Source organism: Nothoprocta perdicaria, unplaced genomic scaffold (assembly GCF_003342845.1).
Source record: "Nothoprocta perdicaria isolate Ctin4 unplaced genomic scaffold, notPer1 scaffold_17, whole genome shotgun sequence".
Taxonomy (NCBI): Eukaryota; Metazoa; Chordata; class Aves; order Tinamiformes; family Tinamidae; genus Nothoprocta; species Nothoprocta perdicaria.
In genome coordinates this window covers 6,232,053-6,376,231 of record NW_020454871.1, presented here as the reverse complement: position 1 = coordinate 6,376,231, position 144,179 = coordinate 6,232,053, and the positions used below count along the sequence as shown (strand labels likewise).

General features: G+C 40.1%; 1 long non-coding RNA gene across 2 annotated transcripts; it reads left to right on the top strand.

The window, feature by feature from the left end:
• The first annotated feature begins 26,179 nt into the window (after positions 1–26,179).
• Positions 26,180–90,704, top strand: LOC112944535. Of its 2 annotated transcripts, none has more exons than XR_003248785.1 (4): positions 26,180–26,232; positions 88,748–88,839; positions 89,040–89,128; positions 90,607–90,704. It is a non-coding gene; the product is annotated as an uncharacterized LOC112944535 (long non-coding RNA). The 2 variants fall into 2 exon arrangements; XR_003248786.1 differs by lacking the exon at positions 26,180–26,232 and adding an exon at positions 49,661–49,703.
• Positions 90,705–144,179: the final 53,475 nt, after the last annotated feature.

The window sequence follows — 144,179 nt, the reverse complement described above, 5'->3', positions numbered from 1 at the left end:
GTGAATGATGAACAAACCCTGACAGTCTTCTAGCTTGATTCTCCTCAGGTACCTTTTACTTAATTGAATTTGAAAATGAAGTGGTATTTTATAAGGATTTCTGGTTTTGGGTTTTGCCTCAATATCTAAATCTTCAGTGGCTGCACTCCTGGTGTCTGCACTTCTCACTAGGAATGGAAATATTCCAAATAGCAGAGCCAATGCCAAGTTTTCCTAGCAAGTTTGTACTTGATAGAAATGACTGGTTCCCCTGTTGGCACCTGCTATCTATGCTGTTAGTGCTAGATGCCTCTTTGCGATGAGGATATGTAATTTCCTGAGGATTTGCTGCTCTGAAGTGGTTAAGATAAATGCGAGTCTGTCTTCCTGTCCTTTTCCATGACAGGAGCTATAGGAAAGCGCCAATCAGGTGGTTAATGAATCCATGTGGTAACTTCATGACTCTTAATTTTCTCCAAGCCTGTCGGTGCTCTGGCAGCTGGAGAGATGTTAATCCCTGAACACTGGTGGGGATAGGCCTGCGCTCAGGAGAGGGCTTCACACGCTCTACCTACGAAAGATCAGTGTGTCAGAAGGCCCCGTGATGGATCTGATCTGTGTCTGATTAATTCCACTGGAGCCATTTGAACAACCCAGGGAGCTGTCACCTCGCCTCCGAGGGCCCAGCCAGATGTCACTGTGGGTATGATGAAGGCTCCGTCATCCCCCTCTCTGTGCGTGTCCGATGGCAGGTCGCGGTGTGCGGAGCTGACTGCCTGACGTGGTCTTCTGGTCAGCGTGACGGTCGCTGACCCTGCTGCATGGGAGGACTCGTCACTCCAGCTGAGCACTTGCCTTTGGGCTTGTAATTCTCCAGCTTTCCTTTTGTTTCACTTCCAATTTCAGATTTTCATCATAAGATGGCATTAATGTGTTGTGAAAACATAAATATTGAACTTTCAGCTCTGTGCTTCAGGAGTCAAAGCGGTAAAATTTGGTGAAGCAGCTTCTGTCTTGCTGGTTTGTGGCATTACATCCATATGGCAATTTCTTTCTGTTAGCAAGTTCTTGTCTGGGGTGTGACAACAGCCCTGCTTTTTGTATTTACTTACCCTATAAAGTGATCTCTAGCTCAGAGTTAAGGGATTTTTCCTTGCTAATAACCCCACCTGTGATCCTCACTTGTCATGGCTGCCGCTTGTGGATGGATGAATCCCTCTGAGAGCTTTGTTTGGAGAACCCACTGATGCTCCCTGAGGAATCATCCTTCTCTAAAGAATAATAATAAAAGTAGTAAAGCCACAATGAATGTCAGACAGGGGCAAAGACCAAAGATGGGAAAAATCTTGGGGAAGAGACAGCAGGTTTCAGCAAAACGAGTAGGTGAGCAAAACCATTCAGGTGAGTGGAGGAGCAGAGGATAAAGCTTTTATAAAGCTTTATAATTAGTGTCGAGGCATTACTAAGTTAGATCTATGCACAATGGGCATTTTTAACAGATACATGCCCTAATTTAAAAAAGAACTCTAATTTTTCATTTATTACTGATCTTGCTGATATTTTTTTAAATAGATAAATTATCACTTTAATTTCTGAATTCACTTAGTGCAGTATTTTTACCTCATGATGCTTTTCAACTAAGAGTAAAAACAGTAGTTCTTTTTCTACCTGATTTTACTGTCCTTGTGGGCAGGAGCTGATCTTGCACCGAAGGAATGGGAGATGTTTGCTCTTGCCGGGCCGCTATGAGGGTGGGTGACCCGTGAGTTCCTCAAACGCGGGAGCGAGGGCTGGCGGCGGCAGCGCGGTCGCTACGGGCGCCTAAGGCAGTGCTCGGTGCTGCAGGACACAGCTGGCCAGAGCTCCCCGCGGTCAGGAGACCCTTTCAGAGGCTGCCAAGGGCAGACCCGCTGTGCTGCCCGGTGTGTTAACCCCTTGGCTGGTGAGAGCTCGAGAGCCATGCGGTCGTGCTCAAGGAGGCCGGATGATCTCCTGCTCTCGCAGGCGTGAGCGCCGGTAGGAGTGTGAAACTGCCAGTGGGAGTGTTTGAGTGTCGGCCTCCTCATCCCTTCCAGGGCTCTGTCCCGAGGACTCAGGATGTTCCTGCAAGTCCCAGTGGCCTCTGGAGGCCCCAGCCAGGCTGAGCCCCTTTTCCCCTCGAACCCACGCCTGGGCGTTTTGACCTCTTTGCAGTTCGTTTCTCCCTGCTAAGTTAGAAACTTTGGGTTTGCAGCGTGGGGCAGCTCCTGATGGTGCCCGTCTGCCTCGTGGAGGCAGTCGGGGACAGCCCGAGTGTTGCGGGCAGGGCAGGGCTGGTGGGGCCGGCTAGCAGCCTGCAGAGGGGAGCAGCTGTGGAAGCATCAGGATCCTTTCTAAGGGCAGGTCTGGCCTTCAGCCTGGTTCGGCTGATAGGACTGGTCATGTCCTGTGTTCACTGCCACCAGCAAGGCTAATGCAGTCTGGTTCCAAACTTATAAACATGCATGGGATGCACTGCTTGAGATGTTAAATGATTCATTAGATAGGGCCCCATAGTGCATCTCCAAAGTCCTTTTAAGACACTATTTCTAAAATGGTATCATTTTAGAGTTACGCCTAAACAGCTGTGAGCAAAAAAAGTAATTTTACTTGAAAATGCATTGTGATTTTCCTAGTTTAGAGTATAAACAGAGCCCTGACTACAATAGCAATGTAGATCTGCTGTTAGATGTGTAGAATAGTTAAAACTTGGGGGTTCAACATCTGCCAGCAAATGATGTAACCCAATATATAAAACTAAAGCACTATGCCAAGTAATAAATAAAATAGAACAAAACAGATTATAAGAGCAAGGAGATTATGTTCTTAATGCTGTAAGAGTGGATAAATGTACTATTTTTTGCATTTGTTGCACTCTGACACAAGAACGAATATACTTAGAGCAGTCCAAGCATTCAAATTCAATGACAACTTATACATAATATAAATACTAATACAAATAGAAAATGATTTCAATTGAATTCATTCTTAGTAAATATTATAATGCAAGCACAAGTACTGTAAACTAGCTTCTGGCAATCATACCTCTTGAGTCTTTATTCTCTAGGAGTATTTGCAAGATGGTTGAAACATGATTTAATGAAGCAACTTGTTCTGGGTTTGTACGAGTCTGTTCTTTTATCTGCAAGTGAAATATTAATGCTGTGCAGCATATTTCTTCAAAGAAATGCTGGCAAGATGTGCATCATCTAATGGCTCCTCCGTTATAGTTACTGCATCCTTCTGGTCAAAGGATTAAATTTGGGGGCACTGGAGGTCAACAGCTCCTTGCTTTCTGTGATAGCTGCTTTCCCAGCAGCAGCAATCGGTGGCACCTCTCTGAGGACATTCTGTGGCTTGTACCACCTGCACAGCCAGCGTGCCTGGGAGGGTGGCCCTACTATTTTTCTTATTTCTGTGTTACTGTAGCTGAACTTTAACAATAACTAGAAAGATTTTTTGTGGGAATAGCAAAAATAAAACAATTGGCTGATGCAGCCAATGACTCTGCTTGTTTGAGCCAGGTGCTTGATTTCTTTTGTTCCTGGCAAATCTATGAAGTTAAGGCCGGTGTCTTTCCTTTCAGTCTCTCGTGCTAACAACCCCAAGCAGCTGCTGTGGGCCTGCGTTGCCTGTTGTGCTTGTAACTGTCATCAAGGGGCGGACAGGTGGCCAGGAAGCTAAAAGGGTGAAGCTGACCCTTGTGAAGGCATTTCAAATTAGATATTAACTTTGCAAGGGAGGTGCTCTGCAGGAACTTCATGTTTCCTAGGCAGAGCTGGAAGCTGCCCGAAGAAGAATAGTGGCACTTGGAGCAGTAACACCATCAGCTTTGGTCTTGTTGCTGTTACTGGTGCAGCCTGAGTCCGTGGTCATTGAGGCTGAGGGTGGCTTGGAGACCTGGTAGGAATTCTTTTTTGAGACTTGCCCTCAGTATGGCTGTGCCTGGCCAAGTACTATCACTGCTGTGTTTGCAAGGTGCTCTGCAAAGCAAGAGCCGTGCAGGTGTAGAGCTGTTCAAGGAAATAGTAAGGTCACAACTTCATTTCTCTGGAAGGGAGAGGAAAGCTGATGGGTAGGCATTGCCCTGTTATGGATGTTAGAGTGACTTAATATCTGTCTGTTGAAGGTGCCTAGGCCACTAGGTGATTCACAGCAGTGTATAGCAGACTTGTAATTACTTAGAAATACTCCTCGAAGCACTGCCTTCCTTGAAGCTATTTTCTTGTTGTCTATGCGACATGTTTTGACAAAATATTCAGTCTAGAGTGCTGTGTGGACAACTTGACATATTGCTTTCAAACTCTCACCACTTCTGGTGCATTTGTTGGCAGCATACAACTTGGATTCTGGATTTTAATGCCAAATCACAGATCTCTTTGATTCACGGCTGTCAGAAATGCACATTAGAAGATGCTTCGAGAAGTTGTATCAGGAAGTGTGAGATGACAGCACGTTGGTTATTTTTAAGCTTTATATTGGTTTATATATAGCGGAAGTGATTAGGATACTTCAGCTTTTTCTCGTCTCCTTGCTTCCGTATTCCTCACATTTTCTGAGGTTTTGTCAGGAGCGGTTGCTCAACCAGGTTTTCGGTGCTTTCACTTTGTTGTACTTGTTATTCAGTGCTGTAACCTCTGACTCATGTATATTTTTGGGCATTTTGCCTAGTTTGCATCTGAAATTGCAAAGGGAAAGGTATTTTTTTGATATTGGGTTGCATGGTATCTACCAGCTTTAAATGTATACATTTGTTAAGCATTCTGACTAATATACACAACTACAAAAAAGTATATTAATAGTATTAAGACTTTCATGTAACTCATTTCACATTTTAGTTTTATTGTTTGACATAAAATAATTGGGCTTTGCCTGTCTGCATATTTGTCTCTAATCAGACTTAAAGAAATAGCACACTGCAGTTATGAAGACATGGGATTTACATAGTCATGGTGATTTGTAGAAGTGTCTGTTTCAAAATGCATTCATGGTTTTAAAACAGTCAGAAATGAATAAACTTGATATTTAAAAGTGTGCTAGAACTTGTTGTTTACCATGCTGTTTTTCCTGAGTCAGAAATGCATTGAGATGAGCCAAGGTGAGTGTCACCCATGCTTGTCCTAGGCCTTGCCTCGTAGGGTTCAGTCCACAGGAACTTAAGGAAGAATTTCTTGGCAGTGAGGGTGACAGCCTTGGAACAGGCTGCCAAGAGGTGGTGGAGTCTCCTTCTCTGGAGTTCTTCAAAACCTGCTTGAACGCAGCCTGTGCCACGTTCTCTAGGTGACCTTGTGTGTGCAGGTGGGTTGGACTGGATGATCTCTAAAGGTCCCTTCCAGCCTTAAGGATTCTGTCTCCTGAGGGGCTGAGAACCTCCTTAGGAGTTAACTAGGTGTTATAACTTAGTAATTTCTACTCAATTATTTTGCATTGCTAGTCTCTTTGATTCAGAGTCAATTTAAATGTAGTCATTTGACTCTGAGGTTAATGGACTGTAGCCAAAGTCTGTGTTCAGGAGGTCATAAGCTCCTTGCAGACTCCGTTGCAGTCCCCACCATGTGATGTTTTCACTTTCTCTTTCTTAGCCAAATGACTTTACAACCCCAGTAATCATGATTCATTTGAAAATACTGCCTTACATGTGAATTCATTAAAGCTTTAATGCGGAAGTTATTTGAGGTAATTTAAGCAAATTTATAATTGCTTCTGAGCCATATAAAAACTCATGCCCTCCATGACCTATGCTCTTAATTCTGGTTATGGAGGGATGGTGTTTTCCTAATAATGACCCACTGCAGATCATGCTGAGACTCTATATCCCTGTCAGGTTAGGATGTGAATATGGAAAGCATCTTCATTCTACTTAAGTGTGTGCTTGTAAGAATATCATTGTATTAAATTTCCTGATCTTTAAGAAACCTCAGAATGTCATTTACACCTTGGAGAAATACTTGTTAGGCTAAATGGTATTCAAATGCAGCTCCAGCAGATTTTTGAGGTGTGGTTCATGGTCTAACTTACACTGCTTGACCAATTTGATTTTGTACGGACAGATTACATTCTCAGAAAGATTTCAGGTGTATAAATGGTCCTGCCTGTGAAAATCTTTCTAAGTAAAAGAAATGGGGAGGCAGGCAGTGGCACGTAGGCATTCTGTAAAAATGCACTTAGGCCATGTCTTTCTGTTTGTCACGGGTCTAGTAATTATTTTGTTTTAATGTGAAAGTTTAAATTAAAAATCTGTTAGAAAAACACTGTGCTACATTTGTATGGAAGCTTCAAAGTCTGCCTCGTTATCGAGGCCTGCTTCTGAGGTTTTTATCCTCTTTTATCTTCACTCTTTGAAACAAAGCTATTTTGAAGTATAAAACAGGTAAGGTATCTTTTGTAATGGTTTCATGAAAAGGAAGCTGAGAAAAAAATCTGTAAGGCAGATGAAATGCAGGCAGAGGAGTGTTTAAAAGAATGAAAAGGAAAATGGTAATAGAATTCTGCCAGATTACAGGCACGAACTATTTCTTTTGGTTTACAGATCAGAAATCAACATCAGGAACCCTACTTTAAATTATTTTTAACACTGATACATTATATTGAAACAATTCATTCCTTTGAGTTTTTGAATAAACTCATACATGATAAGTAAAGTTTTGCATTAGTACAATTCTTTGTTTTACAGCAGTCAAGAGTTCTAGACTTGTGGAGTATTTCTTGTTGAAATGGTTTGGAGGTAGTCCATTAATCTCCTCGAGCTATTATAAATGTAGAATATCTCCATACATGAGCGTAGCAATCCAGATGCATTTTTTCTGCTGTAGTTCCTGTTCTTGTATACCACCCTGCACTAAAACCTTTCTGTTTGCAGTCTCTGGTCAATAAGTTTCTACTTGAAGGGAAAGAATATACTGCTCCTGTACAGATCAGCTCTAGTCCTGAGCTTGGCATGGTTCTGCAGTTGACATGGGCACTGGCTTTAATTCCATTAAGCAGTTAATGCCACAGCAGTAAGCTGTGAGGAAGGCTGTAACTAGGGACTTGTTTAAAGGGGGGTAATTGTCACTTGAGGTGCTCAGGACCCATGTGAAAGAAGACTCTGCCACAGCATGGACGTGGTTCCTGCAGGTTAGAACTTGTGGAGCTCTAACAGAAATGTAGTGCTGGTCCCTGGCATCCTTGTGGCACAGGGTGGGCATCTGGGGAAGGGAAGTGGAAAACTGCAGCTCTGAGAGCTTCACTGAGACTGGGCCTTTCTGGGTTCTCTCCTAAAACCATGGCTTAAAAAATGTCTCGTTAATGGCAGGTGGTTAAGCTTTGACACCTGTGTGGGCAGCTAGAAATTGCTGTTTGTTGAGGCGGTTTTGTTCTGACTCTGCTAGGGCAGATCACCTCTTACAAAAGAAGCAGAGGGAGAGTCTACTTCATGACTGGAATCAATTTTATACCCACAAATGGCCAGAGAGACAGAGAACAAGCTGAATTGTGTCTCTACCTGGTTTTCTTTGTGCATAGTGTCACGTAAGAGACTGAATTCAACTGTAAAAGCTGGTGCAACATCTTGTAACCCACTGGATAATTCAGGATTTTAAAAGCAGCTTTAAAATAATCCAATATCATGTTGGCAGACAGCTTTCAGGAGAAAATTGTGTTCTGAGATCCAACCAGCATGGAGCTCGTGTTAACTAACAAACCCTATATTCAGAGCTGTGCTGACGTCTTTAATTACACCATCAATTATGCTAATTTTAATGCATACTTGAGAATGTGATAAAAATAAACTGGAGGAGATTATTCGTTAGCGGCAGTTTCATGGCTGAGCTGAACACTTAAAACGAGGCTGGAGGCACCACTTCCTTATGTGCCATAGGGAATAATTCCAGATAGGAGGCAAGCAGCACAAGGTGAGGAATGGTAATTCTTAGTTCTGTTTTATGGGTCTTTGGCCTCAAACACCAAATTCCCTCCTGCACCCCTGCAGTGCTCTGAGCTCTTAGCTGGAACCTGGGGGAAATGGGTTCCTCCTAAAGGAGGGCTTTGGTTTCTTTAAAATGTTCATTGCTTTGGGGCTAACCCAGAATGTATCTGGTATTGACTGAGATGCTTTAATGACCCTATCAGCTGGACAGACTGATTCTGTCTGTCCTACTCCTGTTTCTGTCATTTACATGGTGCTGGTCTAGGGCTGCCTAACTATTGTTTTCAGTTGTACCTGTATTTTCATAGTTACTTCCTTTGGAAACATTGTATTTTATGTAATAGTGGGCAAATCACTAGAATAAGAAGCTTTGAGCACCTTTGGAGAAGCATGTAAACACTCTGCTTGACTTGCCAAAAATCTCCATTTCTTTTATATTTGTAGTTCCCCACGAAGGGGAAAAGTGCAAAAGCAGCCATTTTCTTCAGAGATTACACTTATGGCTTGCAAAAATTGTGGGAAATAGCTTGCAGTCTGGATTCAGGCTCTGTATTTGGGTTTATCCTGACTGTAGTATCCGCAGGTTGTATCTTCTACAAATGCTGCAGTCCCTTCTACTGCACATCTTGAAACCTACTGATTTTAGGCAACATGCTCTAAAGTCATACATAACTTTCACATTAGACCTCTCAGAATATTTTTAAGGTAAAATATAGCTTTGATACCTCGTAACTAGGGGAGCTGTAATATCCAGCCATTTTTAGAAATAAATTATCTAATATTTAGTTTTCTAGGACATAAATGGATCAACAGAGCTTTTCTGTGGCCAAAGAGACTGTGCAAACTGTGCAAACAGTTGCAGGCATAACACATCTTTTTCTGTTTAACAAAATTTGCTTTAATAAAACTTCTTTTCATTATGATATAGTGAAAGTATATTATGCTAATAATACAGGGGATTTTCAGGAGCCTGCAGAGCAATACATTTAGTTGTTGTGCCTTGCAAGTATACTTGCTGTTAAGTATTCCTGCACCTTTTCCAGATTCTACCACAGACTGCAGAAAAAACACTACAGAAGACCAACGTGGTGACTGAGAACCTTTAATCCATCTTGCAAACAACTGTATTAAGTTGCTTTCTTAAAAAGAAAACAAATACTGCATGTACTATTGCTGTTTCATAATTCTTGCACTCACATGCATCATATGTGCATATGACTTGTGCCTAATGTAAATAGTTTTCTCATATCAAAGGATAGCATCTACAAAAATTAGCTATATTGGAATAACAGCAACTCATTTTTTTAAGAACCAATTTTTTAAAACTTCTGTGAATGAGCAATATGTGTGGTCATGATGGCATATTTGTATAAACTGCATCAGGAAGACAGCTAGGAATTTGCCAGGGTCAAGCACTCTGAATTCTTTGGGTTTTCCTTGTCCTTTTTTCAGTCGCTGAATTCAATCACACCAACACTGGTAGAAGAGTCAGGTCTTGATTCCCTTGAAAGCATGTGGTGAAGGCTGTCTGAACAGGAGCTGCGCTGGCTCCCGCTCCTCCTCTGAAGTGTCCATGGGCACTATGTTTGACTGCCTCACTTTTCCTGCTCAGGAACGGTTGGTTAAGCCCTTCAAAAGGGGCCCTATTTTAAGGCATTGCATGAGTGGAGTCTCTACTCCCTCCTTGCTTCTCTTGGCTCCTTCTTCCACAACCTGGAGGGCCACAGAAGGAAGCAGCAGCCAAGCGGCCATCCTTGCTGTCAGCAGCAGCTCATCTGAAGCTACTGAAACACACAGCTGGAGGCTGAAAGTTGTACAGAAAGCATCTGTGTGTGTGCTGTTGTATATGTGCTGGGGGAAAAAAAGTTTCTGGAAATACTCAGAATTTTCATATGCCCCTAAACTTTTGCGCTTGAAGGATCTAACTTAAATGTGAAATTTTTAATAATACATAAAATATAGTTTATGCTAACTGCTGCTAGAAGGAAACCCTCTATTGCAATATCTGTAGATGAGTTTTAGCTGTTCGGCAATGCATCTAACCTGTGCCAGCTGGGGTTGGCCATATATTTTGTACTGCTTGCTTTTGAGTAAATGCTTCAAATTCATTCTTACAGCTAGGTGTTGTAAAGTTTTCTATTATATCTCTACTGACTTTTAGTAGAATGGATTTCTATCTCTAATGATGAATTCTGCAGGAACTTCTTTAGTGCTTTCATATCCCCCAAGGATTTAACTGTGGGATTTGCTACTGCTGTTGAGCAAAAGGTGAAGTAGTGTTGTGTTTGCCCAGAAGCAGACCGGGAGCCGTGTAGGGCTTTATAAACAATGTAATTCCTATATTCAAGAGAAACAGCCTGCTACTTCCATTTAGGTATTCTAGGTGCATAGCATCAATATGTTCTTCCAAAGCTTTAATAGCCTGAAGCACAGTATAAAATGAAATTGCTGGTGCCAAAGTAAAATTAGACTAAACAACTTGAGCATCTAGGCTCGTGGGTAATGATAAAGAGCAGAAGACTGCCTGTCTGTGGCTTGTCCCCCAGACAGTTCAGTGCTCCTTACTTGAGGTGCATATCAAGCAATCCAGTGTCTCACTTTCTTAGCCTGCTGCTTAACATTTGCAGGTGTCTTTATGCTTTGAGGGCCCTAATGCACATGTAGATTAAAATTGCACAGCCTTAGGCAAGATACAGAGATGAGAGAAATAAACTTATTACAACAAAGCAGTGCTTCTGCTAAACTCCTAGTGCTTTTCCTTAGTCTTGCTTACTTCCTCCTGTACAAAATCAGACAAAAAAACCCACCCAACCAGACCTAGCATTCTGAATTCAAGAATCTGTCATCTGGCATTCAGTAGATCAGTGATCTGGGCTGCATAAAACGATCTGGGGGTTTGTGTGGCTGCCTGGGAGGGTGGAAGTGTGGGGCAAGAAAGAGGAGGTCTGAACTGGTAGGAGGAAACAGCCCTGAACAAGGGGAATCTACTGCCAGGGAATCCTTTATGATGGAAGGAGAGATGGGGAAGTTGCCGCTGTAGAGGTTTTTAATGCCCATTACCTAGCAATGATTTCCATAGTAAATAAACTCAATCATAAATGCCATCCAAGTAACTGTTTATTGCTTGCTATATAGGTTGCTATTAAAATTCCCTGCACTTAATCCTCTTCCCAGCCTCTAAACCCTCGCAAGGGAAAGGGCTGCAGACACCAGGGATTTCACAGATAAGTTGCTGCTTTAACATGTTCCTGTCTCTAAGCTTCTGAAGAGCCTTCCTTGTTGAGAGGAGACCCTCAGGTTAGAGAAGGGAAGATGGCACCGGATCATCCCTCTGTGTCTGCAACTAGTCTGTGGGTAGAGCTAATAAGAAGGGGGTAATATCAGGCTTGCTCTGTCCTACTGTGTAAAATAAAGCTCTTTTTGCCTATGGCTGTAAATAATACCTGGAGGGAAATGGAGAGAACAATCATCACTTCAGGATTAAAAAGAGCTGCTGAATCTTGCTCAAACTAGAATGTATTTAAGTACATCATGAATGGGGACTTTCCTATTTCCCTGGGTTTTATTTAGTTTCATCCATTGAAATTTAACTTTTTAAATGTTTTCTAATCACTCAACATGGGTATCAGGAGAGGTGTATGATTTCACAAATATGTATTTTTGGCCCTTAGTTATTTAACATTTCTGTGTTTGTAGTCTGTAATAAAACACAATTATTTCTATTAATGCTTGCAAATTGCAGAGAAATCGGGAATGATAAATGAGAAAAGAGGAGAAGACATTAAAACAGAAGATCATAATGGACTCTGGTTTTATGGTTTATTCTTATATGTATTTTCCTTCAGTGTATACATACTATCTGCATGATTTGATATACGTACACAGGAAATTCTTTACAAAACTTACTGGTGAAAGAGACATTAATCAAAATATCAACTTTTATAGTAGCATGTTGCAAGAGTTTGGATAGTTTTTTGTGTGTATGTGCTTGTTTCCTACACTTTTGAAAGACCAGAGAAAGTTATCAAATAATATTTTCCCTGACTGCCACGTAAACACTATATAGGTTGTTAAATATACCTAGTGCTGTACATATTCTTTGTAAAACATTAAATTTTCATTTCAATTATCTTCATTTTAATTCAAGAAAAAAACTATGATTTAAAGGAAGTGATTTGCAAGATGAAGTTATCCATAGCCTGGATCAGACTGTCACAGGGAAGTACTTGTGTCCTTTATGTAGACGGTTTAATTAGTGCATGAATGGAAAGAAAAAATATGGTCTTCATTAGCTTTGTGTTCTTTGTAGTCAAAACAGAATTACCATTAGATTTCTGCTAGATAAAGATTTTAAAAACAGTGCTGGTTGGGTGAATGTAGCCTTTTTTGGGGGAAGGCAGCTAACCGCTTGGCTGTGCTGAACCTTTGCAAACATTGCAGCCTGCCTAGGAAGCCACGCTGCCCATGGAGTTACTTGGATACGCTTGCTCTTGGCTATGGGAGTAAAACTGCCTTCTCTTTTCATATGTAAATCCTATTGATAGACTGATACACCCATTTGCTTGTGTGCAGAAATTGTCCTTTAGCTGAAATACTTGTTTCTGGCCTTTGGGCAAGTGCTTGGTGAGAGCAGAGCTAACTCCACTTCCTTTTACATGCAGTGTAAGAAAGAGCAGGCTCTCCTGATGGAACCAGGGTGTCTGTGACTGGCACTTTCATTTCTCTTGCCCTTCTAGCTCTTTAACTGTGGTGGGGTTTTTTTTCCATTTTTGCTAAGACAAATGACCAGAATTATTCACAGCGTTTCATGTAATACCATGATTAATGAATGCACAGGAACCATTAGCTTTACTTTGCAGTAACTGTTCTGGTGATGCTTCTAAAGATCTTAGGTCAAGCTACCGTTAAGATTATTGTTACACATCTGAAACACTTCCTGACTTAGCATGCTTCTTGCACATGCAAATATCCACACTTTTGCAGCTCTACAGTTTTCACACCTGCACCGCTAACTGCAGTGTCACTTTTAACTTGTTTTCCACATTGCATGTTATATATGGGTTTTAAAAGAAATGTTCTTCAAATAATACTTTTTTCCTCATGACACTTTATTCTTGAGCTTAATCTTTAATTGCCCATGAGTGTGAAAGGATCAAAAGCATGGTCACTGTATATTCTCTGGAAAGTGAAAATTTATAATATCCTCACTTCAGTGTTTTCCCTTACGATGTGTTGAATTTGGTCACTGAGATAGACTTGAATATTGAGGACTATACTAATCTGTGAACATAACTTAATCAATCTTATGTCCTGCCTCAGTAAGCCCTCTTCCCTTTGCACTTGAGCACTGTTTGCATAATGAAGAGAGACAACTTAAATGTCTTTTTTTCTTAGAGAAAATTACATTTCAGGTGAGTTGGGGAATACTGTGGTGTAAGGAAATGTGTCCTACTAACAACCTCTAAATCTGTATGCGTTCATGGGTCCTGTATGATTCTCAAAAGCAAGTTTGAGAAGCATCTTCTCTCCATTCACATGCATCCCTCTTCATACAGTAAATAAAATCATGCTCATGATGAACGCAAAATAGGTCCTCACCAGAGCATTTTACAATATAAGGAAGCAGGTTGCTGAGTATATCATGCATTTGGTTAAAACCCATGACAACAGTCAACCCAAACTGCAAAACAGTTGTGCTTCTTGGGAGATGCCTGGCCACATGATAAATGAAATGGCTTTTATGGATTTGGGTTCTGCTGCAGGCTGCAACAGATGCTTTTGCAACATTTATTTGACTATCTTAATGCAAAACTAACAGCAATCTAATGGTTAAATAATTAACCTCATTAATACGCTGTCAAAGGGAAGTTCCAGGAAAGGTAGCTGATGCTGTGGATCGATGTGCATGTAGACAGTTTTTCTGGGGTCACTGATGAGGCAGTGTAGTCTCTGGCGTTATTTTTTCTTTTCCCCATGGTAACTTTAGAACAGTACATAAACACACTCCTGGCAGAAAGAAATGTATTTTCTGGTACTTGATACCTTCACCTAATCCTAGCCACCAAATTGCTGAAGGCTTCCTTTTTTATGCCCTTTCTGCACTTTCTCAAAGCAGTGACTACACTCCTCTAATGCCACCTGTGCGCTCATGCTCTCACCAGCCGTAGTATCAAGGTTGTGAAATGTCATTTTCCTCCCCCTTGAAATATTATCAAAGGCTGAAGTAGTGCTTCAGCAATCAATACTTCTGTTTCTCTTCTTCCAGATATTCTTCTCAGGCAAAGTTCACGTGTTTGTAGGGCATAAACCTTTGAAATGGTCTGGTAGGTCACCAGTGTTGTGACCAGCACCTCCTTGCAGTATTACTTATCTCCTTTTTTTTTAGTCTTTTTGTATTCTGTGTGGACATGTATTTGCATGTGATGTTTATGATGGACTCTAAAATACTGAGTGATGTTGAATGGTATTGAGGAGATTCAAGAGCCCAGCAGATGCTGCTCCTGGCTTGTTGAGGGGGAGAGAGAATATAGGGAGGAAAGGGATCCATGTAGGAAAGATACTAAAAAAGCATCATTGAAGGTTTTAGATTAAGGAGTCAGGTATTTTGATGTACAGAAGAATAAGGAATGCTGGTACACCTGGAATTTTCAGTTTAGTGTGCTCTGTTGTAACCTTTGCTTACAAAGTGGTCTGCCTGGTTGCCCACAGTGCAACTAGGAAGGAGCTTTTGAGACAGCCTGAGGTGGAGCTGCAAAAACAAGAACTTTCTTTGAAGTGAACATGTCAAAAGCTACTGGAAGGCCCCTGCCCTTTGAAGCTGTATTTTCTAAGCTGGTTAGAGGTAGGTTACAAGCTCTAATCTCCTGGGAAAGATACGTTAAATAAGTCTTTAAACTTATCCCTTTCTCATTGCAGTTTTTATTACACATGGTTTATTGTAAGAAACTTCCTAGGAGTTAGCAAAATTCTTTTTCCTCAAACAATGCACTAGCCAGGCATTAGAGTTCTCTGTGGCTCAGCAGAGCTAAGAATCTTTAAACATGCCCTCAAGTGGCTTGTCTGTATCGCATCTTTACATTTCTGTTTGTCTGATGTCTTAGTTTTTTCCAGGTCTGAGAGTGACTGCTCCTTTCAAGGGATAAAGGACGCATTTTTAGCAACCTAAAGCGACTAGATGGCGACTTTGATGTTTGTATATGTTTATATTGTAGACAAGCTTCAGGCAATGGTGATTTTTGGGGGGATCTGAGGGGTGGAAGAAGGAATTCCACTTATGGACAAGAATTAAACATCTCTGACAAAGCAGGTTGTTTTTCTAAGGTATGCTAAAGATGTTCTGGAATTTGGGTGGCTAGAATGAGTCATGGGGAGACAGATCAGTAGACAGTCTAGTAGCTAGACAGTTGTGCTTGGGCTGGGTGCTGAAGTTGTCATGATATGAAGTTCAATACATGGATTTATATTCTCACATGTAAGGGATGCATGTGTATGTTTTGGTAAATAATGTGATACTTATTGTGACTTACCATCCCCAAAATGATTATGCATGGAAGGTTATGTGAAGAAACCATCATAGTGTAGTTGTACATGTATTTTTAGAGCATGATCCTCTAGCTGAAGTGTTTCTTTCAGGGCTACTTTCCAGGCTGAAAGAAACGGAGAAGCTGCCGTGGAATCATTTCTGTGCATAACCTTCAGTTTTTATTAAAGCTTTTTTCTTTTTTTCTCTTTTTTGCTGCGTTTACAAGCTAAAGCAGCTGTGAAAGGTGCGAGTATATAGTTTGTATTCAGCAAAGATCTGTCATTTTGTGCTTACTGCAAGGCAAATGGCTCTGCCAGTTGGGGCTACAATTTATCAAGCTGGCAGAGTGACAATTTTCATTGCTCCTGAAAATTTATCATGGATAGTCATTTGTGAAGGGTTGACTCTTTTGTTTGAGCCGGCATCTTACATTTAGACTTATCAAAATGGCAATTATTAATGCCATTAACCCATGAGGCAAAGTTCAGCTTTGTCCCGGGACCGTCAGGTATGTTGCCCTGACAGAGATTTATCTGCTCTGGTTTCTTCTAGGGCATGTGGGTCTAAAGAGCAGATATAATGCAACAAAACACTGTCTTCCTAAATAACAGGGAAAGTCATTTTTGTCTTGGTTGCTTTAGCAGGAAAGCAGGGTGAAAGGGAGGTGGGGGAGTAAGGTAAAATATTAAATATTGATGGTCAAAGTTATTTTTATGTTCTTTGCTCCAACTTCCTTATTTGTCCACAGAGGCTTAAAGAGCAGCTCAGAGTGTTAGAGCATCTCTATAACCCTGCTCTTCAATAAGACTTTCTTCCCGTTGTGTTATAGCTGGTAGCTCCTCGCTGTGTACCGGCAGTGCGTGTGTGCAGACACAGGGCTGCATGGGCTGCGCGAGCGGCTTGGTGGATCTGCTGAGCATCCTTGTGCTGGCCTTGCTGCAGGGAGAGAGCATGCCTATAACACCATGTGTATACATCTCTGCATTACCCTATCTCAGACTTAATGCGCCACCCCCATGAGTTAAAGGCAGCCAGCTCTATAGTAAAAAAGGAGTTCTAGTGTTCCTGCTGCTATTGGAGAAATGGAGCAGAGGTGTGTTAATTCTGAGCAGAAAGCTTCCTGTGTCTGCAAATCTCCTTTCCATCCTGGGTTTTCTGGTTTATGAAAAGAGGATGTGCTAATCTAATATTGAGTTGATTATCTGAACGGATGTTTTCACTGGGTATTTTCCTGTGGAGCGGCTACAGTATGAGGTGAGCAGTGTAGCTTGCGGGCACTAACAGGCAGCAGGATCCAAGTTCCTCTGCCTGTCCCTAACTGAAGCTCCGGGGAGAGGAAGCAACAGACAAATCCATTCCCCTAAATATTTTTTTCCTTGGCAGCCTGAATGGTTTTGTCAGGCTGACAGAATTCCCGTTTCCTAAGTGGCTCCGAGTGCCCGCAGGTTGATGGGCAGCCCAGGCCCGCAGAGCTCGTCGGCCTCTGCCCCACACCAAGATGGCGGCGCTGCCTCAGGGGAGGAACCTGCCTGGTAACTGCCTAGTCTGTTACTGTTGTGGCCCCCTCCTCCTCCTCAGGGCTCTCTATTAACGTGATTATTGTTACTTCCACACCTGACTTGTTGGTTCCCTTGGCTTTGCCCAGGAAAGTGTTTTGGGGGCTGGGATGTTGAGGGATAGTGAGAGCGCTGTGGAGCTCTGTGCCGAACAGAGGAGGGAGCGGGCAATGGAGCTCCTCGCAGCACACACAGAGCTGAAGGCAGGATTTGTTTGATATCCAGTGGCCAGCGAGGTTAAAGAAATGAAAGCTGGACATAAAAACAAGCTGTGTCTGGAAAGAAACCCTGAGGTGGGAACTGAACTCCAGATCCTCCCCAGGCTGCGTGCACCAGGTGGCGGAGGGGAGTGCTGAGCCCCCTGCCTGTGCGTCAGTGAGCTTTTGTAAGGATTATTGGAAAATATTGTCATTGGCCATCATCCTTGTATGAGAAATATAACATACGGAGTCTCTTTTTCCATAGATTTCAAAATAAAGCATCATTGTCATATCAGTGTCAGCAGGAAAGAGCTGAAAGAAATCAGTTTGCTTTACAGGGCATCGTCGCGCACTGGAAACCTTGGTACTTGATTCCCTTTCCTCTCAGAGCAGCAGAGACTTGAAATGATTGTGCTTAAAGTAACTTCCATAAAATGAGTGTTAAGAAAAAGCAGAATGAAGCTCATTGGCAAGAGGGCATAATCTGTAAGGTGGTATTGGACTCCCTTCCTATCAGGCACGCACAATTTTGAGGTCTGACTCCTTTCTGGAGTGCTTCAGGAACCTCTTGGCTCCTCCATAAAAATGCACCTCTTCCTCAATTAGATTATAAAACATACCAACTTCTTCTAAACAGTAGACAGCAAAAAAGGTATTTTTGATCCAATAAGAATATAAACTCTATAAATGAAACCATTATGTTTTCAAAATCCTATACATAATCAAGTTTAATCATAAGCTTGAAACATACTAGCATTCACAGTTAAAGTGCAGCACAGTAATTTTTTCTGCCCTCTGGATAAAGCATTTAATCTAGTTAAAAGAAATGCTCATAAACCATCTCTAGAGAAATCAGCACATTAGCACACAGGAGAACACACTAAGCATCTGAGGAACAAATTTTGGTTTTCCCGATGGGAAGTAGAGACAGCATTATGTGCATTAACTAGCAGGGTTGCCCTGACCTGCTAGTCCTTCATTCTCTCCTCTGCCAAACAGAATTTTCCCTCTTTTAAGTTGCTAGAGACTTATATTGCTAGCTTGTCTTCTCTATGCTTGTTTTATTGCTTTGTTTTTTTATAAATAATGGACATAGATATTACTAGGACATATAGACTCAAGAAAGAACAAAAGTACGTGAGATAATTGGTGGGATACACATAGGTATTTTGTGTTATCCCTGAATGTTGCATTCTTAAATCAACTTTAGGCTAATTTTACTCTGTTATTATATATTTATTAATTCAGACAGTATTGTGGCTTGCTTTATTTTGGAGATTCTTCCTCTCATGGTCTTTTCAAAACTGCACATTTTTTTAAAAAAGCTTTTTTATGTTATTTTTCTTTTTATCTAATTTATTAAATATTCCCACTAGTAGGATCATAGATCAAGCTTTCAGCTATCAAAACATAACTCGTTTTGGAGCTCAATACAGAAATTGAACCATCAGTTCAAACAACACACTAGTTGTGAATTAGAACTTCAACTCCTTTTTTCAGTCTTTTTCAGCTTCTTTAATTTTGTCACTTATTTTTAATCCTTTTTATAGCACTTGGTGCAATGGGTGCCCTATTGTTCCATTTCTGTCTCCTGGGAGGTTTGGATTTCTTCTTTCCCACTCTTCCATTGCTGTATGGACTCCACTCATGCAATGAGGTCTGCATCACTTCAGGGTCTCACAATGCATAAAGCTTAACAAAATTTAGCTTTAATAGTCAAATCATAAAGCAAAACATAAGTAACTAATGGAACTGAGGCCTGTGAGAAAGGGAGCTTGTAAAATGCAGTAGGAATTAATTTATCAGATATGCCTAACCTTGCATTTGAGAAAGTCATTTGAGAACGATGCTCATCTAAACTAGAATTTGAACAAAAGTTAACAATCAATTGAATTATAACAGGCACAGATTCAAAGAGAAGATCTTATCCTTTGCAAAGATAGCACAGTGTTGCCCTTGATTGTCTCTGAAAAGCTTTCAACGTTTATGATGATAAGGACTTGCTAGGAACCCAGAATCTAAATCTTCACTTTAGTATCCTATTTGGCTCCCTTCTCTGAAATGTACTGGAGCGAAATACCATGAAACCTCAAGACCCTGAAGATTGAGGAGTAATTTTGTATTGAGCATCTGTTTTTTTTGTAGCTTATTGATCCATTTTTACTGGAAGCTGAATAAGAGCAGGAGCCTTAGATCTCATATGCTTAGGAGAAAATAAGGTTCTGTGAGATCTTTCAGCAGTTGCAATGTTGTTAATGTAGAGGCAAGTTCTGACACGGTGGGGAGGAGTTTCCCCTCTGTGTGATGCCTTGCGATTTAGTGCTAAATAATAACCACTACTTTCAATTTGGTGTCTTTTCTAGAATCAGTAGTTAGGGGCTGTGTATTGTTGATGAAGAGCTGTTAGATTTTAAAAAAAAAAAAAAAAATCCTGTTTCGATTATGAGGTCTCATATAGCACTAAAGTCTAATGTTTACACAGAATGCCTTTTCCACGCAGGACAGCAAATGTCAGATTAGCTTAAGGATTGTTCTTTACTAAATTTCCTTTGGGCTTTCCTTTAAGTGAGATAGATGTGAGGTGTTTCAAATGTTGGTAGATTTCATAAATCATTTTTTACCTTTTTTCTTGTCAAAAGCATCATGTTCCCACATGTCAACAGGAAATTCCCGGTTTTGAATTAATGTCTAACCTTAAGAGGAAGAGAGAGCCTCTAGCAAGGGAGAAGTGCAGGTTTGGCTGCAATATGGGTGGCAGGAGTGATCAGTGGAAGTTTTAAGAGAAAACTCAGACTTTTCTGTTAACAAATGTGACTGGAATATACACCTTTAAGTCATCTCCACAAAAGTATTTGCTGATAACTACTTCTTACTGTGGAATATCTTCAGACACTTGTTCTAGGTAACTAGCAGTTACTGAAAGAGCATTGGCCATACCTTGTCCCTAGGCCATCTACAGCTGCTGGTTTGGAAAACAAATTGGCATCTATCTTGAGTCACTTGCAAATTCTCCTCATAACTCATGTTGAGGCTGAACTGGAGTTAACTGTATTTCCTAATACAGTGGTTGTCACACACATGCAACACTGATGCTGGAGCTGTTGGCCTGTAGCCAACCTTGACTCTTCATCCTGTCTCAATATCTTGCTGCATTTAGGCAATCTGCAGGGTTTTCCTGCCTGGAAATGTGTCCAGTGACACATTGCTTTCCAAGCACATGAATGTACTCTTTGCAGACAGCAAGTGCTGATCAGTAATGATGTGTGGTAGAGCTGGTGCTGGAGGACAAGACATCAGCATGATTTTCCTCTTCATAGTGGCATTGGTAAAAAGTGCGCTGTAGGCTTCAGACTTGATTTCCAAGGATCATTTCACAGTCCTTGCTGTGGGAATGGATGCAAGATCTCAGCAGGCAAAAGGAGGATGTGTGAGAGATCCTCGATCATTAGAGGAAGAACTGTCAGTTCAGAGAAAACCCCTAGGGGTGACGGATGGCCTTGGGGCATTTGGCTGTCAAAGGAGAAAAGAAAATGTTTCCTCTCAGTGTTTGTGCATTAGCTTTTGCTTGTTAAAATGCAGTTAGTGGTGCTTTCCTATTTCAGGGCATAGCAGTGATTCACTAATAGCAGTAAAATTCCCTCATCGTAAAATATACTAAAATTTATCTGCAGATTAGAACATGTTTCAAGGACCTGAATCTGCAGTAGACAGTTTCTCCCCTCCCTCTGCCTGCCACATGGCCACCTTTTCATGGATTGGTTATTAAAAATAAAATAGTATGAGGATTAGAATAAGGACTAAGACATTACACTTCTACATACATAAAATAGTCTTCTATTTTCAAAATGACAAGGGGAGCTTCAAAACAGTGATTTACAGGTTTTTCAACTGCAGTCTCTGCTCTTCAGTAAATGTCACTAGAAATCTGATGAAAATATGTACATCCATTATTTACAAATAAAAAAAAATCTTTAAAATGCAAATGGTTTGGTTTCCCCTGAGATTGCAGAGAATCACATGTTGAGTCAGGTGCAAAACATGACTGATTTGTTTTTTTAATAGTTATTAATTGGCAAAAATCATAAGGGCATTAGTATCTAAAAAGAATTAAATCATGTTGTAGAAACTGCAAAGTTCATTTGGTAGCTGATTTTCACTCTTGCAGAACTGCAATAAATAATTTTACATGTAATGTTTTCAAAGAGCAGGACAGTTTGAAGATATTACTTAGCTTTCTTATTGCAGTTTATAGGTGTATAGTTTTACCTATGGGCATACAGTTTTAATGAATACATCAATTAAACCTAGATATCACAGTAATTTTTTTAAAAAGGTATACTAATCTAATGGTCAACAAATGAAATACCAATTTCATAAATTGTAATGAGGATGTCTGTAGGCTTACCCAGAACTCATTAAATTTAAAGATAATTTGTCTGTAGTCTTTGGAGAGTGTTCAAGATGATTGCTGTTTCTCAAATGGCCATTTTGATTAACAAACAAACAAAATTAACTTCGATGTTTAGACAGTTATTGTAATGGGATTTCAGCTACTAATGTCTCTGGACTGGAGGAAAAAAAGGAGATTTTCAGCCTTTCTGATGTGTCTCACTTAGTTGGTATTCATAAGGCTAGATCTAAAACATGATGTAGGAGGAAAGTAGAGGCCAGAGTTAGCAACCTAAGTTGCCATTGAACATTCTGCCTAATATTTGAAATATCCCCATGAAAAGAGGTATCTCTAGACTACAGACCAAATTATATGAATTCTATAGAGACTGTTATCTGGCTGCCCTCAGTGCTATTAGCAGAAAAGTGCCAGTCTGTTCAGCTCTTGCAAATAAAGAATATGGACACCACTCAGAGGAAACTGCTTGCCACTAAGCAGACAAGTGTCCCTGGGCCCCTCAAAGTAAAACATATAATAGATCAAATTTAATAGATAAATTTACCTCTATACTCAATGAAGCAGCTTGTAAGGGAAGGCTCCTTGTTCTGAAGCTTTGACTACGTTTGGCAGGGCCTGAGCTCTCCTGTGAGCTCCTGCGTGCCTTGCACAGACTGGAAATCACAGGCCCTGCAGTGCTAAAAACACTTTTATTACATCTGGCTCTAGAAGCTGGCTGGAACTAACACTGTTAAATGCACAAAATTCAGTGAGCTTTTTAAACAAAGATGCATGACTATTCCTGTTAAGCTTTAATCAAAAGACCTTTTAGATGCCTTCCATAATGAAGGGTCTGAAAAGCAGACTCTGTTTCATAATATATTATTCCAATTTTGCTTGTTAGCAGCGATAACTTTATTTAACTTTCTTCATTGGCTGGTCACATTTACCGTGAAAAATTTTGATCATTATCTAGCAGACGAGTCACAAAACCAAATAAATATTGCTGTTAGATTTGGCTTCTAGCACTATTCGCTTAAAGTGAATATACTTGGAAGAAAGTGTCTGGTCTGAAAAGCAATGCAGTTCTGTGTATTTATTTGGAATGCAAAGCAAACAGTGGCAAAAATAATATATAGTCTCCTAATGCTCTTTCTAGAGCTGATGGACAAAGAAGGGCTATGGCTATATTCTCCTTTAGAGTGAGTTGCAGTGGATAAATCCTGCTAGACTGCTGCCCCGTCACGTCTACTGGTGGGCTAGCTGCATTAGACCATCACAACATATGTGTTTTCCTTCAGTTAATTATGAGGAAAGAAAACACAAGTCAGCTTGGGAGGAATTCCTTCTGTATGGAAGGAACATAGGCATGGTTGTAGGAGTAATCAGAAAGGCTTTCAAAACTGGAATAATTCAGGAGAGGATGATAGAGGAGTTTCTTCCCTTTAATTGCTAGATAAAAGTGGTACAGTGACAACAAGTATTTCTGTGCGTTTGAGTTGGCTGTATTTTTTCCTTTCTTTGCTTAGCTCTTGAATACTCCATATTGTTTTTTATGTTCTTTCTTCTGGTAGTGCCATCAGGTTCACAATCCCCAGGTATACTGCACAGAAAGACTTCACTGTTTCTCAAACTGATTAGTATTTTGTTCTCGAGGCAACTGTGCTGTGTTCTGGGGGGTAGAGCACAGCTGCTTGGTTGGAGTGACTGCAAGGGTTTTCTGGCACTTGCAGTATAACTGTACTTTTTTGCTTAAGATTTGGATATCAAAACATGCTTTTCTGTTGGCTTGCTAACTTTTTTGTTTTACCCTAAATTGGCTCCAATTTACTTGATATGATAACTTAATTCATGACAAGGTGAAAATGGGCCCAGCAAAATTGCAGTTCTTGTTAAATGCACCTTGTTGCTCCTCCTTTCCCCTTAATCCGATGCTCGGGAAGCTTTTCCCCTAGACAAGGTCAGTGCTGCTGTAGGGACATGTGAGCCATGGTCGGAGACTTTGTGCTCCACATCCCAGCCTTGGCGGCGGTTACTGTGCACGTTGGATAAGCCACTCACAGCCCTGGTACCCTGGTGCAAGGTTCCCTAGAGCAGCGGCTTAGGCCAATAGTCACCCTGCAGTCCCACAGATCTGGGGAAAGGGGTGCTGTTTAAATGTCCAGAGATTCCCAGCTATGTGAAGGATCTACAGGGAGTTGATACCACTTAACTTACGTGACTAATTGATAATAAGAAACAGTTGAGAGTTTTATGATTCTGAAGATGTAGCAAATAAACATGAGGGAGACCTTTCAGATTCAAATTCCAGATTGCTTTCTGCAAGAAAGCTGCAGACTGTGGCTTTGTGCTAATGGCAAAATAAATTGTTATAAATATTTGTTACTGATTATTCAGTGCAGGCTTCTCAACCTGTGGGCTAGAAGCTTATTCCTAGTAAAACTAGTCCCTGTGCACTCTGCCTTCCTTGCATGTTGTCTGCGACAATCGCACTTTCAATATATCACCAATGAAATCAGTTACTTGTTTACACAACTATAGTTAAACAATCAAGTCATAGTGACATGTGATATTGTGGTATGTGATGAAATTGTGTGATATTTTGCTGTTTCTTATCTTGGTAATTTTCAGAAGAGATCTTTAGGGTAGATCAAGTTTCTCAAAGAGATTTTAAAGAAGAATAAAAATGCTGCCCTTTAGGACTTTTTCAAAGTTGCAACCAATTCTTTCTGCCTACCTAACAAATTCTAATCGCTTTTGAGATATTCATCTTATTTGGTCTCCCTTAGGACTCTGAAACATTCCCTCTCAATTTGATCTGAGGAAGCACCTAAATCATTAGCTATTGCAAGCTTGCCAACTCTTAATTTAATAAATTAAACAGAACAGAAGTTAATGCCCAGGATGGAAAGCACAATACAAAGAACCAGCCAGGGTGCAGTTAAGTAATAACCAGAACTGAAAGGAAAACAGTGTGAGCAGTTCTTTTATTGTGATGAGACAAATCATTTCATCTATTTTCTGACGTGAAAGGCAAAGGCGAACCTAACAAATAACACAAAGAGGAGAAAGAACAGAATAGAGGGGAAATTTTCCAAATGTCAGAGGAAATTAAATAGTGAACTTTAAAGGAAGCAGCACCCATTTGCTCAGCAGAACCTTCTCAAAGCTGTCATGTTGGGAAAATGGAAAAGTGCAGAAAAGCATTTTAAACCTGTTTGTATTAAAGTTTGGGTTTCTTAGACCTGATGGCAGCAGGTGTCTTCCTGATATTCATTATTCATGTCATCTCACAATGCACATCAATCTATGAATGAAGAGGTTTACGGACCCTTTTCCGTCGGGCTGAATAGATAAAACATATTACTGTGTTTAAGCTCACATGGCCATAGCAGTAGCTGCAAAGTTATTTGCCTGATAGAGGCGACAGACGTATGGGTTGCAAATAAGTTTTAGTTTGATGAATATGCAGTTGAACAGAGTTCTGCAATATATAGTCTTCATTTTAATGAATTGTAATGTACTTAGATTATTCTGAAAAGCTAGGTCTCTTCAGATCTGAAACATCAGTCAAATAGAAATGTTTCATTTTCTCTCAGCCTCATTTTCTGCTTCATGTAATGTATAAGGCCTAATCCTGTTAGGTACTGAGAGATGCAGGGCACATTAGGCTGAATCTTGAGGTCCTTAATCTTTGTTCAAGCCAATTGCCTCCGACTTTAGTGCCGAACCTGCAGGATCCAGGCTGAGGTAAAACCGAGCTCCTGAGCCTGCCTCCTTGGAGGCAGCACAAACTTGTTGTCATTTATCTCTGTGGGAGCTGGAGCCAGAGCTAAATTGTAACCTTAGAATTTTGGCTGTTAACACCGGTGGGATTGGAAGATGCAGTATCTCGTAAAATCCATTATTAAAGAATAAAATCAAATCCTGTGAGTCATTTCTCAGTGTGAAGGGCTGCATTTCAAAAGGGGACTCCTCCTGGGCCTGAGCTGCTGCAGTTCTCATGCTGAGAGGTCCCTGTATGACAAAGGATTGCTCAAGATGAAAGGCTGAAGAATCTTCACCAGAGGAGTTTTATTTATATACTTATGACTTGATCTCATAATGTATAATATTAGGAAAGAAAAGTGGGTCCAGACTTCTAAATATATTCAGTTCTTAGTGATTCTTGTTGCCTTTTAGAACACGTGAACGCAGAGCAGCTTTCTAAACTGTGAACTTTAATAAAACCATCTCTATGGGACAGACTCTCAGAACTGCTTAGTAATTCTGAGCGTCCTGGACTATTTAGCCTTTTCTCTTATTAACTTGCATGGAGTCTGGTAGCATAAGGAATAGACCTGATGAGTTACCCATAGACTTCAGTGAGAATAATAGATTAAAAGAGAGCTGGAGCAAACAGTCAGAATAGACATAAATTACTGTGCTGCTTCATGATGGGTTTATGCCAGTCTAAGGCTGTGCTAGGCGTTTGGCTCTGTGTTCCTGTGTGCTCACATGAGCAACTGTGAGGTTACACATAGAGACACGCAGAGCTACAGCGACCTTCACCTAATGTGGTTCCTTTTCATCCAGGCTTTCTCCTGTCCCTGCGTGATGAACAGTCACAATAGAAGGAGGATGTGAGAAATGTCTTCTGTTGGTCCATACTTTTTCTCCTAATTGTGAGTGAAAATAATCTAATTTGCTATTTCTCAATATTTATTTTTCTCCACAAAGCACTAAAGAGAATATATACAAGTCTTCCACTTCCCCTAGAAGCAGCCTTCTGAATTCTTTGTTCAGTTTTGCATTTTTTTCCATGCCTGAACTTGTATGAATCTTGTATGCAGTTAGTCTCTGAGCATGATGCATTTAAGTAGAGAGCAACTATATGTTACATTTGCAGTCACTGAGTGTGTTAACAAGGTTATTCTGTACATGGATAGGAAATAATTCTATACAAATGCGCTAATTTATTATAGTTTAGTTTATTAAGAAATATGATTTGTCACATCTGTTGACTACTCATGAAATGGTCCAAAAAATGTAGTCTGAGCTGTTTGCTTTCAAACGGGGGCATCAGAGCACTGCTGGAGAAATATTTAACTATCCAAGAGCTGAAGTTTCAGTGAAGCCTTAACTACGTGCTAATGTTGCCTTCATATGCGTCACTCTGAGCTCTGTGAGTTTGTCCTCCTGAGCAAAATTGTCTGTGTTCAAGTGCTTGCAAGATGTGAAGTTTTAAGTGGGATAATTTTCTGTGAGTACATACATTTGGGATTAGTGCCTATGGATTTCTTATGTTGGCTTGGAATATCTCTGCTAGGCTAAATCAAGCTTTCCCATTACTTTAGTGCAAAAAAAAGATTCCTGAAATGTTAAGGCTTTGTTTTAGTTAAAACTCCGTCTTGAAGTGGCTGGAACTGGAATCTTTTTTTGTGAGAGGTACTGAAATAAAAGTAGAGAGTGGTGATGAACTGTTGCATTAAAATAATGCGGATCAGCTCTGATTGTGAGACTACTGGAGTGACCCGAGTGCCAGCCGAAGAGGCTGCAATGTGTGTCCGTGTGTCTGGCTGCTGGGCTGTGTTGGTGTCTGACCTTTTTCACATGGTGGGATTATATCAGCCACAGAACAACCTCTTTTTTTTTTTCCTCCCCCCCCCAGTTAGAACAAGTTACGGGGATTCCTTGAATTGGAACCAGAAGTGTTGCTTTCATTTCACAAATTCAGTTTGTTCAGTTACAATTAGGGATTGTAAGGTGCATGTTAATCTGTTCCCTGTGCATGACCAAGACTGCTATGGAAAGAGTTGCAAGGTTATTCAGTAAGTTAAGCACATGGAGAGCTAGTGCATTTTATAATCAAGTTCTATTCACAATTTCTCTCTTGAGCATCTGGTGTAAAAGTTGATGACAGCCTAATGTGCTTTAGAATACATCTTTCAGTGAACTTTACAGAATTATTAAAATATTTTTAGCTAAAGCTTTCTATAACAAAGCCCACTTAGAACTGTTTCTTAATAAAGCACATTATAGAATTATAAAGGTTTCCCACTTCCTGGAATAACCAAACAGTTGTGTTTATACAAGTCTTACTGTGTTTGTCTAATGTGAATGGCTTTGAGGAGACTGGAGCAGCTTGTAATATCTGAAAGAGCAGAGAAATGTGGGTGTGCTGGTGCAGAGGTTTTTCTTTGTTCAGGCATCAGTGAAATCTGTTGACCTGGAGTAGAGCTGACACTTTGATTCTACACATCTTTTGGATCTCAAAAGACTAAAGGTAGAATTGGTGAGGGAGCTTATTTAGGCTGTTGATGGTGATGTAGGAGAGAGAATAAATAAAAAGGTGTGGTGTTCCCCTACTGTGCCTTTTGGGGTTGATTAGAGGAATTTAAGGAGCTCTGTTTATTTGCTGTTGGTCTTAAAAAGGTTTTATTTTTTTCAGTGTTTCATTTTTAAAATTACTGCTTTACATACTTTCTAGCAGTCTTTAAGCAGGTTTTATTATCACAGTTTCTTTAAACAAAATTTTAGGGATCGGAAGAAACTGCTAAACCTCATTTATAACACTAAAGAAAAAATAATTAGCTTTTGGTCAGAAGACAGAAGAAGATTAAGTAGTTTGTGAAGTCATGATTTTGGAGAACAAATTACTATGGAAAGCAAGTTTGCAACCATTCAGTTCAAGGAGACACAGCTTATATATGGTGCCTGTGAGGCCTAGTAAGTAACGTTTTGTTTTAGGGAATCAAAACATGCAGAGAACCCAATGACCTGCGGTCAGTTCAGGTGTCTCTGCAATGGGTGATTCTGCTTTCAAGGCCCTAGGCAAGTCTAGCCAAGGGCTTGTAGGGGCCTCTGCAGTGGCTGCCACACTAGTTACACCGGCAGCGAGCTCCACTGGAGTCTTTTGCTGTATCTTCATCTTCTCACCTTGAATTTCTTGATCAAGGTGAAGAATCTCTACTGCTGTATCAAAGCAAACAAAAATAATTGTTTATCACCAGCAAAATCAGAAAGAATCAGATGTAATTCACTTAATCCAGAAAGAATATTAAAAGCCAAGTTAGGTTTTACAGTCCACTGGTGTGAAGCAGTTCTTATCAGCAGTAAAATGAATTTAAGGGCTCTGAGTAAAGAATATCTTTTTAGGAGGTGGAATTTCAACTGGCCCATACTGCTCTGACTAGGCAAGAGCAAATATGATAAGCCCAGGACTGGGCTGAGTTTATTGAATGCTAGGGATTTGGCATTTACTTATTTGATTTGCTTCCCTCTTGACTCATTTGAAAATTAAGTTCTTTAGTTTGGATTTTATTTAAAAGAAAAGCTTTTATCTGTTAAGTTGTTCATAAACATCTTTTTCTTTAAATGGGAGAGAGATATTTCTTCCCACTTCCTGATACCAGAGTTTCTTTGATAGTCACGTCTCAATTTTAATCTTTAAAAAGGATACTGATTTCTTGCCAGTTATTGCTTCAGATCCTCATGTCCCTGGGTAGAGAATACACTGTTGTGCCAGGAATAGGAAGAGGCAAAGGCAGCCAGAAAGGCAGCCTGAAACAAGGGCTTCCTTTGATAGGACAAGTTAAATACATGAAACAAATCTAACACTTCTTCTCTTCATTTTTAAAAAGTCCCTAGATAAATAAGGAGGGAGCTCTGAAACGGCGCCCTGAACACTTAATCTCTTTTAGAAATAAAATGGTCCCAGCAGGACAAGTAGGGCAAGGAAAGCCCTCCATTGCCAATGGTCTGCCCTAGCAAGAGCTACCCCACGTAAAGATGGTGTATGTTACCCCTATAGATGTTACTGCAGGCCCTAAAGAGTTCTGTGTGGCAATGGCCTGTTGATGGACAGGTCATCCCCAGGAGTCTTGAGTCGTTAGGCACAGGACTGCCTTCAGGAATGGGAGTTCTGCATTTGCCCCTCAGTACCTGGCTCTGTGCTGTTGAAAGACACAGGTGGAACTAGGGAAAGTCTGATAATACAAGGGCTAAAAATGGTAAAATATTGAGGTGGTAGCTCCCATAATGAAGAAAGATGCACAAGGACATGAGATTCTTTAAGAGCTTTTCTGTAGCCATTCTTTGAGATAAATGAAAGAGTATCTCAAAGAGGAGTATCAAAAATACTCCTCTAGGTTTATTTTCTTTATGCTGCACACAGATGAATTTTCCTGAATTTTCCATAGTAACTCTTCTATGTGGGGCTAATTTTGCTGGATTCTAGTTCTGAGGCTGATAAACTGACATGCAAGAATCACTGCATCTATTGTACTGAAGGCCATAGCTTTGTTTTTCCAGCCTTTCTCCGTAGTTGGGAAAAGTTGTTTGCTGTAGAGGTGCAGATCAAAGGCACTGATGGTCTTAAAATTGGCGAACTCATTAGAGGGGGAAAATTTGAAAGCAGGAGAGGATGCTGGACAGAAGGGCTGTGCTATTGGAAGCCGGTTTGGTGAAGCAGAGAAGTTTGAAGGAGGGAAGGATTCTTAAAGGAGTCTGGAAGCTGTGGGGACGAGCGTCACCTCGGTGGGACTTGGTGGGGCTGGCGGTCACAGGAAGGACAGCTGTTCACAACGTGCCCCAGAGACCCTCACAAGCCAGGAGCAGTGTTTGGCAGGAGGCCGTTAGGGAGCAACGCTGACAGGAGCGAACAGCAGGACGGCTGTGCCTGAGAGCCCTACGACACACTTGTTTTTTTTAATCTGTCAATTCGTACTTGATATGTCGTGGAAATGCTGGGGAAGTCAACTATGTAAAAGAGGCAAATGAAGTGTCTTCATAGACAGCTTCTTTTTAACTTAAATTCCTGCAGACAGGAACAGTTGACATGCAAACTAGGCTGTAGTCACACTGGCGCTTAAATGTTTAAGATGCAGGTCAGACCAAATTGGCTTTTTGAGATGCAGGTGTGCAAGGAAAGCAGGAAAACAGCTTCAGAGCTAGACTGCATGGAGGGAAGGAGAACAGGCACTGGAGCTAAAGGACAGTAGTCCTTGTATTAAGAAAGCAAGGTAGAACTAAGCTGCCTCTAGTTAAGTCTTCCGTGACTCTTGGCAATGTGGGATAGCTCCTCTGGCCTCCAGCTACTTCTCCAGAAGGGCACAAATCACTGTCCAGTCTGGGTTTGGTTTCTCTTAGCACATGCAGCTTTGCATCTGGTGTCTACAAGCAAGCGCAGGAGGAAAGTAGCCTCTGGAAGCAGCAACCAGTGTCCAGCAGCGCTCATGCGGAGGCAGGAGTTCTCCCAGCTCCTGCCCTCCTGCTGCAGCCAGGCTGGGAGCCTGGATCTCACTGCACAACACGGGAGGGAGGTTTCACCAGCAGACTGCATCGTGTTCCTGTTCTGGTTACTTCATCAAAGGAGTCGTTTTGAGCTGTGTGTGTGTTTGGAAACTGTGTTGGCCTGTGCTATTAGCATATTAAATAACTGGTCTGAGATGAAAAAGTCATTGAGAAGCTTCGAAGATCAGAAGGAAGTGAATGGCATTTTTGACTTGCACTGCCTTAATCTGGTTGTCATCTTAGTGCTTTGTCTTGCATTTTGTTTATATTTTGTTTTTTATTTTTAATGGCCTCAATGGAAAAGGTTTTTTACTTAACCTAATGATGTAATACTATTGTTTCAGAATGACGTCAACTTTCTATTCTAGGTCAGTATTATCAGCTCTTATTCTGGAATCAATAGTGCCTACAACACAAATCTTTAACTACTTGACAAGCTTAGTGTGGTGTATTAAATGAAAAATAAATCTCCAGAACACCCATAAATACTAAAAGTAATGGTTGGACCAGACCATGCTGTCTGGATCTGAGTTTTAGAGAAATTATAATGTATATTATAATGTCCAGAGCTTGCATTAGGGAACACTCAACTATTGAATGTATAATGCACGTACTGTGTGCTGATGCAGTGCCGAGAACTTTTATTCAACAGACTGCCAGAAAAAGATGGGAACAGGAACTTTGTTTAAGATTAGATCCATAAAATATGCTGTATTATATCCATGAAATCTGAAAATGATGAACTCATGCATAGGTTGTCTAATCAATGTGTTTTAGGTAAAGTTTAGAAAATTGAGTAGACTGAGATATGAAGCAAGGTTAAGAATTTAGGAGCCATCCTTACAGCATCCTCTGTAAAGGCTGAGCAAAACAGGTTGTTGGTCAACTTTGCTCTAGAAATGGATTTTGGGTGATTATAGAAGTTGGAGGAAATTTAAAATAGGAAATTCCTCTTTAATACACCATGTTTAGTTCTTCTTTCCCTGGGAGACAGTGGGGAAGGTTTTTTTTTCATGTCAGTTCACCTGTGTTGTATTCTCTGTCTCCATCATTTTCTGTTCGCTGTAGGTCTTTAAACATCACTGTACATATGATGCTTCAGCAAACAACTCAGTTGTCCCATCTGCTTAGTTTGCCCTTTGAGTCTTCTGGCTTTGCCTTTAAAGGGGAGAGCAGAGAGATACTTCAATGGAAATTCAGAAATCCCAGGAGAGTGACAATGTTGTTTGTCTGGCGCTGCTGCCTGGCTTGAGTAGGGTCTGCGCGTGGGTCGGGAGAGCTGCCCCTCCAGCAGCACGCCGGCCAGCTCGAGGCCGCTCCGCTTCCTCTGTCTGCCTTCCAACAATGCTACTCTTTCATGTCCTATTCCATTTCACAAACAACACTTTATTCTTCAATGAATTCCACTTTGATTTAACTCCTTCCAAATGTCAGTCCTTTTTTTCTTGTGTCTCTTTTGACACCTGCTTATTAGAGAAACTTTGTAGGGGACTTTAACCAGGCGTTTCATGGTTCATAGACCACAGTAGCATGAAGTTCTCCTGGCCCTAGCAGGAGCAGTGCTTGGAGGGCAGCATTTTGCAGGCCTATCTTGTTGGAAAGGAAGAGGTGTTACTGCAATTTTTAATGAGGAAATACCATGTCAGTAATGCTTAGTTTAATTCCCTATTAGTTTGATAGCTGTAGAGTGATCCACCTGTGCACTTGCCACCAGCAAATCCACCAAGTTATTAATTAAGAGAAGAAAAGATTTACAGATAGGGTAACATCTCTAATTAGACTAAGTGTAGTGGGGAAAAGGCAGATAAGCTTTCAGGCACAGGAGTTGTTCTTCAGGTCTGAAACAGAAGCAGCAAACTTCAAAGCAAAATCAAGTTGGAAACAACTGCTCTGACTTAATTAGAGAATGACCTACAAAATAATTTTGACAGATAAGCCTGGAAACTCAAAACTCGGGTACTAAACCCTGATAAGTTCCCTGGACAGGGTGATGTGGATGCCCAGTGCTGCTGTCCCGCTTTCATCCTATGGGTTGCACAAGTAGGAACCGCATCGGGCTGCTTCCCCTGCCAGGCAGCCCCTCTCCCCTGCCCCCTTAGCCAGGCTGTTTGGTTCCCTCTTCCCCCTTGTAGTCTATCAGATATCCAGTTAAATTCCTGCTTTTGTTTCAGGTCTGAAAAATATCACTTGTATGGCAGAAATTGTCTGCTTTTTTTCCAAGATGTACTGATTGGTATAATAAATATAAGCTCAGTCTAAAAACTTAGTTTTGGGCTTTATACTATAAAATCTAAACTTTTTTGGGGGGGCTATTTATACCTATACCAATTTTCTCTGCCTCTTCCACCTTTCAGAAGCAAGTTAGGAGAACTCAGGGTTTACTTTCTTAGAATTCATTGTTTTGTGCTCCCTCTTTTTATTAAATAGAGTGCTGCTTGGTCACGAGCATTGCTGTGTGCGTTAAATGTGCCTGCACTTTAATGTAATTTGAACAAACTGTTAGATGAAGCAGTTGCTTCATTTTTAGCAAATGCAGTATGATGAATCTAAGTACATTTCAAGGGCAAAACAGGATTTTCATTCTTTACAGAAGTGCTGCATAAATCTATATACCTGTAAATTACACATTAAAATACTGAAGACTTCCCTTACTTGCGATATTCAGTTTCTGCCTGACATGAAGTGATAGTAAGAGACAGGCAGAACCCTGATGATAGTCTTAGGGTGAGACACCTGGTTGCTTCTTGCATCTACAGGTTGTCTTCAAAATCCTGGGGAATTATTTTCTTGTTTCTTTGCATAAACTATTTTGGTATGGGATACAGTGCTCCTGACCTGAGTAGTTGAACAGAGTTAAAGATCATAATGCAAAAATGAAGTGTAAATGTAAATCATATCTAAGTCCTATTTTTAAAAGGAATAGGATATGAAGATTTTTTTAAACATGAAATTTCTTTAAAGAACAAGAAGCTATTGAATATAAAGGATTCATTTTTTTTTTATACTTTATAATCCCCACTTGAAGTAAAACAGTGTTCCTAAATTGCTTACCAGCAACCCTTGGAAAACAGTACAGTGAATTCAGTAGACCTGCGGGGGAGGGGGGGGGGGGCGGATTTTTGTTAACAAAGTTGCTATTAACTAACTTTGCAAGAGCAGCTTCATTGACGTCCTTAGAATGAGACTAGTACATTAATCCCAAGTGCAGTTGGTTCCATTTTTCAGTATCAGGCATATAAATGATGCAATAGCTACAGTTATTGTGAAGAAAATTTACTGTCAAATCTTGAGGTATTATGCATCGGGCTACAATTTATTCCTGTAAAAGAACCTGATACTTTTTTCAGATTACTTAGTTCTGGCTTGTGCCTCCTCCATCAAAATCACTGTTGTATAGTCTAAGTGAATCAAGTGAATTTAATGCCATTTTGGGAAAGCAGATTTTTGGATTAGTCCATCTAACTGTTGTTTCTTCTTTCCCTACTAACCTTCAGTAAGAATAATAGTAAGGAGAAAATGTAATTTACCAAATACTTGAGATGTGTGTCTTCAAGCTCTTGTTGTTTCTAGACAATAGATTAGAAATTAAAACAGGATCAAAATTTAGAAAAAAAACTTGGCATGTAATTATACAATGTCAATTCCCCTCTGAACTGTACTATGCTGCTGAATAAGAAGATAAGAGCAGGTGTGTGCACGTGTACTTCACTGGGAAGGCACAAACCTACCTGTCTGCAGAGCCAGGCATGTAGATCAGTTGTATGATGAAGATATGTGAAGTTCAACCACTGTTAGTACAAAACTTGAAATGAATAATGAATACAAAAAATAGAGCCAGCTGGTCTTTAAAACCTCTGATACAAGATGCATAAACTCTAGCAGCCTGCCCGGCCCTTCTCCCCCAAGCTCCCCATCTAAATGGTACTTTCTGGCACAACAGTCTCACCAAGGTAAAAAAAATCTATTAATAATGGATGGCTCCTTACTTTCAAATACCTAGAGGAATATTTCTCTGTAATTCTTTGTCAAAAGTAATAACTGTCTAGGAATCAGAGGCAGAGAAGAAAATAGCTTGTGGTACCGAGAGCGTTTTGATGCTTGTTTGATTCTCTAATCCTGATTCAGTGCCTAAGGTCCACCATAAAAATGCACTCTTTGACCGATTTCTGGAGGGAGAAAATCAATTGGTTTAAGTTTTTTATGAAATTCATTTGCTTAACCAAAACCTAAACACATTGATGATTTAAACAGACCTATTTAGCTCCTAGGGATTTTTGAACAGTCCTGTGTTGTGGGATTATTTCCACTATGGGAGATGTACAGAAAGCTCTCCTTTGTATCCAAGTAATAGGTGCAGCCCATTTCTTTAAAAGACAGCCTAAATAGTGCTTGAAATAGCGTTTTAAAGCTAATGTATTGGTACTGAGCCAAGAGTATTGTTAAAATAACTATTCAGTATTCTATACTGTGTTTAGGAGATTAGGGTGCCAGTTGAAGGCTACTGATTCAAATGTTAGGTGAGATATATTCTAGGTGTGTGTGTGTGTGTTTTTTTTTTTTTTTTTTTTTTTTTTTTTTTTTTTTTTTTTTTTTTTTTTTTTTTTTTTTTTTTTGTCTGTGAGCGAAGTTTCTGTCAAGTTTGAACAAAGAACTGAGCTGTTCTTTGGTTCATCTTTCTTGTCAATAAAATGGCTGGGATAACAGCTTGTAGGTTTGGGAGACCTACCTTTAACTTCTGTAGCCTGGATCAGACCAAGGAAGTCAGCGTATGCCTGTAGGGAGTATTTCTGCACATGCTTTGCACGCTGTGTTCTTTGGAGGTTCTCACTCCTGATTGCCAAAATTTCTGTTGATTTTTGTATGCTTTGCGTTTCATGCTGCATACATTCTCTCAATGCTGTTAAAAGGGCATGGAAGCTGTTGGTCTGTGGGGCCCTGAGGAAGCAAGTGCTGGGCATGAGTGTTGGGGCTCAACTGGGGCCGGTGACAGCGCTTTGGAACAGGCAGAGCTGCTGCTTTGGGCTCGTCCATCCTCCTGCGAGGGCCAGGGCACAGGAGCCCTTTCCAGCCCCCTTGGCAGCCCTTGTCGTAGCTGGAGCTACTTCTGCATGTGTGCAGCTGGACCTTGGGGAGTTATCCTCTTTTTTCTCCTGTGCAGCTCTGTGGACTTTTGTGGGATAACAAGTGGTTTTTGGTTGCAGTGTTATGGCAGCGGTGGTTTTTTATTTATTTATTTTTAAATGCTGCTTTTCCCCAAAAGAGGACTTTTCGGTCACCTCTGTACCTTTTTAGCAAATTTCAGAGGCTTAGAAGTATCAAAGTGGGAAGTTCAGAATAGATGTTTCTGGGTAGAGGAGAAAGGCCCTATTAATAGTCTCACTTATTAACCCCAAAGCTAATTAGCTTTCCTGTTATTAAAAATCTGAAACTTCACATGGAGGAGAGACTTGGAACCAGGCTTCATTAGTCCTGCTGCTCGTGAATTTACTTATTTACCTCTGGTAACAAGAAAAGGAGCCTTCTTTGGGACTGGAAACACTCGATAATTGGCAGATAAAACAGGCAGGGAATTATTTGAACTAATGATGAGAAATGAATGAGATTTGCCTGTAAATCAGTGTTGTTATGCTTGAAATAATTTGAATTCTGTCAGTTTTGAAATTGGTAGGCTGGTCGTGATACTAGTTTGGGTATCTTCATAGGTAGATTACTTAAGTAATTGGAACACAGAAATAATCAAGAGCCCAAGGAAAGACGTGGAGTTCAGAGGTAGTTTTTTTGTCATTTAATATTAATGGTGAATCTATCCCAGCAAATTTAATCTAAAGGTCAATTGCATCAGCTGGTTGAATAGAAAAATAATCTGAATTTAGCCCAGCCTATCCTGAATTATGAATAGTGTCATTTATATGGTACATGGCCTGGGACGTCAGTTCCACTGACACCTCTGTCCTTTCCGAGTCAGCACCAAGGAGAAGGGAGTGTGAAAATCACCGGCCCTGCTGAGCTACGAGCTGCGCAAGGGGCCGAGGCCGCTTCCAGGAGCACAGCAACATGTTCCGGTTGCTACACCGAGGGGAAATGAGCACCAAGTTTAGAAAGGTGAAGAACCTAAACCGGATGGAGATGAAGGAGAAATGGGAGTTTATTCTCGGATGCTTGAAAACCTAGCATTGAGTTCTTTTTGAATCTGGAAGCTTAAAAGTTGCTGGCAGATTATCCACCTCCCTAAATCCAAATATTAATACAAAAGACTTGCCAGTGATCTGCTTGCCAGTCACTCTTTGATGTCCTACTTGACAAACCTTGTCCTACCCACTACAACAAGCCTTGGGCCTTATTAAATGAAGGATTAATTCAGAAAGCCACATCTCAAACATCACTCAAGCTTCCTTTTTTTCCTCAGTGATCACTTAATCTTTCATAATAAGATGACCTGCAGCCTTGCTTGTGTTGTAAGTATTTTGAAGAATACTAGAAAAATATTACCACTGTGTATACATACAGCAATGTTTCCATCTTACTGGAAGTCTCCATGAGGTTTATCCTGGGATATCTGCGTGTTTATAATTTCTTAATCCTAACCCACATTTACAAATAGTTGAGCACAGAATCATATCATCAAATTGAGTTTGAAGTTTTATTATATCACTGCTTAATTTGATTATTATATTTTATTATAGAAATGTCTCTTTCAAGAAAGCTTTTGCTCTCTGCACGAGGTTGATATCACATTTTTCATGCTTCTGAACAACCATAAGCAATTCTAGCAGCTGTGGAGTGCAAGATAGGGCTCCGTTCAGGTGGGCAGTCCTGAGACAAAGCTGTGAATGTGACTCAAATTGGTAGGATTTTTTTTTTCTATCTACTTGGTCTGGAATCTCATTTAGTAGTTGCAGGAGCTTGTTACTGAAGACAACATTGAGGCGAAACATGTATTTTCTGCCCCATGAGATAGTTTTGTGATTTTGTTTATTCCTGAGCATTCATAAGTGAGAATATCCCAATTCTTATGTGCTTCTATAATGCCAAACCTCTGAAGAGATTGTGACTTTCCTAAGTCTTCTCACACCTTCTTGTGTTCGCAGTTTGTCTGTGTGTCTTGTTGCAGAAGGCACCTTGTGTGTTGTCATTTCCCATCTGCTGGTACCTAAATATGGAGAGCTGAGACCTGCCGACTTACAGCTGTGCATCAGATAGAGCTGGTGCAGCAAGGCTCCAATCTGAAAACATTTTAAACAAGTGCTAATCAAAACAGAAGTCATTTTGCTGAGTATGAAACTCTGCATATTGTTTTTAATGCTGTTTTAACGTGTGTGTTTTGATTATCTTTGTGAAGCATCCTGGTAGTGTGATGATTTAGTGAGGCTGGGCTTAGTTGTCTGCTTTTGATATTACATTAACTTCAGACGTTACATATCAAGAAGATGCTGTTTTTTTGGTATGTGGTTTTGTGCAAAGATTATTCTGCTAAAGAGTTGAGAATTGTCCTAAAAATTAGGTAGGATTGTACCAGTTGCATTTAAACAAACTAGCTTCAAATGATCTGTGGCCTTCAAATTGCACATTGTTGCACAAGTGACTGTTTCAGGTAATTATCGTGGGGTTGTTTTGCAGGTCAAATATTCTGCAAAATGCCATTTTCTGTGGAGATGGTTGAAGCAGGTCAAATTGCTTCACTTACTCATGTTTTCTTTTTCATGTAGTGACTGGTACGTATTGACAGACTTAATTGCGCTGCTTCAAAAGCTAGAGGCTACTTATTTTGCTAGAGACTTTCCATATAAACATGACATTAATAATGTGTATTTTAATTAAGTTGCAGATAGCTTTTTAGTAGGCTATTTGCTGCAACCTGACAAGAACAAGACAATAATGGCTGAGCTGACAGAAACAGAATATGTGAAAAGGATGAAGTGTTTACCACTGTGTTTTATTTAACACAAATAATAACATGTGAAAAGCGTTTCAGGCTTTGATAATAGCAACGTGTCAGTGAAGCATGTGGGTAAAGTCTCCCAAAAGCTGAACCTCCCGCCTTGATTCTTAATTCTTTTGGGTGGCTAAAGATGGAGAGTGGCAGCTCCCAGATCCCGTCTTCAAAATACTGAATTTTGTGCCTGAAGTGGTACCTCAGTCCTGCTGATTGAAATGTGCTTGGTGCCTTTCCAGCTGCCTTTGGAGCAGCAAAGGGCAGGATGGTTGTAATGCCCTGGACCTCTTTGCTGCCTTTATGGGGACTGTGTTTGTGGGGGCTGGACTTTTGTGTAGGTTCAATGTTTTCTTAGGGTGTTGGAAGTGTTTTACGGAGATCTATGGGCATTTCTGATCTAAAAGTCTCGCAGGATTGCCAGTGTGTGGTTCCTTTCTCCAAGGACAGGCAGTAGTTAAAGCTCATAATGATGACACTTCCAAAACTAATTGCTCTTAGTCTTGATGGTGTCTGTGATGGCAAAGTGTGTGTGTGTGTGTGTGTGTGTGTGTGTGTGTGTGTGTGTGTGTGTGTGTACATACCTATATATAGGTGTGTATATACACACACACATATCCATATATATATGGATGGATTACTTACCAGTCTCTTCCAGACTGGGGCTCATTGCAAAACCAGTGTGTCGATATTCCTAAAGCTCTTTTTTACCTAACTTAATATTGGCCTTTTAAAATGGCTAATATTGCAGGAGTCTATCCCCAGCTTTTATTTGAAGGGATTGCCAAGCTATTTCTTTTATCTTTGGAAGATAAAGTCAAATATTGAGGAGGAGTGACAGGGCCTTTCTCTGTATGTTTTTGAGCTTATAAAGTGCTTAAGAAGGACGAATTTTGGACCTGGATGCCTGCATTCATTTGGCCTCGCATCCGTTTTAATAGTGCCATTTACATAGTAGGGGGTTACCTAAGTGCTTAAATATGTGGAAATGTTTGAGGAACTTTTGTGTGTTCATGGCACTTCTACTACCTTCTACTGCCTAGGGGCTTGATATGAAGTTCTCTACATTTTGAAAGTTTAGCAAGACCAAGTATGTTTGTCCAAAAATGTGAATTATGCCTTGTCTTTCCTTAGTGATTTCTGTGGTGACCTGACACTGGCAGTTTTTCCATACTGTACCCTAGTGAAATGGATGATGTTTTATAGCGGAAAACCAGGTCTTCTCAGTATCTGTTACGTGGAAGGTCTAACTAATAAAACAGAGAAGCTGAACTTCTAAAATTTTAAAAATTAAATGTAAAGGGTAATTTGTTTCCATCAGAAGATAATATTATCTATCCTTCAAGGCTGAGTAGATATAATTGCCCATCATATAAATCTTTTGACAAATAGTGCCCTTAGGCAGTGTGACACTAATAATTGTTCAATTATAGACTTTTAGCTTTTGAGATGGCCGGAGTCATTATTATGCACCTCACTGATGGGAATAAAAGCACAGTTTAAATGCATAGACAAAATATTATTCTTTTGAAGGTGAGTTCATCTTTACAATTAAGGTCTTTAGTAATTGCCTGTAATATTTTTAATAGTCATGATAGGTTTTATTTTAATGTTAATCTGATTGTTTATTGAAAAAAAGTCTCAGTCGGGTTAGTAAAGAATTGACCTAAAGAAATTAAGTATTAGGATATTCAAAATGTCAGATAATACTTTAGCAAAACATTTACCTTTCTGAAAGAATGATGTTCATTATACGTATGTAGTTCCAGTGAATTTTAAACATTTCAAACAGTTCAAGCTTGTTCTCTAAGCCAATATGATCATCAAACGGCTAGGTATTCTTCTTCTTCTGGACCCCACTTTAATATTTTCCATTCTCAGACATGCACTTTAAAGGTTGTGAAATGTGGCTGAAACTGATGGCGTTAGAAACGAGGGAAATCCTCGGCAGGCCCGAGCCCTGGGGAGGGCGCGGAGGGGAGCGCGAGTCGCCCTGCGCGAGGTGTTGGCTCCTGCAGCTGGCGGGTGCACAAGGAAGGGGAGAGCTTCCGTGCGCGGAGCCAGCCCGGCCGGGAGCGTGCGGCCCGCAGCCGTGCCCACGTGTTCCATAGAGCATCGCGCTCCCTGCCAGTGCCAGTCAGCCTTGGCTTGTTCTCTCATCCAGTTTCACCTTTTTAAGATGAGTTATAGCGCCTTACTGTTTAGATCACCCTGAATCTGTACAATATGTTTCTGAGCTCTCCTGTGTATTTGAACAGCACTTAATCACAAGGTAGAATAGCAGCTCTCTGTATATGCTCTAGGAATATACTCTTGTCACAATATTTTTTTGAATTATTGTAATCCAGAAAGGTTGATCTGAGTGGAAGTTGGTAAGTTGTTTCTTAAAATTGTTTATGGCTAATTAAATAATGAAGTTTGATCTGACTTGGACAATTGGAAAGGCAATAGAAGGCTCAGGTAAATTTTATGTTCGAATTAGACTAGATTGCTATTCTCTTGTGAGGATATTCTTTATAAGCTTTTCTTTAATATATATGTATCTGACTTTTAGCTTGCTGCAGTTCATTGTTGAGGTAATTTTTGCAAGACTCTGAGTGCTTTGAAATGAAGCTCCCTGATTCTCATGCAAGGCTGGCAGCTCAGGATGGGAATATCAGACTGGTGCAGAACAGTAAGTTATTCATCCTAGTTCAATACTGATGGAGCATTTTATCAGAATACTGAAAAGAAATAAGGATCTGGGTTAGATTACACATCTGCATACATATACTTAATTTTAATTTGGAAATTCTTTTGAGTTTTGTTCTGTTTCTGCTTTTATTGCTTTTTCAAAATTCCTGTGACTATCACACATCTTTAATCAAGCATGAGAACTTGGCTGTGGGAAATGTTTGCTCCGAAAGCTAGACAGTTGTGACGGTTGGCTCTTTGGGGAGCTCACTGAAAATTCACAACGTAGATTAAGTCTGTGGCGAAACTAAAGCTTTCTTTGTATGAACTTGGACAAAACTGTGTGTGTTTATTGCTTTGTATCAGAGCAAAATAAGATCTGGGCCTGATCTTGGCGATTTTCCATGTAGATGGAAGTTAAATAGAATGTTGGCATGAACCTTTGAAAAGTCAAATACAATAAGGGACTGGTGGGGTGCCAGACTTGATGACTATTGCCATAGCAGAGATTATCTGTGTTTGGGAGAATAGCTGCCTTCCACCCTCACTCACCCATGTCTTATTTAGAAGCATAATAAAAATGTTGGTGATGACTAGTTACTGAGCCAGGGCTTAAGTTGTTTAAAATATGATCTAATGGGCTGGGTGCAGTGCTAGAGCTGGCTTAGGTTCCCACCTGGTTGTGGATGTGACTGCATTTCAGCAAAGGAGTTACTGCTCTCCCTCTTTCCCCGCGTGCAGCAGCAGGAAAGGCAGTACCCACGCGGGCACAGCGAGCACGGCCGCTCCGCAGCGGCACCACGTGCCTGGCATCCCTTCTCTGCACCTCCCGGAGGGACAGGTACTGATGACGGAGGAGCTGACTCTGGGTTCTTGCTTTGGTAGAAGCTGCAGTGAGCTGAGACTACCTCGTTATTTGAATACTTTGCCTTTGATGTATATTATGTAAGCCGAAATGTACATCTGTGTGCACCGGCATTCCCAGGAATCGCTGCAACAGGGTCCTTGTGTGTTCCTTGAGAGAGCTGAGTCTCAGTGCCCACGCAGAAAATGCTGCCGCTACAAAAGATGCGCTGTCCTTTCATGCCACCGATGCTGTTTGTCAGCCGCTTGTGCCCTGAGGATGTTTTTGTATGTTGTGATGTTGGAACTGACTTCATAGCACTTTCCCTGGGAAAACATTTTTCTACTGTGGGAACAACAGTAGCACGTTTTCAGGGCAAAAGGAAGCATAAGAACAGGGTTTAAAATGGTATCTGCATCCTGTGATTGTTAGGATGCTACAGTAATTTTATGCCCTTAAAGCTGGAAGCTCATTAGAAGTTGGGAAGAAACAGGAATGAAATGTTGGCCACTTAATCAGCACAGATGAAAAAGAAAAAGAGAAGGTAAATACAGCTGTTCTCATGTGAACTGCTGACTTGCGGGTTAACAGCTGGTTCAAGAATTAGAAGAATATCATAAACCAAACATGTTTATGCTGAGCAATGTATGGATGGCATTAAAAGGTAGTGTCATATGGTGCTAGCTGTTTCTTTAGCTAAATTGCGTTCTACCGATGTGCCTGCAGACGCTGCAGTTCTCTGTTGGAACTGCAACATCAGTGATTCAGAAACCTGGGTTGCTACTGCTTCCATTTAAACATTATTTAAAGTCCACAAAAATTGTCAGAATTTAGAATAACTCATGGCATGGTTATGTCTAAATCATATTAAGTATCAACAATTAAAGTTTCTTATGCAGGAATTATTTATGTTTGTACATAAAAATGAAGAGCTGCTTGAAGACCAAACAGCACCAATGTTCATGACTGGCCAACTGGCAGGAGCACACGACGATGGGCAAGGCAGGCAGCAACTGCATTTTGTGTTTGGCAGAAGGGGATGAATACTGACTGGCTCCTCATTCTATATAATGAACTTAAGGAAGTTTGAGTCTTTCAACCAAAGTATGGAGAACACTTGGACGTTTGAAATATGTTTTGTACCATTATTTGAAAAATAGTCATGGCCAGTGTACATGACCAAGTATCTATTGCTTATTAGCTGCAAGGACAAAAATCAGTCAGACACGTAGTTCACTGTGAGACTGAGACCTTGAAGATGCATTTGAGAAGTAAAATAGAGAACACTGAATGTTTCCAAAATTTAAAAAACAAGCAAAAAAAACCTGAGATGCAGCTTTGAGTGGACTCAAGTAAATATTTGAATGGACTAGTTTGTATATTCATAACTCCTTTGGCTTTTGAGAAATAGGATTTAGAAGGTATTTCATTTTGAAAAAAGATCAAGTGGAATCTTTCAGATGTATATTTTCATCCCACAGTGTGTTGCAAATACACGCTCACTTATCTGTATAATAATAATGATAATGTATACTTATAGAATAAGACATCCTAAGTTACTACTGCGTTTACATTAGTTCGATAGTAATAGGAGCATAAAGCCATATGCATTTTTATAAGATTCATCTGGGAAGCATCTTGAAATATTTATCTTTAACTCTGGGTGAATACACAAATATCTTATCAGAACATTTGAAGCTCAAATATCCTCATTACCTCAGCTACAAACATTTCTAGCTAGCAAATTAATGTTCTACAATATTGCCTTAATTACTCCATTTAAAAAAAGCCTTTCTGTTCAAAATCAAATATTCCTCCTTCCATATATTTAACTTTGTTATAAAAATGATGATATTTCTAGTTAGACTTCTCAAGATGTATGCACAAACACACACCCTAAAGAAAATTAATTCCCAAACCTATAAAAACAGCAATATGGATAAGTGTCTGAGGAGCTCATTTTTTGAATTGCGCAAAGACTTCACATGGGAGAAATGATATATGGCAGGTTAAGTGGGTTGTGCTTAGTTTGAGGAGGTGTAAGATCTTTTTGCTGTGGTATTAAAGTTAGGGATGTGTTAAAGATTAGGAATGGGGGCTACAGGGTGATGGTAGCTACATTTCTTTATGGATTTCGTAGGATTTAATATGAAGGAGATGGTTTAGTCAGAAGAATGAAAGGCTTAGAGTGAGGGTGAGTAAGAATCACAAGATTTATTTTAAGGGTACAGTTAGGGCTAATGAAATCGTTGGGACTGGTATTTGAGAAAGCAGAATTTAAGCAGGTAAGTTTATTCCTGGATTTCAGAAGATTTACAAGTATAAAAGTATTCAATAAATTGAGATCGTCAACCTCTGTCTCCCAAATCACCTTTAATTCTAGATTTAACCAATCTCCTGGATATATGTTAGCTTGAAGCTAAGCATAAAGGGCATGGCCCACGTCAGTGTGCCTCAGCATTCATTCCAGCTCCAGGTGCCTCTCAAGATCCAGCAATAAATGGTGATCCTCCTCAGGGAATTCGAGCCTCTCTCAAACCCTGGCCACAAGCATCGTCCAGTCTTCTGAGAAATGAGTAGGGTAGGTTTTACTGCTGCTGCACAGTTTGTGTTCGTCATGCAGCCTTGTGAGTTCAAATAATAAATCAAGATCTTCTGCTGTTTCTCTACCAAGCCACAGACCAATGCCCAGCAATGTCAGTCCCTGCATTGAGATGGATAAGCAGGGGCATCCCTGGTCCAACTCTCAGTGAGAACTGGAATGGAGTTCAGCAAGGATATGGATGCAAAAGTTTTACATCACTCGGGTAAAATCCCTAGGTTAAATACAATTCAGATTTCAGTTAGGATTAGTGCTTGAAACTGTTGTGTCAAAACAAAGTTTAGAGCTGGCTAGGTCAGAGGTGAAAGAAGCTTTGTCTTCCTGAGATGAGGCACTAGGCCTGGTTTGTATTTGCAGTGACCCTATGATTCATGACAGAAGTGGTGAAAGAACTAGGGTAATGGTCAAAGGCCCCAGGGCTAAGATGAAGGTGCTGCAGGTCTCTAGTGGCTGGAAGGGATCTCTGGGTTTAAGGGTTGGGGTGCAGCTCTGAAACAGTTTGATTGCTCCATCCTGCAAGATCCTCATGTCCAGGGTAGTGCTGTGTGGCTAGAGGCCTTGGCCTCGCTGCAGTGTGGGTTAGGTTCAAGTCCAGTGTCAGTCTCAGTGAGCATCTCATGTTCCTGCTGAGGACTGAGGGCCTGACCAGAGAGCTTCGAGGCTCAGAGAGGAGCTGGTGCATTTAGCTTTGGGCTTGTTCTTTGGGATGTCCTGTGTTGGTGTAGGTATACGGCTAGTGTCAGAGCTGTAGATGCTGTCCGGATTTTGGTGGGTTTATTTTGGGTTCTATAGGTCTTGCTAGGATAAATTGGCAGCAGAAAAGAAGGGCTTATGAGTATTTCCAGAGCAGGCTAGAATTAGACTTAGAGTAAATCTTAGGCTTACTTCATGGTTTGTAGAAGGACTTACTTTCAGTAGGCCTTGAGTTTTCAGGGAGGGAGCATCATAAAGGGCCAGGGAAAATTCTGGCTAAGTTTGATTTTCTGGACTGGCCTAATGGTGAAGGATTTAGTAGCATGAAGGATGGAAGATGGGAGTTTAAGGCTTCTGCAGCTAAGATATATGGTAGATGGCTTGAGCTTGGCACAGTTAGAAATTCCTGGTTTTATTTAAGATGTGACCATGTTTAGGATTATAATTTCGGAGTCCAGGGTCAGGAAAATGAAGTATAGCTTTACACAGCAAACTGTGATGAGGACCATGGCTGAAAGGCAAAGATGGTACAGTACAAATACAGTGACCATCACCTTTCTATACAGAGGAGAAACTCAAATTTGAGTTTGTATTTCTAAATGAGCTTAAAAGTATCAAATGACCCACGCTGAAACTGAGCTTCTTATTTTGGCACTGTAAAAGTCATATTCTCCTATCCTTTACAGTCATATCCAGTACAATAAATTACTTTTTAGATCACCAGTGAGTTGTAAAATATTGTCAGGGTAGTAGGTGACTCCACTGTAGTAACATCAATAAATAATTACAGAAAACTACAAGTAGAGAGCAGAAGGAAGAGAGGCTCCCCAGTTTATCTGGTAAGCTGTCAGACTTGGTCCTTATAACTCAAAATAGAAAGGTACAATAAGCTTAACAGATCATTCTACCTCAGTTTTATATCTTTTCATAGCTAACTGTGTTCTTGGGGTGTCCATTACACACATTTGACACAACCTTGGCATGTTCTCTTACAAATAATATATGCATGTACTACTTGAAATTTTCATGCCAAAAGAGGAGTGGAAAAAAAAAGGCTATGATGGCAGTGGTTGATTAAGCTTTATTGTGTAAATTGAAGTATATAAAAATAAGGCTTTTTGTTCCTCCAGCTGCTGACTATTCAAGGAATCACTTCGAAGTGCCCTGTTTCACCAACCAGCCAAACTGATGTGTTTTTAGTAGTTTTTTTAACATTGCTTTTTTTTTCCTAACAATGTAAGACGGTCAGAAAGAGCTTATTTTTAGTCTTGGTGTCATGCTTTAATTGTCACCCAGCAGTTTGGGGACTTAGAACTGAACCTAGCACCATCAGTTGGTTTAGGACCTGTGCTCAGGGTTCTCACCTTGGCATGTTGATACCCAGCTGCACAGATTTCTGGCAAGTACTGCTCCAGCAAATAATGCAACTGAATCATAATGCAGAAGAGAGAATTTTAGAGGTAGTCCAAGAATGTAATGTAATAACTCCCGGGAAGAAGCAGTGTAATTTTGCTCTGAAGTGATTTCATTTCAAGATGTACATTATGAAAATTAATATTAGAATTTTTAAAAGTCATTTTAATATTTAAGGACTTGTATAAACACACATTCTTTTATAAATGCTTTCAGTTAGATTTTGCACTCCAGTTTGAGTTTGTCCATTTTATGCTTATATATATTTTATTAAGTTAAGACTTCATTTACCACAGAGCAAATATGCTGCTTTAGCACCTTACCCTGTAAAGTTTATTTGGCCACTTCATACTGACACTTTGAAAAATGACTACTGTAAGAGAAACCATGATGATAAAATATTTATCATGTTTTTTTATTGATAAACAAACACTTTGTGGTGACGAAGGACAGAGTATAATGAAAAGCAGTGGTGTTGCTCTTCTCTGCCACACAGCCCTTCGGGGCAGCGGAGCCCTTCCTCTTCAGAGGAGCTGGTGGTAGCAGCGATGATGGTTAAGGGCTCCATGTATCCCTCAGCAGAGCTTTTTGGTGTAAGCTTGTGTATTGGGGGAGGCCAGGAAAACCCTCTGGCTGGTTAATGGTGTGTGTTTAAAGGCAGAGCCTTTAGGTATTGCTCTTTTGCAGTTGGCTGTACCCCTGCAGTGACTGCTTGGCTGTGGAAGAGGCTGACTAGCTAGTTGGGCAGTGGTAGCTTTTCCCTAGAGTTGGAAAGTTCAGCGTTTCTGAGAAATTAGGCTCTGTGTTATGAGCTATACGTTAGTGTGGAATGCAGGTCACATTAAAATGCAGCGAGAATATATAATGGAGGCAAAGATGCACAGGAAAGGATGAACTGAGCATAATTGGCTAATAACTGCTGGCAAACTCGGTTGTGAGTCATACTTGGATGTGGGAGACTGACTATAAAAGATATCAAACAGATGTAGAGTAATTTTTAAAATTTCAGAGAAGTAGCATTAATCCCCAAACTGTAGTAAGGATTCCCGGATGCCTACTTTGCATATAGCTCATCAAGCAAAGCCATATCTTTTCATAAAATGATAGTATGTTCAGCCTCGTGTGTGATTTTTTTCAGCTGTGTCCAACAAGCTATTACTAAATACATTTAACTTGTAATGATTTTTGTGAGGGAGTGGGAATGATTTTCCAATCAGTTGAGGAAAGGAGTTTTTGAAAACTATAGTGTATTGAAATAAGTAAAGATTTCTTATTTAGCCCTTGATGCAGCCGTCGTTCCTAGCAGAGGCAGCTAGGATGCGATTGCATCACCCACGCTTTTCTGCTTAAACATCTAGAGAGTCTTGGTATAAACAAAGCAACTTTTTGCTTATTTAAGCAAATAGCAAAAGGAGAATCCTGGGATATTCAGTTCTGGAACTTATACTTGTTTCCAATTGAGCAATCTTTCTTTTAATAGCAACATTCTTCTGCATCTATTAGGAAATTTATAGAGGAGGAAATCAAGACAGAAAAACCAAGTAGTGTGAATGGGTCAGGTAAACAGTTACAAACAGCCCAAGGTATTTGCTTGCAGCAAGTACTGGGTGGCAACTCTTATGCATGGTATGTGCTGGCAAAAATAAAATTGGTGCTCCTGTTTCCCAGATAGATTTGTAGTTGCTTAGGGTTCAGTTTTCTGATCTGACCTCTTTGAAAAACTAGTTCATGAGAACTGCCGTGTAAGAACAGGGTGTTGTAGTTGTATAAATTCCACAATTTCCAAAAAGATAAGTGGAGATTTTGTACTCAGAGGGCTTTTTATTCTGAAACTCTCATAATGCTTAGGTGTTCTGCATGCTGTACGGCACTAATGATTAGCTTCTGATACCTATTCATTCACCCAGTTTGGATTTTCATTTTTTCTTGCTTTATTTGTATGTATGTAGTAGTATATTCCTACTTTATTTTTCTATTTCTGAAGAGTTTTATTGAACCAGTATGCTTTCACTGATCAGATAATGACCAAATCTTAAGGCAGCTTGCCATACATGATCTTAGTCATTCTTTAATTGCACATTATTCATCTTTTCTCGCCAGCTTGTTTGTTCTTGTCTGTAAATCATACTTAGATGAGCTTTGACTTTGCTGCAATTTGTTTTGGACCAAAGCTACATTGCTTAAAAATGATATAACATTATACAGATTATACAGCAGCTTATCTTCAGAATAACACTGCTGTCCAAATATCACCCAACAGCTACAATCTCTACACTCACTGTCCCCATCTACTGTTTGTTTTCTCTGTCAAAATATTAGCACAAGCCTAATAAGAGAGAAGGAATGAAGCAGTTGACCATTAGGAAAAATGGATAGCATCTTATTTGGGAGGAGGACTTAGGCTGTGAAAGGTGCTCCCACATGCTAATGGTTACTGCTTGTCTTCACATGATTATGGCTAATGGTACAACTGATGGATTTCATGTGCTGCTTGTTAGTTTATATGTAGTAGTTGCAGCTGGGTCATGTTTTTCTGCTTAAGGTTAAGCTTCTTCCAGACATGCAGCAGGAGAAGCTTGTGGGGGGAGCCCTTACAGCCTGCCTGGCTCCATGTGGGGACTATCACCCGCTCTTCGCTCAGCCTACGCAAAGCCAAGCCTTTGCAAAGGTCTTACTAGAAGGGCTGAGCCAACAGATCTAAGCAACTGTAAGTAAAGGAGGCTGTGCTGAATGCTGTCTTGTATGCCTTGGAGAGGGAATGCTGATGAATGAGCTAGTGTTTTTTTCCAGAATTGGTCATATTTTAAAATACTAACTTCATTTTCACTGATTCTTAGCACATGTAAGCTAGGAAATAAGGAAATAAGCTATGTTGTGATTTTTTTTCTAGCAGAATAATTAATGTTTTATATAGGGCTTGAGGGAGCTGGTTCCTGGATAATAAATTCATTATCTCAGGAGGGAAAAAAAAGGGAAAATCCCTCTAATGCAAGCTGTGGGTCAGAGTTGAATGGAGGAATGAGGAGCAAAATTATAAAATTATAGATTGATTTTTGTTTTCTTCCATTGATTGATCTGGCACATGATGCCTGTAGTGATACGTACGTGTTTGAGAAGTACACAGTTTCCCATTTTGATGGAATAAAGCTAACAAATGGAGGTGTCTGCTTAGTGGAAAATAAATAGTCAACTCCAAAAAATAAATGGATAAAAAATGGATTAAGTTACTTGAGTAAAAAGGATTTAGACCATGCTGATAGGGCAACAGCCATGAAAGAGACCTTCACAATTCATACTTTTGACACCTTAGATGTGGATTTTGCCTGTGCAGAAGGAAATTTTAAGTGTCCACCCACTTTGGGTGAAATGCCCTTCACTTAGTCAGTAGCCATTCGGGGACTGGGGGAGGTGGGAGTGAGACTAGCTTGGGATCGCTGTTGGGAATATCTCCTTGCGGTGTGTGCTGGGGGTCGGCTGCCCTGCCCCTGAGTTTGCAGCCTGGAGTGGTTCAGGGGAACTTGCTTTTTGCAACACAGGTGAAGAATCTGTAGCTGTTTCTTAGTAGCGTGAACTAGCAAGGTGTGAATGTTAGCTCCTCTTAGCTGTTCCCACATCCACGTTGTTAATTGATTGGACTCAAAGGAACTCGTTATTGGTTAACTTAAACATAAGAGGCTGAGAGCTGCCTTGCCTCCTCCAGGTTTTTAGACCTTGCTTGGTTCATGTTGCAATCAACAGGATCAGTGTTGGGAATCTTGGTAGGTCTGTACCTCAGAGATGTGCTCAGCGCTTCTCCAGTCGCAGGGTCTGTGGCGTCCACCTTCAGCTCCTGGAATCCAGGATAACAGAGCCTGGAGGCAGCCCAGACCCTTCTGTGCCAACAACTGCTTCCACCTATTGTGTGTCCTTTCTTGGGAGCCAGAAATGTTGGTGGCTTAATGACTATCAAAGACAGGTAGCACATTCCCAATGACAGTCCCTGATGACTTTTTGCTTTTAAGGTTTAACTCCTCTAACTTATAATTTGGCACCTATGGTTTTATCTGTGAAACCAATTACAGGTGGAAGTGGTTGCACTTAGCCATGCAGATACCTGCTGCATGGTCACAATCAGTGATTAGGGCCTAAATGGAGCAATTGCACTTACCATTAATTGCCTGCTTGATTGATTGTTTCTAAGGGGGTGTATTTTCAGTGCTGCTAACAGAACTTTCTATGATGAGAGGCTTTGCTGTGCTACAAGCAGCTGGCTTGTGTGCAGTGTGTGTACTCACACGTGTAACACAACTTAAATGTTTTGACCTTTTTTTCTCTTCAGCTCTCTTATTTGGGTCATGGGAGCGCAACTGAGCCAGCCAGAAGTCCCCTTTCCCCTCACCAAGCTGTTCTCAGCCTTGCTTGTTGATTTGACTCTCACCAAGCTGTACACATGTGAATCTCATCAGAGAGATCAGATCACAGATGGGAGAGAACTAGGCAGCCTAATAACTCAAGGAGAATAGGGTAGAAAATGCTGTATGTCTATTTTCTGCAGGCTTTTAAGTGGCAATGGATAATATATGCTGTGTTTTTAATGCTGATAAGGTAGGTGGTATTGCAGGAGCTTGAAAGGAAAGCTTTTAATATAAATGTCAGCACAATCTTTGCATACTTCTGCACAGTTCAGTGGAATATGAAAAGACACACTGCATCCTTCTCTGTAGGAAGCTAGTCTTCCTTGCATGCTTTTACTCATCCGTGGCAGTGTCTCAGTGTCTCACAGGGGTAGTGCGACTACCTTTGCCAACTTTCAATTTTCAAGCGATGCTGAATTTGCAGCCATACCATGCAGCTTATCATACATCCATCCCATCAACATGGAAAGCTATTTTCCAGTGCTAACAGGAATTTTATACTGCACTGATGAGCCCAGTGTTATACTAAATCCAGCCTAGCTGCATTGCTTTTGCCAAGGAAGAGGAAAAAATGCTTCCGTGACTGTTCTGCTTCACCAGCTTTTCTAACCATTTTAAGCATTTGGATATTAGAACATTTTGACTACATTTGCATAAAATAAATGCTCCTCATGAATTCTGTAGTTCATGCATTAGATGATTTTTATACTGCATTTTGGGTGCAGTACTACATGCCAGTAGTGCTCCTCAACTTGATGAAGGCAATGGGATTCTATCTGCTCTGTAGATTTATATGCCAGTACAACACAAGGGAACACTTGGGTGCTGGTCATCAGTAAGTTGTTTTTTTGGGAGATAGAAGCTGCTCTCTTCAAATCTTCAGAAGAACTGAAGATTTGAGTGATGTAAATCTGGAAAGAGTCTCTGAGATGGACAGGTCTCAAACTTCTGGAGGAAAGTGTGATTCTGGATCATGAATGGCCCTGAGCCTTGGTGGCATAGTGAAGGCAGAGCAGGTGGGGAAAGGTTGTAGATGCTCTGCCCGTAAGGCAGAGTGGATGAAGTAGCTTCTTTGCATCCAGGTCCTCTTCAGGTGCTGAGCACGTGAGGAGATGGCTTGGCCAGGGTCTCAGTTCATTTCTTCCATGCTCTGTGTGTTTATCCTCCTTCAGAATGTCGGGACCTAATTCTCAAGTTCTCAGAAGCTAGTGATCATATTTTAAAATGGTTTTAGTAATTCTTTAAATGAAACAGATACTTCTATGATTTTGGTCTTTTGAATTAGTTAAGCTGTACAAGTAGACACAGTCAATATATATTTGATATTTCCTTTGGCAGATCTCTAGTTTTGACTCATGGCTAGAAACTCTCCTTAAAATGTTAGTGATACATGTAGAATAATCCATTACTTCCATTCCCATTTAATTGATTTAATAAGAATAATTTGTTTTGGTCCTCTCAGTTCATAATTTCTCTCTATTCGATAATTTTATTGTCCACTATATTTTTTCTTCTCTGGATGTGATTCATCACTTTCTCCCTATTTTCATCCTGTTGGAATCTGTTGTGGACATTGTGCCTTGAAAAATATTCTTTAACAACACTTTTCTAAAACTTAAGTACTAGCTGTAATCAGAATACATTGATAAGGTGAAACATTTCTCAGTGCATTAAAAACTTGGAATCATCTAAAATTTGAAAAGCTTTATTAATTTCTATATGATGTTTTAAATCATGGTTATTAGCTGCATAAGTGTTTTGTTTGCAGTCATACTTTACTTTTTGGTTTAGTATTTACATTGTTAAAGTTTCTACCTGCTGCACACTTCAGGTAAGTCTTCAATTTATGTTGCTATTTGGACTGTAGAGCTTCTTTGCACTTCCAGGGGATTTTTTGTGCATCTTGGAAAGCCAGTGTTGGCATATTTATTTATGAAACAAAGTTGGAGAGTTGTTCCAGTAGTATATATTCTACTTTTTTTTCACTCGATAATAGCAGCTTAGAGTCCAGATCCTTTAGCTGTCTTTAGCATTTATCCTATAAGGAGCTTGAAAAGGTTAGTATGTGATGGATCACTCCCCTTATCTTCAATATATGGACAACATATACAATTAGCATTGTTTTGCAAGAGCATTTTCTCATGAACCTAACACATTAGAAAATAGTTTCAGGAATTAACTAAATGAATAGCCTTTAAAAGCCACAGTGAGATGCAATACCTGTATTCTAGGGAAGACAGGGGGGTGGGGAAAATCTGTATTTTGGCCTTTTGTGAGAAAGAGGAACTTTTTATTTCCTTCCCTGATAAAGGGCCTGCAGAGAAGCTTGGGGACACAGCTGGAGTTTGTTTGAAGAGCATCTGAGCTGATAGCCTCAGGGAAGCCTTTTGTAGTGGGATGAACTAACTTTGATTTTGCCCCTCTGCAAAGCCAGCTTTGGCTCCTGGCACTGCCCTGTAGCCTGTGGAGCACAAGCCGGTACCTTTCTGTACCTCTGTTAGAGGCATTTTTCTTCAGGCTTAAAAATACCCTGGCAGTTGAGAGATTTTTTTTTTTTTTTTTCCTGGAAGTGTTTCATTTATTTTATTAGACCCACTGTGGGCATCCCCCTGCCCCCTTAATCTCTTTCACTCAGGCTTGGGAAAGGTGTTTTTAGCAGAACCCAATTGAAAAATTCATGAAAAACACTAATAGAAAGAAATATGCTGTGGGATATAACTGCTCCAAGCAACAGCAGACTGGGAGGTGACAGTGAAGGACCTTGCCAGGTAAACCTGCCGCTAGGGGAGAGGGCAGCCTGGGCAGGGGCAGTGGTGGAGCAGGGCTGGGGACACAGGTTACAGCAGGCCATGGCCCCAGCTACGTTGGGAAGTGGCAGCGGGGAGGAATGGCTCCAGTCACAGGAAAAGTGGTTGTCTTGGAGAAAACTGGGTTGGAGACTGGGAAGTCCAGGGAGGCGAGGAACTTGTGTTGCCCGTGCAGTGCTCTGCTATGTGAATGAACTGAGGCTCTGTTAATGAGGGAGGCATTAATGCCCATCTGTGCAGCCAGCAAGGCACGAAGGAAGAGCTATGAGCTGGACCTGAGTTGGTAAAGAGCACAGGCAACCCGGGTACATCCCTATGGCAAAGATTTCAAGCCCCGAGGAGAAAGTTTGAGACTGATAATCTTAAATAATATCAAATATAGACCTCAATTTGTTTAAAAAAGGAAATGCTGTTTTGATAGGTTCTTGAGATTGTGTGCTTTGAGACTGTCTTGGCTCTACAACAGTGTGTTTTGGGACAGTGTACAAAATCAAGGAAGGATCAGTACCTGAGGAAGCATCGTCCTTCTCCATAAGGAAGGGAACCCAAATATTGTCAGAAAGGAACTACATCCTTATACTCATTAACTCATCGTAAGACTCATTTTCTGGCAAGTATATTTTATTTCAACATGGCAATTAAACGCAGAAGAGCTTCCCACAATCAAGAAATTGCTGAATATTTAGAAAATATTTCACTAAATCCAAGTTAAATGTTTCCTCAGACGTGGTAGAGCTTCTCTCCTAGATGTGTACGTTTTTGTGGCTTTAAAAGAGCTCTGGAAGTGTGAGCACGGGCTGTGTACAAACTGTTTCTATACTTCACTGGAGTTGAGGTAAATAGCTTGTTTAGCCAGGGCCCAGCCAGTCTTTCAATCATGCTGTCAGAATGGCCTTTTAAAAAAATAGGGAGAGGAAAGAAACAAAACATAAATAACAAGCTCTTTCAGGCTAAACTCTTTACTTTCAGATACCTGATTATTAGCAGGCTTTTAAAGGAATTGTAACTTGCTGCAGATTTACTGCTTTCTTCCCTTGCGTGTGTCTGGAAGTGTCTAGCTCTCCTATTGATGTGCTATGAGCAATTCTGCAGGCGAACGTGATACAGCACATGGCTCCATGCAACAGAAGTATATGCGGCTTGAATATTTGGAAAGTGTGTGCCTCCGAATACCAAAATTATAATTCATCTGGGTTATCACAGTCTTCAAATACTGCTCATGTGTTTTACTGCAGTTAACAAACAGGATATAGCAGTTTATTCTTTTAGTCAACATTTTCTTTTATTTTACTATCTTCTACAATAGCAAATCTATTGGGTATTTTCTGTTGTTGAAAAAAAAGTATGTGCAGCACCTGTCATTTTGTTAATGCAAAATGTTCTTGTTTATGTTTCCCTTTAACTTTCCAATATATGATATTCCCAAACTATTTCATATACTCTGTTCCTTCAGGCACAGAAAGCTCTCTGCTTGCCTTTTGCTGAGGCAAGGAACAGTATTTACCCTGCGTGGCCAATTTCTTGTTTGTAGCTGCATGCAAACATCCCTTGGTGCTTCTCCATGCCGAGCTGGAGTGCTGCTGGCTGAGCACCTTGCAGTTTGGTTGACCAAGTATGTGCACCACTCAAGAAGTGGTGTGGAAGACGTAGAGGTTTCTCGTGCTGCCGTTTCAGGTTGAAATGGAAAAAAAATCCATTTCCATTCCCTTTTTGTATGTGAAAGGAGAACTTGCAATTTATGGATGCAAAAAAGAACATGCACCTTAACTAGACTGGCTAGAAGTACCTAGAGCTTCTCTGAGTAATTTCTCTGCTGATGTATTCCAGCAAAGGAGCTCTTTACGGATGTGTGTAACCTTGTCTCTTCTCTGTTGACTTTAAGCTGTGGAAGCTGTTAGAAACTGTCCAACCTCTTCTACTGCTGGGCTTAAGCATCGCAGTGTCTTCTAGTGCAGCTGAGGCTGGACAGTGATTGAATGTCATCTGGCACTTATTAATATGAATGTTGTCGTTTGTCATCTCAGACATCACTGTCACTTTGTCATTACAGTTTGTGTTATATTGGCTCACAATGTTGCTAGCTTTCCATTCTTCAGCCCTCATGTATATTCATCGACTTTATAAGTTAATATTTAGTCTCAAGAGAAAGGATGTGTGTGTGTCTCGATACTTGTGATGTATTGCAATAGTGCACGTTTTCCAGGGAGAAGGAGTAATTGTACCTTAGATCATGAAGCAGTGAGCTGAATTGCTGGTTCTTTGTTACGTGGAGTAAAAGATCTGCAAGGCTGTTGTGTGAACAACAAGCTTTTGGTCTCCCAACTTGTTTGGGTTATTATGGTATAGCAATATTGTGGTATAGGCAGGAGAATATAGTCTTTCTGAAAAATATTTGATGTATAGTTCTACCTTCAGAAAGTTAAAAGGAGTTGCCAGCAACTAAAATAATTCTGTTCTTCCATTATCTTGAATTAGGGGATTTTATGCTGTGGGCTTCTGTTTTGTGGTTGAAATAAAAGGAAGTAACTGTTTGAATAACAGAGACAGGTGGAGGGAGAAGGAGCACTCGCTGAGGATGGGTTTATCTCAAAATAGCTACCAAACATTGTTGGGTTTTGCATAGAACTCACTGCGCTATCAGCAGATGTTGGTTTTGGAGATGTCCAGTGTTGGCTAAAATCATGTGAAACTTGAAATAGGAGCTTAGAGGGTATCTGTAAAAGCCCTAGCTGCTGACTGAGGCTCTTGCATGAGAGGAGAAGGCTGTGAGTGGCTGAAGGGGAGGCAGACAAGGGACAAGGAGGAGATACCTGGGCTGGGCAAAGCAGCTGGCTTGAGCTCGCCTGGGAATGCCGCCTTCCTGGGGAATGGGAAAGTGCAGTACTCGTGTTGCCCAGCTGTGACATATCGTGCAAGGTGAAGCTGAAAAGTCTTTTCACATGTGCATAGACAGAATGGTGTACAAATATTTATTATGCACTCATTAATACTTCTAGGCCATATGTATGAGGTGTTTTGTGGTTGAGAGTTTTCTCCCGTTATTATTTTGAGTTTTGTAGCTTTCTCAAGGAATGAAAGCCCAAAGGAATGCTGGAAGGCAATGAATCCATAGCAATGTTGCTTTTCATTTTCTTCCTAGAACCTTTACAGTATCAGTGATCTGTATTTATTGTGCTGAGAAAAGATTGTTATCTGATGGTTTTTTCCCCCATCTTTTTGCTACAGATGAAGAAAATACTAGAATATCGTCCTTGTTTCTGTTGTGCAGGCAGAACTGCCTTTCTTGCCTTTTCCTAGACTATGCCATCTTGCTACACGATCTGCAAAAACAGCTTCCCATAACTTAATTAAAATCCAGGTTACTGGCTTATTGCTAAGTCACCTTAATTTTATTGTTCAGCTTTTGTAGTTTGCTCCATTGTTTACTATGCAATGCAATAAAGCAGTAGAAGTTCATTATAGTATCCAATAAATAATAAGATAAAGTGTGAAACATAGCAATAAAAATGATCAATAGAAAAATAATTAAATTATTATGGCTAGCATATAATTTTAACCACTGTTTTTTCTTTGAATTTGAACACTTGGATATTTGGACAAAGGTTTTGGGGAGCAGATATATATTTTTTGACTGTGGGTATGGAAATGTTTTTGTTTCCATTTTATTTTCTATGATTTCATCTTATTTTCCACAGTGAGTTAATGTTTATCTGTAGTAAGGACATATTTGGCATGTGAGATAAGGAGCTATCTTCTTGAGAGGACTTCTGGTTTTTGTATAAGCTATATATATATATTTTATATTCTCATGTTATTAAAGCATATATACATTTGAAGTGTCAGTTTATACATTTAGTCAGTTTTCTCTGCTAACTTATCAGCAAGCCTGTGATGCTTGTGAAACAGCAGGTATCCTTACTTAAGAAAACCCTTAAGTAGAGGACATGTACTTAAATACAGTTGAGCTGACCTTTGCTTCTCCAGGTGGGTGTGAACAGCCATGCTGGGTGTCCTCAGCACCCAGGAATTCCTCCCCTAGGGAAAAAGAGGCTTGGAAGCTCAACGGTGTGAGCTGTGAGGATGGAGTGTGGGGTTCATTTGGGGCAACCAGAAGTTGAAGGGTGAGACTGTATCACGTGCTGAGAAGTAAAGAGTTTTAGCAAAGGTAGAGGGCCTCTAAGATTTGGCAAATGCTGCATTATTTTTGTGGAATAAGATAAGATCAAGTACTTGAATTGCCACATTTCAAAGGCAAGTGTGTGGATATATCTGTGCAAAAGGGATGCTTAATAACAGAGACACAAGGTAAAGAGTAAACTCACTAAACTTGTCTTGGATTTGAGTAAACTTGCTTTGGAAGGGGCTGATGCACTCTGTGACTCTTAGAACTCTGCATCAGTCAAGTTACTGATTCTCTAGGGTGTTTATGCATTTTTTTTTGTTTTGGAAACTTTTTATGGAAATGTGCAGATTTATCATGAAGATGCTTCTTGAAGGGGGAAGTTGTTATATCAGCCTTTTTTTCTTCCTATTTCTGATATCTATATTTACTTTGAAGTGTTTGGAACTGTTGATAGGGCTGGTGATAGAAATCACCATATTGGGACATACTGTCCCAGTAGCTTGACAGTTTTATTACCCAAAGGGAACAGTAACCTTTTAAGCACACGAGGAGAGACCGCTGTACACTGCGTTGGTTGTCTCAGCCGTACAACTGGAAAATATGGCCCCCTTTCCTCATCTCAAAATCTACTTTCTTCTCTCTCAATTGAGCTATTAACATTTTGGAAGCCATTAGTGCGTAGCAAGTCTTGCACTTTCTCCTGCAAATAATATTGCATGTTTCTGTCTGGAAAGCACCTCTGAATACATATCCTCTCGTGGCTTTGCATTTGTGGGTCTGGGAGCTGTTTCCTTGCACAAAGAGGACAGAAACCTTTCCAGGTTATTTTTCTCCCGTGGGGCACAGAGCAGCTCCTATGTGCCACGCAGGAGACAGGCTAGTCCTTGCACTGGCACTCGTGCACATTTACTCCATTTAGTCCTTTGGCTGCCCTGTTGGATGCTAATCTATAATGGGAAATATTATTGCTAGAACTTGAGGAGGCAAAAGGTGACTGACTAAACCCCTTTTTTGAACCTGATAAGAGAGGTATTAGGTTTTGTTAATGCCTCTACTTAGAGGAAAACCCCTCCTATAATATATTGTTTTAATAGCAGATATACTGTCTCAGGAATTCATAAATAACTGATTATGTATCAGTTATACATAACTGATATTAAATGTCACTGCTCAAATATGACAGATGTCAAAAAAGTCCACATATGAATCTCGGATGGTCTGGGGAACATGTGAGCAGGGGGAGCCCATGGTGTGGGGCTAGCAGTGAGTGAAGAACCTGCCCAGAGGAAAGGAGGTTTGGGGAAAAAAGGACTTGTTTCCCTCCACTTGTGTTCTCCAGCCCCTCTGCAGGGTCTGTGCATTTTTGCACAGTCTTTTCAGTGATTCTGGTGGAGTGTTTTTGCTGTATTTGATCAATATTGAGGAAGTGAATACAGTGCTGGATTTGCTTAAACATATTCTTCCTGTCTCAAGTGAAAAAATATTTGTCATATTAGATTTCTTATACCATTATAGTATTAGCCTTGGAACAGGGGTGAAGGATTCCCCTTGAGACTGTCTTAAAATGTTTTAATGCCTATTGTGATTTCTTAAAAAGGAAATTCTGTAGAGGAAATGTTAGAACTGCTCTGTATGAACAGCTCTAATTTCTGGTTGACTTTCACTGGGATGTGATTTGTGCAAACAGAATGAAATCCTGTTCACTACACAAGTGAAAACTTGAAAAAGGGCAAGAAAAACACAAAGGAACCTAATGTCGAGACTGGGAACAACACTGAAAGTGGCAATATAATTTTGTACAGTTACAGTCAGTGTTCTGTGAACAATGTGTTTTTTCCCTCCTAATGAAAGCTAATTGCATCAGCCAGGCACTGTGTGCAGTAGATGTATAGGCCACGGGGCTGAGAAAAAGGGAAAACAAAACTTGCTTTATCCACAGATGTCCCTGTTTCAGGATTCTCCTGATTCCACCTAGCTAAAAATCAAGGTCTGCTGTGGCACTTGTTAAAATAAACCTCAGGTAAACCTCATTTTCTGCCCCTAGCCGGTGGGCCGTTTTTCCCAGTACGTATTTGTACTTCTATAAATTAGCAATGAAGCATTTGGTTGGTATATTTAAAAATGAAAAGATCAACAGAATATGAGAGAGATTGTGCCTGGGAAACACAGGACTGCAAAAACTAGCTGCGAATCTCTACCTAGGAGCCTTCTATCTGGATTTGGGAGGGTTTTCAACCTCTTGGTAAAAAGAAATTTCAAGGGGTAAAAAGTCATACCAGTTTCTTAAATCCAAATTCAGGATTTTGAGCATAAAAAAAACCCGCAAATATCTATAGTTTGTTTAAAATGTATTAAGCTACAGCTAATATTTTAACCATGCATCATCTTTAATCAATCCTGAAAGCTGTATTTTGTTGCAAATATGAAGTAATTTATCTTAATAAGACATTTATTCAATTTAAAAGGAAATGTTTTTCACTATTTAGCTCTCAAAAGCAATTTATCATGCTTTAATTAGTTCATTCATCTTTCATGGTTTTTAGGCTATTTTTCTTTACAACATTATCTATAAAGTATTAAGGAAGTATCATTTTTCCTCCTCAAAACTCTTCAATAGTTTTTTGTTGTACATTTGGATCAGAATGTGCCTGTTGCCTGTGGAAGTGCAGTGTTACCGTGTGAGGTAGCTGGGCGCCTGCGAGTGACGTGGGTTGAGACACGGGCAGTGTGTGCCGGTTCTCCATGGATCTTCCTGCTCCACGGGCCTCACGTGGAGCGGTCGGGTCAAATGCATGAGGTGTCGCTCTGACCTATGCTGAGCGCTCTTCCTTCCAGCAAGATTTTGGAGGTAAGGCATGAAGGAGATTGGAAGTGTAACGTCAGTTGAATGGGGGAGTTGAGGCCATACACTATGTTTAATTTTACAATTACAATTTTACAATTTACAAAGGAAAACCCCTAGGAGCATAAAAATATGAAAAGCACTATTCCTCCTTCTCGGTATCCAATGACCTGTATTATTCAAGATAATAAATCTCAATTAAGAGAGGAAGACAGAACATATTCCTAGATAACATTTTTATCTTAAAGATTTTGCTTTCTTGATGACCTTTTACTAGATTCAGAGCTTGTTCTATGGAGCGATCCCTTAGGTTTAGCTCCGGTCAAAGAAACAAACTCCTTTTAACTTTCAAGAGAGGTTTGGGACAGTGTGTCTAAATAGTCAGACACTGAGCAAGAATCCTGTACATTTTGTGTAAGCATCTTTATCAAAAGCCTGATCTCCTTCCTGAATTTGAGCACAAGTCTTAGTGTTGGGCATTGCTATGGGAAGCAGTAATTCTGTGCTTTACAGGCTGAGTTGCATCCATATCTATCTTTACTGTTCTGTCTGTGTCTGGGAGAGCCCCTGTGGGTAGAAACCCAGAACTGCTTTTTGCTCCACACAGTTGTGTTGTTGCTGCTGCCAAAGCAAGTTGTGATGGCACCAAAAAGCTATGGGTTGTTGTAGGAAACTGAATGTGGAGGCAGCTGTAATGACAAAAGACTCTGTCACCAAAAGTGAAAATGAACTAGAGCCTCATGCATGAGAGCAACCCCTCCTGCCATGCCACCAATAGACGAGTCCCCTCAGGCAGTACAGTTTGGTACATGAATATCCCAGAAGAACCAGTTTGTTACATCTACGTGCTCAGGGGAAACCTTTCCTCTCACAGGAAAACAATGGGAAGCAAAGGGAACTATTTATGTGTTACGATCTGAATATCAGAGGCTAATGTGATCATAATGTACAAGGGGTTACTTCATAGCTAATTAACGAAAAGTAAGGAGGAGATTAGAGCCAGCAAGACTTTTGGATATTTTTCCGCTTCCTGTGGATTGAAGCAATTAGTGAAGACATTACTATCAGCAAATGGTTTCCATCATTATTTCCCATGTGTATCTCCTGCAATCAGACTATTTCTTTCTATGATAAATTAAAATAAATCCTGCATGTTTCTGCTTTAAAAATGTCAGTTTGAGCAATATCATTTTTGATAAAAGCTGAAAGTAGTTTATATTGTAATATCATGATGAAGTCTTCAAAGTCATTTTGGGCCTTGTGGATGATGACAGAGGTGGATTCTTTACCAGCACAGGCAACTCGCCTTAGAGATCCCTGGGTTTCCACAGTGAAATGGAGCAGTGGTCTAGTCAGACCAGTGGGTTGTGTCCGATGTGGATCGTTACAAAATAGTCTGCCGAATGCTATAGCTATGTAAACAAATATCCAAAATTGTCTATTCTCACCATGAATCATGTGGGCTTATGTTTTTAGCTTTTTAATTATTTAACTGGGATCTTCTCATGATTAAATGGCTGTGGTGCCTTAAAACAATCTTTCCGTTACTGTGCATGCTTAGGTCTGGACGTGCAGCTCAGCAGAAATTGTTTTTTCTGCATTATAAAGTGTAGGCAAAGCCAGAAGAAAGAAATTTGGGTTCTTTCCAGACATCTTTGGTGTTTTAAGAGGAAATTTTATCACATGGTGCATTCTGGCTCCAGTCATTCAGACTGTGCTCTGTTTTGCTGCCTTTAATCTCGCAAATGAGATTTCCTCATCTCTTTTTCACAGCCTACAGAAAATACTTTCTTGATCTGGAGGAACAGTCTCATTCCTCCTGATTCTCTTTTCTTTGGATTAGACCATAATTTGTGTAGTGCAGAGAAGCTCTGGTTTGCTGTAGAGGACACATGCTGGGTGGACATGGACCCCTCAGCATGTCCGTGCCCCTTCTGGATGTTACACATGTGGCTGTTCATGTCGTGTTGCTGCTGGGCTGCTCCTCAGAGCCTGGCCAAGGGCCACTGATGCTCTGTGCAGTTTGGCCACCCACAGGTCTGTGTGTTCTTATATCTGAAAGTAAACGTGGAGAAGCAGCTGTACCGATAAGTTTGGTCTGGGGCAGTTTCATTCGTTTTTATGTACAGCGTATAATTGACTGACTTATGGAAAATAAATGTTTTGTTTTGCTTTATGAAGTATTTTGCAAAGACAAACAGGGAATGGCATTTTTTTTCCCAAGTAGTTACTTAATACCGCTTCACAGATTCCAGCATGGATGAATTTCTGTAAAACTACCTTTTTTTTTTTAAATCCAGCTGATTTCTACAGACTTTTTATGCCTTTCAGCTGAATCAAACTGAACAATATGTAAAATGCATTGATTTTTGAATAGAAGAAATTACCTTTCTCTTGAATTTGAGTGCATTTTAGAAGCATGTGCACTGTTTCTTACTGACCTTATTTGCTGAAAGCTTGCTGATATTGGTAGCTGGTTATTCGCCTAAGTAACAGCACCTTGTGCACTCCACCTTGTCTCTCTGGTTTCTGTCACTTCCATCCAATTTAATGACCTATTATTTGAGGTGGTTATGCATGATATATATCTCTGTGTATTTATGTGTATAAAGAATATCTTGTGGTACTTCTGAAGATGGCTCCTGGAGCTCGGGGATGGCTGGTTTGTTTTAGCACCACGGGTAGGACACGGTGATGTTCATGTCGTTCAGAAGGGAGGCTCTGACACGATGGCTGTGAAATGGAAGATGGCAGAAGATGGGCAGCTGTAAATATCAAATCCATGTGGTGCATGAACTTTACAGCATGCAGTTTGGTCTGAATTTCCTTACTACCGTATACTTTCAGGGGGAAAAAAATCTCCAAGTATCTCTGTTACTAGTTGTTTCTGCATGAAATAGTTGTATGGATAATATTAAATACTCTTAGATACTCTTCTATTCCCCAACCATTTATATTTTAAAGATTTTACGTTCTATAATGCTCATAATATGGATTTTCCAACTCCATAAAGAAGAAATTTATGCAATAGACTTTGATGACTTCTAGGAAATTATTATTAGAGATCTCTCAGGCAAACAATTAGTCATGGTCAAACTCTGGCAGGTTTAAAGATTCAGGTTTTAAATACTTGAAATGTTGCTGTCTGCCTGTGCCTCTTCTGTGAAGAAGCCTCTGTCCTTGGAACTCCCAAATTTACAGTGATGGTTTCCTTTGGTGTTTTGACTCTGCTTTTGACACAGTCAGTCTGTTTATGTGGGACAAGCATAGATGGAGCTTGTCTACTTGCCATAGTGGAATGGAGAGTGTTTTCGTAAAGCTAAACGTGGTGGAAATATTTTGATCTCCACTTTTGAGTCTCACCACTTTAAGGATATAGTGTGAGCATAAAATGAACACATGCATCTTCTGATGGAAATATTTTTGTCTTATTTTGGAGTGAATCACTGACATCAAGCATGCTTATCACCTCTGTTACAAAATTGTGCCATACTTATATATTTTTAATTTCAGAGCTAATGCAATATTTAGAATATACTTGTGTTTTGGCTGGCTGTGCTGCTCTTGCCCATTCCTTGTGTGTGGAAGTCTTGCCCGGGTTGCTTTCTCTTTTTCCTTCTGCTGCCCCTTTACACAGGCTGGCTCTAGGCTGATGACTCCAGCTGTGAGGAGCCTCCATTCCTCCAAATGCACAGCTGGAAGGAAGCCTGGCAGATGCAAATATTTGGGGGGAAGCAAAATTAAACCCCTTGAATTTTCCTGGGTGAGAGGCTGGAAAGGAGGTCGGGTGCATAAGCTGCTGTGCTGTGGTGAAGAGCAAGTGTTCTTGTGGCTTCAGAGCAAGAAACCCCAGAATATTGATTGAGACCTGGCTTCTGCAAAGAGGCACATTCATGCTTTGGAAGTCAGCGTTTATTCAAGGAAGTTTCTGCAGAGATTGCCCATAAATTTGGTATTGCTTTAAGTGATGCACACAATACACATTCCCCCGGCAGGAAGTGTAGCATATTGGTGCCATTAAAGTGTGAGTGTATATTTTGTTCCCTTGTCATGCGGTAGCTTAAAACCCTTGTGACTCGGCACTGCAATGTGCCTTACCCTTGGAAATAATTCCCAACACAAATTAAAGTTTAGGGATGTGGTGGTTTTGATTAAAATCAACATATGAAATGCCAGTTACTAAAATACAGATAAGAAACTAGCACAATGAATTAATAAGGGAAACTGATAATAGAATGGCAAACCCTTAATATTTTATGTAGTTTCATAAAGCATCTTCCAAAATTTGAATCAACAGCTGATAAAAAATTCAATAGTAATGAGCTCATTTGTATGTAAATGAATGTCATTCTACTCTAGGCTTTCTGTGCTTCACAGTATCCTGCTAGTTATCGTTAAGTATGGTCATGAAAATACGCATTTTCAGGGAACTCCTTAAAAAAAATCAATTTATATGCAAAGACTTAGCCTGCCTTTTGAGTTTTCAAAAGTCACTCCTAAGCTTCTGTCCATTTGCAGGTTCTATATCCTTGTATCTTTGCATTTTGCTTAGGCTCAGCATTCATAAAACCTTCCTATTTTCTGTAAATACATGAATTTAAAGGAAAAAGAAGTAACTGTACAACAGAATTCTTACATGAACACCTACCCCTAATGAGCTTTTCATATCACTTGCGGTGCAGAAGTTGCCCCCGGGCTGTTTTTAATGAACATCTGTAAAAATTATCCCCAGAGTATGTCCTTCAAAGAAGAATCAGGTATTTTAAAGTAGTGTTTTGTAATAAATAAGCACTAATTATTATTTTTTCATTTTTAAAGACTAGATATAAAGCCAGTCCATGTGTAAGTCAGCATGAAGAGCTGATGGACCTACAGCCTAAGCTTTGTGTGTATTGTGCGTTAAACCATTACTTCAAGGAAATTAAAGATAGGCTTTTTGTATATTATAGCATTATAGACAGAACAGTAATTTTTCAATATTCTGTATTATTGTGTGCTATAAAAGTAGATTTTCAGATGTTTAGAGCAATTTTGACCTTAAAGTTTCTGTTCAGCTAAGCCCTATGGAAAAGGATCAGTGCTAAGCACAAACATAAGCTCACTGGTGTTTGCTAAAGCGTTCCAGTGGTTCTTTAGTTTTAATAATATTTGTTTAAGTGTTTGGTTGAATTATGGGCTAAGTGCCCATATACTGGATATGAGAAGGGGGCGTTAGGGTAAAAACCAGGAGGAAACGTTCTGGCTGCTTTGGTTGAGGAGGCGCTGGGCCTGAGCAGGTTGCTGGCGCTCGCCACACGGCTCCGCTGCGAGGCCGTTAGCAAAGCCGGGCCGTGTCGGGAAAAATAACTCCTCGTCTTGGCTTGTGTGGGTAAAGTGAGTGATAGTGATTTGAGGGCAAGGGAGGTTCTCCCTCAGCTCCAGGGAAATGTTGGGTGCCGTCATCTGTTTTTCTTGTTTATTGGGAAGCTGAAATGCACTGACCTGGCCCCAAAACCTAAATGTGGGCGGAGGCCCCTGCAGGGTGTCCTGCATGCATTAGCTGCTGGGAAGCAGAAAAGGGGAGGCTTTCTGTTCCTGTTGATGATTCATTTTTATTATTAATCTCACCAAGCAAAAGGTTTCCTGACGTAGCGTTTTTGCCCTATTGATGTCGTGTGAATTAGTTTGGCCAAAACCATTTTCTGCAGAAGCAGCACTAACCTGGCAGAGGTGGCCAAATGGGCCTGATATGTTAGTTTCCATGTTTTATTACATACTAAATGTTAAGGATGCTTTAACATACATGTTTCCTATATTCCTCTTTAGTTTCCCTGAAGGTTGCCTTAGATTTTTCCATATATATTGCAATAAAATCTGAACCGTGCATTGCTTGGTTTGTGGCATCTTTTTGTCAAGGGGAAGTGACATAAGTGAGTGTAGATTGTTCTTTTTTTTACTGTTAGTTTTGATCTATGAATATTACCTAAGTTGCAAAACAGAAATCCTGAAAACGTTTTCTCTGGGACTGTTTATGGAAAGCAAGCCAAAAAAAATGGAGTAACGTAGGTTCTCAGGAATCTTAGGCAAATATTAAAAATAGTCAAACTGGTTTGTGTAAAATGTAGAAATATTCACATTGAATCCAAGAGTTACATTAATCCAGTTTGGGAGGGAAAATAATACTATACAAGCCAAATCTGCAATTTGAATGAACTAAGTATAAGGTTTGAATAGCAAGTTGCACCAAAGTTGTAGTTGCTTATTTTTCTACACTGCAAATAACTAATGGATGCATTCAGAAACCCTGGCTCGCAACGACCAAACCTGCTCTTGGTCATGCAGGTTTAGTAAATTTCGAGTTTAGGATAAAGTAAAACAGAGTGGTGGAATTTCATGCTGTTGTAAAGAAATAATGGGAAGCCCTATTAAAGCACTCAGGCTCTGAAGGCCCCTTTGTGAAAACTGGTTTATTCTCCATATTAGTCCATGGAGTCCAAAGCATTAAAAAGCTTTTAGAGCTGTTGTGGTCAATTGGATTGGTGTGGATCTTGTGAACAGGCAGTGAATCAGTGTTCAAGTTATAAAATTTTAATGCCAAAAAATTAAAAGCGCAAGTATTAGAATGAGTTCATAAAACAAAGTATTTGAATCTCTGCCTCTGTCAAGTGAGGATCAGTGGGTGCAGCCTTGTTCTCTTCCATCCAGCTGTAGATGAGTGTACACACTGTGCCTTCTGTTTCCAGGCACATTTTGCAGGTGTTATTTTTTAGTTTTGTGATCCCTCTCCCTTTGTGAGAAGGGACTGGATGAAATTTAGAGTGAAACACGTTTGTTCTAAAAGTTGATTTCTGAATTTTCTGTGAGTTTGAGAGGAGTCAAACCCTGGTTTTCATTGACTTGACCTCCTGTGGTTTTGGCTTAGAAATCTTTTCACATTCATCTGTTCTATTTATTATTTATTTGGGCAGTAATGCCAACTCCTTTTCTTCTTTTCATCCAGTTTACCTTCATCTATGTCATTTTTATCAATCTAGAGAGCATTTTGTACTTGATTTTTTCAGTTGATCTTTTGTTTGCACAGAAATAGTATTTCAGATCTTGGCAGCATATTTTAAAGCTCAAAATAATGTAAGAGAGAAATTAGAACAGAAGATAGCGGAATGTGTGGCCCCTACTCTAAAGATCTCCTTTGCTCTTGGATGCTGGAATGATGTAGTAAGTGTAAAGAAGACGTAGATGTTTACTTATCCCCCAGATAGATTACATAGCAAATGTCAAGATTAGAGAGCACTTTAACAGAAAACAAATTGTATGGCTGCTTTTAAAGCATAGAGGGTGAAAGATTTGAAGGTGTAAACAGACCGTAAACTGCACTGCTAATATGCAGAATACCATCAACTAGCTAAAATGCAAAGGTAATTTAGAGATATAATTGGGTATCACCAAAATGGAATCGAACATATGGATAGAGGTGAAAAACTTGCTCAGAGAATGTGCTTCCTATTTTTCTGGGGGAACTAGGGGGAATTATTAGGAAAGTTGTAACTGCAAAATAATTGGAAAAAAATGAGGACTATTATGATGTATCTAATCTTGTATTAGCAGTGGCAAGTAACCTTGTTAGCTCCAGGAAAGGGAATTCTTGCAGCGCTTCCCTGCAGTGAGGGCTTTTCATGATTTTACTAAAATGACCAAGTGGTTTGATTGATTTGTGTGGGAATGAGAACATAAATAATAACCGAAACTTTGTTTCAGGGAACATGGAAAGAAAGCAAGCTCTTGAACAGTATTTTTAGAAAATTAATAGCAAATTTTAACTCTTTTTGTCTGTTTTCTTACAATTCTTTACAAGAGCAATACGATGGTGATGGCAAGGACAATGCAATCAACTGTAGGAGTGAACAGTCCTTTTCATTGAATACCAGGAAGATGCCCTTAGCTTCAGTCCCGGCGGGCAGGGCCTTTGTGCTGAAGGGGGACCTGAGCTTTGTCATGGGTCTTATCTGCAGTAACTGCTGCGACAGCTTCCGCCTTGGGGAGGTGCTCAGGATGCCTTGCAGTGCTTGTGGGGGGAAATTTTCTAACAAATACAGGCATTGATGAAATCATCTGGTCCGAGTCACTGAACCCTGCAGACTGCTGACCCTTATGAAATTACTTCTGTCTGTAGGTCGAAGTATTCTTAATGTTTATTAATGAGGAATTTCTGGAGGTTTTTGTAAGATTGTCCCTCTTAAAAAAATGTTCCTTTACTAATGTGTGTCTGCTGAAGTCCAACTTCCCAAACAGGAAATTTGGTTCTTAGAGAATGAGGTATGGCTTTTTGCAGTTGTTGTTCTATTATGCAGCATTGCTTGATGTTTTTCATATTGAGTTGTGTGCGGCTTCTTCACAAGTACTAGAATTTATTTTTCTGCCCCTGACAGAGTGATAGTTGTGTGATAACTGTCAGTGTTGCCTTAATTTTATCAAAATAACAGCCTTAAAAAGTCTAGAATTGTTGAATTTATGGTTCTTTAAAATATATGATATTAATCTAAAGTATACATAGCCTTCTAGTAGAGAACATAGTATTTCTGAAGTATTTTTTGCCTGTCAGTTTATTCTCTACATCTAGATTTCCATTCAAAATTCTTCAGTGTTGGTTGTACTTGTGCAAAATAACTCTTGCTCAAGCCCCTCTCAGGCAATTGCCATTCCTTACAGATGATTCAGTTGTAGGAAATCTGTAGCTTATGGAAAAAGACTTTCCCCATTGGAAAGCCATCGTATTTCAATAATACCATCTCCTCGTGGAGATTTCAACACTTAGTTGAAAATAATTTTTTGCAAGAAAATGTTTGTTTGTTTTAACAATAGAAATAATGAGACCCAGCTTCTTGCTCAATTCCTTCACTCCAAGTTAATTCTACTGAAAACCTGGACTATAAGATAAAGGCATTACCTGTGGCACCACGGTAGGAGCTCCCCTGCTATGTGTAAAACCCCTGCACTGACTTTGCAGCCTGTGAGATAACATAGGTACTGAAAAACTTTCATTTTGCACGTAGAGTCCAACTATTTTCACCCTATGCTTCTTATAGAGTTTAAGCTTAACAATAAGATGAATGCTTATACTTCATTTTCGGTTGTCTACCTTTTGAAAATAAATTATTGAAGGTTTAATAAGGCAGTCAAAATATGAGTAAGGAATAGCTGTTTAGTAATGTGGCATTGTTAGAAGTTGTTTTTGGAAGCAATGTTTGTATATGCCAGAAATAACAATCCAAGCAAGATTCACAGCAGGGTGCCCTAAGATTTTCAACTGGAACAGTTTGGGAGTACATTGTTTCGGGCTATTTATTCAAGAAGTGAGAATAGAAGAAATTCTCCAATGGGATTGAAAAACCTGCATAATAATACCATAAAGCATTAACTTAGCAGCTGGAAATAACACTTATGAACCATTGTAAGTTGAGTTCCCATGGGTTTAATATTTTTACAGCCTTAGAAATCCAATAGATACATAATTTCTTTATTAAGTGAGAATTGTGTTTGTTTTTGGAAGCTATCAACAATTCTGCCCAGAAATAAATGAATTTTTCATTGTAAACAAATTTGCACATAGAGGATTATCCAAGAATAGTGTCTCTTCTGGGTAAATGATCAAATATCTAATCTCTCTTTGAAAATTGCTATAAAAAGGAAGAACTTCTACTTTTCAATAAGTACAATAATATGCATTAATGTAATATTAATTCTGTGCATTAATGTAATATTCAATGCATTCCCTTTCCAGGCCTTCCTGTCCCAGAAACAGAGAGGTTACTTGGAAACATTTTCAGCAGATAGCAAGTAAGATAGGGGTCCCTTCTGTGAGTGCAGAGAAGGCATTTAAAGGGGAGAAATGATCAGAAATAATATGTTTGTATTACATTATGTACAACAGCCTCCTCTGACCACATCAGAGCTTTCCCTGTGTTTTATGTTAGAACAGATAGAGTGCTTCAGGTCAAACACGAGTTTTCTGTTTGTCTGGGGCGGGACTCTATGTTACAGCTTGAATTTGCTCCAAACTAAGTATTGTGGTCTTTATACTTGTCTGCTAAGCCAAAAAAGAGCCATGGCAGACCCAACTGGAGCCAACTTGCGATCATGTGAGAGCAGCTGGGGCAGCACGAGTTAGTGAAGTAGATCATGGACCCTGGCCTGGTGACCTTCACCTCGTCAAAGGTGCTCAACCTGCAGGTTGATGCTGGTGTTGAAGTTTTGCTGTAAAGTGGCTTAACACCACTTTTGGTTATAACATGAAGACTTCTGTATAATAAAATAGACCTAACTGAATCCAACTCATCAAGAAAAATAACTTCTTAAGGTTACCTTTGGTTAGGAAATGCTGCTGAAAGGTTTTGGGGAGGGGTGAACCTCAGGAGTGGCTCTTTGGGGTCTGCATAGCATCCACTGAAATAAATAGTGGCACGAAATAGTAATTACCTACATGTGAATGAACAAATTACACATCCATGGCACTTGAGTTAGATTTGACCAAAGGTTACCTGAATTAAGGCAAACACATATCTCTGTAGAGCTTTTATTTTTGTGTGTGTAGTGTTTTTCTTACTTGCGTTTTGAACATGGAGAGCATGTTTATAAAAGGTTCATGGTTCAACTCATTAAGGGCAAGGATATTTCTCAGTTACTGTAATTTCTAAAACACGTGACTGACCCACCACCCCATCATCATCTCTCAGCAGTGCTCTGCTAGTTAAAGGAATACTGTTAGAGCCCTTAAATGTTATCTAAAGTCTTTGACAATTGAGTTCCTAACAAGTTCCCTCACTCTTTATCTCAAACTTGTTTTTTTTGGCTTTCAGGCAAGTGTAAAACTATAAAGCTGCATCAACCTCAGTTATGAAAACAAATGGAGGGTAAAGAATTAAACATTGATGCTGTCTGGTTTGTTTGCATAATATTTTTAACAACAGCATTTTAATATTTTTGAAATGAGAGCATTTAGGTGTCCTATGAATTACAACATTAAGTTGGTACCTTTTTCTGGTTACAGAAGTTTGCATGAGGCCCTTCAGTGTGTATCAGGTAGCACAGGCTGCCAGGTTAGTGTATGGTAAATATTAGCTAGACCAAGGACTGCTTCAATATTTTTGTGTTTAATTCAGATACTGATGAGGAAAAGCTTATCTCATCAGGAGTATAAGGTTTCTAAGTAAGCATTCTTTCAAGATTAAATCCTACTTTAATTATTGACACTATTGATTTTTGATTTTTCAGCCGTGTTCTGACTTCTCACTGACCACATCTTGGGACATTTGTGCTTACTTTAGAGAAGGCTTCCCATGTGAATGTTAGAGTGATACAGGAAACGTGGTTTGTTTTTTGGAATTTGAGGAGCGCTGTTCAATCTAAGTCACTTGGCACTCTGAAATACCTAGTCTTTAATTAACATGGTAATGTTTCACCAAAGCTGCTGGTATATGTTAATGAAATTAATAGAGCTATATCTAAGGTAGTTAGCTTTATGAAACAGAAGGTACGTTTCCTGCAAATGACCACATTTTAAACATATATTATAAGAAATTCACATTAGGTTAGTTGTTATTCTTGAGCATAACTATCTCTAAATTAAAATTAGAAGTCAGGCCCATAAATAATGAATTCTTTGTATGCAGCTCTACTTTATCAGGGGATTATGAAGATAATAGTGGTTTGGCATTCATTTCCCTACCCTTGCATTCTGGGAGCAGTTACAAATGTTACCATAGGAGTTAGTTGACAGGTCTAGGATGCCTAGGACGTTTCTGCTGGTAACAAGCCCTCGTATTTAGACAACTGAGTGCAGCTGATGTGATGAAGACAAGACAGAGATGGAGCCAGCAGAACGTAAGTGCTGTGTTTCTCTTGGAGTCCCTTATGGGGTTCTGCTTAAAACATGCACTAACCACTGCCCTGTCATTAGTTTGAGCTAGAGTAGAGGTCCCCAAGCAGGAGGAGTTCCTGCAGTGCAAAGCCTTGTAAAAGCATGTGAACAGCAGACAGACTTGTCTTTCCACTTTCTGTTTATTGTATATAGAGATCTGCATTTTCTCTACTTAATTTTGCTCTACTTCTCTTACAAAACAGTATTTGCTGACTTTTTCACTTAGAGAGTACTCTTTTTGTGACAGAGAAAATAGTCTTTCTGAGTATCATGACATGTTTGTCAGTAAGCATGGCAAATTTGTATGTCCTCTCTTCAAAGGCAAGAGGAAAACGCCGGATATTAGCAGACTCTGACTGTGGTCTCTCAGCTATCACTGGTATTTGAGGCAAAGGACCTCTTAAATGGAACATTGCAAGTGCTTGTAAAATAAAGAGCTGGCTTTCAGACCAATTTCACTGTGTCCAATTGGCTTAAATTGTTAAATCTGCTATTAGAAGATGAGCCTAGAGCAAAATTTATTATGAAGACTTTTTCTCTAGCTTCCCTCCACGTAGTCTCATCCTTTTCTAAGAGAGCTAGAAACAGAAGCCAAGTGTGAGTTTTTGGTAAGGCTCTCAGCTGCCTCAACTTCGAAGTACAGCCCCAAAGCCTGCCCCGACTTGGCCCCTCAGGTTGCTGCTCTGCACGGAGCTGTTTGCAGGAGGGCTGCAGGGGACACGGGCAGAGGGCAGGGGTGGCCTTGGGAGCAGCCAGCCCCCGCGGTGCCTCATGGCATGGGAAGCGACAGCCAGGTGTGGGGATAAGGAGAGTCCTGGCTGCAGCACCATGGAAAAGGGATCCCGATGGATTTCCCAGGGCTGTGAGCCATTGCACAGGAGACAAGTGAGCTGCTTTTTCCCATGCAGTCACTCTGTCTTCTGGAGACTTTTCATCCCTTATTTTCTTGCCTGTTTGGCAGAAGCAGTTTGCCTGTGCTGGCCAGTTTGCCATATGAGCAGTGCGCTGTACGTACAGCGAGGAGCCGCCTGTGCTGCTGCTATGTTTGGAATCTTGTCTGCCTGGTTCTGCCCTTGTGTTGGTGGCCCTTGTGTCCCAGCGTGTCCCCTCCTCCTGGCCCGACCCTTCCCTGTTGGAGGCCGGGCAGCCCGGGCAGCTGCGGCCCCATCGAGCTTCTGCACCTCCTTTGCTCGTGCCCATGGTAGAGGCAGCGTCACAGCCGGCTCCCTGGCCACGGCTCTGTGTGGTGCTGAGTAGGGCAGGATGAGCATGGAGGTGCTGTCCTATCCTGCCCAAGGGGCTAAGCTTGGTCTGCTGTTAAACACAGCCCAACTAAAGCTCTCCTGGATCATCCTGTGTTCTGGATGGGATTTGTGATGCCGTTCTGCCCTGTGCACAGTCAGGAGAGCTACTGGCCTGGAGCAAATAAGGGACCCTCACAGAAGAGTCTTAGCTGCTCTAGCTGGAAGAGTCACAGCACATTTTACTTGTGTTTAAAGTGTTAAAAAATATAATTTAGTGTTTTGTATTTCAGGGGAGTCATTTCCAGAGAAGAACAGTAAATCAGAAATGTTGATACGCTGGTATATAAGCCATATGCCCATGGGAAGATGTTGAAGACAAGACTATCACAGAAAGGCACTGATTCCTGGGTGATGCTGAGATGAGGTAGCTCAGGAAGACAGGAATTCAGGAGCTCACAATCTCAGGATAATCTATGGGTTTGGGATGTAGCACATAGGTTTGTGGCAGATCTGGACAAGAAAAGGCTGTTGAAAGCAGCATGGTTTGCTGTCTTCTGGAAATACTATTTGGTGAAATTCACTGCAACTGGGTACTAGAATGGTTTCCTGAAAATTCACTCTTTAAGGCTGATTGTGGAATTGGAAAGGAGAATTTGAATTAGAAGCTAAAGTCAAATCACATAATTTAAGAAATATTATTATTTTCTTCCCTTCGGAAACTCTAACCATCCTGTAACTTCACCTCTGTTGGGCAGAGTGTAATTTGGGGAAGTGGCAAATGCAGCTTTCTTGCCTGAGATACAAAGCCTTTTTCACTAAATTATTATCTCCACCTATGGGCTTGCCTCTGCATCCTGCTCAGCTCCTGAATGCTAAAGCTTGCACACACGCTTTGCATTTGCAATTTTCACATAATACCCTTGTGAAGACAATTAATTTATGCATATTTTTATTTACTGTATACAGCTCTAGGCTTCAAAAAACTTTCTGTGAAAAATGGAGACACAAATTAGACCTGTGCAATCTACGGAGTCAACCTCATGGAAAATATAGCCTCTCTTCTGCTGTAAGCAAAATGTGTTGGGGGGAGATGACCTTCGGAGATAAGGCTGAAATGAAGCAAAAAGGCATTTGCCTCCTATTTCACGTTGAGGGCTGATTTTTATCAGAGCACTTGGATGCATTTAGAAATGGAATTTAAGGACAGGGATGGACCTTCAGTGCACCTGTGTGCTCTGAACATTAGCTGACCATTTCTTCTTTTTCTGCTTGTCATCTACAAGTCTTTGAGGTTAAAGCTTGGAATTGCCAATTTAGCTAAATACTTTTGTAGTCTGCAATAGATGTTTCTGCATGCATCAAGTACAGCATGTTTTACAACATAAACGCTTGATGGGACTCTTTTTAAAGTGTTTATTTTTGTGCACTTGTAGAAAAATGTGTTTTAGTCTTTTATTTCCACAGTAAACAGACATCTTAGTTTTTATCTGTTTATGAAATCAGGTTCCTCTTGCCCTGCAATATTGGTGTAAGGACCCGTGCTCAGAGTCCCTGGTGGGCAGGGACACGTTCAGCTGGAACGGTTTTGCCTCCCTGTCATGATCATGGCAGACACAACCCCTCTGCACCTGGGCCCTTAGCTCGAGCTAAAGCAGGACTCTGAGCACTTGTCAAACTCACAGCAAGGCTGCCTACCAAGGATCAATGTGTTGGCTTTGAAAATGTGCATTCTACTTAAGTGATGTACCTGGGAAATGGGGCCCTATGGTACATATGGCATCTTATGTGTGCTCTTCTTGGGATTTGGACAAATGGAATCCCTGCTTGGCCAGAAAACGTAGTGGGAAGGAGGAAGAATGAATGAACCTTTGGGGAGGAGCTTGCTGCTCCTCACTAGGTCTGTGAGCGGTTTCACGCAGGATTTTAGAAAGTGACCTGTCTTGAAAAAGGCTGTTTCTTTCTGTTGTGTATGATATAAAAATATTGCTGCTGCTTTCCAGGCTTCGATTTGCTTTGGATTCTCATGACTGCTAGATTTTTGATAGTTAGGGAAGATGTATCCATGGCAAGCAGTGTTCTACCATCTGTAATTCTGACACTGCTGAAGTTAGCTTAATTTTCATCTGGGAGTCGACATTAGTGTTGAAAGACAAGAACTTTCGGGTCTTTTAGGAGAAGGTTTTCCAGGCCCTGCTCCACAGGCTTGGTGGCCTGGGCACATGGTCCCATGTTGGACCCAGGAACAGGAGGGGACTCAAAGGTTTGAACCAGCACCAGAAGCATCAGACAGCTCAGGTGAGGTTCTTAGAAACTGGTTAGTGACTGACATGTTAATAATAATAATAAAGTGCCTAACTCTTAACAGGGAGCCTTTGGAGTCCACCAAATTTGAAGAGTTTTCTGGAAGTGTCCAAGCGCTGGCTTGTGCATGTTTTATCCGCTGTGTTTATAGAAAGAAGAATCAGAGGAGGACAGGTTGCTTCTATGAGTGCCAGAGGGGTGTCCTGCAGCTTTGCAAGCACGCAGTGCTTCCTGGCATACAAAAGGGCTCCATCCCATTGCTTGCATACCTTTTTCTTTAAAAAGATGTGCTTGTTCAATGTGGACGCCTGTGTAGCTGACTGCAGAGACTGCAGCAATCAGATGGAAGCTATCTTTGCCCCTAAACTAACAGCAAATTTTCAATCAATTTTGACTTTGAAGGGGAGCACAGAAACAGGTTTCTTTAGATTTGTTTTGTATTAGTATGGAATTCTAGTTGTTTTTGCTTTCCCTCATCGCTGCTCCAAAATCTGTCTCCTATTTCCGAGAGCAGGAGGGAGTGTGACGGGGTGTCACACGCAGTTACATCCGCCGCTCGGGCAGTCCTTACTGACACCGCCTAATGCAGCCTGACTGACGTGATCAGACGTGATGGGGCTCAGCACCGTGTCACCCGGAGGAATCCGAAAAGACACAGGTTTTGGGAAAAACACAGCTAAGGCTTGTTTTAGAAAACAAATAATAACCCAGAGCTTTGTGCCTAGGGATGTACATCCGAGACGAGTGGGGTACTTCTGACCCAAACAAAACCACAGTGCTAAATTCAGCTCTTCAGGCCAGATGTGTTTTATTTCAGTGTACTTGAACCTCCTTTGTAGAAGTATTGATATACGTTTGGTAAAGTATCTTTTCTGCACCTCATTGAAAGCAGAGTGACCCTCACTTCCAAAAGTGATTCCAAGAACCTCCTTGTTTGGGATACATGCTTTGTGAGTAAGCTTCCAAGGAAGACATCTGAGAGATCTCGTTTTTGGTATGCAACAGTTGACTGTTGCAGTTGGCCTCCAAAGAGGTTAGTCCCCAGGGGTGTATTTTAAATGAACGGAAATCTGGAAGATACTAAGGAGCATCAGTCTGATGGTTTCTGTTTGTTTGGGTTTCTTGGTTGATGCTATTTACAAATGTATCTTGCCCTTTTCATAACTTAGTGGCTGTAGTAGAAAGCGTCAGTCATAAATAAAGCTCGGACTTGGGCTTACTGCTCTCTTGATGCATAGTCAGAACAGGGATTATTTTTTCTGTTAGAGGTAAGAGTCCAGATCTGAATAGAGACCAAAGTGAATCATCTGGATCTGGGTGTTTCCCACACGTACGTGAATTCCCTGACCTGAGGTTGAGGCGTGAGCAGTCCCTCGTGCAGGGCAGGTGGAGATGCCCTGGGGTGGGCACCAGCCTCCCCTCCGCTCGCCAGGGCAGGGCCCGCCGCACGTCCTGCGTAGGGGCTGGACTCAAGGAAAATGGCCCAGCTTGTTGAAGTGACCATTGCGTTAGGCCTGCTGCAGAACTGCCCCTGCAGCGCTTTGAGCCTGGGAAAAACAAACCCAGGTTCATTCTCTGAGCCAGTAAGGAGTAAAGTTCCATTGAAAGACAAGTACTGATCAGACACGCAAACAGTTGGATAACCTGAAAAATTATTATACTTTCTGTGCACTCTCACTGTGGTTTGTACCTGATTTCAATCTCTTATTAAATTTATTTAACATATTTACATATATGTTGGAAAGTACCAAGTACAGTGTGGCCCCAAGTCTTGATCTGCGATCCATGTGACTGAAGTCTAAATAATAAATACTAATTTTGCTCTGGATTTGAAATAACTTTCTCAGATAAGAGCCTCGCTTATGGTGGAGCTATAAGTGCAACACACTGTGATGGGTAGGACACGAACATGACTATCAGAATTATTATAAAAACAAATACATTATCTGTAGTTTTATTTCCACCTCCAGAATTATCTTTTCATCTGTTCTTAAAACTGCCTTTCTAACTTGATTTTTTTTAAAAAAAAGTGAAAATGAATGCATGTAATTTGTATTTTTTTAAACACACAGAGGAAAACAAGTGTATCCCTGTGTTTGTGTGTCTGTCACCAGCATTTTAATGATCGTTTCACAACTCTGCTGTCTCCGGAGGTAGCTCCGTTTCAGCTTCCCCAGCCTGATTTGCATTTAGCATTATTTTGCTATTGTCAAGTATTGGCTTAGAACGCAGTGAAAGAGCCTTTATATAGTATCTCTGCAAGATGTAAAACTGAGCATCTAATTGCTCAGCACAGGGAGGGACCCACTAATACCTCAGGAAAAAAAAAATGCTCGTCGTTGTAAAGCTGTCTTGGTCTGGAATATGCAGTCTGTGTTTCGGTTGAGTGTTCCTGGAGGAGATGGTCACAAGCGGGTGATAGGCGTGTAGCTGCAGGGCTCTCTGCAGGCGGAGGAGATCCGAGCGCCCCTGCGTGTTGGATGTCACCTGCCCTGTCTCACCTGTGACAGGTCTGGGCATCTGCGGAAGGGCATCCGGGCTATGGTGCTTGAGGGATATAGCCAAGGTACCCCACGGTGTCACTCTTTAGTCAATAATCTGTGTAGAGTCGCAGTATAATAGAAGGAAAAAAAACTTACTGAGTTTTTTTTCAAGGCACAATAAAAATAAATGAATTAAAATTAGTAACTGATATGTCACCTTTTCATAAGCTTTCCTTCAGGAGGGTGATGATTGTTTTATGCCATGTGTTCTAGTGCCAGAAGTGAAGGAAAATGGAGCAGGGGGAAAAAGGCTAGCAAAATCTAAGAAAAAAAATCCAAACAAATGTTGTCGTTATTTTCTAGTGCACCTACTGCCAAATCCTGCTTGGAAAAACAGCATCTGAAACTATTCATCCATGATCTTGATGATAGCACTTACCAATTGGTAAATATTGAGGAAATCTCTCTCTGCAGCATGATTAAAATCACCAGGATAGATGCGAGAGCCGTCCAAGGCACTTTGAGGGCTCCCATTTGGGCACTGTGCGACAATGTGATGGCCATGTCCAACAATTTAAGCCTCTAAATTACTGTGGTAAGTGCCTTAAAGTAAAGAGAAAAACAGGAAATGGCTAAATAAAAAATTTTTTTTTTTGTGTTCTCCGTGGGAATTCCATTCACAACTCCGTGATAAGTAGAGTGACTGGGACACACAGAGCAAGGAAGCCTGTAAATAAGTTAAATTCATTAAGATATGGTTGATTAGAAAGTATAAAGGAATCATCTCAGTGTGAGTAACTTTAAATATGATCAGAATTTAAATCTCTTGGTGGCTTCATGCAGATGAGTACTTGGTGGAAGCACTAGTAGCAAGAAAATGTATTTTAAGGCAAAATGCACAGGCTTGTTTCTGATACTTGAAATTTTAAGAAATCTTTATTCAGCCGCGTTGATAAATTATATGCAAGAGCTGATGTCCAAGAAGACATGCTCATAGAAACTAATGCAATCAAAATAGCTGGCTCTGGTGTTTACCTGTGTGTGGGAGCACATCTGGTGTTAACCTGTGTGTTACCTAGCATGTGGGAGCAAGTGGGCTGCTCAGCCTGGACCAGTGCTCAGGGTTGTTGGGCACATGCTGAAAATGGCATTTTGGGCATTGGGAAGACGGGTGATTTGGTGAATGAGAGGGAGAATAGCAGTGATTTTACTCACAATTGCTTCAGCTATATTTCTCCCCTCCTTAATTTCTTAAGCTGCAAAGGCAGTGCCAGTAGCCTCCCATCAAGCCTCCCACCCACATGTTCAGCCAGAATTTTAATAATGCCTCCAGTAATCAGTGTCTTAATGGATCTTTTTTTCCTTCAGAAAATGTCAAAGTAAAGTTTTCAGGTATATACATACCTAAGTCAGAGCTGTTGGAGTTGTACCTTAAGGTGTGTTTTTGAACAGTTTCTCACTATTTGTTTTTTCCTGTTCTTGATATGACAAATGCTAAAAATAGGAGAAATATTTATCGTAACCAATTTTTTTCAGAAACCTGTAAAGAAATGAATTGACATCAGAGTTGATTTCTATGACAAGTTAAATAGTTATTTCAGAGACTGCAGCCAGTTCTGATCCTTTTGGCTTTGTGAAGTATAGCTGGAAAATGCTCCACCTTCTGCTGTTGTATCTGTGAAGGGCTAAAGGCAGAAAAAATACGGCACAGGAGTGGGCTGCTAAGGGAAGGTGATATTGCTGTAATGGACTTTATTCTACTTTTCCATCCTTAGATAACTCCACCTTTTTTCCCATCTGCGCTAATATTGCTCTAAGTGATTTTCAGCTCCCATCACAAATTTCCCTTGCAAGAGTTCTTTGGGTATGTTTAGCTTTTGGCATATGTGTGGTCTTTACTGAGTAACCTTTAAGCGCGTTCCTTGGTCTTTGTGGAGTCTGTTCTCCACAATGGCAGAAATGGCATTTCAGCCGGGGTCCCTGCTACCCCTTGCTTCAGTGATCTTCCTAGCTCATAAATAATTCCCTAGATTATACACAGGGCCCTCGAGGGTGATGCATTTTTCTTTCTCTTTGAAAATCCGAACTTTTTTTACTGCTGCGTTTGTTCAGTTTTTGGAGCAGCCATGTCTCTGGACCCTGTGACCATGCGGAAAACTAAAAGCCTACTGGCTTGCAAAAGAGCTTGGCTCCTCTGCTTCCAAAATCTAAATACTGCGCCTGGAGCTTGGGTGGTTTTGATAGCACTCAAGGTCTGTTTCTGGCATTATCAAAATTTTTCCTGTGACTGGAAGGCACATACAGTGTCAGCAGTCTGTGATGGTGCAACACATTCTTATAAGAAAATATATATGTGTAGTCACATATATTGATTTCTTCTAGAGATCTAATTTTGTTTTCTAAGTTGCTGTTTTCAGGGGCAAATATTTGTTTCAAAAACACTTCCTGGATATATTCAGCTTCCTATTACTCGAAGCGCTACATAGAATTAATAAAGTGACCCAGGTGAGAGGTGCTGACCTATTTTAGTTTTCTCACTGACATATTTTTGTGTACAGATAATGCAGTAGAGGGTCCAGACTGAGTTTTCCTTAGGTACAGTGGTCTTATAATAAAAGGGACAGGGGAAAGAAAACATAGAAGAGCAGAGTAGCTATGTCACCCAGAGCTAGCTAAGGAGCATCCAGGAAGTTTTTAGTCCCCAGAACAGCATTAACTCTTCTTTGTTTTTCTTTGACTATGTTCAAAGTTGATGGTGTCCTTTTAAGGCTGCTGCTCTTATTTCATGTGCTTGTCCATCCTCATTGTTGATGAGGATGAAGAGGACAAGAGGCAGGCAAAAAGCACTGATCTTTCTTCCTGGTAGAAAAGGGACAATTTCAAGTTAAAGCAGCTTTTCTTCTGCAGAAAGCAGTTATGTGCATGTATCCCTTCAAATTTGTATTAGACAATATTTTATCATTTAGAAGCATCATGTTGTTACACTGAATAATGCAACGTGGGCTGACCTACTTTAATGTTGAAACACTCATTCACCTGTCAACATTTTAGAGCAAAGGGAAGTATTTAGTTTTGTCCTCAAATGGAAGAACAAAACAAGAGCAGATGCTTGCAGGTGTGAGTGAACCTCAGTGGACAAACATTTGTTTGTACTATGTACTGAACATGCAGTTTTACCAGGACCACTATATGTAGAATGAGGATAAATCAAAGTTGTGTTATAAAATTTACTACTATATTTGGGTATGCTACATTAATAGTTTATACCTACTGCTGGTGTCAAGTGAGTGCATTTAATATTGTAAAGGTTAAATACTTGTGGATGTGTACGCTGAAACTTCTGCTTAGAGTAGGCAATAAAAGGGTAGAGAGTTCAGCTGCTGGACTGGAAGGCACATCTCGACGTGTTTTGTGTGGAGAAACAACATGTCCAAACACTTGTTATGTAGGTGTCTTTTTAGACTACTCGATTACTCTGTGAAAGAGCTCCCCAATTTTTTATTAGCCATCTGTTTATAGGAGGTGTGTGCTTGTTTTTTTCCATTTTACTGCAGTTAGTACTCTGGCAGCAAGAGCGAGTTAAACCTGTGGCTCCTCTCCTGGAGGATCTGCTTTCATTACATATGGTTCTCTGTTGAAATAGAGGCGATTGCTCAAGCCACCTTAAGGGGAAAGCGTTCAGCATGCTGCTCCAGAAATTAGGCATGCAGGCACATTAACAGGAGCAATAATTGCCTACATTATTTGCTGGCTGGAGCACCAACCGCGTATATAAATTTTCAAATTATTCTGCTGGCTGCAGTTCGTTGCTAGTGAACATCTACTGCCACCATCTCCTTTTATAGAAAATGAAATGTTCTTTGTAGGTAACTATATGTTTACTTTTTACTTGGGGGTTCTGTTTACTAATGGCAAATGTTTTAATGTTTATTGTGCTGACTTGTGTGCCATGTGTCAGCCTTACCTTTGAACTAACAAGGAAATTTTTCCTGCTTAAAACACATATGAAAGGCTGGATTATGTAGATGTTTTTTATGGGAAAGGAAAGATGAAGAGGAATTCTGTTTATTCTTATGGCACAAGTTCAGGTCGTGAGTTGATATTTTAAAAGAGATGTTTTTGTTCAGTCTGATCACTTCAAGTGATGAAATCGCAGCTAGTTTGACATGGGTGTTAACCCATCTTCTGCACTTTCTCTTGCTGCTGTCATCTCTTCTGCAGAACATATTGCTAGTGCTTGCCTGAGAGGGGTTGTTCTCCTGTTACCCCCAACATGGGAGCCTGTGTGTCCAGGCACAGGAGGAAGAGGCAGTCCCACTACGGCTGCTCTTGCACCTGGGTTAATGTTCAGCGCATCCTCCCCTTAATCCCTTCCATGCCCTGCTGTGCATGGGCATGAAATGGCTGCAAAAGGGAGGACAGTTAATGCTGCCCAAGGACAGTGAGGCAGGTGGGTTTTCAACCTGCCTACAGATGGTTTGTGGTTTCCTTGGTGCCTTTTTGAGGCAGAAATGTATTTGGATTTTCTTTTTCAGTTTTATCCCACCCTACTGAATGCTGCTTGACTTGGAGGGAGGGACTTTTTTTTTTTTTTGCTTTTAAAACATGAAAATGTATGGAAGGAGCTGGTTCTTCCACAAAGGATGGAAGAAGGAAACTCAAAAGTGATCATTGTTTAAAAATTCTTGGCAGCAAGCTAATTACTACCCATCTAAAATTCAGCGTAGTTCAAATAATTGTGTTGTCATCTCTGTCCGTCTCCCTTTTTTCTGTCTTTTTTTAACTGACATTTAGACCATTCCTACTTCTACAGCTTTCATAAACTCAGGCTGTGGTATCAAGTATGTATTCTGAATTATCTGTCAGAATTAATGAGTGAGTTTACCCACAAGTGTGTCATTTTTCACTGTGTACAAAACAAGCTGGAAGGGCATATTTTAGTCCCTACAGCCTGCTGTAGGTATAACGTTATTTTGATGTATGGTGCAGTCTCCTTAATAAGATCATTGTGGGAGAATCTTGCATGCGGTAGGTGCGTAATATGCAGATGATATTTCTGGCTGACAGCAGCCATCACACTGATTCATGCAATGCTTTTGCTGTAACATTTTTTTTTTCTGAGCAGCACACATCAGCAGTCTCTTACGTATCTGAAGATTATCTCACATGCATTCTCTCCTGCACTCAAGTAGTGCTGTGGTGCAGTCGTTTACCCTGTGGAAAAGGCTGCTTTAATGCTAGAATTTTCCTGGGTTTGGTACAACAATGAGGATTGTACATTGCTTCCTGGAAAATAAAAAATGGACTGGAGCAGATGTGACAACGTTCTTGTAGTTGTGAGCATGCAGCTCTCCCACTTCCATGTGGTTTAGATGGGGCCTGGGCTGGACAAATGATTAAAGATGTTCATAATTTTAACCCTCACTTAGAGCTTGTCCTGAGACTGTGTGGTTTCTCTTAGAAACCAGGACCTGAGTCTCAATGCCTGGCTGAAGTGCAGTATTCCTGCTGCTGCGGTGGCAGTCCTGCTCAGCAGCTCTGCTCGTTGGGCTGCGGTTTAGGTGGAAGGGCCAGTAGGAGATGCTCCTGTCTGCGGGTTGTAGAACTCAGATTTTCTGCCTAGCACTTGGGTGCTTCTGGAAACTAGCCTTTCTTAAGAAAATGCAAGGTGAGCATTTGGTAGCTCTTGGCATTATTTTTTAAATGCTTGTCCGTGAGTATGACGGAGCTGAAGCTACTGAGCTAGTATCACTCTCTGCTAGGCTCATTTGAATAATGCCTTTCTACCATATCATTGGAAAGTTTGTTTCACATTCATCTTTTGTGTGGTTTTCTTGTATAATATGTAATAGAACTGAACTTAAACAGGAACAAAAACTAGATCAAATTTCTAGCTGTGAAAGATTTTGATCAACTTTAGTACATTTTATACTATTGGAGGAACACCTACATTCAGTAATAGAGATTGCCTTCTAATGGTGAGATCTTACTCATTATTGTTTGTTGTCACTGTCATTTCTACTGATGTTATAGGATCTTGGTTTACATAGGGTTGATGAATCTTCAGTCTGGAACATGAAGACATTTAAAGAGACACTTAAAGAGTAAATGAGTACACATGCAACCTGGGAAAGAAATTCCTCACTTTCTGCCATTAGATGTATAAGGGGTTTTTTCCGCCTTTCTGGATGCAGGGTGTTCACCCAAGAAGTAAATGCTGCTTTTGCTGATTTGGCAGGTTTGCATGAGGGAAGGATGAGCCTGACTTTGTAACTATACAGTAGCAATAATCACAATCAATAATCACTATACAGTAGCAATAAATCAGAATTTGAGGGTCTTTTAAAATATATTACGTTATAACGGTAATGTAAGGATGCATGGAGTCCCTTGATTTCTGTCAGGGCACTGTTCAACCAGTTCAACCACTCTTCTCTTCAGGGTCCCATAGAACACTGTTTCTAGGAATCAAATTCTCAGTCTTTTTTTGATACATTGCCCTGTTCTTACAGCTTTTTGTGTCTAATGAAATATAATGAAGTACTGAATCTGATTAAACAGAAAATAGCAGTTTTTGTAATGAGAAAGGAGCATAAAAATGATTTGGGATCAAGATACTGATTAGATTTTAGAAGTGAAATCTAATTAATGAGATCTGCCAATTTGATAAGTGATATTTGGATGCAGTTTTAATGAAGACGAGCCCTTTTCTGAGCTAAAGGAATGTTAGGTTAATAGTGGTAATGCTAAGTTATTTTCAGGATTTTGTTTACCTTGGAGAGTGCATTAGTTACAGTAGCAGCACCTGCATATTCTTGGGTTGGTCTTACTTTTTCCAGCAGTTAAATTATGGCCCCGGGAAGCTGAGTCATAAAACATTTACTGACTTCAGAGAGATTAGGAATTTGCCCTGAAGCTTGATTTTAATATAATATGCTATTGGGCAGTACATACATATAATGAACGCGATACCATGAAGTGACTTAGAGGGCTGCAAAATTCCCTTTAACAGTAAAACAAAATTAAAAAACACTATAAATTGATGGAGTTTTCCCATCTTTTCCATCTTTTTTTTTCCCTTGTATTTAGTGGTTTTATTTTTGTGTGTTTTAGCAAACACATAATCAGTTGAAGAGCCAGGCTAGCCCACTCATCTCCTTTGGGGGCGGTGATGGTTTGTAATGGTGTGGGATTGTGACAGGGAGCGCCAGTGGCTTCTCTGCGCCCTCAGTGGCAACGAGTACAAGTGAGGTGACTGCAGAGGCAAAATGACCCTTTCTCCATGAGGCAGACGAACCGCGTGGCCGGAGGCCTGTGCGGAGGCCGCTACCGTGGGCACTGTCCTGCTGGCCTGGCTGTTACCACAGCAACACGGGCCCTGCTCGCGTGACGCGCGACTGCCGCCATTCTGCACAACATGGCGACCTTCTCCTGAGGTGGCTCCAAAAAACCAGGAGGGAGAGAGGAAAAAGCAAACAAACAGACAAAAAAACAACTCTAACCTCAAAAATGAGGCTGCACTGAACGCGTGCAGGAGAGCAGCCTCAGCAGCACCAGCCAAGCTGCTCCTCTGGAATGGTTAGGTAGGTAGTTGAGGTCTGGATTCAAACATACAAACCAAAAAARAAAARAAAAAAAAAAAAAAAAAAAAGCCCTGACTGTGAGGTATTTTTGATAGAAAATAAGTTATTTTCATCATTTGTGGAAAAGTTTTCAGCCATTGAGGTTTTGGGTTGGTAGTTTTGTGGGTTTGTGTTAATGAAAGCCTGGCCATCCCCAGGGAGCACTCAGTAGTGTCGCAGAGTCTCTTGGTGATTTATACTTTTTTTTAATAATGTAAGGGAGCATTAAACTCCAAAAATCTACGACTCTCCTTTTAATACATATAGAGGATTTCTTTATGCATAAATATAGCCTGGTTTGAGCTGGAATAGTGTTTCTCTATGGCTGTTTGGGGCAGGACCCCAAAAGGCGGCCATGGTCTGAGTTGCCCCCGAGTGCAGCGAGGCCTCCTGCTCTGGCAGCAGGGACAGAAATGCCCCCTGGAAATACAGATACTTGTGTGTGTCCTTGGTTGCTGGAGCAAAACGTGGTTTTCTTGCATAAAGAGCAAAACTATTCCAAATTGTAGTTTTAAAAGCATTTTAGTCATTTGTATTCCAATTGTGATTCCGTGACATTGCAGAAAAATAATAGCTACCCAGGCAGTGATGAGTTTAATTCCTTTTGCTTTCCTGTTGTTTTTTGAAACCAACTATTGCAGTTACCTTAACACTGATTACCAAAAGTTGAAGGAGGTGATACCTCCAACCATGATGTATTATTTTTATAAGTCTGGAAAAGAAATCAAGTATATCTGTATAAAACTGGACTTCGTCAGATTTTATTGGAAAAGAATCATGGCAAAAACTTGCTAAACCCAATTAAGCTCCTTAGAGAATCGTTGCAGGAGGAGTTCTCAGAGAGGTGGATAAGCAGAGCAAGATGAGCTGGATAGGGGACTAAAGAAGGGTCAACTGTGGAGAGAAATTATGAGCGCCACTGGCTCTTCCATCTCCTCTAGCTTGTTCCTCAGATTAAAATGTGGAATATATACATGTACTATGACCTCTATTAAATCATACTGTAAATATACCCGAGTCAAAATTGAGTAGAGGCAAAATGGAAATGCTTGAAGGTTTGGAACAGAAAATTGAGAAATAACCCCTAAAATGCAGTCTAAAATACAGAATTTGACATGAAAAATAATTTTCAAGCTAGATAATTTATGCAATGCTTTTGAATTTTCTATTCTTAAAAATATTATTGTAATGCAGAAATTTAAGAATATTTGTTAGAATTAGCTTAAGCAAAGCCTTATGGTATTCTTGAAGAGAAACCTCTAATAAAAGCAGATTTGATTCTGTTTACTGTAGACCTCTTTCCCCTTAGCAGGAAGGAGCAACTGAAACACAAGAAAAATACAGAGTTCTATTGCATATGAAAAAAATAGCAATCCAAAAATTGTACCATGATGTAAATGTAAACAGAGCTTCATTTGCTAGGTGGAAGGGAATTGCAAAGTAACCTGATCTACAATTCATAGGTAAGCAGTATGTGTAACTACCTTTAATCACTTCTGAATTTTCTGCAGTCTAGTTAATCTGCGCTGTATAAATATGTTAATACAACAGATTTCAAAATATGTTATGAAGTGTTTCTACAACCAGAGTCTGAATCTGTTAATTAAGGAACGCAGTCCAAGTTATGAAGTAGTAGAGAGGTATGTAGACATTGCAGTGACACTGGTGCATCTCACATGGAGCTGAAGTGAATTTACCCTGGTAGAAGAGAGAAAAGTCATGTTTTATAGTGCCACAGTGCTGTGCTTTTATATTTTAATGCTCTACGCTTTCTGTGGTGTTGTGTGTTTATTTTGCTTTGTTATTAGAAAGCAATTGTTTCTCAAATGGAAGGCAAGCCAGAGGTGGAAAGCTCAGAAATAGCCTAATACTCTGATTAAGCAAAATTGCTTAATCTTGAAGCTGTTATTTTAGAAGAGTGACTTGCATTTGCTTTTAAAATGGCCATTTTGAACAGATGAGCTCTGTTGTATGGTAGCTGTGTTGCAAGTTGAATTGCATATCTGAAAAATATGTATCTTCATTTACCTCTTTTTTTCCAGCACTACGGCACTGGCATGCTCTTCAGCACGCAGGATGCGAAGAGAAACTTCCAAGAGTTTCCAGAAAGGAAAGAAGTTTGGAACTGAATTAGGTGAGTTTCAAAGAAAGTGACTGAATTGCCCTTATTGCAACTGCGGTATCAGATGGAATCTGAGGGAAAACATAGATAGCAACTAATAAAAACAGCAGTAAATTATTAGAAATAACCATTTTATAAATATTCAATTTCTTGGGGATTGATTTTTATAGAACTTAAAAATTTCTGATATTTATCTAATAATTAATGTGCAGATTATGTGTGGATATACAGCTCATTAAGAGCAAAGACTCTCTGTTCACATTTTTCTCTGAATGAACCAGATGGACTTGCAGATCAATAGGTAAGTTTCTATGGTTATTCCTGAAACAGTACAGAATTTAACTGAAGATTTACAGAAACATTTCTTTGCAAATGCTATTTAGAAAAGCCTATTCAGGATGCATTGCTGATAAAGCACACCTATTTTAATTATATTTTAAATGCCAAATATCTTATTTGCAACAACAAAGGTACCATAGAGTGACTATATTTTCTGTCTCAAGGTTAATTAAATCTAGAGTTGATATTTTTTCTGCCAGTGTTAGTACTAGTGTTTGCAAATCCACACATTGCCTGCTGTTCCTTGGGAGAGAATCATGCGAATGTAAAGATTCTCATTTCCTTTCTCTCTCTCCACACCTACAATCACTTTTGGACAGCCCTCTGCCATGGAAATTATAGTTTGTGCTTGGTGAAGGGTCTGCTTTTCCTTTAGTACAAGAGAACATGTGCATATGGGGAGGGGGAAATGCTGCTTTCTTGCCCAGAGAATTTAATCAGTGCCACAGTGCTGAATGGGTTGTTATTACAACTGAATTTCTTTGCAAGTTGACCTCATATTACAGCCAAGGTTTGAGATCTCTTTCCAATTCTTAGAGCTGATTTCTGGATAACAGGTGTTTTTGGAGTCGTCGTTATATTCAATCTGTGAAAAATAGCTTGTGAAAGCGTTTCATCTAAAATTTGTGGTTTTTCAGACCAGATATGATTTATGCAGCTGAAATAAATGAAGTAGTGAGAGAGATGAACAAATGATACTAGCTTGGGGGAGAATTTTCTCCTTCACCTTTAGATTTAGCTCCTGAAGTGAATGAGTTTGCTTCATAGGAGAATCCTAATTCCCATCATTTCTGTACTTCTACAGGAGTTGATATGTGGTTAGAATAACAGACTTCAAATTATGGAAGGGAGTTCATTCAAAACTCTTACGTTATGGTAGAATTGCAAACCACTCTGCTCCATAAGGACTTAAGTGTCATTCTTTTTCTGTGCAGAGTTTGTATTTCTCTTTTTGATTTATCTTGTACGTTGTCATTGCCTGAGTGTATCCTTTCCTCTTGCTTAATGAGAAAACATCTTTTCAATACAAAATTCTTGTTCTGAACACACAAAGGTTCTATCACAAGTAGAGGTCCTTGGAAAGAGATCAGCCGTAACCTGTTGAAGATGGTTTCCCTCAGCTTCTCCTAGGGACACTTGTTTTAGCAGTCTAAGCTCATGACTGTCTTAGTGGTGCATGGGAGCAGCATGAGGGAGAGAAATGCAGTAGTTTGAGAACTAAATCTAGATTTCACAAGATGCACAAGAGCAAATCCATTGTCCTGGCTTATAGCATATAGACTTTGTATTGCTAAATGCCTGGTTTACTGTGCTTTTGATTCCTCTCTTTTCTAATTTCTGCTTCTTGAGTAGCATGCTAACGGGGTAAACTCTATTGGGAAAAGTCTGGCTTTATTTGGAAAAGAAGATGGCATGTGTGCATAGAACGTGTGTCAACAGGTGAACTAAATCGTGAGGAGGAATAAAGACTCCTAGTTACTGCAGTAGAAGCTCGGTGGCAAATCTAAATATAGGACCTGGAAGAGAGTCTAACAGAAGAGGAGGTAAGATGGGAAACAAAAGGGCAGCATTAAACACTGAAGTGATAAATATGACAGCTACTCTACTCCTAAGGCTATAAAAACTTAAAAATGTTTGATTCAGTGGAGATATGTATATGTTGTGATAGGTTTATCTGAGCATCAGCGTAGAGCAATATCTTTTATGTGCAATTTTATCTAAGACATCTGCTGATCCTTTGCAGTGAGACCAGCAGACACAAAGAGGTTGGTCTGTGCTCTGATAAGATGTGTGTTAGGACTGTTGAGTAACCTAGGCTCAAACCTGCCCTCACATGTTGACGTGAACACAAATGGTAGCTAGATTCTAGTTTATGATCAGCTTGGAAACACAGTAGATGAGAAGGATCGGTCGCAGTGTTGTTTTTGCTGTGATCAATAGAAGATCTCACAGAATCACAGAATATTTAAGGTTGGAAGGGACCTCTATAGATCATCTAGTCCAACCTTCCTGCTCAAGCAGGCACGCTTAGAGCATGTGGCACAGGGTGGCATCCAGGTGGGTTTTGAAGACCTCCAGAGTAGGAGATTCCACAACCTCCCTGGGCAGCCTGCTCCACTGCTCTGTCACCCTCACAGTAAAGAAGTTGCTCCTCACCTGGAGACGGAACTTCTTATGCTTCAGTTTGTGGCCATTACCCCTCGTCCTATCGCTGGCCACCAGTGAGAACAGCCTGTCCCCTTCCTCCCTGCATTCTCCCTTCCTGAACTTATACATATTAATCATATCCCCTCTGAGCCTTCTCTTCTCCAGGGAAAACAGGCCCAGCTCACTCAGCCTCTCTTCATACGAGAGATGTTCCATTCCCTTAATCATCCTGGTTGCCCTTCTCTGGACCCTCTCGAGAAGCTTCATGTCCCTCTTATACTGGGAAGCCCAGAACTGCACACAGTAACATCTCTGTGACACATCTCTGTGACAATAAGCTGGGAAATGGTTTTCTAGAACAGCTTGTATGTCTGAAGAGTAAAATAAGTCCTTTCATGTGGTACTGCTGCCAAACAGAAGATGTAATTTAGCCATTATTTTCCCTGCAGAGAGCAGAAAGTTGCAGCCTTCTGATCTGGCTCTCGCTGCTGTCTGCTCCCTTGTTAGAGTGCTAGGAGTGGGTGGTGCTTTGATACAATGCACACCGTAGGCAGTTATAAATTTCCTTGACAAGGACTGTCTCTGGTTTATTTACTGAGTAGTGCTATTGAGATCCCAGTTATGACCGAGCGCTTTGGCTGGAGCTCTTATGTCTGTTTATTATAGACAATGAATGCCAAGGTCACAATTTCACAGAAGAATTGTAACGATCCCAAATTGGGCTGATGGAGTAATATGGCTAATATCTTTAAAATTTCTTCAGAGAGTAAACCTGCTATTTTAGTGTATGTAATATTTTACATTGTAGTCTACATTAGACCTACTGCTTACATTTCAGGGCAGACTATACCAAAGCAATATACTGTTTTAATATTGGGAAAAAGTCAGATTTATTTTTTCAGCAAATCAGATTTGCAAAATACCAAGTTCTGCTTCAGGCCAGTCTATAGAACATCTAATCCATCAGCAGATGTAATTTTAACAGTAGGATTGTACTGTGCTATTCAAGACACTGCAAAATTTAGGAAATTGCAAAATAATAACTACCACTGTAATTATAACAGCAGGGCTTGAAAATAATTCTAAGTGTGTGAGAAATAGGTGCACCTGGAGCTCTACTTGCTGAATAAAATGTTGTCCTTTTATTTTCAGTTTTTAATTTTATGCAGCATTATATGTTTTTAACTGTATGAAATGTGATTATTTCCCTGGAATTCAAGCAGCAAAGGTCACACATAATTGTAATGATGACTTTGTCCTCCTAAGAGATGTTTATAACATAGAAAAGAAAGTTTGTTTTTTATTGTTCTTTTTTTATTTGAGATTGATATTTACCTAGTAAAGCAAAACTGACTAATAGATGCCTTAAGCTAAAAGGCATCTTTATGCCTTTTTGTATTTTCAGTGAATGCTACAGTTATTAGGAAAAGAATAATGAGATGAAAACTGCGTTAAATCCTCATAATAAGGCCTGGAAAACATGCTCACAAAAAGATAAAAACCCTAAAGTTTAAACCAGCATATGGAGAACTTATGCTTAGTTTGCAAGTAGAATTTATCTTTACTGTGGAATCACATAAACCTTAAATGAATTCCTCCGTATATTTGTAGAGTCAAATCTTGGATTATTGGGTAGGGAGAGTGATATCAGCTATGTTCTGTAGCCACCAGCCACTGAACAGCTATTCCAGCCCCCCTTCACTTAACCTTCTTGTACTGAATTTGGGTAGTACTTAGGTAATGTTAATGAAGTCAAAATGCTTTACTAAATAATCAACATAATTTTAGTCCATGTGTAAAGTAGAACTTGTTATGGATAAGACTGTGAAAAGCTACTGCTCAGTGATTTAATACAGCACATGCAGGTGTAGATAAGTGATACTATTTCTTTAACATTTTATCATGTTATGACAATTTAATTTCCTACTGAGTATGAATAATTTCACTGCAAAATAATTTATTATTAATACTAATTCAGATATTGGATGGGCTGTGTGATCAGATGGCTATATCACTGAAATCCTGCAGGTATTTTCCTTTTCGATAATTTAAAATACTCTCATTAATATCATCTTTTTCTGTAAGCACCGTATACTTTACCTTGAAAAATAAAGCAGCTCAGAGTAAAAAATGAATGAGTCTGTTGCTTGTTTCACTGCAAAAATTGATGAGGCAGAACTTCTGTCAGTAACTGATCCAGTGACAGAATACTGTGAAATGAATCTTAATTTTCAGCTTCCTTTAAAAACACAGTGCGTCTCTTCCCTTCTCCCCTCCAAATTCAGAATGCAAGGGTGGAAAAAGAATGACCAACTTGGATTTCACAGTCTGTTACAGTTGCAAAATCCAGTGCTCAGAACCAAGGAAATACTATGATTAAAGCTCTTGGATTATAATACTCACTACTTGGAGGGATTTGGCCCTTTTTGTCTCTAAGAAGCATTGTGAAGATGAATTAACTTGTTTGTGAATAGCTTGGATGGAGTGAGTGCCATAGAAAAATATATGAGTAAATTAATACTTGTGTCTTCAGGTCATGGTTTGAATTTTATGCAGTAAATAATATCTGAGGATGCAAGAAAATGTCGAGCAGATACTTGTTAAACTGCTGATGTCTGGGGTGTTTAAGCCACACACTCTCATCCATAAAGTAAACACAGGCAGTGCTAATGTTGCAATAGGAACTCTAATTCTGGCACTTCCAGAGTTTTGTCTGCATTTGTTTTTTAGGCTAATACAGCTACTAGAGGAAAACACAAACTAATGCCAACAGTGCAAGAACAGGAAGGTAAAATCTACTTATGAATCAATTGTCATGAGGAATTGCATGTAAAGTTTAAATTCTTTGTAACAATGCAATAAACTCCTTTTATTCAGCTGCAAAGTACTGCATAACCATCTGGTTTTGAACTGTTAGAATCCTTCTCTGTTAAATGAGTTACTATGAGAGGAGTATGTTTCCTGTGTTACCTTTCTTTTGTCATCCCCAAACGCTTACCTCAGTTCCCAGAAGAACTTCTAACCTTGTTGATTAGCTGAATGTGTGATGGTTTGAAATGGATTTTAAACTTTGTATGAAAAGTTTATTCCCTGGCCAAGGAATGTTAATGGATTTGGGTAGAGCTCATTTAAAGGGTTGTTTACTTGGTTCATTAAAATGGATCCTCTTCAAGACTTAGGAGTGCTCAATGGCCAAACCAGAGAGAGGCTCATGTGATCTCCACACCGTTGCCATGTCAGGCTGGTTTAGGCTATCCACAGAGTTAAGGGAGCATCTCAGTTTCATCTGGTGGGCGCTTGCCTCCCGGAGGCGATGTTCTGCTGTTGCTTTGGGCACACTGGGCTTGCAGCATGAGAGTTTTGCTGCCTGTGAGGCTCCTAGCTTGCACATGCTGCCTCTGCGGGATGAGCGCCTTGGTGACAGCTTGTACTGGGGATGCCCTGGGTAGCAATGGGTTAAGTGTTCAAAATTCAGCTCATTTCTCATTGTATGTTCCATTAGCTTTGTATTATCCTTAACATGAATTTGATGCAAAAATTTGTGTTGTTTTTCTATTCAGTATTGCTTTCCTAGACTAGTTGTTGGATTACACTGCTGTAAAATCAGTGGAGCAGAAGCTGGAAGTGTTGCTATAAACAATAGGATAGCTATTGCCAGGAGCCCACAATCTCCAGTCTGAATGTTCAATGGCTTCTTTAACAGACTAACTTATCAGTGTAACCGTAATTATAACCAGGAATTTCAACTTTACCAGAGATTATTATTAAAAATTATTGAATTCATAATAACTATGTATAATTATATAATTAGCAGCATTGCCATAGGTGAACTGAGAAACAACTACAGTTTTTCGCCTCCCATTGCCTCTTTCCTGTTTGCATATTTTGTACAAGTTCAGGAATCTCATGACATGTTTGTGGCAGTTCAGGCCAACTGTACAATTGAGGGGTAAACTACTTAGGAAGAAACCAAGGTAATTTCATTAAAATATATAAAATAAAACCTCTTCTCTAAGTGTTGAATTCAAGTGCTCCCCTGTCCTAGGGGAGAGGTTGCTCAGCATGTAGAGCACTGAACCCCTGTGAGGTTAATTTTCTGTTTAGCTGGATGAAATTGCTTCCTTGGTTGTTATTCTCATCTGCAGAACAGAAATATTTGTCTTCCTTTCCTTTATAAAGTAGAGGAGAAGGCCAGATGATTTTCCTTTACCTCCTCTATGCCTGCAGTGGTTTCCAGCTCTTGGTGGACTGTTTTCTAGGCTATGAGTCCCCACCTGCAAAGTTTTCTTCTCTCTGAGGTATTTGGATAACTTTGATCACCTTTGTCAACCCCTCTTCAAACTCTGCTGTGCCCTCATTCAGGTATGAGGATGAGAGCTGCACACAGTGATCGCAGTGTGGGCGCAACATGACTTTATCCAGTAGCGCTGTGTTTTCTGAGTTATTCTCTGTTCAGTAAAAATTCTCGAGCTACTGAGTTGATGTTTTCATGAAGCTGTTATTTTAACCCAAGGTCTGCTTCATCTGTGGTAGAAGCTAGTTCAAAATCAATCACTGGATATGTAATGTTAGGAATGTTTTTTTTCTCCAAGTTCGCTTCTTCAGGTTTGTCTAGTTTGAATGTCACCTGCCATTCCATCCCTAATCACTCAATGCCACAGACTTTTTGCAACTTTTTTTTCTTTTTTTTTTTTTTTAAGTTAACTTTTGTTTTTCTTACCCTGATGAACTTAATCTCTGCTGTGCTCTTTTTTCCCTGATGGTTCCTAATGTGGCGAGTAGCTGCAGCCCTGGCAAAGACCCCTGCGGGATTCCCATTGCTGAGAAAACAGACCATTTATTGCAGCTCTTTGTTTCCAATCTTTCTGCTAGTTTTCCCTGTGAGGACCTTGCCTCTTATCTCATGTCAGATTAATTTAAGAGCCTTTGGCACAGACCTAGTTGAGTACTTAGGGTTGGCTGTTTTAGCAAGCTCTCCCTTGTTCTCACTTTCAGTGATTTTTGTCTTAATTTAAATGGATCGAGGGGTACAGCTTAGCATTATAAGTGTTTTGCTGCTTTGGTTTGAAGTACAGTCATGGCTTGCAGAGGTCTGACCAGCAGCATAGTTAAAAGCAAGTTGCCCTAGTTTGTCTCCACATTATTTACAGTGTTTTGAATCAAGAGCCATCCTATGTGTGTCTGGTATTTTGCTTTATAAAGTAGCTCCTAATCATGAACTGTAAAGAGGATTTGTTTGGGATATTGAGAAATGGCAGATGACAGTCTTTGATTATCACCTTTCTTTGAGCTTTTTAATGCTCAAGTGTTGATGATACTGCTTCAGTACCCAAAGGGCAGTGTCAGTTCACGCTGTTTGGAAAGAGCGAAGCGAGCAGGCTCAGACTGTTCATGGCTGCGTTACTGCCGTGCGCAGCGCAGGTGGAGTCCGAACACCTTGGATATGCAGCAGTTGCTGTGACATTTAGTCACAGTACCTATTTAACCAGATAGGTGAAACACTTTGGACAAAGGGAAAAATGTTTATGATCATTTAAAATATTTTTAAAGTGGGGCTGCAGTTTTTAGATCAGCAGAATTTATCATTTTTTTCTGATAAAACAGTCAGTAAAAGCCACCACACTGCAATTCTACTTTGAAATGTTGCAAATATCTGGGTCCCTGTTGCCTCAAAGTGCATGTGTGTGATCAGACCTTTCAATAACAGGCGGACTGACTGGAGTCCATACAAATTTTGAACCATTTACCTGAGGTTCCTTTTAAAGGTAAAGGACTAAAGGCAGGGTAATTTGAATGATGTACATGCAATTTGTAACTGTGTACATGTAGGGAATATTTTTGGTAATAATTTGGCAATACTCTCTCAATTAGAAGAAAGTAGAGCTATGTTTGTGTAGTTCTTACAGCAAACGATGACACAGATTGCAGTAAGCTGAAATAGGAGTGCTTTGAGACTACGTGGAATTTACAGCATTGCTCAAGGCTTTTTTTACCTTCTTGTAGCACTGCTTTATTGAATCAAATTTAGTGCTGTTTTTTAGCTTTGATCATGATAAGTTTTATGCTACAATTCCTCAAACTTGAAAATGTACCTGTGCTCTGTAAAGAGGCTGAAATGGCAATTACATCCATTTTCTAGTCTAAAAGTCTATGTCATATAAAATATAAATTTCTGAAAAGTAAACTGTAAAACAAATTTGGCTTTTTATTGTGCAGAGAGAAAAAAGACTTCTGAAAAGTATTCAGGAAATGATTGCATTCTCCACATAAAATTTCATTGTCTGAAGTTGCTTAAAGCTTTGTAAACAATGAAGTACAGTGTACTCTGAAGAGATTTCTCCTTCACTTACATTGTATGTTGTTTCCATAATGAATTGTTAATAGGAGAAAAAAACTGACATTTAAGACAGAAACAAAATCTTTATATACAAATATATGTGCAAAGTTTATCCCAAAGTTTTAAACAATGTCTTTTTAGCTAATTCTAATCAACTTTGTAACATTATAGAAGACTCAGGAGTCTTACCAAAGCACCACATGGAAATAAATGGGAATTTAGGAAAGCTGATCTTCCCAGCCTTATTCTGGTGGACAAAAGCGTTTAAAGGTGGAAATTACTGCTCCTGGCAAAACCTTGAACTGTGATGTTGATCTTGCTTGTGCTACACATTGATCTGTGCTCACATGGGTAATCAGAAAAAGTTTCTAAGTGCAATTATAGAACAAAAGATCTTGAACTGGCACTCATTAGTGGATTGGCAGACTTGATACCACCCACTTACTGAATTGATCTGAATTTGTCTATATATTGATTCTTTCCCTCCTGTCTTAACTGTTCAAAATTTATACTGATTTTGAGTTATTAATGCTAAGCCTGAAATGGGAGTGAAAAAATCATTTGAATCAGGATGAGCTTAAAGAGTGTGAGATTATAGGGTAAAGGAGATGATTGCTGAGCACGAACAATGTCAGCAGTGTGTGAGGACAAAAAAAAAATATTGCAGTATTGCAGTAGTAAAAGCCTCTTGAAAGGTGTGTGTTTGTGTCACCATCTCTAACCCAGCTGCAGCTGGCACTGCCAGGTGCACTTGGAGCTCCCCATGCTCCTGCCTCCTCACCATGTTCTCAGTGTGGGTGTCACCCACAGCTTTCGTGGTGGGCATCGCAGCTCCAGAGTGAGCCTGGACGAACCCAGTGCTCTTTGGGCTGTGGTAAGGAGGAGTATTGGGTCAAAGGCTTGAAGCACTTGGATATTACTAAGGTAGGGAATATTTGCAAAATCATGAAGGCAGAAGATAAGCATAGATAAATACATTAGAAGTAGATAAGTCCATCAGTAGAAGTAAATAGTGCGTAGGGACTTGCGGCTTTTGCTGAGGTCTGTGGAAGCAAGCAGGGTCAACAGGTCCAAAAAGAAAAAAGGAAGGAGGAAAAAAAAAAAAAAAAAAAAAAAAGGGACAAATTGCACTAAAGGTAAAGCCCTTGTCTCACTACTGATAGAGGGTTGAGTCTGGAGTCCTGACAGCACAGATTAGTCGAGCTACGTTATCTTGATTTCTTTTTGATACTGTGATTTTATTTGTGTTTTTTTTCTTTTTTTTACATTTATCAAAGTTGAGAGAAACTCAAGGAAACAGAAATGGCAAGCATGGTGTTGCAAAGATGAGGTGCGTGCACTGTAGGATGTATTTTTCTCTTTCCTAGATTGATTACAAATGCTTTTAAGGAGGCTTATCTTATTTCTCACCACACATGAAAATGTATCTGTAGATTTCTACAACAGGAAGGATCTAGATTCCAGTGACAGAAGCCATTGTGACAATATTTGAACATGTTTTCAGAAGCTCAGAGTAATTCTGAAACTTCTGTGCGTTTCTTTCAATGTGCTTATGACATGAACTTTGTATTCCCAAATTCCACACAGATAAAACAATAAGCTAACAAGCTAATCAGATTCATCTGTCATTTTTTGGGAAGGATATGAATCCACAAATGTTTTCATAGTACTGCAAACATTTATAGATTGGACTGAAATTAATCTAATGTAAATTAGTTCAGCTTTACCGCGAGTAGTACAGTGTGACTGATTTTAGCCAGTTAAGCATCTGTCACGCAGGGGCTTCTCTTTCGACAGGGCTTCAGAGACTAGGTCTCTGGCACAGCTGTGATGCTCTGGAAAATGCTCAAGTGACAAAAGGAGAATAGGTCTGGCCCACCAGGCATGGAAGTCTGCAGTAAGAGAAACAGCTACAACCAGTAGCTTGCTTTCATTAAGCCTCTTACACAACCAGCATTTTCTAAAATAGAAGTAATATATTTCCCAATGTAGGAAATAGTAATTAATTTAATATATGGTAAGAAGAGAATCTTTGAAATTATAACTCTCAGCAATCTACATGTAATTGTGTATGTAATTGGTGGTAGAGTGAATACCCAACAAATGCAGAGTAAACAATAGACATTATAAAGCTATGAGATTTTTTTTGGAATGCAAAAGACCTTGCAAATGCAATTATAAAAATAGACCCAAGTGAATGTTAGTTGAAAACAATTGAATAAATAAAGTTTAGATTGCAAGAATGTTTGTTTATAATGGAAAGGAAAAGCACCTCGTATATCATCCTCCCAGTACTCTGCATATTTATATTTGAAGTGTTTCCACTTCAACCGTTTGTAGCAATGGACTGGATATTTAAGTCATGCAAAAGGATGCTGAGAACACCTACCTCTTTCACAAAACATAATGCAATTACCTATTTAAATTTGAAAAAGGACAACTCTTGAAATTCATATTCAAGTCAACATTGCACTCTGTGTATCAAAGATCTTATTTAAAGGAGGAGAGAGGAACTGGAAGAAGTGAAGGTGTTGTAAATCATCCTTTAATCTTCTTCTAAACATTTGGGAGTTTACAAACTCTTTGTTTTATCTAAACGTATTTTATTATCTTCTCCTAATTAATCTTCTTGGTTTTGAACTCTATTTCCTCAACAGTAAAGAATAATGCCAATAAGTATATTAAAGAGACTTTTCTTTAGAAAAACTTTCCTAGCTGACGGAGTAAGTGTATTTTTTAATAGTGCAGAGGATCAAAGAAATTGGATTTGAGGTGTTTAATTAAGTCTGTTCACAGACAAATGGTCTCGATGAGTGGCAGGTTGGCGTGATGCAGTCCAGCAGGAAAAACAGCAATTAGGATGAACCCGTGGACGCCACATCACGAGCTTTTCAAGTTCAAGCCACAGAACTAATTTGGAAAAGAACTAATGTGATGGTGACAGAGAATCGATAGTGGAAGCCACTGTAGGATATTGTGGTAATGGGAAGTTGCTTTAAGCCCCCCTTACAATTCAACACACTCAGTTTATTGTAGCTTTAATACTTCTGTGGGACTCTTCTGTGAGAGGGCATACAGGTTGTGAGGAATTTGATGTTTTTCCCTTCTCGTATAGAAGTTGAAAATAAATTTGCCTGTTATGAATCAAAAAAACTCTGATCTTTAGTGAAAACAGTGCATTTTTGTATATGCTATGTAAAAGAAGGTGGAGTCGTATTGGAGTTGGTGACAAATACTGTCTCTGACTTTGTTTAGTATAGAAATTAAAATAAAGCATAACAATGCAGCTTAAATACTGGTATCTTTAGCATTTAAGCTTTTTTGCATCTGTACATAAGCTGAGAGGAATTATGTTCAGTGTTCATCTGCTTAGTAAATTCTAGTGTTATGTCAGATATCATTTTAATTTTACTAAGGCATGACAGAAAGTGCTTCTGTTTTATGGAAACCTGAGAGGAATGGGAAGGCCTGCAGAAAAGCCAGCCCTTGGTTCGGAATTTAAATGGATTATATATCCTCTTTCCATTTTCTAATAGGCCCTAAAAGCAAATACATTTGAGAATATATTTGTATTCTGTTCATTGCCATATTGTTTGCTTACAGACCAATTTGTAACATTTGTATAACATGTACAGCTCTATTTAGCAAAAGATTATAACACTTGAAGTCATTCATAACAAGAAATGCCAAAATTCATGCCAAATATACTAGAATATGCTAAAACTAGTCTGCTATGCTGGGCTGCCACAAGCTTCCTATCGAAGCAGTGCTTGGTAGATTGAAGCACTGATTGTTGAGTGGAAGAAATCAACACTAATTTTATTGACTTTTGTAGGGGATTTCTTTTTTTTTTTTTCTTTTTTTTTTTTTTTTTAGAATAATTGATTTTAGCTAGGAAATTCAGCATGCTATCTGTATATACAAAAGACTTGTTGAAACATGCATTTTTAATATACAAGTGAAGATTTTACCCTGAAGAGAGATAGGGTGAAATGTAGCTGAGGGAGATGCAAGGGGCAAGGATGTGCTAGACATTTAGGAAAATGTAGATCAGATCCATGTGCGTGGATCTTAAGATGATGTGAGGTTTCTAGCAGCAGCCCTAGCCCTGCAGCATCTCCTTGACTGCTGTGGTGCTGCTACCCGAGCAGCCCCTTGGCCTGCTGAGACCCAAGGTGAGGGTTACAGAGAACTTCATTGGCTCTTTTTTCCTGGTGTGTTGTCATTTTGGCAACCATTCCTTTCTAGTGAAATGTCCTCTGGTTGCTGTTTTCAGAACTCTGAGCAACTTTATTCTTCATTCTAAAGGAAAGTCTGGTAACTCACATGTGCCAAAAACCTTCCCAATGAAAAATGACTTAGGAATTGGGTGGCTGGGAGTGAATAACTGGATTCTCTTTCTTTCCATATGACCTTTAATAGGAAAAAGACAGGACACTTTCTCCAACTGTCAAAGCCCAGGGAGAGCTGAAGATGTCCATACCTGTTCCTCTGGTACAGTTGTGCCTTCCTTGTGATGTAGAGGAAGAAGCTCGTATTGATACCTCTTGGGCGTAGCTCTGTGAGAAAACCCATGGGCTGATTGCAGTGCCGGGCTCTGCGCGCGTTCCCTGAGCTGTTAGAGGGAACGTGCTGAGCTGCAGTGGAAGCAGGGATGACGATCACCCTCCCTTCAGCAAGAGCACGTATTGGGAATTGGAGGTCAGATTCCAAACTCCCAATAGTACAAAATGTAGTGTTTTCCTCTGTGAAAAGTGTGCTGTCAGCAAAGAGGCAGCTTTAAAGAATATGGCTTTTGCACATATGTTGTGTGCTCTGCAAGGCCACATGTCATTAAATTCTTCCTTTTAATGTTCCCCTCATTTGCTCCAAAGATGTCATTTCAAAGCTGTTTCTTGCTGAAGACTGAAGAAGAGCAAACAGAGGATTCTGCTCATGGGGGCAGATTGAGTTCATTCTCATTAGGTGTTTGCTAAATCTGTATAATATAGAAACAAGTTTTTCTGAATTAATATGTGGCAGTTATTTCAATTAAACATTTGCTAAAGGCTTTTAATGTCTTTATAAAATTCAGTGTAATGCCTTAGATTAGTTTGTCCATGATTGTGCAGGGCTGTGGAAATGTGAACTACTAAATAAGAAACACTGTTATGTTACAGTCTTCTGGATTCTGCTTTATGGCTTTCTGATAATACTTCTCACCAGTGCTGGAAATGCATTACTTAAAACTAACCTCAATGTTGAAATAGTGATGAATATCAGTAATATGCAAGATTATTAGCATAATTTTATCAGTTAAACATGAACGTGTGTTAATGCTCATATTAAGCTCTTAATGAAATCTAGGATATTCAAAGTTTGACAAAGGTAGGTGGAAAAAGTTTAAATATCCAGTTGGGACTAGAACAGATATCTAAATCCCCTAACAGATACATATGCTTTCCTGAACTGGGAACTGGTAGACCAAGAACCAAAGGAAAGTGAAACTCATGCATGTGGAATGACTTGACCGAAGTGACATAGGTGAAAATCAGGGCTCCTGTGGCAGCCAGGCCTGTGCCTCCCTTGCGGAGCCACACTGCTTTGGGCCTTTTGCAGTTAAGGATTCAAGGATTTCAATGTATTTAGGGATGCATGCATAAGGATGTATGGAGCTCAACAGGAAAGCCCTTAACTGGAAAATGACAGACCAATTGCTTAAAAAACAAAATGCCTGTGGTATTCTATAGAAATAACCTCTTTTAAATGTAATACCCTCTTTTAAACTTTTCGTTTTTCTCTGTAGGAGTACCTGGCCAGCAGGCAATACTGTTGCTTCTTGCACAAGATCTTTAGGTGGGCTTTGCTCCATGATGATAGCTTTCCTTGGTAACTGTACAGTTGTTTCAAATGTTCATGGATTTAGTCACTTATATTCTGGATTTTGATTTTTTTTCTAAATCCAGGGTTTAACCCTGCCCCAGTGTGTGACTGCTAGAATGAGCCTCACACGTGCCCGCAGGAAGCGCATTTCCCTTCCCTCCCTGGTGCTTCCTCTTTACAGCTCCGCTCCGTCTTCTCCGGAAGGCTGCCTAGCGCTCCAAGCAGATGTGCGTGTGGTAGTGTTGGAAAACGCCTTTTAAGTGTTACAGGGGATTTTGTGGTGTGTTCTGAAAACTGCACTTGGGTGTTCTCCTGATTTCTGTTGCAACGACGTCTCTCCGCAGCCGTCAGGCCCCGATTTGTGAAAATACCCTGCGTGCAGGTCAGTGTCCATTCAGTTCATTAGCAGTTTCACCAATTATGGAGGGTTTTTCTATTTTATTTTTTTAAGTGTTTCTTTCTATTGCTGCGGCCAGCTGTGTCCTATTTCCAAAGCTTCATCTAGTAGCACAAAACAGCTTGGAATGGTGAGGTAGATTTTAGCAGATTAAAGATTGCACTGTAATACACTAGACTTAATCCTAATGCTGGTAAACTCTTTATATGCTATCCTCCCCTCAGGATTACAAAGATTTATGTAACCATATTTTTTCACATCCAAAGGAGCTTAAAGGAATAGACATAGATTGTTCTGGGTGTTGAATAAAAGCAGTAAGCCCAGATAAAGTATTTTGGTTCCTCAGATAATATACTGGAGTGTAGCATTTACAAATTGAGTGGTCATAGGAGAAATAGTTGAGTGGGGTGAATGGGGCAGATGAAAAAAAGCATCGTGATTCAGGAAGGGGATGTTACAGGTTGTAAAATAGTTCAGAATATTACATGAAACCTGCTACATATCATTAGAACATGTATCATTGGGAAAAAACCCCAACACTCTTTTTACATGGATGCAGCTGTGCATGTGAGGTGTTGCCATCCTGGATGGTGCTGGTGGTTGGTGTAGCAGAACGCGGTTCTCACCCCAGGACGGTTCCCGCTGTCTACAGCGTGACTGGAAGCCAGCACCTTTGGACACAGCTCCCTGTTTGCCTCGTGCGTTGGCACTCTCTTGTCTGCAGAAGTCATGATATTTTGTTCTTTTTGTACAAGGATAGGAGGTTCAAGAATGACATCATTAACTGACTTTTAGAAGAATAACAACAAAAATCAAGGTTATTAGCTGTAGCACCTGAAAAAAAAACGGGGAAAAAATCTGCTTTACCACAGTAGATGGAAACATATTAATAGACTGTAGCCAGTGCTCTTTATTTTTAAGAGAAGTAAAGAGTCAGGGGAATGTTTGATGCTGCTGCGCTTCTTGAATTGCTCCAGCAAGGTGCTTATTCAAACGGGCAGAATCACAGGGAAGAAGAAAGGGCGAGAGAAACACATCTAGTGTGTACAAAGCAAAGGCTATTTATATCTGGTGTCTCAACAAAGACTTTTATATAGAGGAAAAGATAGAAAATGGTGAAGTGTCTTTTGCAACAAATGGTCATTTCAGAAAGTGGAATTTCAGCACCTTTTCAGCTGTGCATAGAGCCTTTGACAGCTGTTCTTTAACTAAATGCAGAGATACATGAAATGCAGCACTTAGCATTTTATCAGCCATACAAAAGAAAATAAAAGTCTAGTTTGGTACTTGTAAGAAAAAAATAAAATAAAATAAAACATACTGAAAAAATGTTTCTGAATTTGGTCATGTCTGACAACTCAGATTATTTGGGAAGGAATATGCTCTTATTTGTCAAAAATATGATATTGCAAGCTTTGGATTCAGCAAATATATTTAAGGCTGTACTCAGAAAAATGTGTCCACAGGAAAGGACTAAATGATGTTTAAATTTATTTTTTCACTGTTCTCATGTCCTCTTCATCCTCTGGCAATGGAGAAACCAGAGTAAATGAAAGATAATGAGCATTATGTAAAAAGGAATATTATCATATAATAGGAAAACATCTCCCAAAACTAGGCTTAGAAGCTAAGAGGAAGCTGCTTGGTGAACGTGCTGAGCAGGTCGCTGGTGGCAGCGAGGCTAGTGCTCTCTCCAAGCCGGGTGTGGGAAGCACAGCCAGCTCTCCTAGCATTTTCTTCACTAGAAATTCAATAGCTGAGGGGTCAGAAGAGTTACAGTATCCTGCATGGCCGGTAAGCCAAGTAGAGCGTTTTTATTGACCATTTTAAATGACAATAAGATTATTTTTCTACCAAGGTGGAAAACTGTAGCAAAGCAGTGGGATGTGCTGAAGGTCTTCAGGGGTGGGAGAAGCCCTCTAGTGTTTCCTGGGATATCATGGAGTACCAAAACGGGAATTCCCACAGGGGAATAGCATTTCTGCATGCTTTTTCTGGGTAATATCTCTGTATTTCCTTTGGCACTTAAATGAAGATGTGCAGACAGTGGTGCACCCTTATCTGAATGTGAACACTGTCTACTTGAATAGTAGATGGAGTTGCTGCTCTAAATTTTGAAGATATGATTCATACAAAGCTTTATTAGATGGCTGTGCCACAGAATAGTTGATTTGTCTCTATCACAGGGACATCACAGGACAGGCGAGATTTCATATCATTATTTAATTGGAAATGCACATAGAATAGATTGCCACTAAAACTTCATCCATCTGCTTATATTGCTCTTTAAGGGATATTGTAAATTGTGCTTCATGTACCATAAGATTTTGTGATATTACATGCATTTTTGCTACATAAAAAGCACTAAGTCATCCAAAATTTCTGATTTTGATGTAGCCTAATCTTAATATATTAGATCTTTATTTATCTTAATATATTGGATCTTTAAGCGGTTTTGTTTTGTTGATGTGGACCATTCCCCAGAAAGGGTTAAATTCATTTGCCAGCAAATAGATCTTTCCTGGGAATGTTGCTAGACTGAAGGACAAATTCCCCCAAGGACTGAGTGCCCTCCAGATGCAGGCATGCAGCTGCAATCCTGCTTTTCCTTAATATAGCCTCAGTGTGAATAATGTGTACAAATTAATTTCAGTCTAGGAATAGAAATCTAATCCAAATATCTTGTGGGCAATAAAACTACTACTAATTTGCCTGTTGTAATTGTGGAAGTTGTTCAGGACCCAGCCAGGGGTCCATTTTTTAAACATAAACAAAATGTGACTGTTACAGCCAGTACTTATCTGGCCGAGGTAAGAGTGCCTGGAAACAAATCCCCGGATCGGCACGTGGTGCTCATGGTGCCGTTGGAGGCGATGCCCTAAGTCCCTTCCTTTAGGATGGAAACCACTGCAGCAGCTCGGAGCAGTAAATCTGCTAGTGCAGTGCAGCAAATCTGCTAGGGCAGTGCAGCCGAGCTCTTCTGCACTGCAGCCATCATGTAAATCCTCTTGAAACCCAGATAAATTTAACTGCGTGGTGGTGTTTAGCCAGGAGGTGTTAATCTTACCTGTTTTGCAATGGAGACATTTGATTGTTTGTGCCCAAAAGAGTTGCTGTAAAATGACGAAGGAAAAAAAAATCCAAAACCTTTATATGCTACAGATGATATGTGATGATAATTTTCCTGTTAGCATCATCCATTTGATAGTAAAGATCTCATCTTTTTGCTCATGAATTATCGCTTCAGAGCAGCTGGTGGCAATTGGTGTCCCCCTTATCCCCTCACTCCCAGGCAAAGCATTAGGAACACTGTAAAACTCCGCTGAGGAAGTGGCTTTATTTTATTTCATCTTCTTTTTAAGGAGGAAAAAAAAAAAAAACTATTTAGATCTGAAATATTGCCCCCAATTCTGTAACTTCACATACTAACTTCAATGAGACCTTTGCAGATTCCTTCCATTCCGTGCCGTACCCACACTGTTGCTTGGTATCATGGCAAAGGGGCAGCCGTTGGAGCCATGAGGCTTTTAAATGCCTTTTGAGGAGTAGGGGATAGAATTGCTTTTTAGTTTTGTTTGCTTTTTGGTTTGGAGTTGTTTTATTTCTCTGAAAAACATTTGTCAGCCTTTCAAATCAGCAGTTGTAATAGATGTGCTGGAAGCTAGCTGACTTAGAAATTCATTTAATACAGATGCCCGTTCTTTGTAATTAGAATAACAGATGTTATTAACAGGCTTTGGGGTGTGGACATCCTAATATCTCACGAAATGGCAAGACAGATCCATCTGCTACCCGGTGCCAAAAGAAGGAGCGATGCTTCGGAGCTCATTATTCCTCTCAGTACAAATGTGTGCCTATCCTAATGGCGCCTGAATGTTAGTCAGGGTTATATAGCAGTATATATAGCTTACAATTTCTGGTAGCAAAGCTGAGTTTTTTTATGAGAATGGTCTTGATTTTGGAGGAAATTCATGCAACTTGTGTGTTTCATGTGTGCAGAAAGTTTATAAAGATATGTCTGTGCAGGTGTCTTGCACATGGAGAGATGATGGGGAGGTGATGCAGCAGTTCTCTATGGGCATTGATAAATAATCCAACAAATGGTTGAATCTTTGTTCACATAAAGATCAGTGAAAACCATTCTTCCACTCCGTGAACAATTTGAAACTCCCTGAAATTCTTTTTAAAATAATGTCTGTTTTTTATTATTACTACAAAATATTGGACAAGTTTACTGTAAGTGTAAAATTGAGAATTCAGAAAACGGCAGCAAAAAGGGACTCCTCAGTAATTAAAATTCTTTCTAGAAGCTGGCAAGCCATCCAGGAGCAAGAAAATAATTAACGGTGGTTTATTTTGTTCTTAAACATCTCTAATGTATTTTAGTTGTGGTGCTGGGGTCTTTTCAAAGATTTTACTAAATTGAGAGTGTGTATAACATGACTGCAAGTGCATAGAAGGAAAAAAGTGGAGATGAAAGATTTTAGAGCTGTGTGTAAAATCTTTTACAGAACCATGAAAACCTCTAGGTCTCTACTTGCCCTCTTAAGTGATTAATCCTCCTCGTTATTAAGTACTACTAATGATTGGGTGTTGTAAATCTTGTTTGCCCCTACGGAGTTTGGGATGCTCCAAATCCCTTTCCAAGGCAGTTCAAGAGAAACTGGTTCCCTGGCCGCTGGCTGCTTCAGCACTGCCTGCACTTGCTGCTGCTGCGGTGCGGAGGTTCTCACACATTCCTCTCAACCAACAGGTAGATAGGCAGCCTCTCGTGCTTCTTTCCGTCCTGGTTTAGTAAGAATAACAGCTTGAAGTGTATGCTAATATTGCATATTCCTACTTCAAATAAACCACTTTCAGCCTCTTAGCACATGGATTATGCTGGTCCAATTGCCTTAGGTTAGGACTCCCCAGCATCTGACATTACACTCGCTGATGTGTAGCTGCAGTGCTGTACACATAACTCCTGCCTTTGTCCCTGTGCTTAATCAGAGTGCATCAATCAGAATACTTTTTTCTGATGCACAAGTCTCCACAGCCATGACTTTGGCAGGCTCTGCAGAGGTCGCAGTGGAGAGTGGAGGTTTGTCCATAATAAGCCTTGCTTGAGTTGTTATTATAGCTGTCTTGGAGGACTGTAATAAATGAGAGCGCGAATGTGGACACGGAATAGCATACTTCACTGCAGTTTCATTTTGTTTCTCATCCCTTGGAACAAAGGTTTCCTTATCCAAAATAGCTTTTGTGTACTTTGTATCACATTCAGAATGAGAAAAGTTTACCTTTCTGTAGCTCAAAGAGTAAGAATAATATTTAAGGATGTCAGTCAATGGAAAATGCTGAAAGAGAAGCCTCTCTGGTGATAATACTCAGCACTCAAACTGTTACTACACTTCGATGAAGAACATTTAGGCCTCTTTGAATTAAATTATGCTTTTTGAAAAATGTGAATCTATGTGGATTGATGGTCCATTCTTGAAGACGTTATCTTTGCCTGTGTACTCTGTCTTTAATCCTGCACCACTCTGGCAGTGTCTGTGTCATGAGCATACAAATTAAGCAAGTTTCTTTTGCAAACTAATCAAGTTCCTCCTGACAACCCAAGCCATCTTTCAGTTTTAAGTGTGATAACATATTTATCCTCCTCTATCAAGTCATGACTAATGGGTAAGAACATTAACATATTTTATGTTATTATCTAACCTCTGATAATCTCAAAGAAATAGAAAATACAGTTTTTAGTTGTGAAATCTGTGATGTTCGCTCATTAATTAAAAGGAAGTGGAGAATACGTGGAAAGTAGTAAAATGTAGTCAGCTGCTAAACTAATATTTATGGTCTGTATAATAGTCTAGTTATAAATTGTTGACTGAAAGGATGATATTTCTATTGAAGTTGGTGCTAATATTGGGTGGTTTCATCCTGCTGACAGTACTGTGTTCAAAAAAGGCATTTTGACACTGTTCTGTAAAGATAACTTGCAACATGAAGCAGTGAGTGCCTGGAGAGCGTGCTCTGAGCCAGGGCTAGCCCGTCCTGCAGAAGTTAAATGGAAAGAGGAAGTCTTACTATAGGTTAAAGTCTCTGCAGTGAGACAACATGAAGTCCTGAATCCCCTCTCTGTATGACAACATTTGCCAAATAACTGGCTCTACTGAAAAATATGGTATTTTCTGAAAAGACAAAGAAGGGATATGCCTAACTCTATATTAGAGTTCTGGGGATATTTCCACTTTCTTCTAAATGCCAAGAGGATTCCTTTCTGGGAAATAAAAATCATTTTAAATGATTATTCTTGGTGCTACATAGTTTTAAAACAAGTGCCACTCTGTGGCACATGCTCTAGGTGTCTCTGCTTAAGCAGCGGGTTGAACTAGATGATCTCTGGAGGTCTCTTCCAACCTCAGCTATTCTGGGAATATTTCTAAAAATGCTCTAACATTGTAAAATTCATCAATAGGAAAAAAACAGATTTTGAGATCAAAATTCTAGAGTAAAATAGACATTAAGCTTAGCAGTAATTATTTGGAGGGATTTCTTGTCCAAACCACCTTACAAAGCGCTATTATCACTAATTCAGATTATACTGTTGGAGTTATTTCAACAATTGTATTTAGTTATAATAAAAAGAGAGGTTGCATCTATCTGTTGACTTGAGGAGACAGAGAAAGCAAATGATGTGGCTTCAAACTAATTTGCTCACATATGTGGAGACAGTCCATGCCTAGCACCTGATGCACATACCATACGTGTCTATATTGCTTTAAGCCAACAGAACAATTTCCTTCCACATAAGTAGATTCACTAAAATAATTGCATGGTGTATTAAAATTCTCTTGTGAAAGAAAGAATGGATATCTCCTTTCTCTTAGTCTTAAAAGCAATGATGAAAAGCATATCATGATTAGTAAAATTACTTTTAAGGGATATGAGTAAAGAAAGAATTTTAAATCCAGTCTTCCCAGTTTGCAGCTGCAGATAATGAGTGCAATTGATGTCATTTAATCATAAAAATGCTGTATCTGAAATATGGACAGAATTAGATAGACATATCTAGCTGAGATCAGAATTATAAAATGTAATTCAACATAAAAGACTTCACTTTTATTTGTACCTTTTGAAACTTACTTCTAGGGATGGGAGGAAAGCAGAAAACCAGGGCTCAAACTGTAGGCTTTCTTATTACTGCAGACGGCATTATTTTAGTTATAACTTTATTTCTAAGCTACTACTAGTAGTTGACTTATATTTAAAGAGCAGTTGATGAATAGGTATCTTCACAGCTTTGCAGTATTTTCTGTATAAGAGAAATAATAATTAGTAATTGTTATGATAGATGACTGTAGACTGTCATTAAACATTTTGATAAAATCTTTCCAACTCCTGTCTTTGGATAGACAACCTAGGTTTGTGAACTGAATGAGGAAGATATCAAGGTGAAAGGAATTGCATTTTGGAAATTCTAGAGTGCTAGTTTCTTGTAATATCTCATGCAAATATTTTAAGATTTTTATAAGAGAAAATTAAGCATTGAGTTTTTTGGGTGCCTGCTGTCGTCATTCTTCGCTAAGGTTAAAGGAATCTGGAACACTGCCCCTGATGTGAAAGTGTTAATATCAGAGAGGTGATTTTACTACCTAGCAGATAAAACAAGGCAAGATTAGGTTTCTCCAACAATAAAACCCATGAAAAATTAACAAGCAAAATCATAATTTCACAGGTAGCTGACCACCTAAATGCATTCAGGCTTTAGGAAGAAGGTCTGCATTAAATTTTAATCAGATTTCACAGCTGCTGAAAGATATTCCTGCCATGTTTGACTGACATTTCTAACACAACCCAATCTATAAGGAGAAGTGATATATTTAAGGTCAGGGATGGCATTTCCATCTTGCTGTGCTCCGAATGCACAGCACCCAAAGGCGGTAGTAATTTCCAAGGCTTCTGTTCACTCCCTCTGTAATCTACACTTTGCTCTAGTATTCCTACCAGTGAAATGAGCCTGATGAATGCTATTACTTTTTCAAGAGTACAGTAATAATTCCTTATAATCTATTTATATGTTATTTTCCTGTCTTCATATGTTTAGAGATATATTCAGCTTGTTCCAATGTGTCAACCAAATTGAACGAAGTAGAATTGACGCTACAGAAGCATAGGTCATGTGGAAAGGTTCTTTGCTTGTTTTTATTGTATTTGGTATTTTCTTTCCATTTTGTTTTCTTTGGTGAATGTCAGTCTTCCTTTCAGGAAGCCTTGTGTGTGAGTTAGCTCTCACAGAAGAGAATGAGATGAGGAAAAAAGGATCTTTAGAGAGGAAAACAGAAGAAAAATGTGTCTGGTAGCAATTGAGAGAAAACAGGTGCCTAGAGAATTGAAAGGTCCGGAGCAAGGCTCCCCGAAAGGTCAGCAGCCTGTTGAGTTGAAATAAATAAAAATACTCATTTTCCTAATGACTGTGAGAAAATTAAGAAGAATATTTGATACTGCTTCTTGATATGATTTCTTGCTCCAAATGGTTAAAGATGATGATGGTTCTCTAGACAACTAGAAGCACTTTGTCTTGTAGACAGACTATTGCTAAGGAAGAGGAAAACTAGCAAGATACCTTTGGAAATGAAGTCCAGGGTCAATGGAAAGCCACTGGAGGGTATGGTATGAGGAAGGAAATGTCCGTTAGAGAATTGTGTGGTGATACAAGTCCATTAACTGCAGGGAAATCCCACTGTCCGTGCAGTTGGGATGTGTATTTAGGATGAGGGATGGCAGGTCCTTTAAGCATTCCCTATAAAACTGTTGTTGCTTGTGAATGGTGAAGGAAAATGGCAGAGGCAGATGCACCAGGAAATGGTGTGTCATCAGGGCGAGCTTCCTGACCCTCTGCTGCTCTTGGGGCAGGTGGCCTTTTCTAAATTAAATATCGTATTAAGGGGGCAGGGGAGAAATCCTTTAAAATTTTGTTGGTTGTCATAACTCCCCAACTCAAAAGTGAATTTTACCTGCAGTCCTAAAGCATATGCTGGCAGATGGGTTGGTTTATTGCCACCTGCTCTAGCCGAGGCAGCAGCTGTATTTGTAAACTGGTAATACTGTGTTTAGTAAATGGCCAACTTCCTGCACTCATTTCAATATATTTGGACTGAAAATGCTTTCTTTCTTTCTATAAATAATAATGATGATCAATGTAGGTTGCTGTTTCAGCTGTTGTTTGTGGCCACCATTTTATCCCTTCAGAATAGGGAAAAATATGGTGTTATGACTGAGCCATATCTCAAAGTAATTAAACCAGTTTCTATTAAACTTAAGTCTTGTCCCATTAAAATTATTTCAGACACTTGCACTTTGTTAGACTTTCCTTAATGAGCTTGGAGTGAGATCTGATAAATCTATTAAAGTTGGTCTGTGCACACGCTGCTCTTACAAGTTCCCTGGATGCTTTTGCTTTCAAGTGACTTGTTTGTTCCTCAGTAAATACTGTAGTAATTTTCGGAGCTGCTTTGTGTGCAAAGCAGTGCACGTTCATGGAATCTCAAGTGAGACAATGCAAAGATTGTATTAATTTAAAGGTCAGATTTTTCTTGTTAGAAGGCAACACAGACAGTAGATTATTAAAAGTTTCATTAATATTCAGTGAATTCTAGACTCTGGCTGTAACCCTGTTCATGTGCTAAGGCAGGACAAAAGTAGACTTTCTTAATTTAAACCTTGTACAAACCAAACCTAAGTGACTTCATTAGAAAGATGAACTGATGAGAGTAGAAAGAAACTAGAATATAGGGAGCATCTGTAATACCTACAATAAACTGAAATTAATATTAAATGAATTGGTAATATGATAAAATAATTCAGACAAGGGAGTGCTCATTGACTGGTATGTTCTTATTGTGAGATTTTAAAATATAAAGTGTCAGACTTCGGCTTCTAACTATATCAGTTGGAAGTGTTTTCAGCATTTTGTGTTGTACACATCAATTCAAGAAAAATCTTACAGAATTTGTTCAAAGTAAACAATTTTTAAAAGATACTGTGCTATAAAACCTGTTTTAAAGAGGAAACTACATAATATGAAAGAAATATGAAAACACTGAAGCAAATGAGAGAAGGGGGAAGTCAATAGCAATAAATACATGCTGCAGGCAAGGAATTAGAAAAATGACAAAGCAAGAAGAAGCAAAACCTTAAGAATCCTAAGAGGAAGTGTCTTTAACAAGATCCTCAAAACAAAAGGATTTTAACAAAGGTATTGGTTTATTATGAAAACGCTGGGCTTTTTGCAATTTTTACTTGAGCATGTATGTGCTCTGTATTTAGCATATATGCTCATAATACATATCCTATTAAATAGTCTTCAATTATATAGCAGTTTGTCAGGGAACTGTTACATAATTGGAACTTTGAATAATCAGGTCCTGCAATATCTGTCACTTCTAAGAGTACTTGCTGTAGCACCGAGTAAAAACTAGTGTGGTGGGCGTCGAAGGAGCTGAGTGATGTGATTATAGGTCTGTTGGTGTTGCACAGGTATTGGGAAAAGTCATTGAGTTTGAGTAGCAAAAGAAATAGATTAATCTAAATGAAAGTGACCATTGTTTAACAGCATTTCTCAAATTATCTTGATTTTTATCTAAGGTTGCAATTCTTAATGGTAAATTTGGTGTTGATGGAATTGACTGTAAAGCAACTGACTTGATATTACCTTAAATTTTGATCAAGGAAACAAAATTACATAACATTAACATGGCATGTTAAAAATATTTTTTTAAAAAAAGATTTCAAAATATAATTTTAAGATAATCAAAAGGCTTCACTGTTTAACTCCTTTGGTGGCCTGGAAATAAAATATTGGGGCTACTGGAATTTGCAGACAGCGTGAAGATTAGAGATGGAAGAGAGTAAAACAGGTATTTAGTTGTCCGGCACCCATGGACAGTGAACACATATCTCATTTGAACAGTGTCACTGACCGAGAGATCACACTGGGCAAGCCAAGCAGACAGGCTGTGTGCAGGTGGGAACTTGAATCCATGCAGGGTGGTGCCAGATGTGACTGCTGCAAAAGTGCCTAGGCCATCTCAGCTGGAGCGTCCTGCTCCTCGCTGAGCCGCTGACAGAGTGGCAGGAGGGTGGATTGCAAGTGCACCTATAGACAAAACATCACCGGGAGCTGTTTGCCAAGCTGAAGGATGCTGGTCTGTTTAACTGTTCCTTTTTCTGGCAACAGGTCTGTGTCTTTTATCACTGTTATTGACTATTTCTTTATCTTTCTTGACGCTAGTGTATTCTGCTGAGTTAGGAGGACCAGAGCTGCATACAGTGCTCAAGATGCAGGTTCATCACATATTTATATGGTGGTGTAATGTAATGTGCTTTGGTCTATTGAGTAAAATACTTTTCTTTAGTGGTAAAACAGATTCTCCTGAGAAGTTGATGAAAAAAGAGAGGGGCAATATCATGGTGCAATACCTTAAATCTGTGTATCAAACAGAATAAACTGCAAGGCCTGATAAGAGTTTGGCAGGATCTGCCCTCGGAAGGCTCTCAAGTGGAGTAGTCGGTGACTTCAGTGGGAAGGTGCTGTGGTTTGAAGCGGTGGGTAAATTTAGTAAGAGATTAATCCCCTTGTGTTCCAGCCAAACCTCAGGGGTTAGAGGAACTGGGAGCAGCTGGACTCATCTCTTAATAGGAATATCAAATGCTGTGGTAGCTACAAATCCAACTGTGGCAGCACTGGATTCACGAACTGTCTGTTGACTCTAAATCTGACTGCCTTCAAAAGAAGTAGCTGAGTTCACAGATACTATGACTTCCTCAAATGCAACATTTACATACTGATTTTGTTGTTGATTGGTTTAAGTTTCTGGAGTTGATAGAAAATCTAGGGCACGTGCTCAGTGAGGAGTGGTTGTACCTTGGGGGCAGGTAACTTTTGGCATGGAGGTGTGTGTTGGTGTCATAATGAGATTAGAATGAGGAAAGCAAAGTCCATCTGAAGGGACTGATATGCCAGCAGGCATCAGGTGCAGCACTAGACATCTTCTCATACTATGTGGCTTATCAGCTGCATGGCACCACGAGCCACTACCTCTGCAGGGAGTCCAGCAGTTTGGCCGTGGTGTCTCCACTCTGCTGTGAAGAGAAAGCTCTTCATTAGCTGGATGAGCATGTGCTGTGAGGGGGAATCGTGGAGGAGTGGATTCCGTACGTACTAACTTCCCTAGAAGTAGTAACTGTGTCTCACTCCCAGCAAGCCTTTGTAATGCTGTAATTTCTATTAGGCTCTGATTTTTCTCTAACTTCCTCCTTTTCAATGATTTTTTTTTCACGGAAGGAGACCCTCTTGACCCTCTCTGGAATCTTCTCAGGGGGCTGCCATGGTGTACTGAGAGCTGGAGGGCTAAAGCGGAGGGGCAAAGTCATGTTCAAAGCTAAAGTGTCTGTTTTGGGACTCGAAACGTACAAAGATGTTATCTGAGTAACGAGACCTGACAGGGACAAAAATACGGATGGTTGGACAATCTTCATGGATAGCGTGTAAAGTGCCCGAAGATCCTATTGTAAGTGATCTGGCCACTCTGCCAGAAGCATCGAGGGATGCTTGGAGTCTCTGGTAAAATCTTCAGCTAAAACCTAAGTGAGGTGATAACTGAGCCAGTGGATTATGAGTATATCTCAGGAGAAGAGCTTTATGTATAGAAATCACAATGCTGCTGAGATTGAAGAATAAATCTGTTAGCAAAGGAGTCAATTTGTTTCTATTCATTTGTCATGAGAGATTCTGTTTCTTCAGTGGTTGCTACGGCTATTGGGAAAGAAGGATTAGGTTGCATAAACAGAGAGCTACTGCCTCTTCCTGAGATCAAGTGTTTGCAGCCTTCCCTTAGATGCTGCTTTGCAAGAAGGCAAAATATTTTTACTAAGATAGTCATTTTGTATTCAAAAACTCTGCATTATGAAACAAGACCCTAGGAAACTGGTGAGTGGTTAAAAAAAAAAAAAAAAAAGAGGAGGGGGAAGATTTCTTGAGGGTTCAGCAAATTTCCTGGGGGAAACATAGAATACGGGAAAATCTTTCTAAAATTTTAGAATTGTCTGTAACTGAACATAAGTATGGTTGTGGCTGGGATGGAGTCTACGCTGCTCTGGTAGACTTTTCGAAAATCTCAAAATGCTCACAGTTCTAGGGAAGATTTTCTGTTGTGTGGAATTTAGGTGGTGCTGGGTGGACGTTTGGTGACTCAGAGCAATGAAGCAATTGGGAGGAAGGGACATTCCTGGGAGGGAGATTGGCCTGCGGGTGGGTTTCCAGGAACCATGACAGTGAATGAACAGGGACAGTTGCACTTCTATGCTGAACACTAGGATGAAAATATAAAGGAAGGACAGGTGTATTTTTAAAAGCTTACTTTAGGTTCCTCTTGAGAATTTGCTCACAGTGGTATCCAGCTTGCTCAGGCACAGATGCATGCCCATATGCAGCCAAAACCTAAATTTAATGTCGTTCCCCCCCCCCTTTTTTTTCCTTCTCTGGAGAAGTGAACATTTGTCTTTTAGGGAATTCTGAATGTTTTTATCTGGAAACTACCTTTCTAGATAAGTAGCTGAATGTCAAGGAGTTCTAGGCAGGTGACTGCAGGGCTTGGAGCAGTCTGTACAGGTCCCTGCAGACAAGAAACCAGTGTGTTCAGGTGAGGGCTGCTCCTCTTGCTCCTTGCTACCAAAACAGGCTGCAGACTGAAACTGTGCAGCCCTCGAGTGCTTGGTGTAATGTAGCTGTGCTGAGGAGGAGAGCTTTGCAAGGCAGAGTGTACCCTTGGAGGCAGGTGAGTTCTTTATCCAGTCCTTTTTTCCTTTTCTGGGTTCAAACAGGAGGGACGGCAAACCTTACGGATGCTCCTGGAACTGCACTCTGCCAAAGTGCTGGGAGACTTGGCAGTTGCAGCTCCTGGAGATGGCACTGCTGATCCCTCTCGACTCTTGTTTTAAAGGCCAAGCAAATGGAGCACCTGCTCATGCTTGTGCTCTGTGCCAAAGCACTCTGTGCCCATCCAGGGAGGAAAACCTCAGTTCCCAGAATATAGCTCCTGGAGCAGAATTCATGCATAATAGAAATTCAGCTTTTTTTTTTTTTTTTTTTTTTTTTTTAAACTTTAAGGGGGGATGGCTCTTCGGAAAGATACCAAGATATAAATGTGCTCTGTAAAATGAAAACCAAATGTTTCAGCACAGCTTGAGCAGTTGAAAGTAGCTGAGATGAAGGCCTCCTGTAGCTGCATGAGATAAATGCTGCAGAGCAGGCGCGTAGGGTGCCTCTCACTGAGTGCGGTTGGATTAAAATACAGCTCCCTGTTTTGGCCTATGTGCACTATGTGAATATGCTGCTGAGACCCCAGCTGGAGCACTGTGGTGCAAGAAAGAGATGGGCATAGAGAGGGAGTCCAGCAAAGAGCTGCAAAGGTGATTAAGAGATTGGAGCATCCAGCTTGGGAAGAGACTGAGGGAACTGGGAATACTTGACTGTGAGTAGGAAGGGCTAGGAGGGTCTTACCACTGTTTATAAGTACAATGGAAGGGAGAAAAGGAGATGGAGCTAGACTTTTCTTAGTGATGCCTAGGAGAAATTCCTCCCAGAGAAGAAATTCCATTTAATCGTAAGAAAAATCTTTGTATTGGGAGGGTGGCTGGACACTGGAAGAGGTTGCCCAGAGAGGTTGGAGAATCTCTGTCTTTGGAGATGCTCAAAACCCAACCCAACACAGTACTGGGCAACCTGTTCTAGCTGACCTCGCTTTTAGCAGACGTTTGGACTAGATGTGATTTTGGGATAATGTCGCCCTTGGACAGTAGTTGAATTTGCTAAAATCAGAACAAAAATGTGTTTTTTAAGTGAAGGTAACTACTGTTGAAAATTTGCCAAGACTTTAATAAATTGTAGAGCTCGGAAGATTTTACACCAAGAATTACATGTTTTCCTAAAAGAGAACTTTAGTTTGAACATAGAAATTGGACTATTTTAGGCAAAGGAAAGCCTTTCAGGGCTTTTTAGCTTGTATAGGCTTGAATTTTGTCACTTTAAGGATAAGAATAAAATACTTATTTTTTGAAAGAATTATATTCTCACTGCACTATTTGAAACTTAATTTTAAAATTATATAAATATTTTTCTACAATTATATAGGCTGTCCTTGCAAAGATGACACTGAAAACCATTAATCTGGTTAATTAAACTTTAATCTATGTCTTAGCACATTTACATTTAGTGAAATCTTTCTTAGGTTATAGTCTTAAAGCTGGCACTAGCGAAGATTGTAAAACCTACAGAGAATGCTGTGTCATGAGCTTCTAGGGGAAGCATTAAGAACCAGTGTTTTATTTAAAACCATCAAAGCAAAGATTTATATTAGGAAACTCTTAACTCTCTGGGACATCTCTAGTGAATTCTTTGAAAGTCATCTTGGTCTGCAAATACGCCTCCCCACAAGAAGAAACTTTTAACACATAGTCTCCTCTTCGTTCTGAAAGTGCTAAGCAATTCTTGAGAAATATAGTTGTTAAGTTGATGTATACTTCCTAGAAATGTGATGAAGGGTCGGGATTTGTATTTTAATTGCATTTTAATTTTTATTTCTAATTGCTTTTTCTAAAATAAAACAGACAATTTAGGAAATATATGGTTCCCTAGGGTAGTAGGTTGTTTTTTGTTGAGGAGTTTTGCTTTTCTTTTTTAACTGAGAACAAAGCATTGCTTCCCTAACCTTATCCCAGTGAAACCATGTTCAAAGTGTTTTAAGACGGCAGGGATTTAATTCTCTCTAGAAGATAATTAATGTGTTCCTCTTCAACAAAATCTCCTCTAGTTTTTAACTCTTCTTTGCCTCTGTTAAACTGCATATCTGTCAGTTTTACCACGCAGTCACTCTTAACCAGTTTCAAGTGTATTTCTCAGGTCTGCAGTTTGGTGTTTTAGGTGACTGTTGCCTCAGTGGTCGTCAAATATATCTGATTTGCTCTGATTCCTACTCTAGTTTCTACAGTAATCGCTATTAAGCTGCGTTTTCTGCCTTCATCCCTGACTCTTTTTAGCAATGCAGCTTGCTGCCTTCTGTCGTTCTCCCAGAGTTTTCAGGCCAGGGGCCAGCTGGCAAACTTGTCGGAGCTCTTCCCTTGCCATGTTTCAGCATACGGCTCGTTCGCAGTGGAGAGCTCAGGTCCAGAGACAGACAGAGGACCAAAAGTGATCGCAGTGGAATCAAGTACTTCAAATGCTGCGCAAATGGTAGGGGGAGCGAAGAAGCTCCTTCTGTTAGGGGACTCTAGCAGAAATGTGTGCGGAAGCGAGTTCTCTGAGGAAACTAGGATTTGAGAAATAATGACAAATATAAGCATTACAGGAATGGGCCAACTCATGGCTTTTTTATTATTTGGATCTACTGATTTGATAAGTAAGAAGACAATCAATTATTTAAAATATATTCTTTGAAGATGATACAGATCACTTTATGGTTATTGGTATAGCTTTTACAAGGTACTAATTATATATCCATTATATACTTATGAAGACAGTCTTTAAGAAACTTCGGACTTCTTATAAAGAAGAAAGAGTATTAAAACTTAGGTGATTGAAAGGATCATTTAAGGGCAGGGGGCTCCAGGAGTGTTTTAGACCACATCATAAGCTTATTTGAATCTGTTTCAGTTTCTTTGTATTTGTTCACTTTAAAGATATTAAGATGATATGTTTTTTTCCTTCTAAGTTTAATTTTGGAGGCTCTTCTTGCTGCCTTCCCCCACAGTGTGTGGGAGGGCTCACTGGGGTAGAAGCAGCACTAGCGGCATGGCAGTTGGGCTGTGGGGTCTCGGTGCAGCCTCAGATGGGCCTGGGGTTTCGTGGGTGCTCCTCTCTCGTGTGATGTGCAGGGTCGGCATCATTGAGACGCTCTGATTTGGCTCATAGCATAAGTAAAGAGGCAGTGCCCTGTCCCTCGAGCCCAGCAGTGTCATCCTGCCAGCAGGACATGCTCCAGTAGGTAGTTACCTTGTAGTTGCATATGTAGATTTTAACTGTAGCAGATGCTTTAACATCTAGTTTCACATGCATTTTTTGTTTAATTGTTGCTGATTTGCTTTCAAATTAGTCAATATTTTAACTTCAGGTATATAGATAGCAACCCGAAAAAGTATTTTGACAGTATTGTTAATTATGTGCATTCTAATTCATGCACGAAAAATGTAATTTACTACTCTGCAACTCTCAGCTGCCCTGGAATTAGTAGAGCCTGTATTGGCTTGTGACTCTTGAAACCAATATTGTCTTGTTTTCCCGAACCTCTTACACATAAAAAAGATTGACATGACAGAATAATAGAAAGTTTATTGCATTAGGCTTTGGTATTAAAGATAAACACCACAAATGAAACTGAAAGCATATGGCATTCCTTGCCTGCTCTGCCAGCTGATGAGCAATACATTTTGTATTATGATCCACTTTGGAGATTTGAAACCATTAAAACCTTGCTGCTTTGTTTTGCATGCTTGAAACTTGCCAGTTAAACCAACTGGAGTAGCCTAATTTAGCTGATTGTGTGACGGATGTGTCAGAGCTCTGGCGTTGGATTTTCGAGGTTGGAACTGAAGAATTGGGCAAAATGCACTGAATACAACAGATTGTATCCCATAACACTGCCTCAAAAATGAAACACTGAAGATGGAACTAAAACAATATTTATGAAAAACATGTAAAAGAAGTAGAGAAAATTAGTGAATACTTCTGATATTCAGGTGGTAGATTCAAGAGCTCACAAGAAGTTAGCACTTTGCTATAGTTCCTTCCAACACTCCTTTTTCCCCAGTGCCTCAGCTGTACCGTTACGTTACCGTCTTTCCTGGCAGGACGAGGATAGGGGAGAACTGACCTAGAGAGGCATCCAGAGCCAAAGGGAAGTTTTCCATGGTGTGAATGCCTGTGGAGGGAATGCTTTCAAGCACGCGATCGCCACTGCTTTGTACTGCATTTGTTTCAAACCATCTAAAAAGTGAGTGCCTAGAAATTCTTTGTAAACGTTCAGCTATTGATTTTACTTTTTTAATGAAGTTTTTCATAGACTCTCTTATGGGTCAAAGAAATGTTAGCTTGAAGCCACGCCTTTCCTATTGAATTTTGTGGAAGTAGTTGATAATTTTGGTTATAAAATCAATGTTCTCTGGGTCATCATTTATGTGATTCCACTTATGTCTTTCTTGTTTTTCATCAGCCCTTTTCTTCTGGAGATGCAGATCTCTTCCAACAGATCTGGCATGGTGTGAGACAATTTGTTCATTTATTTCCGACTTGAAAGAGGAGAAAAGGCAATACCTCTTTGCATATTTGCTTTTAACTTTCCTATGATTAAATGTGTTATGACAGGGAGCACTAGCACAGTTGAAGGCTCAGCTCTTTGCTGCTTTGAAGGTGCTGGGGTACCAGTGAGGTGCAAGAGCAGCCTCAGCAAAGCAGAAGGGTTGGTGAGATTGCAGAGAGCCACCGTTGTGATTCCCAACCAAGGCAAAGGGTAACTGTAGGGCTAGGGCCAAGCAGGGTCTGGAGAGACTGGAGGGATGCAGGATTTCCGGATGCGCAGTGAGTGGCTACAGAGTCCGAGGGACAGCCAGTCTTCTCTTTAAATCTTTATAGACCAGCATCATGAAGTGTGCTGATAGTTTTTGTATTTATGGCAATGTCCCAAGTGCTTTACTCTATCTCTTACTGTGCTCAGTCACTTAAATAATTAGATCATATTTTTCTTCTCAATTCACTAATGCTGGTTATGTGGAAAAAAAATGGTGTCTTTCATTGCATCTTTCCTGTTTTTTCTTTCCACATCATCCCCCCAAATGAGTTAGTGGCGCAGGGTATGGGTCACTCACAAAACTTGTTGCTTCTCAGAGGTTGAGTGACAAGATTAAGATAGACAGTCTTGTGATTATGGGAAATGTAGCTTAATAATCTGAGATTGCCACTTCTGTAGTATCATAGCAAAATACTGAGAGTGAATAGAAATATTTACCAAAGGAGAAAGGACATTATTCATCTATATGAACTTTTCTGTCTCAATATCTCGCTGAAAGAATCATATGTCAAAATTGGAGGAGCAAAACAAACTCCATGCTTGTATCTAAATTCAATTTCATAATGAAACTTAGTTATTATTATATTTTCTAATTTGTTTCATGACAGTTTTACGCAATTATGACAAAGATGCAAAAAAAAAAAAGAATTTTCTCATAGAAGAAATTATTCAAATGGATGAAAGCACTGCATAGCTTAGAGTTACATTTGTGTTATCCATCTGTAAAATTCAGAGGGCTTTAGCAAGCAAAAAGTTTTAGGAAAGTTAAGCTGTTCAAACAGCCATACCGAAATTAAAAAATATAGAGTTGTATCCTCTAAGTTATCTATGGTGAAGGCCAAAGTGCGTTTGACTCATAAAACTGTCAAGTTCAGGTTATATAAACATTCTTAAAAGTCAGGGTAGAAAATTTTCGAGTAGCATAGACATTTATTCCAAACAAGCACAAACTTGGGAAAAGTTTCACTTTGAATTTAACAAATGGCTGTGTCTGCCTGTTCATTTGTACTCTTAAGTATATCTGATGTTAAATGTATTGAAGTGAGGACCTGCAGCATGGGAAAAGCTCAGGTATCTTCTGGGGGCATGTGCTTCAGTGCTGCTCTTAGTATTTGCTGCTCACAGGCATTTTTAGTACTGAGATGAAGGGAGAAACTAGTTATGAAACTAGTTATGAGGTGTGGCAGAAAAATGCAGAAGCCCCTGACCACTGAAGAACATATGATGCAGTGAGCAAGAAAAAGGACCAGTGCGGGTAAGAGTTCAGTGGCTCTGTGCCACTTGTCTGCATGAAAAATGTAAGTCTTTCCTTTGGTAATTCAGTGGGTTGGGTTTCTGCTGGTTGGAAAGAGTGGAGCGCCTGTCGTGGCCTGGAGTCGATGCCATCGTGTGCCAGTGTAGCTGGAGTGCCAGCAGCAGCTGGGGAGGTGACGCCAAGAGAAGCAAGTGCTTCTGCAGGGAGCTTTGGTCTCTGGGCAGCGTGGTCCCCCTTCAGCATCTTAAAAATGTAGACTCGAAGAGTTGACTTCAACCTCTATTATTGTCATCAAATGGGATGGCAAAAATAAAGGGGCTCCATGATGCTGTAAGACTCATTCTAGTACTGGTTAAGTACTTAAGGGTGTTTAATCTCATTTTCACTTTTGTGATGAGCAGTTTTCTTGCCTAAAGCATTGCCACAGATTTTATTATGCTTCTATCTAGCGTGGTTTTATACTGCATCTGCTATAGTGTTAAGCGTGGTAAGAATTTAATGCAACAAGTCAATGCAGCAAAGGATTTTTTTCAGGAAGAACATGAATTAGAAAAGCTTGTGGCAAAACAGTGAATATATTTCCTGTTACAGTAAGCGACCTCGTTATTAATGTGACCTTTCAAAATTCTAGTTACTTAAAATTTAATGTAAACTTTGAGAGATGTATTTCATATATGGAAAACATAATGAGATCTAGTAATAATCTAAAACTTGAGGGAACTTTTAAAGGATAGAACATGGCTCTTAAACCTTGATGACCTTTAAAATAAGAAGGAACATCTTAAGCTACACACCAAAATTATTACTGCAGGGTATTGGAGGTGCTGATAGCTGAAGTGCTTTTAATATTTATTTATATGTTTGAATTTGGGAAAAATAACACACTGATCTTAAGCTGCCTTTTTAGGGGTTTTTTTGCCTTTTTTTATGCAGTTGATTACTCAAGGAATAGTTGAATCTCCTCTGTGGAGCTCTCCAATGGGAGATAGGAACAGGATTTCACTGCAGGTCCTTTGTGCTGTACATGCACATAGACAAAACCAGATATACAGTTAAGTCTACCCTGCTTTTTGTGTGAAAATGGCAGCAATTCAGACTCTACATTTAGGGTGCTCTGCAAGTGAGAAAAGAGACATATGGGCTGCTTGGACTTGTAGCTTCTCTTACTGGTCTCTACAAAGTCATGGAGAACTTACTTGTGAAGGTAGTTCACAGCTCTTGTTGGAATGTGCAGGATCATCCCACTGCTCAGGGAGATGAGAAATCCCAGCAAGGTGGGTGGCTGCTGGACAGGGCTGCGCTCAGGTGCCCACTGGGCGTCCTGGCGTGAAGGCTCCTGAAAGCCCCGGAGATTGCGGAGCAACCCCGCTGCCGAGGCAGCCTTCCCGACTCCCCTAGCTATAGGCACACACCTGTGGAAGCAGCCTTAGCTAAGGAGAGGGCTGAAACAGAGCTGTTGAGTTAGTAAAATTGTAAACTAAATAATATTTTCTGTACATAACTTTCCTATGAGTACTTACTGGTAAGGAAGCATGATCATATGCTGCTACCTATATGCAGCTTTCACAGCTTATGCTTCTAGGTCACTAATTACTTTAAGAAGACCACTGTTTCCACTGGGAAATTTGATCAAAACATCTGTGCAACAGTTTCCCTTCTAGCTGATGCAGGTAATTTAACTTTTTTGCTGTGGGAATAAACCACCATGGAAACTACTGTACTCTGATTCTCTCTGGTCCTTTCATCTAATGCTCTCTGTCCCTATTTATAGTTCCCCTATTTATATTTATAGTATTTTTAAGCAAATGTCTACATGCTACCCAACTTTCTTCTTGGGGAAGAAATAAACTTCTGTTTTGTGTTTTCTCCACTACTTTCATCAAGAAAAATACAGTAATCAGAGGTAAATTAGCCTTTGTACTGTCTATTTTCCACAATTTAAATTTCCGAGAACAGCTGGCTATTAATACCCATTAACTTCCTGACAAGAATGGATGACTTGGTCCTGGGTATATTGCTTTGCTCACAAAGCCTAATATCTGCATCTAGATGTTCACCAAAGAATCCATTAAGAAAGAAATTCAATTTGACTGTCCCTGTAAACCTGCAAACAGGTGAATTACACTTCGAGTCGACTGTTAGAAATTATGTTTTGTAACTCTTCGGTGGATTTTAGTAGTTTTTTTCTATTTTTGTATTACATTTTTAGATTATTGTGTAGTATTATCTATACTGGATTGTTGGCAAGGGGGAATGGCTGAAAACTCTGCGTTTTGCAGCATTTTGACTGGGACTTTCAAGTGGATCTTGGCCTGTGTGCGGCTCCTGGGCCGGGTCAGTGAGGCTGGAAGGGGGCAGCCAAGGGGCAGCGGGAGGGAGGACGATGGCAGCCTGTGCAAAGCGCCCGCGGCGGCCCTGGCTGTGCCAGCCTGGGCAACTTCCCGAGCAAAAGCAGCTCCTGGTTGTGGTGCCTGCAGGTGCCAGCCTGTTGCAGGGTTAAGGGGTGGTGCCGATGGGCTGCAGGCTGGGCAGACATACAGGGGAAACCTCCCTTTGCTTCTCGCCTCTGTTCCTCTTGGTTCTCCTCCAACGCTGCCATCAGGGTTCCTGCTTCCTCCAACGGAGCTTAATTTCTTTAAGCAAAAATTTTAAACCAGAATGAAGCTTAAGACATTAATCACAAATGGGGATTCTTGGAGTCTTCTCCAAGTAGTTTAAAATAATTAGAAAGATAGGTTTGCTTAGGAAACATTCTCCTAACAGTTTTACATCTAATAACAGTAAAATCAATCATTAGATGCCATAAAAGTTCTGGGAATGATTTCAAAATGAATGATGAATGAAGAGAGAATTCAAAAATAAATAATAATATTTTGTCAGGAAGTGTTCAAAAACGTTTTATATATAATGATTAATTTTACCTTAATTACATAAAAATATAAGTCATTCAAATTATTGTGTATATTTGAGTGGAAAATAATTGCATTTTAAATTTCATTGAAGAGAACTGGCAAACAAAATGGTAATTAAATGCAGTTATCATATAAACAAAAAGCATCAAAGTCTATGCACTATGGATTTTTTATTCCTGGAGTTGAAAGCAAGCTAGGCAGAGTAATGATTGAGATCTCTCCTAGATTAGCTGAAAAGGGACTGAAAATTAAAAATGTACATGCTATAACTTCAAAATAATGCTAAGATAGAAATCACAATGTCACTGTCAAGGTGAATTACTCAAACTTGGATATGCACCTGGCAGCTGTGTTGATTTCTGGCTCAAGTGATTATTTTCTAACAAGTAATTATTTGCTAGTACTGTTTGGTTTATGGACTCTTTTAGTTCTGTATTTCACTTGATTTTTATTTTGTTCTCACTTTATTTCTTACCTCTTCGTACCATTTTCCTTCTTTCAGTCTGCTTTCCCCATCTATTTTTTCTTTTTTCATATTTGATTTGCTTCAGCAGCAAAAGCATCATAAATAGTACTATTGCCTACACAGAAATGTACTCCCCAGCTGTCCTCGGAGGAGATGTAGTATTCCCGTGCAATTCACCACCCTCCCTTCCTTTGAAGGAGGCACATAAGCCTTGTACCTGTAATGAAGATGATTTCTGATTATATTATATTGCCCGAGTTCTGATTATATTATTATTTTTTGCCACTTCTTCCAACTGTAGCAGAAATGCCTGGAAGCTCTGGATGAGATTATGATACCAGGTGATGTTTTATTGTATGTATGTACACACACAGATATCTAGATATCTTATCCTGACACTGTCACTAACCTGAAGAGTTCCCCATCTATAGAAAAGGTCGAACAAAATTATTATTCCCATTTTTTAAGTGGGCAACTGCTGAAGAAGCTTTTGTAGGAGGCTGTCAGAAACAACACACCAGCCATTTGCACGGCTACCTCCAGGGTATCTTGTCTTGAAGACCATGACTTTAGATCCAGCCACCGGAGATGTGATGCTAGTTTCCAGGAGTCAGCAATTGACTTGAATTTGAAGCACCTCCAGTGAAGTTCTTAAGCCCTTGTATGCAAGTTCAGTGGCAGTTTTCTTAGGAAATGGGTTCACATGTTTATTAAACTGAGCCAGGCTGCAAGTGCCCAGCTAGATTTACTCTCTTATTTTGTTCACCGAGGACCCCTTTTCCCTTGGCCTCAGCAAAACCCTGCTTTTTACTAATGTGTGACCCTGGAGAATGGCGGTGCAACTGCCTTACGTGGTTATCATTGGGTTTTACCCGTTAGCAAGAAAAAGGCCTAGTGAAGACTTACTATGGAACTCATACTTTGAATCTTCTATACTGAATAAGGCTTCTGAGTTAATGGTATCCAAACCTTTTACATCCATGATCGGCTATGAAAGTTACTACTTTCTATATTGCATGTTGCATGAAAATTTTTCATGAGCTGGATGCAATTTCTTGGAGGCTGGCATAAACTTTTGCCTGGCGATCACTGCAGGGTTTTATTCTAGTTGAGTCTGATGGACTCATATTGATTTGATGTCCTCTAGAAATCTCTTCAGTGGAAAACGCTCTCCTTACAGAGGTGGATTAACTGTTTGACCTTTAAGCACTGCATGAAAATCAACTCTCTCTTAAATGCAAAAATGTCACCTGGTAATAAAAGGGACTTCTTAATGTGTTTGGGAGAAAGCTGAAGTTTTGCGTGGGATCGTTGGTGGAGCCTCACTCTGTATTCTGCAGCTCGCCTTATGGCAGCTTGTTTCATTACCCTGCAGTATCATTAGTCTTTTTTATTATCACCTTAAAAATAAACAAACAATGATTTTGTTGTGTGTGACACAAGTAGTGCATTTTAATTTTGTAGGCTTCTGTTATTGACTAAGAAAAACCCTGTGACAATTCAGGTTGAAATACTGACTTGCAAATACGAAAACGTTATTCAGATGTGTGGAAATATAATGGCAGCTGTTATGCATATTAAGCAAAGTGTGTGATTTTTATCCCTTCCACATGGAACTTTGCATTAACTAGGAAAGTTGATATTAATTAATCTGAGAAATACTAACTTGTCATTCAATTTTGCTTTCATACAGATAGTTACTGTGTGCCATGCTGAAACCAATTCTCTTCCCGAATGCAAAGGAATAATCCTGAGTTATCGATGGAGTTCGTTTCAGTAATAATGTTTGAAAATGGAAGTTGTGTGATATTCCATTTCTTTGATACTTTTGCAACTTTCCAGAATCTGTTTTCCTGCTTTCTGTATTGGCTTCTAACAGATACAATAATGATGGTGATAATGACAGCAAACTTGGTCAGGATTTTTATTGGGGTTTTAGATAAAATTTCCTTGACTCTAGAGCAAGGGGTAGATGGGCAGCAGACACTTCATGGGCGTTTGTTTCTGGCTGTGGCAATTGCAAGTTAAGAGAATTGTTACTGGCTTGTGAAGGGAGGACATAAGCCAGGCACTTCTCCTAGTGGTGGCTGCACCAACCCTGTGGTCACTGCAATGCTGTTTGCTTTCCTGAAAAAAAAATGCATTCCTGAAGAAATGACGACCCGAATGGCTGTATGTGACTTTGGCCAGTCTTTAAGGGAGGGAGGGTTTGTAAGGTAGAAATCTTGGTGTAAGTGATGGAGGAGCGGAGTTAATCTCTTGGGAGAGATAGGGAAAATTTTAAGGGAAATCCATGTAGGTGTGTCCTTATCCCTTGGTTCAGAGTGTTGCTTTTTCTATTGGTGTACTTCATATATACGAAGAAGTTATATAAAATAAGCAGAAACAGATTTAAAATATAAATGCACAAAACACTGGTAACCAGTTACTCAGCAGCAGATACAGCAAAAATTTGTGGCTATTACTTAAATTTTTGTTTAGTTTTTGTCTCAGGGAGTTGGCCTAGATTCATTATGCAGTACAAATATGTTGTTGAAAGCTGTACTGCCATAAATTATTATTATTAATATTTGGAAATTACTTTCACAGTTATGTTTTTGTTAAACTCTTCAAAGCATCGAGTTTTATTTTGTTACTTTTAAGGGGAACTTTCCCCTTGAACGGAAATATTTAGTGAAGAATGTCTATGTAATCGGAGTATTTAAAACTGGTTTTCTTATGATGTCGTCATCTTTTTAAGCTTGCTGAATTACGGTTACTGAAGGAAAGAGGTTCTGGAGACCAATTTTCTCAGAGAGCTCAAGGCAAAAGCTTTGTATTTTCTTGCTCTTCTCTGGATTCTGTCCAAAGCCAATTCTGTTTAATCTGCCTGCTGCTGCTCTGGAAGTGACATCTGTTCAAATTTACACTCTTTATCATGGCTGACATGTTGTTTGTGTGTCTGTTTACCCCGAGCCCTAGTTCCAACTGCCTCTTGCAGATAATTTGTGATTTCTTCCCTCGGTCTATCACAGGTTGCTAGGCATTGAATTGCTGCATATGGAGCATTGCTATTATTTTTTATTTTGTTTCCTCGGTTTTGCAATTATGTTTAGAGGAAAAAGGAGAAGTGTAGATGCAACATGTGTGTCAAGAAGTAAACTGAAGGAAGCTGGATGAGAATTGAGGGGCTAGGTGGGGCCTGTGGCAGATGTCCCTGGTAACCTGCAATGGGATCTAGGAAAGTGGGGGCTCCCATATCCATTTTTGTTATTTGTAAGAGCTACGATGCAGGCACGTGTGTCCTGGGAGGCAGCTGGGTGTCCCATCGCAGCTCACTTGCTCTTCTAAAGAGCAAGACTTTGTTAGAAATCTCTTCTCTCCATCATTTCCTTATCTCTTCTTTTCTTATGCTGCTCTTCCTCCTCCTGGCCGCTCCAAGCACTGTCTGCAACCCCCTGCATTAGGGGTACTGCATTAGCAGGACATGTGGTCCTAGTGCTTCTTGTAGTGGCCTGGGAGGCATCCCCCATTGCTGTGAGTTACTTGAAGAGAAACCAGTGAGCCGATTGAGGCTGAGCGGATGCTGGCTTTTGGTGGAACCTGGCCATGACTTGGTTATTAACTCGTGGGCTATTTGCTCACTGTTCAGAGCCACGTCGGTGAGGAAAATGCCTTCACGCCAGATATTTGCACTGATGCTTGTGGCCTCAGTAGTTAGGGAGGGCTCCTGTTTAGCCTGTCCTCCAGGAGAGGTCTCTGCCAAGATGCAGCTGCAGCACAGCTACTGTGCCTCCTGTTCAGCAGTCAGGTGCAGTGTAAGCAGATGGATTTTTTTGCCAGAGGATGTTTGAAATAGCAGGGGCTTACTTAAAACAAAACAAAACAAAAAAAGTCTAGATAGACTAGTTTTAAAGAGATTTATTGTTTTCCTTCTGGTAGATAGAAGGGTCTTTAAAATGAGTTCAGATGATTTCCCAGTTTCCACTGTGTGTGGAAAAAAACAGATTGTGACTTTTCCTTTCCAGCTTGTTGCTGTATTAATGGTGAGCATCTCTTCTCCTTGCTGAGCCCTGGGGCAGGAAGTGTCCAGGGGTTCCCTGCAGCCGAATCCCTGCAAGCCGACGTGTTAACGCACATGTCACAAGTGACACACACTGGGCTGGCCACAAGGAAGCACCACAGTCAGGCACGCTGCTCTTTGTAACACATTTCCCTCCTGTTCTTCAAAAAACTGCCTTGTTATTTACTAAGAGGCTCTTTAGTAGCAATGGTGAGCATGCAGTTTTCTGAAATAGGTATTTTTAACATATCTCAATTAGCGGAAGTACACAGAAATCTCATTTCTCAGCCTGCTCAAAACCTGTTGCCTGAGTGCTTAATCCAGTTAATAGAAATCCAGTTTTATGAATATGTAGATCAGTCAGGTTCCTTTCAGTGGCAAGGGTTTGTACTATGTCTGCAAGTTAAATTCCATGTTTGTTCTTCCTGCTCTTAGATCTTTTTCTCAAATGGAGAGTAGCATAGGGAAGACTGTGTGAGCAAGAAGCTGCTTTCGAAGGCAGAAATGAAAGTTGGATGTAAAAGCAGTGCATACGTCATCCTCTTGATTGCAGTACTGCGCTGCTCCTCCTCCTGCTGTAGGCTTCTCTGCCCGATGCAGGGACCGCATCAGTCCTCACTGGAGCTGCGTGCCTGTTGGCTGGCTCTGGGATGGCTTGTGAGCACCTCGCCGTATGGAGTGGGACGGGTGGCTTGTACCTCGAGACTAATTACAGTGTTTCATAGCAGCGTTCCTTTCTCCTTAATTAAAAGGGAATTCTTGCTCTCAGACTGTTCAGGCAAGTCTGCATGTGCAATCTTAGAGGAAATAGTTTCTCTGGATGCTACAGCGCGCGGCAGAGCTGAGCACCCTTTTGCCCCCGCTGCTTGGAGGTGCCTGGGCTGAGTTTGCCCAACCCGATGCCCTTCCTTCTTGCCACCTGCCTGGCACAACGAGCTGGGACAACTGCTGTCATCTCTGTAACAGTCATCTCTGCCTGACAAGACAGCTGCGAGCTGGGGGATGGGTGTCTCCTGGGAGCATTGCCCAGCTGCTGCCCACCCTCCTCGGGAGCGTCCTGCTCAGCGCACGACAGACTGCCCACCCCGCCACTGCTTGGCTTGCAGAGCCACCCACCTTCCTTGCTCTGCCAAAACCATCAGTTTTACTCACCTGTTGTGTTGCAAGTGACTTGGACTGTTTCTTTGGCGCTGTTCCTGGGCTCAGCAGCAGGATTTGGGATGTTCAGGATGGCTGTGGTCCGTGGGCGAGCAGGCACTGTCCCAGCACGGAGCCTCTCGTCTCGCCTGCAGGAAAACCCCTGCCGAGCTTGGCCAGGTCCTTTTTGTCTGTTTCTGCCAAAGTTTTCTTAGGATAGATTTAATATCTAGGTAGATGTCAATGGGCAACAAGCAAAACGTGATTGGGTGTGATGGCTCTTAGTCACATAAATGTATGCAAATACATTGTGTTCATTTACTTCCTCGCATTAAACTGTCTATTGTGGAACAGTCTGAAAGCTTATTTACTGCAACCTAGAATTCCAGCTACAAATAGAAATGTACTCTCTAGCACATTAGCCATAGAGATCCATGTCCAATCCTTTGTTTTTCCAAGAAAGCAATAGTTAAAATGTCCACATATTGCCGGGATACAGTTCAATATAAGCAGTAAAATACAGGAAGGAAAGTTGTTTCACACTAAATTTTTAGTCATTAATCAGTGGTTTGGAACCTATCCCCAAGGTTAGTCTTTTCATTTAAATAAAAAGTGAAATTAAAAATAAGTTACTGCGCTGAGTAATCTTTCAGTTTGTTTATAAAAAATTGTGAGACTAAGTTTGAAGCTACATGGAAGAGACTAATTTAAGTTTGAAGGTACATGGAATTTCCTTTATGTTACGGCCTCCTTCTTAGAAAGTGGAAGTTTATTACAAAACATATCGAATAGCAACTGCACTAACTGTGGTGGGACCCAAGCTAAAGTTACTGTGTGCGAGACTCCCAGCTCTGTGGATGCTGGATGCCCGTGTGGGCCGAGTACCCAGCGGGGCACTCGCTGCTGCCTTCCTGAGCGGCTCTGCGGCTCCGTTTTTACAGCGTGTTTAGCTTTCCGAGATTAAGGGGCGTCGCTTTCATCTTTCTGTCATATCTCCCTAAGCAGAAGGGAAATCAGAGCAGACAGCTTTAATAACTTAACATACAGTAAGGAAGCTTGGTGCAGGCAGAATATAAAAAAGCAATCTAAAATTCAGCACCTTAAGTGCCTGGAGCTTGAAAATGACTAAGGTGTTACAGCTTAATATCTTTCTGGAATCACATTTTGGACTAAAAATACAGGAGGAAATGCAGCTCATGATTTGTGATAGAGTGGAGTGCTCTTTGGAGGGCGGTGTGTTACTTATTCATTACGACGCTGTCTGCGCAGAAGCAAAGGCAGCTTTAAATTAGCATTTCTGGATTATTTAGCATTTGCTTTATGATAGCTGAGCTCAGTAATTAAAGTTATATTTTTTTTCTGTTACGCTAAAATGCCCCTGTGTCCTTTTCTAAACCTTGATAATTAAAGTTAAGGATAAAAAACTACTTACCTAAGCAAAAACTGAAATTTGCATCAACCAAATATATAATGACTAAAAAAGGCAACTGATGGCTGCTAGGTGAATGCTTATTATCTGTGTACCAAAATGTTGTGGTTGCCTTTTATGTCATCCAGGCTGGGTGGTTGTCTGCATGAAGCAGCCCCGTGCAGTGGCCTGGGCCCGTGTTGGGGTTAGTTAGTGGTATGTGTACGGTGGGAGCCAGGGGTGCTGGCAAGGGGCCTTTCTGCTTGCAACTCTGCTTGATTTCTGGTTTTTGTAAGATCAACATCCTTTTTCTTAAATTGAAAATAAAACATTTGGAAGTCGTGCTTTTTTGATAGAAATAATACACAGCCTTTCATTCAAAGATTTCCAGATCTTATAATGCTGCAAATTCACTGTATATAGCAAAAAAAAAAAAAAAAAAAAAAAAAAAAAAAAAAAAAAGTAAACTTGGGCTGCAAAATGGTTAAATCACTTCAAATTTTCAAGTGAGCTTCTGGCAAATATCTATGAAAGCATCTAATGTAACCCGCAGTTGTGTGCTTTTTCTCCATTAGTGTTTATGAATCAATTTTTGTTTTTTTTTCTTAGAAAACACGGTATCAATTCAAGGTACGGATTTTTGCTAGGTAAATAATTTTAATGCAAAGTTTTATAAAGCGTATCCGATTTCACAGAGTGCAAGACTGGCAAAGTTTCACTGTGCATTTGGAAAGAGATGGTTCAGTTGATACTCCTCCAGTTTACTGTTTGTTTTTTCTGCCTTTCCCTGGTTTATAAAGCAGGCTAAAAAGCTGCTTCCTTTTAAATTTGTGTGCAGTGAACTCCTGAGAGGGCTCGTGAGCAGGGCTCCAGCACGGGCTTTGTGCTGCCCTTCCGTGAGGGTCTGCCAGGGAGAGGGTGGGAGCGGCCAGGGAGCAGCCTGGGCGCGTGAGCGCCAGCCCTGCGGGCCCTGCCTGCAGCACGGCTGCTGCTCATCCTGCCTCCACTTCCATAGCATTCAGAAAATACAGCGTTTATATAGGAAGCCTGACTTTTTAATAGGAGAACCAGCTCTGTAAAAGACTGAGCCTGTCCTGTAGCCTTTGGAAGGTCCCATCAAGGTTCTTCCAAACTTCACCTGAGCATTAAAAAGAAAAATGGTAAAAGTGGCACCAGTTCTCAATTACTTCCTCCAAATGAAAACTATAACTGTCTCCTTCCAAGTTTAATTAATGTTTTTATTTATATTGAAAATTGATATACTTCTGGAATATATATTTTGTTTCTGTCTTCTGAAATGTTGCAGGCATAATCCCAAACACTTCAACGTAGGATGAAATAAATGTAATTTACCTGCTTTTTATATCATTTACACTTAAAAATTTAATTAAGAACATTTTTGGAATAATTTATGTTTAAGTATGTTTTCAGTTTGCATTTTCTTGAAAAATTGTATTTCTGAATATATATCAAATAATATCACTTTACATGATTTTGTCAAGCACATATATCATGGAAATAACCAAGAATAGTCACATGAAGTGTTGTACATCAGCTTTTTGAAATTGCAGCCACACTATATCATTAAATATGAGAACACAAATGAGTAAAGTGCATAGTTTGTTTATGCAGAAAATTCAGCAAGCGGGAGGCCGCTCATGGGGCGAGTGAACAAGTTTCTGGATGAGGAGCTTGTCATGCAGCAGCCACGGCTTTGAGCTGCAGCTCAGACTGTGTCCGTCACCCCGGCATCAGGCCGGGGCTGGAGCTGAGCCTGTTAGCAATGGTACTGGGTTTGCTCCATTACAAGAGCTGTTTTCTGTGGAAAACTTCAGGACTGGTAGGGAGTAGAGCTGAGTATGACTCAAATGCTCTGGGGACTAAACCACTCCTGCCCCTTCTATCCCTCGCGAGCTTCATGGGCTTGTACCTTTGGGGAGTTAAGGAGCCATTTGTGTTGATGGCCTAACCCAGCTTGGAGCAGTCCTGTAGGGAAAGAGGGGGCTCCTGTTGCTGCTGTCCTAAGAGCAGAGCCCTGTCCTGTGCTCAGGAAGGGCAGCGGAGGTGCCTCCATCAACCTTCCCTGTTCACGCATCTCCTCAGACACTGCAGTGCTGGCCTTCCCTTCCAACCTGCTCCCAAGTGTGAAAAGAGCAGGAGACACCTCCATAGAAAGTCATATAGTAAAAGAGCAAAGGTGAGCAATCCCTGCAGTTAGGAGCTGGTATATCGTGGATTATCTTGCATATTTTATAATTGTATTATTTGAAGAAAATGAATTTTGTCTGCTTAGAGATGCAGAAGAAGAGAAATATTGTCATGGGAAAAGGTTTGGAATAAAATAGGAAAAAAGATAAAAGCATACTGAAAAAATAATTATGTCACGCCATTATTTCTATGAATAGACTTGGTGAGTTTTAATTCATTAAATATCAAACTAGATGACTTTTTCAAGCTTGAAATATTGTAATATATGCTTCTTAGCAATGACATTAGAAGATGAAATAAAATTTTATTGTTAAAAATAGCTTTAAAACTTTTTATTTGACTTGAAAGATTGAAAGCTTAAAGAACTCTAATGATATATTTTAAGGTTTCAAAGGTTAATACATTTTAATTGAGATTATTTTCATTCTTGCATATTACACATATCTAACCTGACACGAACAATTTGTTATTAATCCACTATGTTAGTATCTCAATATTTCCGCACTAGCTATTGATTTTCCTATGGGGTGTATCAGTGTACTTAGATATGATGAAGAGACTTTTAAAATGGGATTCAGTTTAAGGTCTCTGTTCAAGGCCTGAGGTTAAATTCCTGGGAATTGTGTTGTGTTGAGGGCTCCGAGGTCCTCGTGCTTTGCAAGTTGGGGCTTCACTGAATTGCTGTGGTCCGGGAGGATTTTGTTGGGTCACAACTGAAAAATTGCTGAATCGCAGTGTTGGATTTTGCCAATGAGAGTGATTGGGAATGTTTTTTATGTATATATCTTCCCATATGTAAGTAAACACATTTGGGGCAGATAAATGGATGTAGCTAATGCTCTTCTGGTTTTATGAATGTCCTCTGAATTATTCCAATGACCATATGCTACACTGCGGTGACACATTCAGATTTGTGGCAAGGAAAAACTCCACTGTGATTTGCAGTTTAGTTTCTAATGAAAAATGAGTTTCAGCTCATTTTAGTTTCTATCATGTTATAAGAAGTAAAAGAAGTTTTCTATATTTGTTTTGTTATTAATTCATACAAGATTATGGCAAGAGAGTAAGAAATTGACATCAGAAGAGCTAATTCATTCTGTGTAATTTCCTCTTTATAGCTATAATGAGCCCCAGAAAGAATAACTTTGAATTAAAATCCTTGAGAAAAAATGTGCAGATTTCTTCATCTGAGCGAATTTATAACAAAAATCAATTTTAAATTGACTTTGGCTCTTAGAGCTAATATATGACCTCAAGCTATTTTGTTATTTGGAGATTGAATTTATAGATGACTGTTCAGTTCATGCTTCTTTGTGCCTTGCTTGTAAGCTCGCTCTTTATAGATCTGACAGCCGTTTCCGTGAGGTTTCCTAAATCCTGAGTTCTTCCAATGGCTTCTAATGTGCAGAGACACTTTTTGGCTGTGCCATTCCTAAAAGCAGTCCTTTACTTTCCACATTAAACATATGCGAAGATTCTTTAAAAATTAGGGATAAATACTTATTGCAAGGCCCTGAATATTAGGGAGAGGGATTTTGTGGTTTGTTGCTGCTCCACGTACCTGGCTTTGCAATCTCCTGTCTCATGCAGCCTTGGCAAGGTCTTTGCCTGCTCTCACTTGGCACCAGTTAAACAGGATATAGGGGCAGCTACCTGAATGCTAATCCACTTGGCTGTCTTTTTAAACTGCAGTTCAGTTCATCATATTCAGCACTGTCACAGCTACTGTCCCACTAAGATTAATTTTTTATTCTGCTTTCAAGAGGATTCTCCAGATCCACTGCAGATAAATGAAAAACACTTTGATATCCAACTTAAACTTAATGCTCCTACATAAGCATTATATTTCTGTCCAATAACTCTTTACCCCATCATTGTTACAAATGGCAGCATTGTCATAAACAGAGGCTTTTTTCAGTTTCTGTTTTATGTCTGATTGCTTAAACAGCAGCTGTAGGGAGAGGAGCATTTGGAAAGCATTGTGCCTGCAATGTCACAAAATTCGACAGAATGACTCAAGGGAGGAAGATGTAGTGCTTGAAACTACTTTTTAATTTTTTTTGACTTACTGGATGTAAATGTGCAAAAGTCTCATTAAAGAAATGCACAGTAAGTAGTTAGCAGCAAGGCACTTGATTCAAGTTTCTCCATCTTTGCCGTCTTGAGGGTTGTGGAAACAGGCTGACTAATGGCACCCGGATGCCTGTGAAATTTCCAGGAACACATTTCCATGCAGTCCGCAGTGCTGCTCAGCCTCTCTAGGATAGGCTACTGTGGCATAAGTGACTACTTGCACTGTGGCAGAAGGGGCAGATCATGCAGATTTTGGTGGAAATACTCAATTCCCAAGCATTTCATTTTCACCTCTCTCTTTCTGGAGAAATGCAGATTCTTTTTGTGAGCAAGATGGTTAAAATCTCCACTTTTTTTCTTGTTGCAGAGAGATTGGATGGATCTGGCAAGATGGTGTCATGTAACATTTCTCTTAAATCTTTGAAAAATTGTGTGTTTTAAAGTTGTCAGGTGATACCCAGGCTTTACAACTCTTAAATAGTAATACTATTCTTAAAGGTACCAGAAAAAAGGCAGAAGTGAAAGCTGGGAAATGTTGACGTCTTAGTACTCTATGGTTAAGAAATGAGCAGAGTTAGGAGAATGTAGGCTGTTGCCGATCTTATGTTTGCATTATATACTGTGAATATAGGTGAGTCTCTTGTTGTTGTTTTGAGAAGGCAGAGAGAACAACACGTTAGTGACCTTGTTTTAGTAATTGCATACATTTGTTTTTGTCCTCAGATTGTCATAACAAAACTTTCCTGAGGCAAATTATTTCCTGGCAGAAGCAAAACCCTGGAGCTTTGGGCAGTAAACATCACCTTTTCCCAGCGGTTTCCTCATTCCGGCTGAGGAGCTGTTAGCTAACGAATTGCTGCAATGCTCTCAATGCAATGGAGAATTTAAATGACTGTTACCAGCCTTGTCACTCGCGTGGCATCTTCAGAGTCTGGTCTTCTGACAAACATTAACTGGACTTCACATTAATATTTTTAAAACTATAGCTTGTTATTAACATCTCGATGTGTGCCTTCCTGGGATTTACAATTAATAATGTTTTTTTCTTGTCTCTAGTCATTACTTTGGAAGAAGCAGTGGAGAATTGCATCTCAGTTTTGAGGAAAACAAAGAGGAAAAAAAAAAGCAGAGGGAAAATTATAGTCATGCACATGATTTTGTTTTGATTCAGTTTATGAGCTAATAGTGTGTGCTGTGTGTATAGACATGGACCATTTGAGAACTATTTGGAGCACAGAATTATTCAAATTTGCCATAACTCACATCAGTGTTAATGTTTACAATTGTAGGGATGGGCTTTCTTGTGCAAATCTGACTTTTCAGGCACATTTCTATAAAATATTCTACTGTTATGCTTTATAATATTTTGTAGAGCAGAAAGTAGTTAGAGCTTGTTTTGCTTAACAATGAAGGATAAATGGCATCAGGAAGGAAATATTAGCCAAAGGGGACCGAGGATGTTTCTTGCAGATCGCCTCATTAGCTTGTTCCCAAAATATGTTCACCAGAGAGAAATCGCATCGCATGCCTAGCTGTGGTGACAAACATCTGCTGCCTGAGCTCCAAAAGGGCTTTGGGGAGCAGGCAGAGACAACCAGCACTTATTTAATCAGGTTAAATGCAACTGTGGGGACAGTCTTTGTCATCTGTGGTCTTGTCCCAGTCTGCTGTTGCTTCTCAAAAAATACAAAAAAACTGCTTATGGGCTTGAGTTTGCCTTTCAAAGCCACGTGATGATCTTTTTTAAAGATTTCTATCTGCTTGGCAGTGACTGCAGACGCGGTAGCTGCTGGTCGTGGAGTGAAGCCAAGCGGCCGCCCAACCTCTCTGTCCTGGAAGAGAAGGCACAAGGCCTTCCTGGCCTCACCTCGGGATGCAGGAGGCTCCAGCCTTAACAGGAATGGCCTCAGTAACCAGTGCTGGTGAGGGGAACGCGGGGAACTCGCCACTCCCCGGTTGCTGCAGTCTGCCCTTTTCCACTCCTGATAGAAACGATGTGTTCAACTGCTTCAAGCTGTTGAAAAAAAAAAATAATCTTAGAAGCAACATGAGTTAGTTGGGTCATTTTGTGCCAACTGGATATAGTTTTATCATAGTAAAATGGTAAATTTTGAAATTTGCCTTCATTTGGAAATTTACTTCTTGAGAGAAATAGCTTCTAATAGTTTCTAATGGTTGTGGCCCAAGGGGTCCCTGTCCCCAGCAAAGGCCTCTATGCTGCACTGCATCCGTCTGGGATTTCGTTAGTCTGTCCATGGAGCCGCCAGTGTCTGGGGCTCCAGAAGGTGCAGGGAGATGTCCACCTCTTGCAGGGAGCCTGGTAAAGTTGGGAGTAATTTAATGTAAGCCGCATCTGAGGGGAAAATATGAGAAAACAACTGCTGTTTATAAGGAGGAAGAGGAAAGAAAAAAAAAAAATATCTTGGGGAGCAGGCTGAAGACGAGGCTGCTGCTTGTTGCTGCCCTGGCTCTCCCTCCCTCCCCAGAGAGGCTCCAGCACATCCATAGCAAATGTTCATCCTCATTTATTTCCTGCACTGGGGACCTGCAGGCCTCCCCATACTTCCAGTTGCCATTGCAGGTTAGGAGAACCATCTATTTCTTTTAATAGATGTGATTTTCTGTTTATTCTCAGAATTATTTAAGTAAGAGCATGAGGGTGTTTAGGTGTTTAATGTACATGCCAGCAAAGGATGTGGAAGCAGAAATTTGTACTTGGCCACTTTATGGTGTGTTAGTATGCGTGTCTGTGCCTAGTCTCTGTAGGTTTGTATACAACATATTTGTGCCATTTATTATATATAAAATACTGACTTGTAGCTTTAGAAAATCTAAATAGATTCAAAGATTATCCAAGGTACCTTTCCAGCCCCGCTGTTGCCTTTATTGAGTTTAAAATTCTAGGTGCTTACTATGAACATCTTTAGAACGATATAAAGTAGTATTAGACAAATGGGTATTGCTTTGCTTTTCATACAGTTTTATATTTCAGGAAACATAGAAAGGAATATACAAATATTGGAAGCTAAACAAAATGTAATGCACAAATAGAAATGGCAAATGTCATGCGTGCCATACTCAATTCTTTTTATAAACTCCTTTTCTGGCACTCTGTTAGACTTTCCAGCCTTTTATTTTATATCTATGGAAAAAATGGCTCATTGTAAATGGACTGGGGTACACTGCAATGTATTCACTCGGCTTTTCCGAAACCTATCTTGCTTTTTAATGGTTTTAATGGCTAATTGACTTTTGATTATGGGAAACTGTCAATTTACACAGATTCAAATATATACAACTTTACTGGCACTGCAGGCTATGAAAAACTACTTGCAAATGTCATTCCTGGGTTATGTTCCTTTAGGAGCCCTTACTTTCTGGTAAGTGCTCCATCAGCTTCGTGTGTATGAAGGAAAGATTGCATCCAGTGGTCCGTTAACTTAATTACCAGTGTCTATTCCCAAGTGGCTAAAGCCTCCCCGGGGAGGGAGTTGGGTCAGTTTTCTGTTTTAGAGAAATACATTTTGGATGTAAATTGTTATCAGCTCCCAAGATGAAGCTGATCATTACATTAGGTATAACTGTCTTCAAATGGCCAAATACTCTTCTCCAGCAATTGAATAATTGCATGCCTTTAATGATGGGTCCCAGCTCGCCTTTGCCTCGCCTTGCTGTTGGCCAGCCTTATTTTCCTTCACGTACAAGATTGTGGCCACGCCCCTGCAATGAAATATATCTCTTCTGACAGGCTCTTGCACAGAATGGTGTTTTTGCATGCTTTTTCTGCACTATTTTGGTAGCTTGCATATAGTTTTAGATAGACAATGTATGGACCTTGTAGGAGGATCCAGCTGTTGTGTAATAAACTTTTATCATTTTCATCTTAACTATTTGGCATGTTAAATTGGACTCCACTCCTGCCAGTGCTTAATAGGCTGTAAATACAGTTCAGGGCTGTCTGAGGAACAGTGTAAGACAGAAATTTTCATTTTCCTCTCATATTCTTTATTCATGTTTGAACAAAATATAGCAGAAGAATGACTTTTTTTTTTTATTATCCTTTGCTCTTACGTAACTTTTTTTGTCCATAGATTTCTAAAATAATTACAAACCATAATTTTATCAATTTATGGAATGGCTTTCTGAAGCACGGTACATTTCAACATTTAAACAATAAACCGAGTTACTAACACAGCCGGCAGGGGATGGCCCACATCTGTAACCACTAGACACAGCTGTCTCCTCACTACGGGATCGGAAGATTCGTTATGAGCTTTAGAAATACAGGGAAGAACTAGTTACTTATTTAAATATTTGCATTTCAGAAAGTTTTGCTGCTTTGCTTAATCCTGCTTTCATGTTAAATCATTCATCGAAACCTTGGGTTTTCACTATATATGCACATTTACAATCGTTCTGTAACTTTTGTGATATACTTAGCAGCCATTCATAGCGGACTCATTTCTGCCAGCGAATAGAGCTTTCTCAGTGATTAAATGGATGTGATGGAGCTGTTGAAATAAAAAGCCTTGCTTATGCCTTTCCATCCACAGCACCAGGAAGCACTTGCTCTAGGAAGGACTTGATACACAAAGTGTGGATATTGCTACAGCTGCTTTTATGGAGCTGTGTTCAGGAACCTGCTTTTTTTTTTTTTTTTTATCCTTAAGAACACTCTGTCTGTGTATGAGACACCGGGTGTAATTCAGAAGATTTATGAGAAGATGTAAGTGACCTGTTGTGTGCAACTAAACTGCAGTGGTTACGGATGGATGGGATGTTTCTGCAAGTCCTGACTGGAGCTGGTTTTGCTGGTGGGACAAATGTTGGAGAGCCGAGCAGTCCGTACTCGGGGTCTGGGAGCTCTTTGGTAAAAATAGTATTTTCCCCACCCGTGGAAATATATGTTAGATACCAATGGGGAGATGAAGGCAGACAGACAGCTAAGGTAATTATTTATCTCGTTTCTCGCAGTGTTTTCTCTGAGTGCTTGTGGCTGCATGAGCACCCACAGCCATTGCGGCTGCCCGGCGCAGCCTCCCGCTGACCTCGGCCCCGTCCTTTGCCCAGCAAACTGCACGGCTGCCACTGCCAGCAGCACTCCTGCTGCTCTCCTCATCGTTCCCGACATGGGCACAGCAGAGACTCTCCTTGCTCTAGATTCTGCATCTTTTTTTTTTTTTTTAATTATTATTATAATTATTTATTTTTACAGAACTGGAGAAGGCCAGGTAGAAGGCCCAGGAGATATATGTAGCAAGGGAACTGTTAAGCTGAAACACAGTTCTCGGAAAGGGAACAAAACATCTTGGCAATGTGGAGCTGTCTCGCTCCATTTTCCTTCTTGTGAATAATACATGGCTCTGTCAAGAGCGTTGCTCCCACTCAGCTCATAGTAACATGACAAATCTCTACATACAGTGGAGGGATGTCCAAGGAACACAGAAACGTAGGAGAAACATTTTTTTTCCTCTCCCTGCCTGCAGTTAGCAGCCTGTAGCCCTAGGGAATACTTGACTTGCGATTAGTTGTGTGTACTGCTATTGTCATCATAGAAATAGGATTATTTTGATGCCACTTGAGCTTGATTTAGGATGTGCCGGTTCAGGAAGTTTACTTTTTATTCCAGTTATTACTTTCAGAGGCTTCATGTAGAATGAGTGATCACACGGCGCACAGGAGTCCTGTCTTGGTTAGCCCTGGGCTGCAGCTCATGCCGGGCGCTTCAGTCCCTTCCCCTGGAAGCAGAGGCAGGGCAAGGGGGCTGAGATGCAGTCCTGGCACTCACCTCCCTGTGCGAGGTTAAGATGCCTCAGGTGCAAACCAAGGTTGGATGCTCAGAAGTGCTTCCAAGTGCCTGACTATAGATGCAGTTAAAAAGCACAACAAAGAATCAAGGACAGTCATCTGCTTTCAAAGTGAAGGTAATAGATTTGGAAAGTGTGCTTGTACTCGGGGCAGATGTGATGTAGAATATTTTGAACAATGTGTAATTATAAGAGGATTGTCACAAAGAAAACAGCTTATAAAAATTAAGAAGTCTTAAAGGACCTGATTTTAAGCTCATTGAAATTCAATTAGACCACTTGTCTGCAGAAAAATTTCTGCTAAAGATCCTTGAGAAGTTCAAGTTATCCTTGAGATGGTGACATACAGCTACCATTCC